This window comes from Nyctibius grandis, chromosome 2, assembly GCF_013368605.1.
Source record: "Nyctibius grandis isolate bNycGra1 chromosome 2, bNycGra1.pri, whole genome shotgun sequence".
Lineage (NCBI taxonomy): Eukaryota > Metazoa > Chordata > Aves > Nyctibiiformes > Nyctibiidae > Nyctibius > Nyctibius grandis.
This window is the reverse complement of record NC_090659.1, coordinates 38,447,859-38,592,037: the sequence shown is the minus strand read 5'-3', so window position 1 is coordinate 38,592,037 and position 144,179 is coordinate 38,447,859. Positions and strand designations below refer to the sequence as shown.

Here is a 144,179-nt window from a genome sequence, read left to right as displayed (position 1 = left end):
AGGTGTTTGTGGCAAGGCAAACCATAATGCTACCTGCATTCAGACACTGAAAGAAGGCAGAAGTTACTTTAAGAAGCTCAGGTTAGGAGTTGAGTTAGAAACATTTCCCTTGTCCCATGCAAACCTTGGAGGTATGGCATTGCAAATCAGGATGCAAAGTCAGACTGTCAAAAGGGATACCTTGCTCCATCTCAAAGTGGACTGCTCTAAATCAAACTTTTCACTTGGATCTTTTAGAAAAGTTTGTTTCTTGCTTGTTTCTCCACACTTATTCCTCTTGTAACTAAGAGCACGTTCCCCAGTCTCAACTCTCATTTAATTAGTGAGGTGTTTGATAGTCATCCCTAGAAATACTAAACCAGTGCCAGTGCTCCTGGAAGAAGTGTTGGAGAGAAACAAAAGGCTTCAATTACAGTACCTCAGATTTTTAAAAAAGAGTCAAAATCTAAAGCTATTGATATAATATTGGGATCAGCTGGTGAATCCATCCCATTAACTTCACAGAGGTGACCAAGTTAGGCTGTCTCCCATGGACAACGGCACCTTAGCTTGGACAACGGGAACTGTCCACATGAGAGACTCACAGGTTTCCTGGACCACACAGGAGTCAAGGGCAGCTGCCACACTCATACAGCAACTTCTTCCATGTGTGCCAGGAGCTCCTCTGGGCACAGTCCAGCCTTTCTGAGGATGCTGGCCAAGCTGAGGTGACACAGAGTGGGCAAGGACACTTCCTTCACTGCAGTGGCCGATCTGGAGGGATGATTTCAGAAGCATGGAATGATGCTTTCCATGGCTTGCAGCACAGAGGGACTGAACCGGCATCAGCTTCGGATCAGTTAGAGCTCTGCAGTCATGCTGCAGTCCAGCTTCCTCCAAGAAGACGCAGCCCTAGCACCAGGCCAAAGCTACAATGGCTGAGAAGATTAGGAGTAGTGTTTGGAATATTTTTTCTCATGACAGAATAATAACAAAATATATATACGTAGAAAAATCACAGTCAATAAACAGAAGATGACTACAGAATATATTGTTTTTGTAAAAAAGCAATTACTACTTTGGTTATTACAGAGTCCCTCCGTCCCTTGGTATTCATGATGTATCTCAAGGTTCACTAATAAGCCTTTACCTTTCACAAATTTTGAACAGTATTTTCACTGGCCACCACATTACACATTTATAACTTTCACAAATAATATAATGATCTCGCTCTTCAAGTTGGTCTTGTTTTTCTTTTCTTTGGAAAGGACTGACGATTGCACTCAGAAATCAGCCTGTGTGGCTTTACTTTTTTTATTTATTCTTCAGAAAACATTTGTTCTGGCTAGTGCAAAGGATTCGTGTAGGCTGAACAAAAATGCCAGTGAAGTTATCAGAAAGTATTCTACTCACTGTAATGGGAATAGCTTCAGGCACATTAAACTCATGTTCCATTACATCTCCTTCATTTACAGTACGGTGATGGAGAAAAGGAATTAATTTCATATCCCTTCAAGCCTTCTCTGTCACTAAGCAGTTGGCAATGTTTGATTCCATTATTCTTGGGTGGTTAATTTTTACTGGCAGTAGGGAAATGTAACTACCTTCATTTTGGTGTAGTTCTAGGCTATACCTTGTTTCCCAAACATACCAAGAGCATCAAAACTACCTACTGCAGGCATTTCAACATATATATGTTAAAATTATATATTAGATTCAGCAATGCCTTTTCCCCTACAGCAACAAATCTGGCCTTTGTGAGCTAATATTGTATGAAAAATAAGCTGTCCATTCAAATACAGAGAATTCCTTTGCAGAATCGTATTTTTTTTCTCATTTGAAATCCAATTTCAGCTTATATCATCTAATAAATACCAGATCCCAATTTATGTTCAGGTAGAGTATTATATTAGCATTCTTGGAACTCTATCTCATTATTACACACTGCCTATATAAAATGAACATTTTTCTTTAGACACAGATGTCAACCTATATTGATGAGATTCTCCCAGTCCTAATAATTGGTATGAAATTGTTCAACAGTCCCTGCATAGAAATGCATAGCCCATTCTGTAATGAGCCATTCATGAAAAGCTAGCAAGAAAACCACCTTTTCCGAAAGCTAAAATGACATATTAAAACTTGTGAAACCTGGCATTGTATCAAACAAAATTAGAGCATTCTCTAAGGCTTTGAGCATGGCAGCACATGCACAGCCCTGTGTGTGCAGTCCCTTGCCTCTTCTCTGATATGATGTGAAGGCCATAATTTAAAATTGCTTATTAACTTTTTTCTTACAGAAGAATAAGCCACAACTGTACAAGATTGAACAGGGTCTATTTACAGTCCTTGAGTTAAGAGCTTGTTCATTTTTACCTCAGAGCGCCATTGTCTTAAATTTGTTTTTCCTGTTTTGCTTTGCTATTGTAATGGATTGGGCTGCTCTCCTGGGAAATCACTTGGGAATACTGCTATGGAGCAACTGGAGAGGGAACCACCTGCAAAAAAGAAATTCAAGAGGCTGTCTGGTGCCTGCCCCACACTGATGGAGAGACAGCCCTGTTAGATCAACGTCCAGTCACTTGAAATTTTCCGATGAAGGGTATTCCAAAGCCTCCCATGTCCTTGTCGCTATATGGTTTTAGAGTTGAATTTTTTTCCCAAAATCAGATTTACATCTTCTTTTCTGTAATTAAACTGAACACTTCTTGTCAGCTGTGGAAAACAACTGGACATAGAAAACAATTAATTGTTATGCTCTTCACAGTTATCTTTTACATATTGGAAATCTGTTATGATTTTCCCCACCTCCATCCTCTCCTCCTAAGACTGAACAAAGACAGTTCTTTCAGCCTGCCCCTCAGAGGTGACATATTCAAGTCTTCTCATTAATGTTGCCTTCCAGCTTTTGGCATACTCCAGTTCGCCCGCACCTTTCAAGGGGATTGAAAGGTCCAGGTGGGAAAATGTCAAAAACCAGAACTGAACAGAATCTTACTGTCTGGTTACTAATTTTTTTGCAAAAAAGGATCCTCTTTAACACAGTGGACACAGTTCAGTCACCAATATGGAGGCATCTGGTGTCATTTGAAATGTCCTACAGATCTCACCAGCTGACAGATGCTGCTCCACAAGGGTACAGCCCTCCCATGGTTGTATATCCCCCAGTCCCACACAGATGTCCCAGCTATGAAAAGCAGCAAAAATGACACGATGTTCAGGCAACTCAATCAATCTCTATATGTCTGCTTGCAGAGCTGAACTAAAAAAAAAAAATCCTACAAAATATGAATTAATGTCAGTTTAGCTCATTCATTTTAGACATCCTTGTGTTTTTGCAGGCCAGACAGATTTCTACTGCCTCATGTTATGCAGATTTACACCTTCTGAGGATCTTCAGGTGCAAGAAGTATGACTTCCTGTCCTCGTCCAATAATAAAGGAGTTCACTATTAATCTGTATATTCACATCTGAGTACCTCTGTGATCTAAGTACTTTTTTTTTTAATCAATCATTCCATAAGCTCCAAATATAGTTAATTATGTCAAAGAGTGATATTCAAACCCAAAATAGACTTCCATGAAAGTTTCAATGGAGGAACTGGGTGTAAAACTGAGACTTTGCTCTTCATTTGAGCCAGCATCTGATTATCATCTGTTCTTCCAAGTATGCTTCTGGCAGCTTCCTTGTCATCCATGTAACTATGTAAGGATGTATGTATGGCCTTCCTAATCTCCTTCTGCAGTTAACAAAAAAGACAGACCCTCCAGACTCTAGAGTTGTCAATGTGGATAAATGCAAAGGGCCAGGAAGGAAGTTTACACACTGAACCTTTAAGCATCTATAACTTTCCTTATTCCTTGATATGTTTTTGACTGCTTCAACTAATTATCTCTAAGATTTCACCCATGCCCAGCCCAGACGATAGCAGAATAGCTCCCTCAAACAGATGTCCCACTTTAAGACATGCATCTTCCACCTCACTCTATGGAAACACCACTTTGATGGTCTAAACCACAACCGTCCTGTTGTCTTAGGCAAAGGAACTGAAAGAACACACAGAAGAGTAAACACAGCTTTGGGGCATAGAAGCATCCACATGGGTGCAGCAGAAACCCAGGGCCAAGTGCTCTGCAGCTTAGACATCACCAACCCCCACTAACGGTGGGAGCAATACAGGCATAAGCCAGTCCACCCCAGCTGGCCACACAGGCAGGGAAATCCCTTACCTGGCCTTGTAATGGGAAGGTTAGCTCCCCTACTAGAGACAGCTTAGAACAACTAAAAGTCTTTAGTTTAGGTGGCACTGTGCACCAAAAAAAAGCCAATTGAAAGCCATATGTTGCACGGTAATAGTGACTCTAGCACAGATTCGTGGATCCCATCCAAAGGGGTTAGAGGGAAATTAAAAACCACATGGGTTTTCCCTTTCCTGCTCCTGTCCTCATAAATCTGAGCCACAGGGAATTCCTCCAGGCAGGCCAAGGGCAAGAAAATCCTCATTATATGCCCTTCCATGTTGTCTGCAGAATACAAGAATAGCAGCAGGCCTGAAACCCTCCAGCACGACTCAGAGAGCTAAGAAAAGCCACCAGCCACCCTGCTAATGTGATGAGAACTCACATGCAGAGCTGCTAACTGCTTCCCTGCGAAAAGCCTCCCCCATGCTAATACATCTCTGCTCACTGTCTTCACATCATTGCATCCATACATACATATACACACGGTGAGGGTGAGCATGGTGCAAAAAAAGTGGCCTCAGTGAAATCTATCGTAATACTTCTGGTGAGAACTGTTGTTCGCCTCAGGTCTTGAAGTCAATGTTCCTGTGCAAAATTACATCTAAAATGCGGGCCTGAGCATAGCATGGGGTGTTTGCATTTTGATTTACCCTGGAGGGAACCCCAGGAAAGTCAGTGTGTCAAAAGTTTGACATAGTGTCCATACATCACCAGTGCCCTGGCCAAGGCATGAAGTGCCCCCACTGCTGCGATCCGTGGCCAGCCCATGTTCCCCAAGTTCTGCAGCCCAGCTTTTAACCAGATTTGCTGTTCCAGTAGGCACAGGATCCCCCAGCATCAGCTTCACTGTGTAACCCTGTTTATTGCTAGACCCATCTTAAGGGAAAAGCAAAATCATATTTATTGTTGCAGAAGACAGGGGCAATGTAATATATTTATGGAATTGGGAACAAAGTTACAAAAGAAGAAAAAACACCTAATGATAACAGCCACCTGAAGTATTTCTCTGTCCTCATCTGCTCTGTAAGGACTTGCTTGCAGATGTTGCTGACCATATGCCATGGATAAATTCTCACAAGTAAACATCCATCAGAGTGTTATTTTGGAGACCCTGCCTCTTCCTCTACTCACAGTCCTCTGTTTATATGTTTTCTTAGAAAAAAAAAACACGCAAAAACTCTAAATAGTAATGAATCTTCAAAATTTGACCCATCTCCTTAGTATTCTCCTTTTCAGCTATTAACGTCAGAGTTTGCATTGTATTTCACCTTCATTTCTTTCCCCCCCCACCGCCGTTGTGTGCAGACAGGTCCCTCGAGGCCAGTTTGGTGTGTCACTAGTGCTGTGCCTGCTGCCCGGAGCAGCTAGCCAGGTGATGTTTAACCACCAAGGTAAATGCCACAAAGTAGGTCATTTTACTGAACTTTCACATTTCCACTCTGCATTTCCATGACCAGTTCAGCCAGTCCTGTGTTTTATCACAAAACTTCAAACATTATATATTTACTGTTCCTTAAGATATAGTAGCACTTCAATAACACCCAGTTCAGCAGGTTTTCCCTCCCAGATAACAGCGCCCAAACACGCTCCATAACAGGGACAGAAAGCAGAGAGGAGGCGACAGCTACAAGCCTGTCATCTCAGGCTCAGTGCTATCTGCTCTGGGTAAGCACTTTGCTCAGGGTGAGTCTGAAAAGGCTCAGAGCAGTGGAAGCAAGCCCAGAAAAACTGGGCTTGCATTCAGCTATGTGCGTTCACGTTCACTGCCAGGGGCGCCTGTGCCCTACAGAACCCCACATGCCCCCTGCGAAATCCAGCCCTGAAAATGTGGAGCTTTAGCGTAGAGAGGTTTAATCCCCACTTCCTGGCATCCTGGGTGAGACCTTGGCCTCAAGAATCCGGTCGTGCCATGGGAGATCACGTTGCCCCTCCATGCCCAAGGATAAAACATGGTCATTCTGATTCAGCTACCCTTCAGAGATGCTCATGCAGTCCAGCCGTGCAGTGGTACCCAACTCCCTCCCCTCCGCATCGTTTTTCTGTTCACAGTGTGAAAACAAAAACCATTACTGACCAGCAAAACACAGCAGATCAAAAGCCAACCCTTACTGAAGGCAGTATGTGTTTCTCTAATTAGGGCACCTTCCCGATATCTCTATTTTTAACTGCTATGGCAACAGGTGGTATGAACATTAACAAATCAAACAGAATGGGAGGGAAGGCTCTGGAACAAACAGAAAGACCACCTTAAACGAGTGGACTGTGCGAAATGACGCAAACGCCAGCAATTCTAATATTGATTTAATAAGTGGTATGCAACAGGTACAAATGTCTTGTGCCTAGAAAATAGGGTAAGATTTATAAAGACTTATCAGCTGAATCCTGGTAAGTTGCATCCCATGTAATTATCTTGACATCTTGAAGTGCAGATGCGTTGGTTGAAGTAACCAGTATTTGTTGTCTACAACAAACCCGAGCAATTACTCTTCAATGTAAAAATGTCTTTAAAGCAAATTCAGGGCAGTGCAGCAGTGCTGAAGTGGTTTCTGTTTCTCATGGCTGCAGTGCTTTCCTGAAGGAGCTGTAATGTCTGCCTGCACTCATTCACCAGGACCAGCACCTCCTGCGCTCCAAAGACCAGAGGGCAAATGTGGGTGCTACAAAACTCTTTCTAAAGCAGGACTGGCAAGCAGGAGAAAATGAAATACAGCTTTTACTCTGCAGTTACAGGCAAATATAGATACAAAATCAAAATAATGCAAGGCAACTGTATTTCAAGAGAAAGGGGCTGTAATATGAGATAATATACTGGAACAATATACTTAAGGCATGACATGTCATTCCTATTCTCCTTACTTCTTGTCATTTCTAGATGGGAATCCAGTCCATTTTCATCCCTCTTTACAGTCAAGCCCCTATTTCTGCACTGTGTTGGGACTATCACAAAATACATGGAAATAAGAGTTTGTGAGGGGACAAACCCAGTAATTTCTTACCTCACCCCATTGACTGCAGAGGCATTTTTCTGACTTTCTCTTCCTAAGTTCTTTTTAACATATATGTACATTAAATTCTTATACATACAGAGCATGATGCAACCAAATCAAGAAAAGGCAAAGTTGCTTTCTCTTAGAAAATCACCAAGAAAATAAACACAGGGTGCTTCCTCCTAAGGACTCTTTAATGCTGGAGTGCTGCTTACTCACTAATATTACTTGTTATGTAGCTATTTATAGTTATATAAATATAGCTAACTAGCTGCACTAGTTACTAGGAGCCATAAAAACAGTCATTATGTGAACTGCTATCAAACCCCATCAGACTGTCTGTCCAGCAAGCAATCTTCTAGGAAAACCTTCAGGGGTCAAACCACACTTATTCCTCAGTAGGTGATATTCCTTCCTCTCGAACCTGGACAAGAAAATACAAACTAGCAAGGTCTCTGAGACAGGCCTGTGTAATCCTGAGGGTGCACAGCACCTAGCGCAGCTGAGCTCGGGCCTGATGGAGTTTGTAGACACTAATATAACACAATATAAGCTGAAACATGGGAAGTTCCATCTCAATATGAGAAAAAACTTCTTTACTTTGAGGGTGACAGAGCACTGGAACAGGCTGCCCAGAGAGGCTGTGGAGTCTCCTTCTCTGGAGATATTCAAGACCCGCCTGGACACGACTCTGTGCAACATGCTCTAGGTGAACCTGCTTTGGCAGGGGGTTGGACTAGATCATCTCCAGAGGTCCCTTCCAAACCCAACCATTCTGTGATTCTGTGATTCTCTGAATAATTAGTCAGTTAAAAGATACAGTATTGAAAGAATATACATTAACTTAAGAAATTCCAGAAAGAAAATTAAAAAAAGAAAATCACATTAGCTTTGAAGCTGAACTGAGCCTCCACATCTGCCCCAGTGTGTCAGAGGCTGTCAGGACCTCCCAGGTGTTCACCTGCCTCTGGGGGTTCACAGGACAGAGGCTAAAAATGAGATGGCTCCTCTGTTGCAGAGCTGCCATCTCCAGAGTGCACCCACCACAGGGGCTCTGCGCCCTGATCCTTGCTCTCTGTTCACCAGAGCTCCACAAGTTCTTCGTGAGCCATCAAAGCAGAACCTTAATTTCAGGAAATTAGTTTGCTCTTTGAGCAACTTAACATAACTTCGGCTTGAGTTGGAAATCAGGAGTGAGCAGTGGTTTTGCTAGAAATGTTCTCTGGGCTATACAGCAACACAGTAACTGTAAAAGTTCATGACAAGATGAAGATGTCTGTGATCTACTTTATTGGTTTCAACACTGAAATTTGGTCTCCCTCAGCACACATGCTAAGTCCTCACAGTGCTGAATGAGTTAATATTTAGTGTTCAGTTCAGAAATGGAGAAGTTTTGCTGTTCAGAGGTTTAATTTCATACAGCATGTCATGAAAAACAACGCTTGAATACCTATAGATTCACAGTATCACACAGAATCACAGAATCAACCAGGTTGGAAGAGACCTCAGGGACCACTGAGTCCAACCGTTGCCCCGACACCACCCTGTCAACCAGACCATGGCACTAAGTGCCATGTCCAGTCTTTTCTTAAACATGTTCAGTTTTCTTTTCCAAGTACATGAATCCTATGCTCAAGCAGTTCACTATATCTACCGTTTTCTAAATCCCTTTTAACAGACATAAATAACCTTATTTTTAGTTCATGGTGTTCCAAGATTTATCAGCAGTCTCTTCCAAAGTACAAACACAAATAGATGCTGAAAATAAACTCTGCTTACTTTGCTAGCTCTATTTACTGGGACATTCCTGCCTATTTTTTAACTCTAAGCACTGCAGCATGTTTATGGATTTGAATACATACAGCATGAAAAGGAAGGCAAGTGGGTTTTCCAAATGCCTTCTGTAGAGACCTCTCACAAACAAAACTCAGGGAAAGGCTGGCCTTGCTGCAGGTTTGCCTGTTCATCTGCCACAGCTGCACAGTGGAACCATTTTTTCAGGGTGAAAAAGAGATGCTGGACAAAGGGAGCTAGCTTCTGCGCATGACACATGGGGTTTCCTTTCTTTATGGATGAAGTTAACCATATGCTCTAGTACATTTCATCTAGCTTCCTCCAGAAGTGTCAGGACTTCCAGAGAAGCTGCTGTGAGGAGTGCCAACAAACAAAGCAGAGCGTGCTATGCAGGACTGCAAACACGAGTAATCCCAAGGAGGGTTGCTTTGGGCACCCAAGCATTTTGAGCAGAACTGTTGTGAAATGGGACCAGCCTCTGAGACCAAGATATGCTGTGCAGTGAAGTTACCAGCACAGCTGAGCCCTTGTCTCCACAGCAGTACAGGTTGTCCCAGTGTGATTTCCCTGCTGAACCAGAAGAGTTTTTCCCAGTTTGGAAACAGCATGAGCTACCTGAACCATGGACACAGTATATGCTGTGGGCTGCTTCCATGCCAAGACTTCCCTGGTGGGACTAAGGCATTCTCCCAAATGAGCTCAGTGCTGAGAGGTGATAGTGCCTGGCCCAAGTACTTACATGCAATGCTTAAAGAGTACTTTCAGCTCTGTCTGGTAAAGCATTATTGCCCAAATGATCTTTTGAATCAGGAGAGAAAGAGGAGCTGTCTCTTTGCTAGGCAGCTGCTGCTGGTGCGTCAGGTGCAGGGAAGAACCTCCTGTGTCCTGCAGAATGGAGCAACAGAGGGGCTGAAATGCTTGAAGACAAAAAAAGCTTGGAATTACAGCGAGGTACAGTCCTCTGAAAGTCATGAACTTCAACTCTCCAGAGCTGAGAGATGATTGGAAAGCTGTCATGAGAAACCTGGCCCCCCAGAGGTGACCACTGAAACAACCTTTTGTCAAGCAAGTCATGCATATAGTTTACCCATTCCTGCTTTCAGATGCAAAAGTGTCTACTCCCCAAACACAAGCACCTATAATCTTCCAGGTCCATACAGATCTAGGAGCAAAGCTTGATCTAGCTGAAGAATCTAGACCTGTGGCTGAAGAGGGAGCAAGGTAGAGGGGAAGGACAAGGTCAGAAGAATGATGTGAGCTTTCCAAATCATATCTGTGTCCTGCAGGGCTTTGCAATGCCTCAGGAGGGGGAAAGGAGCAGGTTCCCACTTTGCCTTAGCCCTTTCCCTAGGGTTTGCCAGTCAACTAATCTACAGCAATCTCTGTTCAGTTTTGCCACTTTTGGGCCCTTAATTCATCCTTTTTATAGCAAACTTCGGCTTTGGCAATTACTGATTTCCCCACAATTCCCAAAACAGGACAGAGGGCCCCTTGGAGGCTTCAGGGTACAAAAGCGGCTGGACACCTAAACTTTCACCAGTTTAGAAGTGAAATAGGGATAGGCAATTTCTGGAAGATTGTGAAGTAGTAACAGTCTTTGGGCCAACAAGGGAAAAGCCCTTCTTATTCCACCAGCTGCTTTTCTGATCTCCTTTTTATTAACTTCGCAAGCAGTCAAGAATGACTGTTGAGATCAGAAAAGCAGCTTGCAGCTTTGAGATAAAAGCAAAGCAGGCTTCCAAGCTTTCTACTCCACTCTTCCCACTTCGGGCTAAACTTGTCCGTTTGACACACCTCAGTCTCTGTTCCCCTGAAACAACCCATTTCCCCAGGCAGCACTGGATGAGCTGGCAAAGCCGGCCATGCGCTGCAAGCTTGCTCTCACGCAGAGGTCCACAGGCTCCTCGCAGTCACTGGAGTGTCTGCTGGCTGATTACAGACAGATAAGTTCACATGGCAGTGCCTCCTCTTTCCTGTTTTCAAACCTTTTCAAGTGATAAAAACAGATATCCACAAAAAATTACTGAACGCTACTTGAGAAGCAGAGCAGGGGCCTTGGGACCGTGGAGGAGCAGCTCCTGAGCTGGCGATGTGGGGAGAGGTGGCCTCGGGGCAGCCTCACTGAGATGTGATGCTGCATCAGCAAGGATGACCAGGAATCCCCGCTTGAGTCTGGGTCAGAAAAACCATTTGGCTGTTTTATAGAGACTTGACCTCAGGAAAAGGAGTATTGCTTTAAACATCCCAAGCCTGTGGGGGGAAACAGGACCAGCCTGTGGGAAAGGACTGCCTACAGCTCTGGGGTGGGGAGGGAGCGATGGCACAGACCGGTGCCCCAGGGGAGGGGAGAAGTGCAGGAACAAGAGCATCTGAGAGCCCGCAGGTTTGTTAAGGTATCTTCCAGCTATGAAAAATCACAATGATGGCAGGTATCACCTTGATAAAATAGGAAGGAAGCTAAAAGGGACTTAGAGAAATTTTTTGGCACTCTGTTAAATTCTGCATGATTTATGGTAATTTCTGTTGAATTTTATTTTCCCTGTAGTTTTAAAACTTATCCCCTAGAATTCTATAGTTACAGTTTGTCTCTCTTTTAAAGAGATAAATTAGCTTGAAAATCCTTTTCAAATACTATAATTTTCTATGAAGTTTGTTTAGGGGCCACCCAGAAAATCCATATGCACAGAAACTTCAGTTACATAAACAGCAGATATGGATATTTTATGGGTGTGTATCCATACATAGCAACTCATATTATGCAGGTTTCTCAAATAAAAAAATCCATGGGAGGGAATGAAGGAGTTATTTTTTTTACCAAATGCATTTTTTTTAATTTCTTCTGGCAAATGGATAGTAAACATCTTAATACACATTACTTGTTCTAAATAAATACAGAAATTGAGTTATTTTCTACGTCTTCAAAATACCAGTCATTATCATCAAATCCTGCCACCTCGTATCAATTAACGTATTAATTTATAAGCAGCTAAAGGGCATGGATTTAGATAATACCTTAATATATAATTGATGAGCTCAGTGTTGCAGATGCCTTTGAGACAAATAGCTGGACCAAGCTACTCCCGCGTGACTGAAGAGGTTTTTAGTGAAATGTCACAAAAGCATGTGATGAGGTTTTGCCCATCAACACTGTATATTGGTTGGTCCACTGACTGGACAACAACGCATTGCCTGCAGCTGCTGCCGGGTCCTCCATACTTCCAGCTTTTAACATGATGCAGTTTCTGCAGGTGCTGATTTTCAATAGTTTGCAGTGAATTATGTTGTCCCAGCCATCAAGTTTACAAATTCACCAAAAAAAAATATCTGGTTTCCATTTTTAAGAAAGGGGTTGGGCTTTGTTACATTCATTGCCCAGCCTCATGCCTAATGTTTTTTCCAAACTTTCTTTTCAAAAAACCCTAAAGGCCCTGACATTTTCTTGCACTCTTAAAAGGTATGAAGTCTCCCAGGCTTTTATTCTCAAAAGGAGAAAGATGGGAAAGAACAGAGGAAAATGTCTTCCTGACCCCTCCTTTTGTTTTCCCAAACTCTCCCCATCTCCCCCATAGTTTGAAAGCCAGATGCAGCTGCAGTGGCAATGGAAGCAGGTGGGGGTAGAGACAGTGTCTGAGGAGGCTTTGATGTCTTCTGACTCTCACGCCCTTCAACAAGCAGTAGAAGTGTGCATGCATCCTCTGGCCTCTCCAGTGCAGCCAAGGAATGGCTGAGCATTTGCAGGTCCAGCTTGTAGCTCCTGCTCCCTGTGGCACCGACCCCAAGGCAGCAGGACAGGGCAGGGATGCTCTGAGTTGTCAGCATGCTGAGCTTCATGTGGGCAGAGGAGTTCAGGGGCTTGCCTACTGGTGGTGGTCCTCACCACCAGTCAACATTTCTCCATCCTCTCCATTTCTGTGAGCTGGAAGAGAGAAACAGCCCACCTGAGACATTTCCAACATTACTGGCCAAGACCAGAAAGGGAAGTATTTTTCCGTTGGCAAATCCTGACTGCATTTGCTATTACATAGCATGCCACAGAATAAAAGATACACTCCTGTGTGGCCTAGAAGGGAAAATAAGGTGAAATTTCTTTTTACACTGCAAGATATCTCTTGTGGAAATCAAGGCCATGACTGTGGATTCAAGTTGTACTGAAAAGACCTTTAGCTAGCACATTAGAAACGTTTTCCTAACATCAGAAACCCCATTTTCAATTCCTGTACCACTTTCTCTCCTATGGAACCTGAAATTTAGCTACTACAGAGCAACATAGAGACTCTCCCTCACAGCTGCAAACTGTCTTTTTTTATTTATACTTAAAGCCTATTGTCAGTAGTCATACAGAGAGAAAGGCACATTTTCTTTTTCCAGGTGAAGGGCGCCCTGCTGGCTGTGACACAGGCTGGGTGCAGTCCTTCCATAGAGAAACAGATTCAAGTTGAATCGAATGGGGTGAGGGAAAATCACGTAAGACACTCCACACCACTTAAGAGTTGGTCATTTTTCCTGGGTAGGGCGAAGAGGTCACTAAGGGGAGAAGAAAGCTTTGCCTTACCCCTTTTGGCTCAGTTTGGCCTGACTAGTGCCATTTAAAGCAATTACTCTATATTAGCCCAGGGAAAGTCCATTAAGGTCACTGGGAACCAGTGATTTCATGGTTTCATGTATCAGATCCACCTTCATTCAGCTTCAGTGGTCTCCACATACTCTGTCCTCTCCGGCCAGTGTTTGCTCTCACCATGCCCTGACCCCTCACAGACAAAAGTCAGTAGAAAGCCCTCTGTGGTTACCCATCTTTAATATGATGTTACATTTTTCTCACTTCCACTAGCAGAATAAAACATCTGGGAGTTTTTTGCACTAATATCACTGTGGAGAAGGTGAATATATTTTGTCAGCATCATAGGAAGAAACTCTGACAATGATTTGGCTTTGATTTGGGGGGATGATGATTGTATCAGTGAGAATAAGTAGATGTTTTGATATTCATCTGTAGGAAGATTTATTCTGAAGAGTTAAAATATATTCCGGCACATATGCACATACACATGCATATGCATGGACACACATCCCTGCCCACAAAATTTGGCCTGCTTAATTTAAACGATATTAAAACATTTTGTCATTGGGTCTACGAACAGTTCATCCCTGAGGACATCAATATGCATTATGTAGTATAGAGAATTAAATGTAAAAATACCTGTACTGGCATTACACAGGAACAGGCACTGATACTGTAAACAGCTGAGCAAGAAACTGACTCCCCTTGAGCAACCTGGTCTAGTGGAAAGGTGTTCCTGTCCATGGCAAGGGGGTTGGAACTGGGTGATCTTTAAGGTCCCTTCCAACCCAAACCATTCTATGATTCTATGATTGTAGGAGCAGTCAGGGATGTGATTTTCCTTTCTATGTGATATCTGCCTCTTTTGGGGACCCTACACATTCAATTCACTTGGAGCCATTTCATTGCAGAAGTGGGTGTCACGCAACTTACCACACAGCTGTTGTCAATTAGTAACAACGGGATATTATAAAACGAATAGCCTATTAGTTCACATCCTGGTTTATTTTCATGCCTCACTCTCAAGAAAACCAACAGGCAGCTGCTCTGTGACTTTAAACTGGTCCCTATTCATTTCCTATGGGGTGTGCCTGGACACTGAAATGTATTATGCATGCACACCAACACAAAGGAGCCTCGTTCTTGCTTCAAGCGTGTGAAAATAATACATTGGATTGGATGGTTATATAAATAGCAGTAATTGTGCAGAAAACAGCCCATGTTCCCTTGGTAATGGCACCTCATTAATTTTGATGAAACCTCCCTAAATTATAGCAATGAATTCTGCTGTCAGGTTGTGGTTTGGGGTTTTTTGTTTGTTTTTTGTTTCTCCCTTTCATGAGCAAATTGTGCCATAGAAGAGTAAGACCGGAAGGTTTATGCTGGGTTGCAGTGGACAAATTGCCCATCAGATAAAACAGCAGTGGGAGAGAGGAAGAGCTGTGATGGACAGTGCACACTAAAATTGTGCTTGCTAACAGCTGTAGAGAAAGTATTACTTTGACAAAAAAAAATCAGGAAGTAGTTCCAGAAGTGGTAGAGCCCAGTTTCCAATGGATTTGTGTCTTGTGGGTAGCTGAATTGCATCAAGGCTGCAGCATGAGCTCACCATGTCAGCAGACATGAGAGAACCCTCTGAGAAGAAAGAAATAATATGATTTTTTGAGAAAAACTGAGATTAGTCAGGGGTTTTTTTTATTAGTAGTAAATGCCAGACAATCTCCTTAGCAGCTGACGATTGACAGAGGAGAGGACTCTTCACTTGTTACTTACCCTGTGCATCGTGCAGCTGAAAGTCAGCCATCAAACACAAATCACTGGAAACCTTGGAGACAGCCAGAGCACCCCTTCAGTCTCCGTATGGTTCTTCTGGCAACCAGCACAATTTGAGCTCAGGCTGGAATATCTTTCCTTCGGTAAGGAAATGAGTGGAAATGCAGTGCCTTTGAGGCCTTCAGCAGTTTGTTAAATCTGGTCAAAACTGAACTGCAAGTTTGAAACTTATTGGGAAGGGAGCTGATGGTGAACATATCTGTGCAGCAATGGAGAACGAGTTTAGTTTCTTCGGAAACCAGGCTAATAAAGAGATACACTTTCATTATTGTCACCTTTCTGGTTCCCAGGGCTAGCTGATAATAGTGTCATCAAGCTGATGGCCTCTACTTAACAGTCTACATGTATTCCTCTCAACCTCTCTGACCTTTGGAGGCCAAGGTCTTTACTAGATATATTTCTTTTCAGTGGACAAACAGTAGAGAAGTAGCCTTCTACTCTCTAAGATTAAGTATCACGTAACTTTTCACATGGAAAACTGCTCCAACTCAATGGGTAAAAAGAGTGACCAATGTAAAGACAAGACACAGTTGGTAGGTACATCGTTAGAGATCAATTTGCTTGTGTGCTGAAATGGTAAATGAAAGGGTAGCTCCATATGTGTGGCCAGTGTTCATGGTGAAGCCTGGGAGCAGGAGGTCGCAGAAACTCCTTTCTTCTCGTGCATGAAGATGCAGCAAGTAGCTACTGCTCCAGTGATATTGAACTCAAAGAGCCTCAGCACTTTTCAAAACATAATTATTTCAAACATAATTATTTCAGTCTTTATTCCCACTTTCAAAAGACTATGAAGAGGCTTCTTCAAAGACTGAGAAGACACTCCAAGGTGTTTTGATTCCATTTACAAAACATTGGCTAGACAACTAACTGCTAACAAATACTCCACAAATCACAGGGGTGTGTGAAATCTTGTCCCTTGTTGCTCTTTGTGAAGTCCTAAAAAGGGTTTCCTTTGGTTTGCATTTGGAAGGAGGAGAATTGTTATTGTAGAGCCTCCATACAAACTAACGTTGATTAAGTAAAGTGTTTCTAATGCATTTCGTTTTATTCTCTATACTACTTGATGCAGTAATAGGCACAGCTAATCGGGTTGATTCACTGTTGCCCTGCTGCACATGCAGAAGCATACAGATTCAACAGCCATTTCTCAAGTTTGCAACTTCAGTTATTTATCGATGTGTTTCTGATTATGTCTTTCCAATCCTTTGTAAATTTTACCTCATCTAACCTTGCAACTCCTGGTGAGGAAAGTTCACAAAGAATCCCAAAAACCAGTTAATTCACAGGTTTCCCTCACTCCCAACTATGTTTCAGCTTTTACCCGGTCTGGCTTTTATAACTGAAAGTGTTGATGTATGGTTTAGTATTCATGTATGCTGTGCTTTTCCATCTCTTGTGGTCTGCAAGATGCAGCTATACAACATCACTGCTTTATTTCATTCTGGCTTATTCATTCCTTTCATAAATTGCATGCCTGTGATATGTTTTCCCAAGCACTTCTCAACAAATATGCCGTGCTAAAGAATCTTGATATAGCAAATAGTTAATAGAAGTGTAAAAATAAGCATTACAATATAATCTGAAAAAATGAAAACTAAATTTGTGTAGATTAAGTAATTGGCATGAGTATGTGGTATTTCTAAAAAGGCCAATGAGAAGGTTGGAGAACGCTAGGCAAATCCCTGGGCCAGTTCTCCTTTTTATTGCGCTGCTAGAAGTGTACTGTTTATTATAGCCAACACACCTGTACAGCCAGGTTATCACTTCCAAACTCAGTTAGTGTGACATTTAGAAATATTGAGTATGTACAGAGTGACAACTAGAGGTAGGAGTTCTTAGTGACTATAAAAAATAGTGTTTTCTAAATTAAATCCCCAAGTGGGAAAAATATCAGTCAATGCCTTTCTCACTTGCTGTTTCAAATTATTCTCTTATTTCATTGTATTGGGTTTGTATGGCAAGGTTTTGGTAGCAAGCAGCCTGCAGGGGTGGCTCCTGTGAGAAAACACCTGAAGCTGCCCCCTTGTTGAACAGAGCCAGTTCCAGCTGGCTCCAAGACAGACCCGCCGCTGGCCAAAGCTGAGCCCATCAGCGATGTCAGTGGTGCCTCTTGATAACATATTTAAGAAAGGGTAAAAAAATACTGCGCAGCAGCTAGGAGAGAGAATTGGGAAAACGTGAGAAAAACAGCCCTGCAGACATCAAGGTCAGTGAAGAAGGAGGAAGAGAAGGTGTTGCAGACACTGAAGAAGAGATTCCCCTGCAGCCCATGGTGAAGACCATGGTGACACAGTTGTCCCCCTGCAGCCCATGGAGGTCCACGGTGGAGCAGATGTCCATGGTGGAGCAGATATCCACCTGCAGCCCATGGAGGACACCCATGCTGGAGCAAGTGGATGTGCCCTGAAGGAAGCTGCAGCCTGTGGAGAGCCCACACTGGAGAAGGCTCCTGGCAGGAGCTCCAGCCCATGGAGAGGAGTCCACACAGGAGAAGGTTTTCTGACAGGACCTGTGAGCCTATGGTGGCCACAGGTGAACCATGCTGGAGCAGTCCATTCCTGAAGAACTGCACCGTGTGGAAAGGACCCATGCTGGAGAAGTTCATGAAGGTCTGTATCCCATGGGAGGGACAACACACTGGAGCCAGGGGAAGAGCGTCAGTTCATCACACGTTGTCTCTGCCGCAACGCCCATTCCCAGTCCCCCTGTGCCACTCAGGAGGAAAAAGAGTGGGGAGTGAAGTTGAGCCTGGGAAGAAGGTGGTGGGGGGAGAAAAGGCGGACTTAGTTTTGGTTTATTTCTCACTATCTTAGTCTGTTACACTTAATTGGCAATAAATTAAAATAATTTCCCTAAGTAGAGTCTGTTTGGCCCATGACATCCATTGGTAAGTAATCTCCCTGTCCTTATCTTGACCCACGAGTTTTCTTCATATTTTCTCCCCCTGTTCTGCTGATGGAGGGGATTGGTGGGCACCTGGCAGCCAGCCAAGGTAAGCCCACCACATTGGTTTATATAATGTTTACTCTTTTTCAAAAGTCCTTCTGTGTCTATTTACTCAGTTAGTCTACCTATGATACACCTTATTTTCTCTTTCTTCTGTTGTGGCGTTTCTTATGTAAATGTATGATCACCCATGTTTTTACTAAGCTTTAGTTACTAGAATTGCTTCATTTTTATTCACAAGTTGTGTCACTTAATAATTTTATTTCATTTTGCTTGACCTTTTGAAGTCCATATTCAGTCTTTACTAGTACAACACATTACTCATTCGGGTCCTAAGGTACGCACAGTACATTCAACAAATGCAACAATAGTCTGTCCTCTAACAAGCTTACAGCTGAAATAATAAATGACAGAAGAAGCCTGAGCTGGGGGCAATCAGGGAATGATAAGATTTGCACAGCACACACTTGAGAATGAATTGACCACAGGATATATATAGATCATCACATCCTTGATGGCATATAACCATGTAATCAGGGTCTGATAAAGGCTTCAAGACATCAAAGAAATGAGGTTTTAGAACAACCTCCTTGTTACAGTTGTGGGGAAAAAATGGCATCCTTGAGCTGGGGCCTGGTGTGTTTCTGAAAAGGACTGTGTGATGCTGTTGCATGCAGCAGTGAGAGAGTGGATTTTTTTCTTTTATTTCACTTTTTTCACTGTATTTTTGTATTTGCTTGTTGTGAACAGGGAGGGAAAGGGGCTTGTTAGAGTGAAGGTTTGCAGAAGGTGAATGTCACAGCTGCATGCGTGAGGGACAGCAGTCAGGGAACAGCCTCTTGTGAATGGATGAAGAAGTGCTAGCACAAGATCTAGCGAGAAAGCAGGCTCATTAAATGGCTTTCCAGTGACTTTCCCATCTGCTCCTGTGGTAGCTGCTGTCCATGCTCAAGAGGTGAAAGTATTGGCTGTATTGCACAAAAGATGGACTTTGTGGATTAGGCCAAATATTGCTGCAGACCAGCCTATCGCGGACTAACCCAACGATGGCTGCCAGTGTGCCATGCAGAGCTGTCGGCGTGTGATGCCAAACCTGCTAACTTGCCAAACAGCATTAAAATAAACCATAAACTACTTTCAAAATAAACAGTTGCTCTAGCTTTTGGAGAGTTAATAAAGACAGGAAGGAGAAGGGAGGTGGTCTGGTGGGTAGGGAAGACAAGCAGGGTCATGGTCAGACAAAGATCTTGCAATTGACTGCCATCTGTTTTTCAAAAATAGTTTGTACTCCATCTGCAAAGAGTATGTTTCATAATAAGTGGCACTGCTGGTAGAGTGGCTAGACATCTTAAGAAAAAATTAAAAGGTTTATTTGATTATACGGGGATAATGCATCTGTGCAGGCAAAGCATAATTAAATACCAAGTTCTTTACAGCCCTCAGAACATTGCTGCAAGGTTAAGGTATTGTCTGTTTCCCTTGTGCACTGATTGCTTTCTGACCACACACACACACATCTTCCCCCAGATCTGTCAGCTTGCTGGATTTGCCATTTGTTTCCCTACTGGAGAAAATACTTTTATACCACTACTGGTAGCTTCCCAAATACTGGTAGCATCCAGGAAGCAATGACAGGGAATGGCTTATTCAGCCTGTGTGTTTCTGTCACTGATCATACCTAGAGATTGAATCCTATTTAAAATACAGCTTTATTTCCTAACTGGCTGTTTGCCTAGAAAAACAGGTGTCTGAATGAAAAAGGCTAACTTAGGGGGAAGGCAGGGTGTGATTGCAGCCTTTTAATTTTTTATTGGATTTCAAGAAGGAAGAATTTTTCTATGACGCTATGACAGGGAAATCCAGGAGTTCCTGCACAGCACCTGCTTGGTGGCTCTGCCGCCCCAGGTCCCAGGAGCCACGCTGGCATGCAGTCAGGCTGCTGTCTCCCTGGTTTCTGCAGTGCCTGGGCCATCTCTATTGAATATTTCATTTTCTGTCACTCAGCAGAAGACAGGCAACACTGTTTTTTTGGAATTTTTCAAGCACCTCTAGGTGCTATGGCACATAATTATTTCTACAAAAACCTTCTTCAGTTCCTTCATTCACTGCCTACTTCACCCTCCTCTACAAGGCCCTTTTGCTTGTGTGGCTGCTGAAACCTTGAAACCGCGAAGGCACCTCATGTTTCTGTAATTGCTGTCTACTGCCCTGCCCATCTGTCTGTGTCTACCCATGTCTACCCATATTGTCCAGTGTGGGAAAAGAATGGGCTTCGGCCAGCACCCAGCATGCAAGAATCCTGCTCTGTGCAAGCCCTTCTGAGCACAACAGCAATGCAAACATGTCGACAAAATACTACTTGAAATAGAACTGGGACTCTGCCACAAACACTCTCAAGAGCTCCTTTCCCCTCTCTATTGTTGTGAGAATAGGCGTTTGACCTCTCTCCATGCACTGCCTTCACCAGATGTCTTTTACAGCACACCCAGAGGGTCAGTGGGCCTGGTTTATTTCAAACCAAAGCAGCTGCCTTTAAGAGCATTCCTCTCAGAATGTGTGTCTTGAATGCAGACACAAAAGTAACATCTCCCCCTTGATTTTCTTGAAGAGTTTTATTACTGCATTTCATACTGTTTTGACTTGCTCTGTTATTTATTCTTAGGTGTCTTTCTGGCAATAAAAATGTATTTTGCTCCATGAGAGACTGAAGAGTGTTTACTCCTCAGCTCTATAGATCTGCTTCACCTTACTCTGTCTCTTTCACGATAAGCAATCATTAGCAGGGCTGGGGAAACATAGTACATTGAACTTTTGAAGCGAGGCAGGAGCAAAAAAATCTTGGGTGTGATGATTCAAGCGTAGGGTGTCACAGCACTTGTGCAACGGTGTTGGTAAGGGAAAGGAGAAGAATTCAGCAGTCATCACTGCTGAGGCCTGCAGAGACACTTCTCGCTCAAATTCGGGGGTGTCATCCACAACCTGTTCTCAAGAAGACCACTGATGGTTGCAGGCATGGCAAGTTATGGCATATGCCTCTTAATTCTTGAGGAAAAATATCCAAAAGCCCATGTGTTGAGGTGTAACACTCCAAATTCCCTGAAGGGAGGGAGAAATGGGGCAAAACGCAGTACAGGAGAGGAAATGAGAGGACCAGATGGGACAGCTGTCCTGCCAGCAAGAAGAACGGTCAGTGAAAGGCTTTTCAGAACATGGGACTACACCATTGCCCTGGGTATCAAACATCACCTTGCTGTTGACCAGGTTTTTTGGCAGTCAATTCTGTGGGGACGTTTTGTCCTGGAAACTGTTTCCTCATTGCCCCACATCTGGAATAAAAGCAGAGAGCCTTGGAGAAGTTTCAGGTTGTAACCTGATATCTTCCAAGTGCTTCCCAGAAAGCATGACTGAGGTGCCATCAAACAAAGTTCTTCTGGTCCAGCCTTTGTCTGGAGATCCAGCTTCTCTCGTGGCACTCCAGTCAACTTTATTTCAGTCACCTAAAATAGATAATGCATTATCCCTTCATGTTCATATACAGATAATGGCCCAGAAGGTGCAGACACTGGAATAGCTTAGATTTGTTCCCAGATCAGCTTTGTTTCAAAAATAATTGCAGTTTCAGATTAAGCCAAACTTTGCTTTTGTCCTGAGTTGGGATCAACTGAAGTTACGTGTAAGCTATTCGTAAGGCTGTTTTTGAACTTTCTTATAAGAAAAAGGCCTGTTTGGATACAGACGTGTCACTGTATCTACCTGGATATGAACTGAAATTACCATTAAAATCTTGAATTTAAAAACAGTGGAACAAACAAAGGGCTTGTTGACAGCTGCTGTTAGGCAAGAAGAGACCAAAACACGTGCTAAAACTGAGTTTCTTTAGCACTCTCCCAGAGTCTTCAAATCCCTTTTCACTTAGCAAAAATCTGGGATATTAGGAAAAACTGATTCACACTCTTACTCTAGGCAATTAAAGAAGTACTATCACATTTTCACACTTTTAAAATTCCTGGCTTTCTGTTACTGAAGCATCTTAAACCACATGTCATTCACTGTAGTTCTAACAACATCTGTAGTTTCCTTGGGAATACTTCACTTGTCAGAAATTAAAATTCGTTATCACTAATTAGATATTTTGATTTCAGATTGTCATTTCCAATTCTAAATATCAAAGTAATTACCAGAACATACGACCCCCCTAATAGAACAATTTTATCATCATTCCCAGAAGTAACATCAATACTTTTGTTGTTTCTTGTAAATGAAAAGCCTTTACCGTAATGACCCCTTGATAGTCAGGTAGAAGCCATTACATAGGTACAAAGGAATGAAATAATTGCATCAGCAATTCAGCAATATTTTCTGCTTACAAGAGCAAGAAATAAATACAAAAGGGCAGTTATTTAAGTTATTATGTACAGCTATGTAATGCAGCTTTTGGTTTTGTTTCTGAACTCATGGAAAAAAATACCCCAAATATGGAGTTGAGTCTCTGAAAACTGCAGCAACACCAGGCAGTGAAGAGAAGTTGGTGCTACTTATAAATCTCAATAAATAAAATGTCCTTTCCTTTCATTTCATCATGCCAATATCTCACTTTGTAAACTACACAGCTATTCACAGGAGGCCTTTAAAATACAAGCAGCAGATTAAATAAACTGGATTTCAGGGATAATTTTGTCAAGTGCAAACCTGACGTCTGTGTCCTGCAGCACCTCTCCTTTTTCAGCATACCTTTTGTATTAGGCAAACATTTCTGTTAGCATCACCATCCCTCTTACGACTTGGTTCTATCAACCCTGTATGCTCCACATTGGATTTCCTGTGTTTGATATAGACTATCACAAGATGTCTAAAAAGGGAGTCACACAAGTAAATAAACATTTATAGACTTTCCCTTTACCTAGCACTCATAGTTAAGATTATCTAAATAATTGCCGCATTCTTATACAACCTGTTCCTCTTCTGTAATTCCACTGAATATCCCTGCGCATGTCTATATATTGTAACACACCTCTATGTAGCCTCATCCATGCTTTGCAAGTTAGATGTTTAGACTAGTAATGCTGAATATATTAAGAACAGTGAACGATTACATAAGGATATAAAGAACATTTCTTCGTTAGTTACTATTACTGAGAAACTGTATTCTGTACACACTGTTCTGGTTTATTTTAATTGGAAAGTTTTTCAGAATAAAGCATCATACTGGATATCTGATGAGATCAATACTTAGACAGACATTAGGTATGTCCCCTTTTCCATTCCCATTTCACACCCATTTGAAAGACATAAGGACTTAATGGCTTTTTACCCAAATTTTTCTCCTTCTTCTGAGGGAAAGACCAGGAGACGAGACTGATGAAGATAAGAAGACTGGAAAGTTCTTCTTGGATTGTCAGATCGAGCCTTCTGTCACATCTATCAGCCATGTCATACACATTTTTTCATAAAGAGACAAGTATATAATATTTTTTTTACTCCTATTGGAAATCAGCTACTGGTTAGGAGCATTGGGTTAATTTCCACTTTGAAATTATTCTTGTCTGTGTTTACTTCCAGTCCTTCTTGTATCAGCATTTAGGTCAGTAAAATGCAGCAAAGTTCTTTGGCTAACTGCCAGAAAATGGGCTTTCCTTTCTTCTGATCCTCCTCTCCCTCTTGCCCTGTTCTTACTCCTCTTCAGAAAAGATGCTTTATCACAACTGTGCTTGGAGCTTTGGGCAGGAATTTAGCAGTGGTACACAGAGAGTAAATAAGTATTTTCCAGTCTCTGCTGGAAGAACTCTGCCTGATGCAGCCAAAGGCCCCTTGTTGGCCTTCCCGTAGTTGCATCCCAACCTATTCACCCTGCAGCTGCTTAGTATAACAGGGTCTTGTTCTTTCCTCCTTTGTTTCCAGCTGATTAATTCCAGTTTACAGCAGGAATTTTTGCTACTTAGCAACCTTGTAATTTTGACGTTTACAGTTTCATTATTTCTCTATCATGTCAAGATTTAAGGTCATATTGTTTGTTCCTGTACTGTTCCTACCTCCCAACTGATACCATCAATAGTTCATCAGCATGTTCCTACTTTTTCTGCCAAACTCTAAGACATTTCTGAGTCCCACATCCAATCCCCAAGGAATTCAGGTCTTCTCTTTCCTCCTATTGATTAGTTCCCCTCCACTGCAAGCCTCTTGCTGCCTGCTTATTGGCCATTTCCTCAGCTATCATATACTAACTGACACACAAAACTCCAGATCAATTGATCATTTCCAGTGATGAAATGTTTTACTGAAGTCCAGACAGATTGGAGCTATTTCACGTCCCTTGTAGCAAAAATTAATTGACTCGTGAAAGATAAGTATTAGATTAGGCTGGCACAATCTAGTGTCGGGCGACCGTAAATCTGTGTTGTGTTTTATCCCATTCCCCACCTAGTTCGTTGCTTTTAATTATTCTTTCAGACTTCTGGGATGAATATTACCTAACTTTCTAATTTGACTGCATGCAGCATATTGAATTCAAATTTGGTTATGGGAATCAGCATATTTTACCATCAAGCTCAGAATTACTGGGTTCAGTTGAAGATAAGGTAACATTTAATTATTTGTAAGGCTATCTTTCGATCATGTAGTATGTCTATTTGGGCATCTATACTGCTGAAGAAACTTCTTATTTGCTTTAAAGTGCATTACAAAGTCTAAATGAGTGCCCTTTTTCCGCAGTTCTGACTTCAATATAATCTTCTTGATTTCCAAATTGTCATTTTTTTTGTTGATCTACCCCTTCTTTATTTGCTGATCGGTCTGACAACTGCCTGTCTCTCTATACAGATTCTAAAGGGACTCTCAGTGGCTCAAATATAGCAAGTCTTCATCAGCATTGCAGATGCCTGAAGCCAGGAAAAACGAAAACCAGCCCGGGAGTCTTTCAAATACACTGTGACTAATTCAGAATTTATGGACTTGACGCATAATATAAGGCTCTGAGGCCTGTGTTGTGAAAATCATGTATAAGATGTTAATGGTCCCGTCGGACATTTTGTAGGTAATTACTGGGGAAGCTTGTCACTAACCACATCCAGGAAAATTGTGCCCCACTGTTATTACCCTGGTTCTTCATTCTGCTCCTGATAAGGTAGGTTCCTCATTCATATTGCAATACTTAATGTTTTTAACTTGGAAAAGTACTCAAATATTAATGTACTCAAATGCATTCACACAAACAAGCATGGAGACACGACATTGGAAAAAAAAGTCAAAGATGTGTGTGAAATAATTCTACAGTACACAGTAGAGTAGTACATTTGCTTTACTAAAACTAGTAGAGAAAGCCCTTCTCATCGCCATTATCACTAGCATCGCTATAATCACAGAATCACAGAATCACAGAATGTTAGGGATTGGAAGGGACCTCGAAAGATCATCTAGTCCAATCCTCCTGCCGGAGCAGGATTACCTAGATCATATCACACAGGAACGCGTCCAGGCGGGAAGTGTTTTGCTTCACGTGTATTTCTGGTATAGTAAGAGAACTAGAGAATTTGACCTAGTTGCTAGATTTAAGAGAAACAAGACAGACAAAGGAAAAGCCAGAGGTTTTCAAGGCAGTATGTTGCCAGGGTTACAGGAATTTGCACATGCAATGTTCTCCACCACACTCGAACTATCCCAGGGCTGTTTCCTGGGCCCACACACTGAAATAAGTGCATAGCTACAGGTCTTGAGAATGTCATTTATAGACAATAGGAAATACAAGATGCTGTGTTCAACATTGTTATCAGCTCTTTTTTTTCCTTATTCCTTATCAAACCAAATATTCTATGTCAAAAAAAAAGAATGAGGTGACTTTGGTTTAGATTGGATTGTCAAGATGTTTCAGTACTATTCCCAGAATGGCATCATTTGAGTAAACTCTTAATATTTAATAACGGACTTCACAGTAGTGCTAAAGAGTTTCAGAGAAGCAAACGTACTTTTTTAGTTGGTATTGACACATATTTCACCTTATCAGCAGCTGACCAAAACAAACTGTTTGTTACAAAACAGCACACTGTAAAACTCCCTCAGAGAAAGCCAAGTGTTAAAATGTGAAACGTGTAAACCAGGAGCTTCCCTGGCCCCTGTCTCTGCCTGGACTACACCACAGGTCTCTGTCCCCTGCGGTATCCCTTACCAAATGGGCATCCTGATCATCATCGTGTCCCCAGTCCTGCCTGGCCCTGCATCCTGCAGGAACCTCACACCCACATCACAGCAGAGTCTCTGTTGCTGCCAACTGGACTCCAGACATGACTCACTAACCTTGCTTCATCTGGGACTGTCGGTGGATCCTACCTCTGTCACCAAGCCACCCCTGCTCAGATCCTGCAGGACAGCGCCTCATTGGAGGGCAAACTAAACTGGAGCTCCAAAGGCAGCAGGGCTGACAACTCGTCACAAAGAAAGCACAAGCTCTGTGGGAGCTGTGATGAGAATGAACCTTCCCCACTCTTCAGATCTTCTAGACTGCTCTGACTTTCCAGGCTGAGGATCAGTCCAACCGGGCACAGCCTGGCTGAAGCCTGCCTACGCTTCTGCTACAGCTCTTCTTTTGGACTAGCCTCTGTGCAAGGATTATGGTAGTGTATGCAGTAGTCAGCTTTGTGTGCCAGTGGAGAGTTTTCTTCTGCCTGGGAAGGTCCTTCTCTTGACGGATGACACCCACCATACCATAGCAGCTACCAACCGCACTCTCCAGGGTCCCATGGGGATCCAGGGGGCCCAGGAGAAGCCAGCAGTATGTGAAGCTAGATTTCACCTCAGAAATATACAGGTAGGTCTCTGAATGCTGATTGCTACAGATTCTTACCACACCACAAGGTGTTAGAAACTAATCTTGGTTTCTGTTAATGCTCTGTAAAGCATTCCTTTCCTTCTCAGATTGTGTCACTCATTCTAGTCTTTGCTTTATTTTTCATGGCTAGTCACTAATTATCCCATTGATTGATGCAGAAGACTGTGAGGACAGGATGCTTTTGACATCAAACAACTCGTAAAAAAAAAAAAATCTTCATTAAGGAAAGCTGGAGATGTGGTTTGTCTGAGGCCCACATGGACAGAGCCAAAAGACCTGTTAGACCCATAAGTAAAGTTGAGACCAGAATGATCTCATGGGCTATATTTTCATTAATAAAATGCACCCCAGCAAAAAGTTAACATTACTTGAGCATGTCTTACCTGGGTTTTTGTGAGAACACTTAGTCCACTTCCCAGCACTTCCTAGGCTTTGAAGTACTCTGCTGTCACACAGGATGCGGGCAGGAACGGGTTCAGCCTGCTAGTGGGCAGTCTGCCATCGGGAGTGTATTACGGTGTTACACAAATGTAATACCAACAGTCCTAACGTTGTTCAGGCACGTATGCATAAATAAAATGCAGTGCGTTCAGAACACAGGCATTACACCCTGCCTTGCATCACAGCGCACAGCCCAGCCCAGCTCAGCTGCCTTTTGCACAACCCAGTCCCAGAGCTTCTTAATTCCTGACTCCACAAGCAACTCCTAGCGCTCAGCAGCAGAGAAGGGCAGAAGGCAAGCTATGCTCTCCCCACCTGCCCCTAAAGGCAGCTCTCCTGGCTTCCAGCCCTGCCTTAGAGAGGAGCAGCATTCCAGTGGGGCGTAGGGGAGGGTCTCCGAATCCCTAGAGGAGGAGATGAGGGAAAAGACTATGCTGGAGTGAAGACCTGGGGCAGGAGAAAAGAACTTGTTTGTACAACCTTGAATACCAATATTCACTGTGGAGACACAGCCCAGGCTCTTCACCTCTCCTTTGTTCCTGTTCCAGCTGAGCACTCAACGTACCAATTCTCTCCTAATCAGCATCACCCTTTGTGAGCAACACAGGAAGTTTCCCATTTTTCTAGATACAGCAAAATAATGCCTTGATTGAATTTCCTCCCTCCAGAGAGACAGAGGGAGAAAGACCTTCTTCCATCTCTGCCCCTAAGCTAAGAGCCCCTTAGTGCAGCATTATCTACAATACTCAGAAACAAATTTAGCTTGCTGCCTCTGGAACTGGAAAATGGGGCAATGAAGAATAGCATAAAATCTGTGCTGTTGCTGCTTTGAAACGCCCTTTGACTGACGGCTCTTAAACCCAGCATAATAACAGAGGCATGTCCAGGCAGTGAATGACTTAAGATGCAGTGTGACAAGTTTACAAAACCCAGACTCCTCCATCTCCCTTGTTCTAAAGTTTATCATCTCCATAGCCTTTGACTCACTAAGTAACTGTAAACACCCACTGCAGCTAGTTTATCTTTTTAAAGTGAGAGCCTAGTACTGTGCGAGCCTCAGCCCTAGCAGTACCATGACTAAAATACCCTAACTGGGTAGGGATAGCATACGCCTGCAAGACAATAAATATATCTTTGCAAGTAGTTCCCATTGGGAGTTTTGGAAATCATGCGACATCATTACTTAAACATTTGGCTTAGCTACCACAAAGAGATTGCATTCAGATATTAAAAGACAATATCAGTTTGTGGGAACTTTATTCCACGGTTTAATGGTTCTTGGGGCAGCACAAGTGCAGCTGCACACAAAAAAAAAAACAACAGGCAAGTAGGCAGTGGTCCTGGCAAATGGCATAGTCATTTGTTCTAATTAACTGAATTAAATTACAGGAGTCAGACAAACTGTCTTTCTACAACCAGCCAAGAAAATCAATATCAAGGATTAGTCATAGCAAATTTAGTAGTGTTGCCTGTTATGAAGGTGGCTGGATATTTCCTATTAGAAGACCTGCTTTGAGCTAATTATTCCTTGCAAAACTTTGTCTGTCTGAACTGAAATTTTCCATATGCGGTATCTAATTGCGACTGATCCTTCTGGAACATTTTAGCAAGAAGAGTCTAACCATTTCCAAGAATGAAAATAGTGAATAGGATACTGCTTGGCTTTGTTATTTTCCAAGACTTTTCTTTCCACCTTCTTGCCTTTTGCTTTGGAGGAGGGATTTGAAATGCAGTAGAAAGTGAATGCTGGTGTCAGGAACCAGACTTGCACCTCTCCATAGGGTCTAGCCAAGCTCAGCTAAGCTTCACAGTCCTCAGACACTCCACAGATGCTCTGGAGAGTTTGATAGCTGTGATGCCCAGAGGTCCAGCCCTCCCTCAGACACCACCCCGAGGACTGATCGACATACGGGAGCGGTGGGAAGCTCCCCTGGACAGCTGCTCTCAGCCATTCTGGAAAAGCAAAAAATTTGTACCTCCAAACCCCTTCTACTCACTTCCTTGGGCTGGGGCTTCAGAGGCTAATCTAACCATGGTCAGATGTGCTCTGCAGAAATGACTGTCGATCCATACGTTATCACTTCCCTGCTGGAGGTTAGCACTTCTCCATCTGAATCAGGAGAACCTATTGTTGGAGTTCTCCTTAATCGGTGCTAGCCAGCTGCTAGGTTGATTTAATATTCACTAGAAGGCAGTTTAACCTACCCTGGCTTGCTTTGCCCTGAGGCGAACTAAGAGACCTCACGTTTCCTCCAGCTGGGGGAGCAATCACCTCTGAAATCATCACAGGCATTCCAGCAGGAATCATCTGCCTCCAACCTAAACTTCCGTTGTGCAAATGCTTAGTGTAAAATTTATGTCCCAGAGCATCTGTTTGCTGCCACAATTTAGTCCACATAATGCCGAAAAAAGAAAAGTGAAGACAACCCAGATGCTGCTGTATTTCAGCAGCTGACAAACATTTGAGTTGGAAATGTTGACAGGATGGCACACAAACACCTATAGACAAGCAAAGTAATCTCTACTCTTTATTCATATTAGGGTTTCCTATAGTGTCTACCTGTCATGGGAGAAGGCTGGCCTATTCCCTGTATCTCCTCTTCTGTGAATCTGAACTCTGAAAATGCATGAAGAAAAATAAAGGCAATTCAGATATGCATTAGGTCATGCTTTGTAAAAAAAATGACATAAATTTGCATGGTTTTGAAAAAAAAAGGCCAGATACAGGGAAAGCATCTAAATGAGGCACACAGATGGGCAAATCTCTCTCTGATTTTCATCTCAAAATAGTTTGGCTTCGGTATTCTTAACAAGCAGGTGTCATTGTACAATACTGAATCACACATACAGAGTTGTGACTGATGAGAAGATCAGCCAGCAGTCCAGCCTGGCATTTCTGCTGTTTTGCTTCATCAGACAGAGCTGCCAGTGCGACTGCTACCTGTCTACAGCAGTCATGGAGACAGGCAGGGTGGCCCTGTAAGTATTACATCATATCCCTTCAGCTTCCCTATCCGCACTGGTGGGAAAGGAGCTATGAAACAACTGGAAACACTCTTAACTCTTAGGATTCCAATTCTTTCTTCACAAAATAGGTTGAAAACCTGAAATCCTGTTTCAGTCTATGCTAGCTATCAGATATCCTGGGTTTTTTTCAGGGTAGCTTTTGAACTGACTCATGTTTTGTGGGAAAACCATGGTGCAAGGACCATTCCCCAGCCACCTTTAGAAAGCTGTTGCTGTGGTTCCGGCCACAGAAAAGGACTAACCCCATTTCAGCCAAGTATAAGGAGAGGGAGAGAAGAACAGAAAAAACACTTTAATCTCTTCATCTCGAGTCACAGCATTTAATGGTGTCAGCAGGGCAGTGGTCAAGTCTGGCTGGGAACCCCCCCACATAAGTTGTTCCATGGAGAAGAAGGAAACTGAGGAGGTAAAAGCCCAGGTACGCATCGTACCTACAATTCTCTTCCCTTGGCAGGGACATCTTGCTTTAGGAAGTGTATGGGCCTCCCTAAGGTGACTACAGAAAGATGTTTTAAGAATTATTAACTCTTCTTCCCCTGCACTAATTCATTAGAGAACTGCTGTCAATTTTTTGGCAGGACATTGTTGTAACACTTTGACACAAGAAAATAATCACTGTTAGGAGCTGGCAATTACCTATTGCAGAGACGACAAAAAGAAAAGAAAGAAACATTAAAATGCTGGCTATGGTGCAGCCCTTTACCTTGATACCTTCTGGTGCTCAAATTCTCCTCAGCCTTCACTTCTTTTTATTTTAGTTGCTGCAACCTATCTCTGTGTGGCCTTCTACAGTTCCTGCTTCCTTGCATTCAAAAGGCATATATTAAACCCCAGAACTGTGTTAGGCTTTTTTCCCCATGAACAATTGCCAAAAAAGAGAAATACAATAAATTACCAATTTTTTAAAGTCAGTACATAACCTTACCCTCTGGCTTCTAATACTTCCAGCCCCAAACATCCCCCATTCATGTAAGGATCAAAAAGATAATATTCTTGTTTTCATACAATGTGTCTTCCTGGTTTCATTCCAACATGCATTTGTTGTCATCCTTGTAGAAATAAAACATGCAGCTGTTCACAACATCAAGAACATGATGTTTTAGCAGTAAAATAGCTCAGGGGGCTCATATTTCTGTGTTCCCTCCTGTCCTAGCCTCCTTTCATCCTTGGGATGAGAATACAGACAATTTGGCCTGGACATTATAATCTTTTTTTGAAGGACATTACAACCTTCTCTTTTTGAACCCCAGGTTGTTAAACTGCTTCCCAGTTCATGCCTTAAGAAGTCCATCCTTGCAGCTGTCTTGATGCTGACTCTCTCCATAGGACTGGCTTGCTGGCGAGGGGACAGCCCTGTGCTCTTCACCACCCCCTGGAAGCCAGCGAACAAAACCAGTGCGAGTATTTGGATATTTAAGCAGCACATGCTCTGTACCCTGAACCCTGCGAATAACGAGGAAGTTCAAATGCCAAAGCTCCCATAGCCTCATACTTACGGCATCATGAACTATTTCACTTTGATAAGCTGCATTAGTGCTTTGGTTTCTCTCACGGCCAAAGCCAGCCTTGGTCTAAAGACACAGCAACTGTTTTGGTGACACTTGTGCTCAGGTTTTCACAGTGTGCTAAACTCTTTGAAATATCTGGTTCCATTTACATCAACGAGGAGATCTGATCATAGTGAGACTAGAGAAAGCTTAATGAAATCCACGATGGGATATTTCATTATCTTGCAGGCAATAAAGCCATCAAAACAAAGCCATTCATTATCTTTCCTATTAGGGAAGAAAACAAGTGATCTATATCATTTAGATTATCTCATTGTCCTCCCTGTTCAAAAATGATAGTGACATAACGAACACTAAAGAAAGCAATGTATATTATTCACTTATTTGTTTCCACAGTAAGAAAGCAGTGCCTTAGAAGTAAGAATAAGCTTGAGAGTTCAGCTGCATAAAAACAATCTATTTTACAGCTCATTGCATTGTTAAGTAACATTACAGTGTAATTTGGGCTTTAGGATATAGTTTTACATAGGGTAGACATAGCACTTGAAGATTTTTTGTTAACATCCCATTCCCCCAAATATGTTAGACATAACCAAATTAAATATTTGGATTTTTAAATCCACGCTAAATGGAAACGACTATGAGCATACACGACAGCAGGCAGCTTCTGGACTCCAATTCTGAAAACGTAATTGTTTCTAAAGTGATATATTAAACACTTTGGAATTGCTTGTCTCTGTTGTATATCTTGTTAAAACAGATTATAAGCTCTTTATGGTAAGAGCTCTGTCACACCAACATGCCATAAGGCTGTGATCCTAATAAGAGATTTGGGATGCCAAAAAAACACAATGATAATAATAATTTTTGTCCTGTTTCATAAGAAAAAGATACTTCGACTGCACCATTTTTGCCCATCTCTTCCTTGGTCTGTCAGTGAGCTTCTCATAACTTTTCAATGAAGTGCAACAAAGAAACAGGGGTGTCAGAAATATTAAGTTCCTCCAATTTGTGGAAACAGGCTAGAAATAACCAGGTAAAAGGCAGTTATTACTGACAAAAAGCACCAGGGAGCTAGGCAAGTGCATCAGCTAGGTGGAGGCTGGGCTGACCTGCGCTGCCACCAAGACAAGCCTTAGCAGGAGCTCTTCTGGCCTGAAGTCAAAGGCAACTGCTTTGGGGCTTACCCCCTCATTTCTGATGGTAACGAGAATGCTTAAACAGGGCACACCTTGCTCCAAAATACACATCTCCCACAGCTGTCTAGAACACTTGGGACAAATAAAAATAGTACTTCAGATGTTGCAACGTTTATTAGACATGTTCTGCTTAAGCAGCAGAAGATAATATGCCAGTGAGGTATTCTCCCAGGTTATACCTTCCTGCTCCTCCTTTGCTTTCCCTCGTACTTACTGCAAGAAAAATTAAATAAATGTAACTTTTATTCTTGCCTTATTCTTCCATATAAATAACTGATTAGGTAACACTGTATTGTGCTAATAAGCCATGCTATCTTATGAAGACTTGTTTTTCAGGTCACCCTCTAAAAAGACTTAGCCACGTGCAAGGGAATATCTGTAGCCAACCATCAGATCCTCACACACGAAATGTGTCCAGTCTGAGACGGATAGTTCTCAGCTTTCTAAGCTTAAAATGGAGGAACCTTTACCACAGCAGAATCCCCATTGGTTGCATATGGAAGACACTGAGAATAGACACTGTATTTAATGATGATTACACCAGAAGTAAACCAAGGCAACTGTGGAGTAGGTTTATCCAGTATTTGGATTCAACAAGGCTAGGATTTTACATCTAGGAAATGCCTTTTCACAGTTTCCATGGCATTTTTATTTCAGTTAAGCCAGAATGAGATTCTAGTCTCCTTGGCTGCAGGAAGTAATCTGAACCCAAAATATATGGCTTAGAGGCAGCAACTGAAATCAAAGTGAAATTCAGAAGAATGTGTCATTATGATATTGCCCATCTCTAGATGACTAAAGAAAACAGTATGTAAAAGAGGAGCAGCATATATTTTACTTTCAGACTGGAGTCTCCTACAAATAAATGGCAAAGAAAAAAACTGTTGGTAGTAAAGTCAGTCAGAATGCGTGAAAGCAAGAAAGTTCCAAGTTCCCCCTAAAAAGGAATTTCTCTACACAGAATATGGCTAGCATATATAATTTTAAAAAAGCTTACTTGTAATAAGATTTTTTTTATTTAGTAGAAAAAATTAAAACTAGGAAGAAAATAGTGAAATTTCATTTCATGAGGGGAAAGGAAATTCTGGATTATGTTCTGGAACTGAATTCTTAATAAACAAAGTCATTATTGAATAGCTATTCATTCAGGCAAGTAAAATGGTTATCCCTTGTTAGTGCTTCAATTCTGTATTATTAAACAGGTGGAATAAAGGTCATTCTCCAGTGTTGGACTTGTATTTTCAGATTCACCGTAATGCACAAATCTTTAATTGTAGGCCAGCAGCAGATGATCCTCTGTAGTAATTTAGCTTTAGAGCAATTAATTTCTTAATGCCACTGTAACATAAATTTTCCCTACCATTTTCAGCTTAGCTGAAAGGAGAGGGCCAAACGTTGCTTTTGGGCACATTAATGTAAGTTACATAGACAGATGAATGAACTTCATTTGGTATTTGAAGTTACAAATTCTCATTTGAATACAGAAGAGCTATATCTGACTCTGAAACTGTTACCTAAAATATATCTCAGCTTAGGTCATAATGTATGAAACCATAATCCTTCTTAAATAAATTTTTCATCTCACCAAATACTTATTTTAGTACTTTTCATCCACAATGCTTTCCAAAGGACATCCATCTGGGTAAACTGAGGCATGCACTAACAAATTCATTCACCTAAGGCTGTGTTGTGAGGAATAAAATCCCATCTCTCAATCCTCACTTCTTGGCTCTAGCAAGATGGCATCTTCTCCAGATCCTAAACCAGATTATATGATCATACATCTACCCTACAAACTACAATACGGGTCAGAGATACTAAAGCTACCTTTAAAAAAGATCTTGCAGAAACTGCATAGTCATGGCAACAAGGAGCAGGACATATAGCGATATTGGAAAATAATTACCGGTTCCACAGACACTATGGACAAAAAGGTACCATTTTCTTCACTGTAGGTTGCAGTTTTACAAAGTAATAAAACTAAGAAGAGATGGGGTCCATCTGAGAAACATGGGACAAACCATACTAGACATGCAGTTGCTGATTCATCAGAGAGGACTTCACACTCATTTTAGAGGGAATTATGGCTAAAAGCTCCTGGTCAAGAGAAATTAGAAACAACACATAAATAAGTAAGCCCTGAGACTGAGCTGGTCAAAAATCTGCAATGAGGAGTGAGAAAATCCAGCAACAATATTTTGCCAGAAGCAACGTTTATTTGTCCAAACACAAAAGCTTCTTCCCTTAAAATCCCCCTCAGGAATCTCATTTATTCAGTGACGGTGAGAGCCAAGATACCTGAAGTGCATGATATGAGATAAAATAAGAAAAAGATGGCATAATAAGCTATGTTACAATGCAATCTTTTGGGAAGTAAAGACCCTCTAAGACAACTACTTGAAAACTATATGGGGAAGAACATAAGGTAACAGAATATTTTCTCTGCTGGAGTAAGTCCAAAGAAGGGCAATGAAACTGGTGAAGGGTCTAGAGCACAAGTCTTATGAGGAGCAGCTGAGGGAACCGGGGCTGTTTAGTCTGGAGAAAAGGAGGCTCAGGGGAGACCTTATTGCTCTCTACACCTAACTGAAGGGAGGTTGTAGTGAGGTGGGTGTTAGTCTCTTCTCCCAAGTAACAAATAATAGGACAAGAGGAAATGGCCTCAAGTTGAGCCAGAGGAGGTTTAGACTGGATATCAGGAAAAATTTCTTCACCAAAAGAGTTGTTAAGCATTGGAACAGGCTGCCCAGGGAAGTGGTGGAGTCACCATCCCTGGAGGTATTTAAAAGACGAGTAGACGTGGTGCTTAGGGACGTGGTTTAGTGGTGGGCTTGGCAGTGCCAGGTTGATGGTTGGACTTTATGATCTTAAAGGTCCTTTCCAACCAAGACGATTCTATGATTCTATGATATTTTTAATAATCCTAAAAGGTAGCCCAGTAGACTATATAGGGTGTCTTCCTTTGTTCTGTTGTGAGTCAAAAGATGAAGAAGAACATGGCAAGTCTCAGGATGAAGAAAAGCACGCATAGTGTTGGACTTCACATCACTGATGCAGTTCATAAAATCCAACCTGAACAATATCAAAAAAGTCTGGGTTTATTACCAGGCAAAATTTCTCAGTTTCAGACATGAAAAATGCCTTTGCCTTTCAGTATAAAGAATGACTTCACCTTGTTGTCCCCAACTCAAAACACTGAAAATACTGTTGAAAATTATTATGGACAACATTTACTGGCAGGCACTTAGCAATCCATGAATTAAAGATTCATCTTCAGTGATTATTTTGTGACAATTACAAGTCAAATCATTTTCTGGCTGAAAAACTGTAGTTTTCAACTGCCAAAGGGATAACAAGTGGAAACATTTAGCTTACTAAGGGAGTATCACAGAAACATGAATGAGAAACTGATGATAGATCTATTTATGGTTTTTGTACTGAAATACCTAAAAACTTACTTAAAAATCTGTTTACTTCTTTAAAGAATAAAAACAAGGTAACAGAGCACCACAGAACACCCTAGAATAGAGAGAAATACAGCAGAAAAATACTGCTAAATTGTTACAGGATGGCTGATGAATCAAGGCTAAAGTGAGGCATGATTTGTGGGGAGAAGTAGTATTTTTATTAGATCAAGTTATATTGTTGGGAAAAACAAATTAAATTCCAGGTACACAAGCTCTCCTTCAGATGACCTAAAAGCTTGCCAAAACTCTTCTAGGTAAATCTTTTCATTTCCTGAAGACATCTGCCTTCAAGTTTGTTTCTCCTCTTTAACTTCACAAAGTGTTAACCGATGTGTCAAAGAGCCAGCAAAGCACAGGGTATTAGTTCAGACAGCAGCAGACACCTGTTCTTTTATCAAGCTCATGCTGCAGAACACTGCAGGAAATATTACCAGAATTTTTATAAGTGCGTACAGTGGAAACAAAAATTACATGAATTAGCACCCTTGTAAATTAAGGCTCCTTACTGTTGAAGAACAAAGCAAGAAAGCAGACGGGGTAACAGTCATTTACCCCTTTCACATTCCCATATTCCTCTGCCTCACAGGACGAGATGACCAACAGATGTTGAAGGTACCAACTTAGAGCAGTTTCAGAGAACTGCCACTTACACGTTTTATTTTGTACCTAGATTTTTACTTTACATAGTCATATTTTAAGCTATGCACAGGCTCTTGGTTGAACTTTTACATTTACATCACCGCAACATCAAATATAAAAGCACATAAGCATAAACTTTGTGTGATTACTCTAACCTGCCCCAGTAAGCCTTCTGTCAAGTCTCAACTGAAACAATCCTGGGACTTCTACACACTTCTCAATTTAACAAGCAATCATGTCTTTGTTCCCCAGTGAACTCAGAGCTGCATTACCCTAAGTAAAGAGCAGATCATTACATGTATAATCATGTATAATCTCATCCCTAATTCACTTGTTTATGCCAGTAGCAAATCTCCTAATTCATGCCCCTCAGGCGGTCTGATTCTCTCCTGCTCACAATACTTCACATAGCCTTGAGAGCTTTGTGTCTTCAGTAAGTTGGAGAGAAATGTTTGCTATTCAAAACCTTTCTTTCTTAAAGCTTGTGTAAAACTGAAAGAAGATGCTCCCAAGAGTGGTATCCTTGTAAGTTTGTATACACAAGTTTGGCAATAATAATGATGTTAGCAGTAAGATAGCACACACAGAAATAACTCTAAACTGGGAGTCTGCTTTATGCTCAACAATAAATTAGCATGGACCAAACTTTGTAAAAGATGTCACATTATGCTCCCAAGACTAAACACGGGGAAATTACATGAGCCAGCCACAAGCCTTAGAAGTTAATGTTTTGACTTTCAAAGTTCAAAACTTTGGATGCCTATTCAGTTTCTCAAACCTTGAGACTTAACCAAGGCATATTATTAGGCAGGAATGTTAACAGGAGTTCAAGCTCTTCCAGGTAGCGCTTGCATTGGAACTATGCTGAGAATAGTTTTCTTTTATGTTTACAAGCTTCCTTCTACCCCTTTTAGAATAAACTAAATTAAAATCCTGCGCAGGACGGATGAATGAGTAGCACATCCAGCAGAGGAAAAAATAAGCATTCCCCAGCCTGAGGCTGGCACTAGCAGAAGGAGAAGTCGCCACAGGCTCTTATGAACCAGCAGGGATAATAACTGGATGGACAAAGCAGTGATGCAGCAAGTTCCAGCTATTAGAGAGAAAAAAGAGATGCTGTCATTTCTTCCCATTGACTCTGTCTCACCCCAGAGAAAAGGGTTCAAGGCCAAAAAGAGGAAGCAAGAGGGGTTCTTGAACCTATTTATTATGGCACTGGTTTAGAAAATGGGAGTTGTGTGCTCTGGCTGCTTTGCCAACGACTGTTTCTGTCTTTTGTTCAATAACTACATAAAATACACAGTCAGTCTAAAGACCTGGGCTCAGGTGCTCTCCCTCCCTCCCAAGGAACCTCCTGTTGCCTAACATACAGAATCATACACTTCTTGTTTCTCTGACACAGGGTCGGTGGAGTTTTTTGCAGATTGCCCCACCACTGTTACAGCAGTAATGAACACTGGCACTTTGAACTGATTTTAACCCTGTTGAGTGGGCAGTCCCCAAAGAAGAGGGGGCCTGTTTGCCTCTAAAACTCAGGAGGAAATTGGCCGTGTCTCCCACATGCTGGAGGAGTGCTCTAGGAACGGGATTATTATTTGGCAAGGGAGGGAGGCACACTACACGATAACACACGAGAGCAGATGCTGATGCTGCTGCGTCTTGCCTGGAGCTGGGCCCAGCAAGGACATTCAGAGAACGCTTACCTGAGCTCTCACACTGGGGAGACAATGGTACAGGATCATGGCTGGGCTTAGGCAAGAAAGAGTTGCTAAATTTGAGGCCTTGACTGACACTGAGATGGTCTGAGGCCCACGGGAAGGACTAATGTCACACTCTGGGGAAGCTTAGGATACCCAGGGGTGAGTCTGCTTACCTGATCCCCCAAAGCAAAGGAGCCAGTTAAACCTAGCTGATTAGAAACAATGAGTCAATGGTAGTCACTAATCCCCACTTCAGCATCTACACATCAGGAGTAGGATCATCTGATCAAACACTGATATCAGAGCCATTTGGGCCAGGCTCTTCCTTTAAGGCTCATGACAAGGACAAAGAAATATCCATGGGTGATTCATCTGATCTGCTAAGGATGACTGAAAAGCACCTGTTTTTTCTGCTGATTATAAAAGGTTCTGCGGTGAACAGCTCACATACTGTCATCAACATTTAGCTAAACCGATACTGGGCAGGTGTTTAGATGAGCATGGTTCACCTATTTTAAAACAAGAACTGTGGTGCTGCATTTTGCATTATGTCCCAATGTTCAAGTAGGACACTTACCAAGCTCAAAGAGGACCCAGATCAGGCCATCTAGGGTGACTTAAGCACTGTGCTGCCTCGTTTCTGGTATCATGTGGGAATACAGCCCTAGCAACCCAGAGCAGGATGTCTGTGTGGAAATTTGAGGAAGCTTTCAGCAAAAAAAATGTCCGACAGGAAGGTGAAAAGAACACCCATATAGGATAGGAACCATTTTTGGATGTCATGGGAACACTCAATGATTTGAGAGCCTTCTATTGTCACACACTCATTGGATGCATGTTGGAGGCACCCATGGCAGTGTACTTCCCCAAGTGGGTTCAGAACTGAATCACGTCTTCGGTTTTCTTTCCTCCAAAAGGAACTGAGGCCTGGTGCACAACAACTACTGTGGGAAACCAATCACATGTAGCAAATGGAGAGGGTTTGCTCCAAAACTGCACTATTTCTCCAAATTGCTAATTTAAACTTAGAAAATGAGGAACATGTTCCAAAGGTAGCAAAAGTGATATTCAAACTAAAAGACACCTGGGGACATATTTTTATTTCTCCAATTGACTCTGTGAAAACCGAAGTTTATTGAAGCTGTTATTGGGTGAGGTTATGTTATGCAGGAGCTCAGAGCAGACTATCCTAACTATTCCTTTAAATATATGGAGTTTTGGATTATGCTTTAATCCAAGACTTGAGTCAATTCTTAAGTTATCCAAACTATGCTACTGTTAACTTGACTAGCAGCTTCCCACTGTTAAGTTTCTTAAATTATTAACAGAGAGCCCATAGAGGTAGAAAAGATAGACATACCTTTCCAGGAGCTCTCCTGAAACACAGAATTTTGTCTACATTTCAGGCAAAGCTGGTTTTCTAGGCTCTGATCCAAACCTGTGAGAGCATGTTACCAGGAGTCCAATAAGGCAACCAATTTCCTCAACTGAACTAGGATGTTACAAGCAGAAAAAATATTTCATATACAAACAAACCATCAAAGTGTAAAGATTAAAGTACACAGTTTTTACAAGATGAAAGACAGTTTAACAGACATTACTCTAGCAGCAGGCCAGCTAGGTCAGGCCAGGATGTCAGATCCTGCAATCCATGAGGAATTTTAAACAGCAACGAACCAGACAGTACTGAAGATGACTCAGTTGTATATGAATAAAGAACAACAGAACTGGTCCACCTATGTGCTCCATGAAAAGTTAATTCACATTAAAAAAAATACATAGTTAAAAAAAAAAGTTTACAGATAAAAGCAAGACAATCAATCAGAGTTTGGAAAATCTACATTTCTGGAACTGCAGTTCAGAATGAACTTCCAACTGAGGCGATACAGACATTTTCTTCAGATATCTAATAGATGCTTATGTAAATATTCTGAGTGATTTTAGGGGAATTAGACAAGTACGAACCTCCCACATAGTAGAAAATACGTAGATTCTTTTCATATCCTTATTTTAGATGAGTCCTTAATTCGTTTCACCCTGTCAGCACACGGTGGTTAACAATTCAGGTACTGTTGAATACCTGAAAAAACTAGACAGTACTGAGAACCTGATACAGAGAGAAGTATCTGAGACATTAATCTCATTGCCATCAAAAATATAAAGGCTGCTAATTAGGAAAATGAGTGAAATCCTTGAACAAAGCACTGAACATATCAACAGTGGGGACAGGGAGAACCGGTAAGAGGAAGAGTTTGTCTGGAAGTTATCACCGAGCTAACAGTTACCAATTCACTGAGTCAGCAGGGAAAAACTACACACTACGTGGGATAAAACGCTGAGGCACAGAAATACATCACCACTCTCATGCAGATGCCCAAGTGAAGAAGCCTCCTCCTGCTTGTGTGCAAGGATGAGGTGTCACTCAGTGCTAGGTACAGAAAGGAATATATTGTTTGTTTGCTTCCCTGTGATGTTGCAGTGAGTGAGTTTCCCCAGGATGCTGGAGGAGGCCACGTGCTCTCCCAAGGGCAATGTTATTCTCATTCCCTCCTCTGATCTACCTTACTCCCTTTCTCAGCAAATTTTAACCACTTCACATATGCAAACAGTGAATTTGGGGGAAATGAGCTTCAGCCAGTCACACGTAGGTTTCCACAGCCCCTGTTCACTTCTGTGCTGATCTGGCTTCACCGCCAGCTGTAGCCAAGCTGACTCTGAAGTCCAGTATGCTGTAATTACACCCCCTGCTGCCACCAAGACATACACAGAGTTTGGGAAGAACCTTTCATTTGCATTGCTATGGTAACTGTAACATTGGCCCCATGAGGAAGTTAGCTCAGGTTGGTAAGTCACTTGTTGCTCTTACACTTGATCCTCCCTTAACCTCCTCCACACCCTGTTGGGCAGCAAGCCCCTGCCCTTGCAGTCATTGCCAATCTACCTTTTCTTTCCTGAAAACTCCCTTTATCTTGGGGCTGCAATTCTTGCTTACACAGGCTCTTGCAGAGCCCTCAGCCTCTGCTTTCAGGCTGTGGCTCAAACCCTCCAGTGTCTTCCCAGCAAGCTAGGGCTTAGATACCTGCAGAGGAATTTAGGAGAACCATGCCTGAGTCACATGAATCCTAGGTGACAGGAAGGCTTTTTGGTACCACCCTGTAATCAAAAAAGTCACATTTTGTCTGATATGAATATGGCACCACTTCAATGGCTTCAGAAAAACAGCAAACTACTGCAGGATCAAACCCACTCTTCCACAAGTACTCCCTAATGAGGAATAGTCTGGTTGGCCAAGTGAATCCTCCTCAGTGTCTCAGGAAAACTTAGATATATGCCTCTCCATTAGATTCAACCTCTGCAGGCATTACATTAGCACATGAAGGTTATCTCTTCAAGCTGATAAATAAACTAGGAAAGAAACCTCAGCTTCACGGTAGTACATGTTAAAGTATGTCGAGCAGATGCTAAAGGACTTCACGTATAAAGATTACAGTGAAACAGGAACCTATGCTGCTGAGATGCGATACTTGACTAGAAATATTCAGTAAGATACAGCTCTGTCCACGGTATCAGTTAAGTGTAATACCTACCCCACAGTCACATCCAAACTTGGATGCTCCTTCCCCTGTTTACAAACAAGCACAGCCTCCGGTCCAACTCAACCAAGCTACCAAACTTTCTGTGAGGGAAAACCTGAGCGTAGCTGGCGTATCAGCACAGGACGACTTTCTGCATAAGAGAGGCGTGGATTTTAAGTGTCATCCTCCAACACACCCAACAGATCTTCCCGAAACCCAACAGATCTTCAGCCCCCAACACCCACACCCACCAGATCTTCAGTCAGGTCTTCCCAGACAGAGCAGTTTAGCTATCTCTAGGCTAGTAAACTATACAGGCTCACAGAACATGCCCAGAAACAGGTACATGATCATTCACTCTGGCAAAATACAGCACAGCTTTGTCCCAGGGTATCTAGCACTCTGCCCTAGGCATCATTCTGAGAGTTAGCATGCACTAGGGATCTTTCCCAGCAGACAGCCTGAATGCAGCCCCCTTCTTTGGAGGTAAGTGAGTTCCATAGAATCACAGAATAGTAGAGGTTGGCAGGGACCTCTGGAGATTGTCTAGTCACAACCTCTGGCTCAGAGCAGGATCAGCTACAGCAAGTTCTTCAGGGCTGTGTCCAGTTGGGTTTTGAATGTCTCCAATGATGGAGACTCCATCACCTCTCTGGGCAACCTGTTCCGGTGTTCAACCACTTGCACCATAAAAATGTTCTCTCTTAAGTAGAATTTCCTGTGTTTCAGTTCCTGCTCATTGCCTCTTCTTCTGTTGCTGGGCACCACAGAGAAAAGTCTGGCTCTGTCTTTATTCCCTTCGTATCAAGTATTTATAAACATTGATAAGATCCCCCTTGGGCCACCTCTTCTCCAAATGAAACAATGCCAGCTCTCTCAGCCTCTCATCATATGATGGATGCTCCATCTCCATGTTCCTTCACTGGACTCGCTCCAGTATGTCCATGAAAGTTTATCTGTACAGAAGCAATCATCTCAGCCACTGCAGTTGGGCTCAAAAGAGACTACTGTCCCTGCCCTAATTTAATATTACAAATACAGTCCTTGAGCCTAAGCAACAGTCAACTGAGCCAACACAGGATGGAAAATATAGATTTTGGACCTTGCTGTGCTCCAAGCATATGCTAAAGAGGAGTTTTTAACCAGTGCTACTGACCTAGACAGTTTAGTACATTAGGTTACCTGCTCAGCAGTTCATGTTTCCCAAGGAGGAATCATGCAATGTACACATGCAGATCAATGTTCTCAGAATAAATATATTGTTCTTTCTACATCTCTTTCATTACATACCCCATTTTGGAATGAAAACACCAAAGCAAACTTCTTTATTTCATTGTTATCCCTTACAAGAATCCAAATTCCATTATTCACATGCAAATGAAAAACACATAAGCAATTTCGCTTTGTTAAAATCTGGTGTGTATTTCTGCATCAGTAGGCTGTCTTTCTTGTCCTGCCGCCGCACTAACAAAATACTGCTCTCTGCTAGATTGTTATATTAGGTGTAAACATAAAAATGGAAATGAATACATTTCCACTGAAGGTCCTCATGGGAACAGGATGAGACGTCTGAAATAATGCAAAAGCACACTTCACAAACATCCTGCTTCAGAAGGATAAGAGCCAGCCTTCTAAACTTTGCCCTCTGTCCATAGTTAGTAATTATTTCTTCAGACTTTGGACTGTGTGTGTAACGTTTGGCTTTTTCACATCTTCCTCTCTCTTTACCGAAGCCTAGCTATAGGTTGCTTGTGACAATCATGCTCCATTTCACAAAATGGTTGAGGTTGGAAGGGACCTCTGTTGGTCATCTGGTCCGCCCCTGGTGCTCAAGCAGAGCCACCTAGAGCCAGTTGCCCAGGACCATGTCCAGGCAGCTTTTGAACATCTCCAACGATGGAGACTTCACAACTTCCCAGGGCAACCTGTGCTAGTTCACGATCACCCTCACAGTGGAAAAAGTGTTTCCTGATGTTCTGGTGGAGCCTTCTGTTTCAGTTTGTGCCCATTGCCTCTGGTCCTGTCACTGGGCACCTCTGAGAAGAGCCTGGCTCTGTCCTCTTTGCACCTTCCCTTCAGGTATTTATACATATGGATAAGATTTCCCTCCCTCCTCCCTTCCCCCATGAGCCTTCTCTTCTCTAGGCTGAACAGTCCCAGCTCTGGCAGGCAGGTGTTCAGCCATCTCCAAGAAAGCAGGGCTCCATCATGTGTAATAGTGACTTGGGAAGACAAATGCCATCACTCTGAACATCTCGACCTTCCTTCTTCTTCCCCCAGCTTTACATGCTGAGCATGATGTCATATGGTATGGGATATCTCTTTGGTCAGTTGGGGTCAGCTGGCCCAGCTGTGTCCCCTCCCAGCTTCTTGTGCACCCCCAGCCTGCTCGCTGATGGGGTGGTGTGAGAAGCAGAAAAGGCCTTGATGCTGTGTAAGCACTGCTCAGCAGTAACTAAAACATCCCTGTGTTATCAAGGCTGTTTTCAGCACAAACACAAAACAAAGCCCCATACAAGCTACTATGAAGAAAGTTAACTCCGTCCCAGCCAAAACCAGCACACTCTCAGCCCTCCCTTACAGGAGGGATGCTCCAGTCCTTTAATCACCTGAGTGGCCCTTCGCTGGACTCTCTCCAGTAGGTCCATGTCTCTCTTGTACTGGGCAGCCCAGAACTGGACACAGCACTCCAAGGTGAGACATGGCCTCACCAGGACTGAATAGAGGGGGAAGGATCACCTCCCTCAACATGCTGGCAACACTCCTAATACAGCCCAGGATTTGGCTGGAAAAGAATCGTTTGCCGCCTTCTATTTTGGAAATGGCACACTGCTGCTTCTGTCAGTGATCCCTTGTGACAGCGATGTGTTTATCTCCAGGATACTGCTTTGTGTAGCACGGTTAGCAGTAAGAGGATTGGTAAGGGCGGTGGGAGATCAAGGTGCTGCTTCCAGCTTCACTCCAGGTTGTATGTCTTTTTGTCCCACCAGTTTTTTTGATAAATCACACCTTCCCACAGACAATACAACTGGGACATGACTAAATGAAAAATTCCCTCCTTGACACTACAGTTCACAATTTGCACCATGATTCTTTAACACACTAGCTAAACACTTCTGAATAACACAATTTAATATATTTTAAAATACATTTGCACATTACAGACAGTCTTAGGAAATGCTTCACCTTTCACAAACCAGTGCGGCCAGCATCTCTCATTGGGGAAGATATACAGTGACACCAAGTCTTTCAAGACCTGCTATTTCTAAGGCACGTATTTGCAAACTACTTCAGAAAAACAGTGCCACAGGATACATTTTATATTTCATTACCATTAAAGCTTCTTTTAGTGAAGAGATAAATTGGCTGTGTAACCTGAGATTTTCTAAAGCAATGCAAAGCTCTCAAACTTACTGTTTTACAAAGCCGTAATAAGGGACATGGTGCTTTTTATTTTTGTACAGGTATTTACCTTTTGATGAATTAAAAAAGTCACTTTGCTCAAAACCACAACTGAACACAAAGCTCAACATTCAGAAGTTTTCTTTATAGGAAAGGGTGCCCCAGGCATCTGGGGCCTGTCAGTTACATAGCTCAAGTCCAGCTTCTGTGACAGGTTTGATGACGCCACATTGCTAATGGGATCCAGCCTTAAACACGGTACAGCACCTCCCACTTTCCCCTTATGTCTCAGCAATAAAGGCTGCAGTCATGCAGTGGAATAACTTGTGATTTCTAAATTAAAATACACTGTTCTATCCTATTGGGGGATGAGCGCCATGACTGTGGACTAGTCACTGGATGAGGGAAAACAAGGGTGAACCTTAATTCACCTTTATACTTACTTATTCAAATTAACCAAGTGTTGCATGACTGGAGCCCAGATTATGCTCCAGGTCTATGACTGGTTCTTCTACAACTTTCATGCTAGTGTTCAAATTACATTTTAACATGAGTGTATTTACTTTCTTCCTTACAAAATACAAATACAAAACTGCCTTCTAATATAATTTCTGTAACTTTGTAGGTCAGAATTACGTTCAGTATTATCAGCCTTTCAGGACAAATAGAGCAAATAAACTTGGACTATTGTAAAGTGAAATCACTTATACAAGCAAAGTGAAAAGACGTGTATCCAACATCAATTGTTATAATCACAAAGAGCTGAAATACAGCAACAGTTTCTCATTTGTACATATTGAACAGCAAAAAAGTAAAAAAATATATATATACAACAAGCTTAATAGGGAAACAAACCTGAAACAGTTCTCTACTGCTCATGGATAAGACAACTTTCCCTTAAATTTTTTAGTGCATTCCCTCTCATTCACAAGAACTAATGCATTTTATTTTCCTGTTCTAAGGCGAACTGAAAACAATCAAATCTTCCTTCAAATCAAGAACAGTTGTGAACTAGTGAATTAATACATATTCACCTGAGACCATTCTGAAATATAGGACAAGATCAATAATGATTAACAGCTAAGGTGCACAACCATTTTGTCATTTTTAAAGAGAAACAGCATTTAACAGCGTTTATACAGAACAGTTTTTGCTACAGGACAGTAAAACTGTCTTCTGTAAAGAGAACTACTGAAAACAGTATAGGAGGAGACACTATGAGGAACGGCAGCAGCTTACTCTTCTACTTTCTTCTATTAAATATTGTCCTGTTCCCAACTTCCTGAAAAAAAAAAAAAAAAGAAAAAGAAAAGGGAGGGGAAGGAAGTATAAGCAGAAAAAAAATAATTATTAAAAGTATTTCTTCTCTAACTCAGTTTCTTTCATGCTTATGTCAGTTTCTCTGAAATCCGTTGATGGACCTCGAAGTAGTCCTATGGTAAATACTACAAACACTACAAGTAGATTCATTTCATCTAAGTCAAAGCATAAAGCAAAAACCACAAAGCTAAATATAGTCTATATGTGTATCCAGCTCTGATTAATGGGTAGAATTAACCCTGAGATAAAAATAAATGAGCCAATGCTTCTATCCTTCTTTTATATCTGGAATTAGTTATTTAATCCTTTCTAGAGTAATTCTGTTGAATACAGTTAGTATCCACTAGTGACATGTTCAAACAAAATCAGCTTGACTGTTGGTAACTACTTAAAAGCATCACAAAAGTACATTCATCCAAGCACTGAAAAAGTCACAACTGCAATGGTAAACAAAGAATTACCATTCATAAGTTCCACTGAGGAAAGCAAGGTCAAAGCTAAAGGGGCTGTCCTGTACTATGTGTCAGTCTCAAGAAACAGAGCCATAGTGACATTTGGAGGTGGGAAGGATCTGGGCAAGAGTGAAAAGGAACATTTTGTCTACTTCTTTTTGGTCACTCTAGGACATGCATCGGTACTGTATCTGCATGCACCAGGTCACGGAATCATTTAACATTCTGTTCTCCACTCTCATGATTTGGGGATGTACATCTTTAACAAGTGATACGTGAGAGGGGAAAAGAAATAAATTAAAAATCACAGAAGAAACCTATGCTGCAGCTAAGGACTAAACTCCAATTCCTAGCATCTCATGCCAGTATTTTAATCGTGAAACCATCAGGCTGAAATGCATCATTCATATGCAGCCTCAATCATCTGTTTGGCACAGCTCTTAGTGACTACACCATGTGAGGGAAATAAAATCAGAGGTGAAAGTTGTGCCCTGCTTACAGAAGTGCTCAGAAATACTGAAAAGCATGAATATACCTATGTATCAGAGTACCACACCAGCCACAAATCTGATGAATCTGTGTAGGGAAAATAAAGTAAGACTAAGATTCAAGCCCAGATCCTGCAGAACTCAGGTGGCCCATGGGAAATATGACCTCCAAACTGAACGGAAATCTATGGCTACCATGTTTACAGGTGAAAAAACAAACAACCCAACATCACTTTAGCAAAGCCTATAGCAAACAAAGCTATGACTTTATAAAACTTGTTTGTATCTCTATCACTTTGCAGATTAAATCTAAGTATTTATCTTGGGATGTCTTTGTTGTATCAATGCATCAAATGCAATTACAGGTGAATATTAAGGCAAAACAAAAAGTCATGTCAACGTGGTGTACTCGAAGCAATTCAAACTTGCAAACTGAAGTAACAAAAAAAGAAAACATAATTTTAAAATGTATTTTCATTGTATCTTCAAACACTAACACAACTTCCTTTTGTACAGCATCCTACATATAAGCTATACCCAAAACACTTAGCAGGCTTTAATACGACAATTGCAGAGTTAAGCAGCAGAAGAGGAGAACAATTAAGTGCTGCAGGCAAGGAAGAAAACATAAGCTGTCAAATGGGATTTGAAACAAAAGGGAGAATCAAGATAACTTTGTCTCCTGTTGTAAGTCTAGAATATATAAATGTCATAAAGCAGTATCAAAATGATTCTGTTTACCTCAATAGCATCATCCATTTCTGTGATCTCAATCATCTCAGCTTGTTTCTGAATTAGGAAATTCTTTCTCTGGAGAGCTGTCATCGCTGAGGTCACTGTAGCTGTCACTGTTAAAAGCAATACACAGTCAGAAGGATCTAAAACAAATATTGTATTTCAAACCCTCCAACCCAGATGATGCATATGACAAACACCTTCCTCAAATGCAACCCATTTCCAGAAAACTACTTTAAGCTCATGTTCAATTTTGGTATTTGTAGAATGCCTTCCTCTACAGGAATGAGCTTAAGTTTGGAGTCTAAGAACTGATGAGAAAAAATATTCTACCATATAAAAAGTATGTTCAATTTCTTTTTGCTTGGCTCCTGTACATTCATTCTATAGTTTGCTGGTGCTGTGTGCCTGCGACCATGATTAACAACAGGGAGAATAACAGGTATTCAGAGCAAGACTAGAAGGAATTTCTCCTTTATGATAAAGAAAATGATTGCTTGGACCAAAGAAAAAGTTAAGACTTTTCTTACTCTGAACGCTTCAATTTATACTTAAGTTACAATTCTTGATCCTCCAGTCAGAACATAAATCATTTTCATTGAACCAAGCAATATCCTGAATTTTTCCTGAGGTTTTATCCCCTTCTGCTGTTTCCTGAGAGAAGTAGACCAGTTTTCACAGAACAAACTGCCATGCAAATGATCATTTTATAAGTGGCCAGAACAAAGAAACTGTGAAGAACAAGAATCACCACAGTGACCGAGAGAAAGAAGTGCCCACAAACCACATTTTCAGTCAGCTGTGATATCTATGGGGTCTTCAGGTTTATCTTAACTCTAAGTGCACCTTGTCAGAAGAACCTCCAGTCTCAACTTCCCCCTCCTACATTTCACTTCTACAGTCTATTTTCCAGATACTTGAATTTCCCAAGATCAGAAGCCAGCAAAGGGAGCCCAAGGAACCAACAAGTACATTTGAGCAGCAATAATTCTGGTCAGCTCTGTGATACTTCAGAGCACAGGTTATGGTTAACACAGTACAGGTGGGGATCTCAGACCTCGTTTTTGTAGGTACACCAGTGTCAGCCTTGGGTATCAACTCTACTCCAGTCACTGCACACCTGTATTGTCACACCTCACTCTTACCCCATACACCTTCATCCTCCAGCCAACATGACCTCGTTCATGTTACGCTCCCCAGCTCTGGTCACGATCTCCCACTGAGACATCAAGCACATCATCAGCCCATGACCCACCTAGACACAGCCTTATCAGTTGATCCGCAGTGACTGCCTGCTGTGCAATGTTTCAAGGGGAACTATGTAATCCCACAGCTGGAGATCTTTGATCTAGACTGCAATGTGGAACAGTGAACAAACTGCACTCAGTTATACTGGTGCTTGTTACTGAGCACTGCTTTGTAGCCTGAATTTCACCCTCTCTTCTTTGCAAAAAAAAAAAAAAAAGTCAAAGATTAAGTAAAACCAGCCATTTTAATAGAGTGGGACAGGAGGAGTGGCACCAACAGTCAACTTGTTTAATTTTGACCTCTGACTGCTACGAAAGCCACAAATTCTGTACAAGACAGAGTAGATATTCCCACTGTTCTAACAATTATTAAGACTTTGCCTCCAGCATTCCGCCCTTTCTTCGCATGACACGCGTGTTGTTGATGCAGTGCTTGTAAAGAGTGTGTCATATCAGGCTAACGAGAAATGTTCAACTTGATCATTTCACCAGCTGGCAAACAATTACACAGTTCAAGTGAGGAAAGTGTTGTTAACAGTATGATCAAGCATGCCAGATGCACACAGACAAACACAACATCATCGACATTGTACTTACGTCTTCCTGAAAGTACCCATGGAAAGATGGAATAAAAATTCAGTATTATTAAAACAGTTTTGCATTTTCACATCACAGCAAAATAGCAAAAATTGTCCACAAAACAGAGGGCAAAATTGTGACTGCAGAGAGCTGCATAATCTCATGACAGCCCTGGTTTAAGCCCAAAGCCTTCAGACAACTTTTTTTTTTAATGCTGTCCAGTGACAGTCACAGTCCAAAAAAATATGCCAGAGCTCCCTATGCAATAGTATGAATAGACAGATGCTTAAGTAAAAACGCTCAAGGACCAATGAGGTGAGTGGAGAACTGCCCAGCTTCATCTCTTGAAGAAAGTTAGGTGCTGATCCCCTCCCAGCACTCTTAGCATCGGTCCTCCCCCACTCAATGACATGGGTTTTAGAGGCATTCACCCATAGAAGCAATCACACAATGCTTGATGCTTCCATCATTTCATTGACTTACCACCCCAACTTCTCATGCCTGTTTCCAGTTTCCAGAAGCTGAGGGTCACTTCGCTAGCCACTAGCCCAAAGGCTAAAACACTTACTCTGCCGATGACAATTTTCTTCCTGTTTCCACACTGCCCAATTCAGCACAAGGTTTGACTCCACAGCCCAGAGAAGGGCTCTTGTCACTGCATTCTTGACTGTTTTGCAGCAGCACCTCACAGTCTCCCCCACTTTAGGGTTGTTCTGCTGGGTGCAATTTTTATTTCTAACAGGCAGGCCACAGTGGCAAAAAGGTACGGGAAATACCCAGGTAAGGATCAGCCCTTGGGCTTCAGACTCAGGTAACTGTCAGTCTCACAGTTTCAGCTGCTTGAATGATTATCTCTAAGCATGCCCAGAAGCTATGCCATCATATTAACAAAAAAACTTGGGCTCCAAGGAAACCTGAAATTCAAGAGTTAAGGTGCCAGTGGACTTGAAAGTAAACAGGGACTCATGAATCTTGGCATATCTGCACCTGGGTGTTATAGCTTCAAACCAATGCTGCTGTACAGTTCGTAAGATTTACTGTAATATAAACTGTATTCAACTGATAAGTAATCTGAAGAAAAACTCCAGGTGGTATTAACCACAAATGAGCAATCACCTCTCTTCAGAAGAAAAGTGTACTTCCTTCCAAATTACACTGAGTTGCTACACAGATATTAAACACAAAAATCAAATGGATATTTTGTGCTCACAGTTGCTCATATTCTGTAACCTTACTTAAATGTGCTGCCTATGAAAGCAGTGGTGGTGGGAAATCAAGTAAGCCTGGCTTTTCCTTTATGAAATTCTTTTTCACACTGAGCCCTCAACTGAAAAAATATGCTTACATTTCCTTCAGCAAGTTTTCTCTCAGTTTGTGTACAAATTAATTAGTAATTATCTTGGGCAGGAACCTGACACACTTCATCTTGTTTGTAACCACTCTTACCACAGTGGACTCCAACAAAAAGGAGCCAGTGAGCAGATCTAAGGCCACAACAGTGGTTCTTTTCCCTCTTTTTTTTTCACGGGATCCGGAGTATAAAGATGTGGCCAAGGGAAAAAAAACAAAACAAAACAAAACTCAGAGTATGCGGCATCACTGCATCTAGTTAGTCACTTCAGTCTTCAAGATGAAGAATTCTGGTCAGTTTGATACTTACACCCAATTTACCTGTAGTTAATGGAAATACATTCACTGCAAAGTAAAATATCAACCAGTACCTAGCTGGTATTTCACTTTGCATTTATCTGCAACGTGAAACATCTACTAGTACCCAGCTGGCATTTCACTTTGCAGTGAACATATTTCCCGACCGGAGCAAGGAAAATATCCTCCGTTAAGAAATTACATTACGGAGTTTTGTTTTGTTTTAAAGTTCACTTACACTCAGATCCCCATCTTCTCAAGACGTAAGCAATAAAAAGAGCTTCCCCCTGTGTGTGTTCCATTATTACCAAATTCATGCCTGTTTCAGATCTCTCTGTTCTACTGACAGAGGTATCATCATACCTCTGCTATGCATCAGCCCAAAGCACAGAAGGAGGCAAGGTTGCCTAATGGTATGGTATGGTATGGAAGGCAGCCGATAGCTGGGGCCACACAGTTTGAAGCTGGAATGCATCACCTCAGCAACTAATCTCAGCTAGAAAACCACTAGAATTAAGACTCAATATCAATTTCAAACCTATATTTCTCAAACAGCTGCTCAAAAGCACCAAACTGCCGGCTTTCAATGTTTCTTTTAAGAAACACAAGCAACTGTAAAACAGGTACTGCTTGAACGTTCTGTTTGCTTCATTTGTAAAATCCAGATCAACATTCTTTAAAAATGAAAGATTTGACACCACGTCAGAGGGGCTTTTTTCATCTTTTTTTTAATGCATCAATGACAAAAAAAGGCCTTTTCCAGAAACAGAAGCAATTTAAACAATTGTTACAGTAATGCAAAGGCAGGAGCCAAGCTAAGCGCATTTTTTCCTCAATGCAAATTTAAGATAAATGTAATTACATTTAGTACAGGCTGTGGCTGTTTAAAACAAACAATTGTTACAGCTTTTGAGAACCTAGCAAAAAGAAATCTGTCAATTATTACTATTTATTCCCCCCACATAAAGCTGAATGATTAAAATTACTATAGTCATTAAAACATTATTTAAAATAAATGCATATTTGATTGTGCAATGGTTATAATTGCAGTCACCCGTATTTCTCAGGGCATATTTTTATGATGATTATATGATCATAAAAATGATCATATATAATTTATTATGATTTATTATAATTTATTATGATCACCATCGTTATATGATCCTATGCTTCCATGAAACATCATTTCATTAAAGAATCCCTCCTCAGCACATACCTAAGACTCCCCCGTTCCAACCTGGCAGACATCTGCACTCACATAAGTGGACCTAGGATAATGGTTTTATTAGGACCCAGCATTACAAAAATCACAATCAACATGCCAGAACACATCTGGGTGTTATAAAAACTCTCAGCCGAGTCTCATGCATGGGATTCAATTCATACAGCTTTAGACATCTTCATGTGAGATAGTTACCACCTGCTTCACACAGTCAAGGAGAGGAACAGGCACTTGTAGGGTATAATGCGTTTGACCCACTCAACCATTACAATGAGCTATCTGGTTCCTTTGAAGTGCATATTCACTTATCGACTACAGAAAAAGAGTTGGGGTGACTAGCTCAGACTAGCTCAGAAGTATCTTCACTGTAAACATCTAACATTAAAATGACAAAGTAACTCCCATAACTAACCATTACTAAGTTCATCACTAAGTACCACTATGGTTGAGAAGGGATTTCCTTTAAAACTTTTTCTATAGTTTTCTGTAAGAGCTCTGAGGGCACCAATAGGTCTTAGCTGCCCTGACCATCCTCACCTGGGGCCTCCACCCATGGGCCCAGGAGCCTTGGCCCACAGTCCTTGCCTGAGCTATGTCACAGGCATGCCTGTACCCACATATATATATAATATATATATATAATATATACAGGCATGCCTGTACCCACCTCTGTAGTTCTGTAGTCACTTGTCAACTGGACTTCCTGAATTGACCTCAGACCCACTTTGCGCTTCTGTACTGGACTGTCTGTAGGACATGGTGACTGCCACTTGGAGCCAGTCTGCTTGCCTTCTTTGGCAGCTGTGGCACTGACTCCTGCTGGTGAGGACACTACCCCTATTAGTATGGCTGCCACCCCTGGCTCCTGGATTGTCTTCTTCTGCAGAGCAGAATAGAAGCCCTCTCTTGCTGCTCTCTTGACAGTCTTCTAGCCACAAGATTCCTTCACTTTCCTCTGAAATGTCTAGATTTGGCCAATGGCAGAAATATGATGCTGTGCCAGATGTGTTATGGGTTGGGGACAACATACAGGGGACATCAGAGATAGCCTTGCCCATACCTCCTTTGTCCCTCATACTCCAGAACATGTCACACAGGCTGTTTCCTTTCTGTTCATAGGTGCTTGCCCAAACCTCCCTACACAGCTGGTTTGGGAGACAGCTGGACCATGTTAGCACAGTAAGCACCATACGGACAAATTTTTTGAGGTTTTTTTCTTTATGCACCACTCCTTCTGCCCTCTGGCCACTTTTGTTCCTTGTCTCTGAATGCAACTCATAAGTCATCTTTTATTAATAACCTGCCCAGAACTTAACAGATTACTCTGTGACTAGATGGATTAGATTGGTGCCCTCATTAGCATATTCACTGATGACTTGCAAAAATTTCTTTTGGCAGCAGTCCGAGTTGTCCGTATTTTCTCACCTAGGAACATTTCTCACTTCCTACATTTCCTCCCATCTACTGGACATTTGTGTTTAAATTATTTATCTTTAGCCTGTTACTCTCTTCCTCCAAAGAAACACATAATTTCATTATTTTCAGCTCAGGTTTCTAAATTCTTTATATCTTTTAATGTTATTTCTTTGTTCTGAATAGTGCTTTCTGCTCTTCTTTAAATGATATTATTTGCAAATATCATTAATGCACTGTGGCCTACTCTTGCAGGCCATTAATAAAGATGTTGGTTGAGGGGAAAGAAGAAATAAAGCCTGCTGATGCTAAACTTGCTATGAGAAAAAAAAAAGCAACATGTCTTTATTGTACATTAGTAGTTTAGCAATCCATATGACAGTGTTCCCAAAGATAAGTCAGTTTTTGTTATTTTTTCCAAGTGAAATTCTGTAAGACTCAGTAATAGCCAACATTATATCTGAAGTTCCCCTCTTCATCCACTAGTTTTCTATTAAAACCTTTTGGTTTCTCTTAAAAAGAAGCATATTTGTGGGTATTGAATGCTTTCTGAGCGTTTCCTGTGGTTCTAGTGCTCTCTGTCCTTTAAAATGAAACACGTAAACTGGAAGCCTCTCACCTTCCTCAGCTCCTTATGAAATGGTGTCTTCAGTGTTTCCATGGAAAGATTTGGAAAAGGTCATGATTTAAAAGCATTCACAAGGAAATGAAGTGCATGGCTTTGTCTGATGGTTAGGCACTCATGCCATAAAGCACGAGAGGCTGAAACCACAAAGGCAACTCAAATGCCCAACTACCACTTCAGGTAACTCTGTAATAACTCATCACTGAGTTACTCCAACCTTTTGCTCAGTTCTTGACTGTCTCTGTACACACCAAAGCTCCTGGGAACTAAGTTTACGTCAGAGGATGCATTCCAGTCTCAAAACTAGGTATGCTCATGCCTATGTGTAAGCATTCTCAGACTGCCTACCAGACTAGGCCTCACAAAAACTAAAGAGAAGGTTTTTTTGCTTTTATTTAGGGCACTCTCCAGGGAGGTGTGATGCATCTTTAAATTTACTGTTTGCTTTGCTTAGAAGCTAGGGCTCTCTCTAGGTGTCAGATGTTCTAAAATTGCATCCTAATTACGGGGCTGTTAAATGTTCTGAGCTAATGATTTCCTGTTAAGAATCTCATGCTGAAATATGTATTTCCTTTTGTCTCAGGACTTCACCATTAACTCTCGTTTTAGTGTTTTTAATAGCCTAGTTCAGGTAATCTGCTCAACTTGCTGGCCTCCACAAATTCTCTTTCAGGTTACATCTTTGCTCTAGTCAACAGCACGATTACAATTCACGTAGGCAGTGCTGGATGAGGTGTGCATAAAATCCTCTCCTATTTGTTTCAGTCTTGTTATGACATGCCTTAGCTTTCCTGTTCAATGAAATCACTAGCATTCAGGGGTTTAAAAGTTTAAATCGGAAATCCTTTCCACTCAGCAGGTGGATATATTAGTATGAGTGGGTGTGCTGTAATTAGCACTGAAAATCCCACCTGAACATTCTTCCCTGCAAAATGCTCCTCTTTTAGCCTGAAAATGTTTTTCTATTCCAATGCTCTTTCTCAAAACAGAGGGGTTTGCTTGACTGCTGTGTGAACAGGTAAATGGTAAAATTTGTAGTTATATATATAAAGTTTTGAGGTATGAATTTTTGTCTTTGCTAAACGTTTAAGTGCTGTTTGGAGTTTATTGTATGAACATGAAGAAAAAGGGTTGGGTATACTTTTTTACTGATTATATATTAATTCAAATTAGTGTAAGTGTGGCACATTCAGTAATTGCTGAAACCTAAAGTCAAGGTTAGAAAACATATTTGCCGTAATGCTAAGGGATTTAAATTTAAATTAGTAGGACACAGGCAGATCATTCATTGAAAAAAAGTAACTTTTCTTTATTTCAGAGACACAAATAGGTGTACTTATGGAAGGAAGCAGTAAAAGAAAGGATATTGGGACCTGGAAAACAAGATGAACTGTGAGGCAGAGAGTGCCCACAAGAGGAAAAGACTGAAGATCATTGTGCTTGAAGACTCGTCTCCTGCCAAGCACCACAAAAATTTGACCTGTGTAATGCATTGGCACAAATTTTAAAAGGTAGATAATGTAATGACCACTAACAACAATGACAAGCTAAAGTAACAGGAGTATTTCAATCAAGATGTAGTTGGCAGATCAGAAAGAAATTCTCTCTGTACATCCACCATTGCACAACTGGCCAGGGTGAGCAAAGATGAAGCACATTTATGAAAGACAACTGACACCATAAAGAGCAGGGTACCAAAACAGATTGATCTGGTCTGGCTTAGCTATTTCCATTACTACTGAAACCTGAATAAAATTTTTATTTCTCGCTTAAGAAAAGGACCTCATTTTAACAGAAAACAACACTCAAAAACCCCCAAACCCACAGAACTAGTAAGTTTAGTGCCTTGTTTAGAGGAAAAGCCAGGAAGCCAGAGTTGGATCTCTTTTGTGTTATTATTCAGTCATTCTATGACTTTTCTTTTTTAATAATTTTTTTTCAGTTTTGTCATTGTTCCCTAGGCTTCCCTTTGACTTCTTTATTATTGTTATTGTAATGAAATTGTAACTGTTATTAAATCATTGAAATAAACAAGAATGAGTTAACACTGGCTAAAAACTATTGCTACATTCAATAAACCAAAAACTCTGTGTCCAAGGGAACTGGGACAAAGGATTTTAGATTGGCTGAACCATTCAGTTTTGATCTAGATCCAAACCCTTCCATAAGTCTAAACATATCCCAACTGTTTCGTTTCAGGCCTGTCTCTGCTAGATGGTATTAATTATTTAGCTATTGCAAAATAAAAACAGTGTTTTCTTTTTTGTTGCTACCAACATTCAAATACAACTAGGCAAGAATTCACTTCATTGCTTGATCCTCTAGCAAATCTCTCTTCCTGTGAAACTACCATTAATGAAAGGTAACACAGGAGGCCACTAACATCAAGCGAATTTACTAAAGGTTTTTTACTTCTTTCTGGTTATAGTGTATGGATCTGGCTTTAGCCCTAATAGCCTCTGAAAAGAAGGAAGTCAGGAGCTGTGCTTACTGCTTACAGATTCAGATACAGACATACACCAGGGTTTATGTCAGGCATACACTGGAACAAGTGAATTCATACATGAAGAACTCCTTTTCCTCGTCTGGACTTCTGAATTGAAGGACAGGATAGTCCCTCCAAAAATGTGACTGTCAAACTGCAGGCAAGTAAGTTAGAAAGATTACCTTGGAGACAATTTACATCCACGTTGCAGGTATGCATTAAGTGTCCCAGTTGCTGCTAGCAACAGTCCAAGGTATGGAGGTGAAGGTTTCATAGGTCTTGAGGAAAACTCTGGGTGGAATTGAACTCCCACAAAATATGGGTGATCTACAAGACAGATGTAAAAGAAAATTATAAGATGTAGGAAGAAGATAACAGAACAACTGTTAGGAGAGAAGTTTATTGAAAGATTTCACACAGGAGTCCAGAAGCCAGATCAGCATGTGTGAATTTAAGGCAGCAGGAACCTTAATTTTTTTCACGAAAAGCAACTGACAACAGAGGCAGAAGGCTAGTAAGGCAAATTAAGGAAAAATCATCCTGTGATTCAACCTTAATGTGCACAATGATGTAATTAAAAGCTGAATAATAAACCTGTACTGACATGTAAGGGGAGGGCGGGGAGGGGGGAAACAACCACGAAGTCTACATTTATCATGTTATTTTCATAGTATTTTGGTTTCCAATATATATTTATGCATGTATATTCAGAACATGCACCCATACATAATCTGAGGGAAAAATAAAACAGTTCCTAAAAGACCAAGCATTACCATATAGCAACTATTTACACACTAAGAGATGGATATGAAAGCAACATACAGAGAAAACTGTGGAAAACAAGCTTCAAATAATTAGGCCTGGAAGGGATCGCCTGGGACATTAAGTCCAATCTCCTGTTATTGAAGGCAGCTACCTCGTGTAGTCTTATGCACAAAGGGTCAAGGCTCTGCCATATCATCCCCTAGGTTTTTTCTTCCACTAGAAAGCTCTTCTGATACTCTCTCCTTTTGCTTAGAAACCTTTTCCTAATTCACAGGCCACCTTTGTTACAGCCAATTTATATCCATTTCTTATGGTGCTCTTCTTTCCTGCTGTTTGGCCTGTGTGATTAAGGATGACAGTATCACCATCATTCAACCCCACCTGCTAAGCTAAACAAGCCGTGCTGCTTCATCTTCTCTTAAATCTTCAGCTCTGTTTCCCAATCAAAGCACCTCTTTATTACTGCTTCTGCTTCCCTTCTGCCTTCTTTGAAAGGGTAAGGAAGGAAAAATGCTTTTGTATTCTTCCATGCTACGCACCTGTTCCTTCTTTGAATATTGTTTTAAAGGAGATAACATTAACCACTTCTAGTGCCAGGACACTGGACGAAATTAACCACAAATCTCTTCTGGTTTGACAAATCCCAAACATTCAAGGAACTTCTCTGCAGTACAGAATAAGTGATAACAAGAAAGCTGTGTTTTCTTCCATGAAGATAAACTATATCATTTAGTATATTGCTCTTCTCTCTGCTGCTATGTCTTAAAGAGAACCTGGATCCTAATTTTCTCCCATAACTTCTTTCTCTCTACCATGCAATTTAGTTCTTTAAAGCTGTATAACAAGACAATGACAAAGCATCAAATGTTTCCTGTGGGGATATTTTGCTTAAAAGCTTTGCCTAAGTTATCCGGTGTACTGTTATTTCTGTGCTTCTTATCCAACCCACCCTCCTCCCTATGATGATTGTTTTTCTTTAGTAATCAGAGTCTCCTTGCAGCAAACTGTGAAATAATTCCAGGTTTTACTGCTGCCTTTATTCTTTTCACAGTAACATGCAATTTAAAAATTCTGCCTGATTTATTTCACGATGCTCTCTATAGAAGTAGTTTCATGCAGGGCAGACGAAATAGCCTCCCAACACCAGCATGCGTAACAGAAGTAATCTATCAGGAGCAAACTAAGCAAAGAACACCATGACAATTAGTAGTTTATGCATTCACATGTATCCTTTGCTCTCAGATTACTCTCTATGGTGCAGCTGCTTGACATTATAAGTAGGTGTCTATATTCACACCCTGGTTCAAAATTACAGCACTGTTCTTCAACATACCATGGAGTATATAAAATGAATTCTCAGGAGCATCATGTCACGAATAGCACTCCATAGGATGATAATGTATTCTTACGATAAATTTATGTTTCTGTGCATGGAGTTCATCTTAACCAATGACAATTAGGGGCCACATAAGAAATGAAAAAAAAATCTTGTAAGGTAGCCTCCATCTTCAGGTGCCTGATACTCATCTAGCCAACAGTAACTTAACAGTAAGGAGTTAATCAAAGAATCAAGTAAAATCAAAGGGTTTATTTCTAAGATGTACTCTGTGTAGCATTCAACAAACATATGCAGAGTAGCCCCTTTTTATTTCAGAACCTTGTAGAAAAGACATCAAGTCTTACTTGGTAGATTAGTCCAAATCTACCAGATTTCCATAATATCAAACCCTCATCTATCTGAATCACTTCTGTGAAAGAAAGGAGCTTGCTTTCTATTTGATTTTCATACTTTTTTCTATGATTCTAAACAGAGGGTAACTGAAGGAGACACTGATTGGAAGGCACCTTGGGCGGTCTCTAGTCCCACATCTCCTGCTCAAAGCAGGGTCAAGCTCAAAGTTAAATCAGGTTGCTGACAGCTTTGTCTAGTCAAGTTTCGGAGGTCTCTACCTGTAAAGAGGAAGATTTCACAGCCTCTCTAGGTAATATATTCCAGTGATGTTTTATACTTTGGCTATATGGCAGGTATACATATTTCATACACTCAAGCAAACTGAACACATATTAGTTATTGGGATCTGACTAAGAATATCTGAGGGTGCTTACGGAGCAGGCAAATATCATCGTGAAGTTGGTTTTTATCTTTAAAAGGCCAAGGCAATCATGAGAGGTCCCTGATGACTGGAAAAAGGCAGTCACCATGCCCTTCTTCAAGAAAGACAAAAAGAAGGATCCAAAGAACTACAGGACAGTCAGCCTAACCTCATTTTATGGCAAGATTATGAAACAAATCCTCCTCCAAGGCATTTCCAGACACATGAAGGACAGAAAGACAACTGGGCACAACAAGCTTGGGAACAATCAGCCTTTGGATACAGGGAGAGCAGTAGCCTTCCTTTATCTTGACTTTAGCAAGGCTTTTGATATGGTTTTCTAGCATCCACGTTGGGAGCTATGGACTATGGGTAGCCTACAAAGTGTGTTAAAAAATGGCTGGATTGCTGGGTTCAAAGTGTAGTGGTGAGTGGTTTGAAGTCCAATCAATAGCATACTTGGAGATACTCAAAACTTGACTGATATGGCTCTCAACAACCTGATCTATATTTGAAGGCACTCCTGTGTTGAAGCAGAGGGTTGGACTAGATGACCTCCCAAATCACTCGATGATTCTACATAGCCAAATCCCACCAAACTAGAATTATGACCTTTTGGAAAAGGAGCATGTCTCTCCCTGATAATCAAATACACACACAATCCTTGAGAAGTGTAAGACTTCTCCTAACATCATCTGAATCTTCACCCATTGTAATACACAGGTGGAGTCAGCAATATTCCCCAGCGTGATCTTGGCTGTTACGACAGCTAAATATTGTGCCTACATGCCATTTAACAACCTATAGTTTACATGGTTTTAATAGATGCGGAAAGTACTACAGACAAGTAAGACACTCACTCTCCAGTTCAATAATTTCCATTCTGTTCCCTTCTGTATCATGGCCAACAAATTTCAAACCTTTCTCTTCAAAGCAGTGAGTCAATTCTGGGTTCACCTGAAATATTGAAAGTAATAACAATTGTAGTTCTATTTATTTTTGGATTTAACAAATAGTAACAGTTAATTGTAATGTTTTTAGTATGCATACAAGACTGAAAATAATTGAGAAAAGAGTTGGGAACTTTTGCTTTCTTGTTTTAACAACTCTGGTATAAATTTGTAAAAGTGGGCATGATTATTTAATAAGAGATGAATCAGTAATTTTAAAACTTACTACATAACATTTAAAAGATTAAAGCCACGGTCCCTTCTGCTTGCTGTCCTCCTGATTCTGAGCAGCTTGCATTCCTTGTTTTTTAAATGGCCCACTACAGTAGGGGTAAAGACTGACCTCCTCTTTGAACACTGTATTTCCGTGGTTATGACACAAGCTGTGGTTCAGCTCCTCCTTCAAACTGAGAAGCTCTGCAGTGAGCTGTTCCATTTCCTTGGTGATGTTCTAACCACTCAGTTAATATTCAAACTCTGAGCACCTTTACCATCATCACATTCTCCCCACAGCTTTTTAAGGAAACTTAACATTGTCTGAATCAGTTTGCAGCATGCGCACATCTCATAGCTCAGGCCCCTCTGGAGATACTGATGGAGTCAGGTCCCTTCTGAACTATCTGAGAGATAACTCTAGGAGTCCAGCTCTTGCCTGTCTCCTTGAATGACAGTATTTTGAATGTACACAGACACCTTTCCTCAGATATTCTCAAACAGAGGAGTGGACCTATTCAAGGGGCTTGCAGAGTTGGATGGTAGGAAGCAAGCGATCTGAATTAGCCTCTGAGTTGTAGATGCCTGAAGTCTGCTTACATTTAGACTATGAATGAATGTGCAACATCTGAACATAATCTAAGCCTTTAAATAAGCTATATCAGCCAAGGAGCAATGCATTTAATGATTATAAGCCTTTGCCTTCCAAATACTTCACAGGAAGTCAAGTCAGGTAATGTCTGACATCACTCTCCAAGACCATTTTCCTAAGACACTGCACTGTCTCTACCACAGAAACGGTACACTACATTATTCCCCTCTATTGAACACTTGCAAGAACACCTCTGCGATACTGTGTCTAGCTTTAGGCCCCTCAGTACAAGAAACAGATTGACAAAATATTGCAAGTCCATAGGAGGTCCAACCAGGATGGTTAGGGGGATGGAACACATGCAACATAGGAGGAGAAACTGAATGAGCCAGATTTGCTCAATCTGGAAAAGAGAAGGCATAGGGCGGATCTCGTGGCTGACTTCAACTACCTAGTGGGATGGTATAAAGAAGACTGAGCCAGACTCTGCTCAGAGATGCACAGCACGAGACTGAGAGATAAAAGAAACTGCCAAGGAAATCTCCTATTAGATGTAAGGGAAAAAAGGGTTCACAATGAAGTCATTAAGCATTGGAACAGACTGTCAAAAGATGTTGTGGAATTTCTCTCTTCAGAGAGATTCAAAACTAGATGGGACAAAACACTGAGTAGCCTGATCTAATTTTGAAGTTGGCTCAGCTCCAAACAGGGAGCTGGACCAGAAGACTTACAGAAGTTCTTTTTGATCTAAATTACACTGTAACCATTACTAAATTTTGGGTTATGTTTATATAAGAAATCTCCCATTGGCTTTAAGGAGATTCATGCCTACCATGAGAAAAATAATTGGCTTAAGCTTTAACTTTTGAGCACAAAGGACATTAGCAGTGCTTACCTCATATCGATGCCTGTGTCGTTCCTCTACAAACGTTTCATCACCATAAAGTTTCCCTGAATATACAAAAAAAAGAAATTAATGCTAATGTGTTGCTTTAATAGTTGTTACAACTATTTCTTGTAATTTAAACCTCAAAAAAAATTCACATGTAAAACATAACAGCATACTATTCATCTCACTCCAGCTTTCTGTTTTTCTGAGCGATGACTAGTTTCTTTTAATTTACTGTTACCTGAGTTTATTCAGGATTCACATTCAACATTCCTCGACCAGAAATAGCTTAGGTAGACTAGAGTCTGAAGGCCACGCTTAAACTAATTTAAAGTCCAAAATAAAAAAAAAATGTTTGCATGAACAAGCAACACAAAATCCCTTCAGGGTTTTACAACAGTTGTATGCAAAAGGTGCAGAGAAGGAAGCTCCACAGCCTTTTAGTAGTATCTGTTCCATTTTAATAGATCACGCATAGCAGCCAGCATACCTCCAATGACAAAGAAAGAATATTGTTTTTCTCTGTTTTCCTGATCTCATTACCCAAATGACTCCTGCAGTCCTCTGAGCCTAATGTGGAACACTCTACATTGCAGAGCAACAAGGAGTAAGTTAGAGGTATGCAATAAACCAGAACTTAATCATATGTCTCACAGCTCAAACTTTGCTCTCAATTTATTCTAGTGTCATTAGGATTACTATCTCACTTAGGAGTTGGTACAAGAACTAGACTGCCAAGAAGATCTCCAAAAAACTGTAGATAGTACTGCAATTTTTCAAAAAGTGGTATATGTGTTAATTTTAAGGAACGACCTTTTCAAAACCATTATTTCCATTCAAGCTGTAAAGCATTAGAAATAGGAAACAGATTTCCTGAGTAGACTACCAGAGGTTTCTATGAGTTTTTGACAAATATGGTCATCTAAACAATTCATAATACTGTAAAGAGTTACAACACATTGTAATTTTTAACTTTTCCAAGAAGTGTTTAGGCCACAGAACAACTTGTACACTGTGATACGTGTATCTATATCACACCCAGGCGAAGTATCACCCAGGTCAGTCAGATCACTAGCGCAGGCATGCTCTAGAAAGGCAGATTTTTCATTAAATGTGTATATGTATTACACTTTGGTCTCCTGCTGAACTAGATGTCATTTTTAAAAGCTCAGAAGGATATTTTCCACAAGTTTAACGTAGCTAAATATAATAATAGGTCAGGTCACTGCCAGGGGCAGGGCTATGTCAGAAATATGCCTATATTTATCAGTGGACAAGAAACCACTTTTTACACGTTGTCAACATCACATATGCTACTACTGTACAATAGGCTGATTAATAGCATACAAGTATTACTTCTATTTTAAAATACACATAGATCAAAGGGAATATTTTGTTCTATATTTCAGTTGCTTTTATTTTGCCTTTTGAAGTATCCTGTTACAACAAATCATTTTCCTTTCCTACAACAAATAATTTGCTTTCGCAAAACAAGACTCTTCCCAGAGCTGGGCTAGGTCTAGGGCAGTGCTGGATCAGAGACTGGAGTTAAGCAGGGCCTGGCTATAATTAGGATACAAACTAGTGAACATTGTCAAGACAAGGTAAGGACTAAGGCAGTGAGGCCAGATGACGTTTAAGGCTGAGGTGTACTGGCAGCTCTAGGGAACGACATGCAATGTTTAGGTCTGGAAGAGCATAATGGGTAGGAGTTTGGGTTAGTTCAACTCGTAACGAAAATAGAAAGAAAACACTCCACTCTGATCTTCCCACGAAAATAATGAATTAAACTACCATAAAATGCAGTTCAGTTATCTCAACAGTCTCATCATTGTCTATTTAAGGCACTGGACCCTAACTGACCTTTTCACTGGGACTTCCAGATGTCTCTCATTTCTTTCTTTACATTCCGATCCTGGGTAAATGTATATGGGAACAGGACCAGACTGAATGAGCTCAGGGAAGCCGTCACCCAACTGCTTGCTTGAGGTTGTTGTCCTTCAACAAAACGTGCTTGGGCATTTTTGCTTTACCATGTTACAGAGTTCCTATCCAACAGGCAAGTCATAAGAGCAGAAGTGTAACTTACTTAAAACAGAATTTTGTGTTTTGAAAACAGTCCTCCTCTTCCCCAGTCTCATTGTTCCACCCATATCTCCAGGATTGTGTTCTGGCATGTCAATAACCTGTAGAGAAAAATTGTTTAAACACTCTTCCATTCAACAACAACAACAAAAAAAGCAACAATTGCATAACAGGCTGCATAGATTTATAAATGGTAACATTATTTATTTCTCCTCCGAGCATTCCCAGTTGTGGCTTCTCTTTGGTTTTCCTAATGCTTTGTTTTCAGTATTGGGACTGTAATAGACTAAGGATATTAACTAACTGGTGTGAAACACTTAAATTTAATGTTAAGATCAACAAAAGTAATGTATTAATTCCTTAATTTATTTTTTTTGGGGAAAAAAAAAAAAAACAACTTTCTTTTAAATAAGATATCAAAATGTTAGCAATACGATAATTCTGCCAAAAGCTATTTTTGGTGCTATAAGAGTACATGGATTTTTAAAAGCTGATAAATTCATAGACCAAAAAAAACCACCAAGTGATAAAGGCACCATCTCTGAAAAAGCGAGTCCCTGAACCACACAGTGATAGAGGCTGAAAGATTATCCTGGGTAAATATTCCTGTACACTATGTCTTTTCTTATGCTGTTCTTTATACACAATGTTCTTTCTTACGCTAAGAAGGAGAAACAGCTGCCTTATCAAGACAGCGGGAGTCCACTGTTTTGGGAAGTGGGGAGAAGTAGAGGCCATGGAGCAGCAGAGTGAAGAGAAAAGAGGGCACTTGTAACAAGATGATAACCTAATGTTGTAAAAGTGGAGTACTAAAAAAGAGGTGACTCCAACATGTGTGTGCTGTTTCAGATTATATATAACTAATTTATCACAGGGAGATAATGGAAAAACTTTCCTCCCTAATTCACCTTTACTAAAGGGTTTCTCAGATTGTCTAAGAATCCACAAAACACTGGGTTGTCTTGTATGAAGAATATGCTTTTAAATACAACATTTAAAGAAGAGAATATACAAATACTGGTTTTGAGGACTGAAGCGGATGGGTCAAATGGCTGCTATGCTGGTCAAGTGGAATCCAGGATGGCTGGATTCAGGGGATGTGAGAAACCACATCTTAGTGGAAGGAGTACGTTTAGCTTTGCTCAGTTTGAAAAATCCTGCTGGGTCTCACAATCATGTTTAGACGAAGTCTGTCTCAGAGAGGTGAAACAGTTCAAAATTGTAGAAACACATGAGCTGAAACTATGACCTACGTACTTGTATTCACATAGACACAGTCAGTGAGGAATGTAATTGACAAAGAAAGGTTCTAAAAATACAAATATTCACACATATGGGTAATCTGGAATTGGATTTTTATTAACCTTAATTTGCCCTCTGGGAGTAATGAAAACAATTTCTGATGATACAGTACATAAAATGAAGTTATTCAATTTAGAAGGGATGGTGGGAAGTGCTTAGCCTTTGGCCTTGTGCCAATGCATTTCAGCTGTGCAATTATCTCTGTATAACCTTATACGTTCAAAATGTTATTTATAAGCTATACACTAATTATAAAATGTCACAAGCACAAGTTGTGATCAAACCAGTGGGATATTACAAATCCTCTAATTACCTCTCAAATCTTGAAGGTGAGAACTATGCAGCACATTCAGCTAAAAAAACCCCACAAACTCAAAAAGAAAAAAAATCATTCATTGAATCCTTATTACTACAAAAAAATAAGAGACTGTCTGCTTTTACTTTATTTCCTTCCATTTACTTTCACTTTTGTCCTGAAGTAATGGCCACAAAAAAACACAGGCATCAGAAACGGTTAGAATGCATACAGCAGACTGAATGTATATGTCAAACACTCTGACCCTCTGAAATCAAACACAAGTTTTCCATGAAGTGTTATTTACTTGCCTACACCCATACTACAGATAACCTTAAAGTTGTGCTCCTGAGTCTTATCAAATGGAGATGAAGTAGTAAGAAGTGGCTATCAAGTACTTCAAGTATATGCTTCTCTTCCAACTACAAAAAGTTCACTTTAACAGCTGTTTAACAGATATTTGCAGTTGACAAGGTAAATAATGAGGGGTTTCTTTGTTGGTTTGTTTGGGTTTTCTTAAGTTTGGAGGCTAAAGTCAAGATTAGACATTTCTTCATTCTCAAAAGTGTAACAAACACCTAAATACTGTCCCCTAACCCCAGCTTTAGATTTTTCTTCCTAAAAATTTGGAGCAGGATGTTTTGGTCTAAATTTGCTAACTGAATCACGGTAATACCAGTCCTCTGGGGTTCCCTCCCCACCCCTCAGAAAAAAATAGATTTCACTATTTTCTCCTTTCAATATTTGCTATACTAAGATATTCTATCAAAACATTTCGAGCGTAATGCCTTAAATAGAAGGAAGCATAGAGATACAATGAGTGGGATGGTAATTTCTTGAAGGACTTTGCTCAGCTCTTAAAATCCTCAATTAAAACACTGGCTCCAAATGAAGTGGACCTGTCTATACAGTCAATAGCAGATTTCACTAATTTACTGTGCTTAAATGTGTTCTCCAGGAAGACTCAAAATCATCAGTTAGCAAACATATGGTCTCCTGTTCATTCAACAGAGCATATCAGTTCAAACAGGTTATGGCCACACTCTCAGCTCTTCCTTCTTTCAGTAGGCAAAAACCAAACACCGGATTCTCGTAAGTCCCGCTAAAGCTCTACATAATGGCCTGGAACAAAGCCAGGCTGTGAAAGCACGGATTCATCTGCTCTGCTGAGGGCTTCTGCCACCCTTTGGGTCAGAACCCGACATGGGGCTGCAAGCCCAACAAAAATTCCACTGGAGAAATGGCCTCGCAGGGAAGATTCGGGCATTTTTCCCCAATTAATCTTTGTTTTCTAAAAGGCCTGCTTCCTTGTCTCAACAGCTACATTACTGTGGTCAGGGGCACCTATTCAGAGGAGGATCCAACCCTTAAAACTTTCACTAATCTCTGCTAAGTCTTAATTGAGGTGTCTTAAGAAACATTGCATGATACAACTGTTCAATCTTATTTCCATCTGTGGCAGATTTTCTGCCAATATGCAGCTGTGTTGAGTTTCAACATCAAGCAGCTTACTGTGTGTGTTCATGTTTTGTTATTGATATGTGCATTATAAACCAGCTCTCCATCTTCTGCAAGATTTTTAGGTTTATGATAGTAAGAAAATAGACAAGGCTTCAAATATAAATTTTTGTAGTCAGGTGAGGAAAGCAGCTAGTTACAAAGCAATACCTCAGAGCTACTCTGACTCTGGATCTTCCTTTTTTATATACTCTGTGGCTCTGATCAACTTCAGCAACTATCACAGCGCAACCCTCAGCGTTTATATATTACATGAGTTTCTCTGCAACAAAGCCTGTGCAAGAAGCTTTCAAAAGCAAAGTGGCACTGCTGCCCTACAGCCCAATGCTTATTGCATCAGAAAAGTAACTCATGGAAAATTTTGCATATTTTGCAGAATTTATTTCATCAAATGAAAGACATACTTTCAAGTAGTGGTTATTTTGAACAACTGTGCAACTGAATAGATTCTTCAAAGAGCTCATGCTTCCTGCCACAGAGTAAATCTGCTCTTACTATGCATTAGTTCTTTGACGAGCAGAGAACATCACAGAACAGGCACCACAAGCAACAAAAATGCATCAGTAGCGAGGGTGCAAGAAGAGATAAGGCATTAATTAGGTCTTTCTTACCCAAATGTCTGAAAACTGCCAACACTACAGGGATTTTACAGAGATCACTTATTACACACCGGAGAGCCAACATGAAGTAAATAAGTAATCACTCTGACATAACACAAAGCATATTCTAGATATAAAACAGTCTGATTCGTATTAAATCATGCTACTGATGAATAGTGACTTTAACAACCCATGAACTGCAATCTTTCAGAAATCTACTGCTTGGATTGTTTCATTGTTGTCAGGAAACATATAAAAGCTAATGAGAAAACCTCTCAAGCCCAGACACTCAACATAGAGCAACCAAGGCCCTGAAAACACACCACCTATCATTTTAGTAATCATCTCAGGACCATTAAGTTTTGTCTTTGTTTTGCCTCACGTCCTGCAATGCCATTTTGAGAAATACACCTACCTTGGTTACCTTGGAGGCAGGGGGGTTCTGCTTGGGGGTTTGCTTTTTGTGGGGGGAGGGGGGGAAAGGCAGGAAGGGAGGGAGGGGAACGTTATTAGATTTGAACAACTCATTGGTAAATCAGCTTTGGAAGCAGGTTTTTAGGTTTCTTGCCTTTTTACTCTGTGTCTGGTGAACAAATGATTTGTCACTGCTGAAAGAAATTCCTATACGTGTAAGTGCTGATCAAAGCATCAGGAGAAGCCCCAACCCTAAAGATTCATTGAATACTGAAAAGAGCCTCTGAGACTCTCAGCACACAAGAGATGTTCAGAGGGAAAGCTGAGAGGAGCAGGAAATACAGTGACAGGTATTGATGAATAGTAATCCCTGCTGAACACAGCTATGAAAATAACTCAGCAACACAAACTGACAAGGACTCAACCCAAACTAGACGAACCCGTTCTTTTATTGACTCTTCCATCATTTCTCTGCAGGATTAGTCAGTACTTGCTAGATTCGATATGATCTGTTTCAAGACAAGTTAATCAGTAAACAGACACAGCCACCTACAAATGGGATGTTTATACTAACATTTTAGAAATAATAGTGCAAATATTTTAAAGAAAAAATTGACAGATGCAACACTAAGAGTGGTACTGACAGCTTCCAACTTGGCAAGTAAACCAAAAAGACACTCTCATTCATTCATTCAAAAACACGGTTTTATCATTTTCAATTACTGAAAGAACATTTTCAGTTATTGCAAGGATCACATATCTGCCAGAATCCCTTACTCCCTTGTCCCCCAAAGATATCCTAGTTCCAAGCAAACCCCATCATTACCCACCTATCTAAATCACTCAGCCCTCTAGGATGGAACTAGTTGCCATAAAGCCACTGCAGATTTCATACTACTCAGTGCTCCATTACGCTGACTGAAGTGATGTTTATTTTCAAAAAGATGACCACCATCATGTATAAAATCAAAGCAGAAATCATCAAGAGCTGATTCATGCAGCTACATAGTGATATGAGTAACCAGCCTGAAAAATCCTGTCCTCTACTTTCTTCACTAAACTACAGCACAGTATCCAAATATTCCAACCAATAACAGTTTATATTTCTTAAACTCTTAAAATCTCATAGCATATTACTGTCAACCATTTTCCAGTTTGGGCAATCCTCTTTTCCAAAGATTTGTTGTTTCATATTTTAGAATTAAGTAATTGCCCTAGAGCATTTATCTAACTAAAGCCTAAAAACTCTCTAAGGATGATTCTGCCTGAATAAGCAGAAATTCTGGTACAGAATGTTTTGTAACATTTTCTTCAGAAAAAGTCATAAAAGGTGTAACTTCCTATTCAAACAGCGCTTACTTGCTCATAAGCATAGTGCAGTGAACTCAGAAAGTTAATGGAGACGTTGATATGCAAAGCCCATATAGATATTGCTTAGCAGCATTTGGGAACTCATTCTAGTTATTCCAACCACATGTCCCAGAGTCAGCTTAAAGACTTAATCAAGCAGAAATTTTCAGACTGTGTAGTGTTAGCAAAAGGAACAGGGTCAGACAGTGCTGGCTATAAAAATACACTGGCGGGTCAGTCATGCCATACCAGGAAGTGCAGGATTTGCCACAGACTCGAATAAGTAAAAGAAAGTGGAAGAATGTTCTCAGGCTTTGGACTGGTCCAGCTCACATTACAACTAATGATCAAATACCCACTAATTTAATTTCAGAAAGATCAGCACATCTATAGCTAGGAGAAATCCTTCCCTTCCTACCACATACCTCTCAAAAAATCAGAACTCTGTCGCTGCCTTTGAGGGGGACTTCTCCAACTGAAATTCATAGAATCATTTTGGTTGGAAAAGACCTTTAAGACCATCAGGTCCAACCGTTAACCTAACACTGCCAAATCCACCACTAAACCATGTCCCTAAGCACCACATCTACACTTCTTCTAAATATCTCCAGGGATGGTGACTCCACCACTTCCCTGGGCAGCCTGTTCCAATGCTTGATAACCCTTTCAGTGAAGAAATTCTTCCTACTATCCAATCTAAACCTCCCCTGGCGCAACTTGAGGCCATTTCCTCTTGTCCTGTCACTTGTTACCTGGTAGAAGAGACAGACACCCACCTCACTACAACCTCCTTTCAGGTAGTTGTAGAGAGCGATAAGGTCTCCCCTGAGCCTCCTTTACTCCAGACTAAACAACCCCAGTTCCCTCAGCCACTCCCCCTAAGACTTGTGCTCTAGACCTTTCACCAGCTTTGCTGCCCTTCATTGGACTCTCTCCAGCATCTCAATGTCTTTCTTGCAGTGAGGGGCCCAGAACTGGACTCAGTATTCAAGGTGCAGCCTCATCAGTGCCAAGTACAGGGGAATGATCACTTCCCTAGTCCTGCTGGCCACACTATTTCTGATACAAGCCATGATGCTGTTGGCTTTCTTGGCCACCTGAGCACACTGCTGGCTCATATTCAGCCAGCTGTTGAGCAACACTCTCTGGTCCTTTTCCACCAGGCAGCTTTCCAGCCACTCTTCCCCAAGCCGGTAGCGGTGCATGGGATTGTTGTGCCCCAAGTGCAGGACCCGACACTTGGCCTTGTTGAACCTCATACAGTTGGCCTTGGCCCATCAATCCAGCCTGTCAAGATCCCTCTGCAGAACCTTCCTACCCTCAAGCAGATCAACACTCCCACCCAACTTAGTGTCATCTGCGAACTTACTGAGGGTGCACTAGATCTCCTGGTCCAGATTATTGATAAAGATATTGAACAGAACTGGCCCAAATACTGAGCCCTGGGGAACACCACTTGTGACCTGCTGCCAACAGGATTTAACTCCATTCACCACAACTCTTTGGGCCTGGCCACCCAGCCAGTTTTTTTACCCAGCCCATCCAAGCCATGAGCAGTCAGTTTCTGCAGGAGAATGCTGTGGGAAATGGTGTCAAAGTCTTTACTAAAGTCTAGGCAGAGAACACCCATAGCCTTTCCCTCATCCACTAAGCCGGTCTCCTTGTCATAGAAGATCAGCTTAGTCAAGCAGAACCTGCCTTTCATAAACCCATGCTGACTGGGCCTGATTGCCTGATTGTCCTTTACATGCCACATGATGGCACTCAAGATGATCTGCTCCATAACCTTCCCTGGCACTGAGGTCAGACTGACAGGCCTGTAGTTCCCCAGATCCTCTTTCCAGCCCTTCTTGTAGATGGGCGTCACATTTGCTAACCTCCAGTCATCTGGGACCTCCCCGGTTAGGCAGGACTGCTGACAAATGACAGAAAGTGGCTTGGTGAGCACTTCTACCAGCTCCCTCAGTACCCTTGGGTGGATCCCATCTGACCCCATAGACTTGTGTGTGCCTAAGTGGTGTAGCAGGTCACTAACCAAAATTCACAGTAGGTGAAATTTTGCCCTTACCAAATTCACTTAAATCCACATGAGATATATCAGAAGGAGGAAGGCATGAAGCAAGTCTATGTCTCTGAGCATTCTAAAACACAGGGAAGAACCTAGAAAGGGAGACAGAGCCTGATGCTCTCTTCATCAAACACCCCAGCCACAAAGATGAGACAGGGATAATGAAACACTTACAGCCCGAGATTGTTTAACCAGTAGTATGGTTGATGGTCTCTGACTCAGAGAATTATTATATCCTACAGGCAACTGCCATGGAAGACTTGGCCACAGACAAGCCCCACTAGCTAAGCTACGCAAAGTAGCCAAGGAGACTCGAGATTGTCCTTAGTAGAGACAAAGCACAGCAGATGTTTTACCCTCAAAACTGTTCACTGTGTTCTGTACTTCCTCTACCCTGAATCATCATGCATGAGCAAGGACCCATTCCACTTCTCATTCATTAACAAGGTAGCGTTAGTTAGAATCACTTCATTATCAGTTTATCTCTGCCTTCAGCAAGCAAGGCAGAAGGAAAATTGCTTACTTCAAGGAAAGTAAGCAGGAAAATTGCTTACTTCAAGTGATCATTACTCCAGACGTTCACTAGGAAAATTTCTGGTATCAGCTTCCAGGCAATGCTCAGTACCATGACCTGCACTACCCTAATGTTTTTTGGAGAAATTCCATTCATCTGCCATAAAAATCTATATCCTCATAGAGAAGATGAGGAGAACTAGCAACTGTTTTCCATCCCATTTCCCTAACGTAATCAGATCACTTCCAGACTTACAAGTAAGTAAGACTGCCTGGATTCCAGCCACTGATTCTTCTCACAGAATGGTGTCACCAATCCATCCTGACATCTTGTCCACCTTCCAGATCTGCCCAGTGGTGATTTGGTACTTGATGATCAGGGATGCAGAAACTGAGTCACTTCTTTTAGAAAGGAAGTGAGTGGGCAGCAAGTAGAAAAATTATAGATTGCCCTATTTTAATTTTTATTCTAGTTGGAAGGTACTTTTGTTGTTGTGTAAAACTTCCCAGCTAACTTCAGAGCTGAGAAGAAATCTCTGGAAAGGTCCTGGATCAGTTGAAAGATTTCTTTGAGTAATCTCTCTCAAATGCTCATCAGAACAGCAAGCCACAGCCATTTGTTTCTTATCATTTTTGTAAGCCCTCCTCCTTTTTCAGGCCTGCCAACACAAGTGCGGATGCACGTTTGCCACAGATTTACTGAAGTTGTGTGTACACATGCTAAAATATAACAGCTGTTGCAATAGAAATAAAATACATCTGTGGACTATTTCTTTTACTTATTGGAGATGGAAAAGCATCCTATCCAAAGGACAGCTATTTGAATAGAAAAAAATAAGGTAATGGTACAATATTATACTTTGAAATTGAAAAAGAGACTGGAAGTTTTCAAGTAAGAGCTCCACTCCCAGAAGAAAGAAAAAAGTGCGAACGCTATCTAGAGCTTGAAATTCATGTCAGTTATAAGAATACAAACCCAAACGTATCTGTATTTTTTGTGGTTTAACTTCTGTTTTAAGAAAAATGGCCTTATTCTGTCTCTGATCCGGCTTGATAAATCTTTTTTATGTTATCTGACAGCACACGCTTGACTGAGATTAACAACTTCATGCAGTTGAAGATGATTTCACCAGGTAGCTTTAGTTACTGCACATTTGATTAATATATCATTAAATTGAGGTTTTAAACTGAAGGAAAAAAATATACTATCATATTGCCTGATACTGCCCCAAGAAAATGCCTTATTTAGAATTTGGAGTAAATGAATGAAACAGAAATAAAGGATTCTCGCTCCAAAAAGATTTCTGTGCCACAGATATGTAGGAAGCATCCCAGTATCACTCTTTCCAATTAGGATATCATGCCTCATATCATGCCCAAAGATCGGTGGCAGACCATGAGCTTTAACGATTGGTTGATCACCTTTCGAAACGGACACCAGAATTTAAAATCTGACATTTCTACATCAAAAAGAGAATTCTCTACTAGCTGAGCTAAATTAGTATCTCTGATAGGCGAGCATTTTATGAAAATCAGCTGAATAGAAGCAAAAATAATCCACTTGCTCAGAAAAAAAATCCCAAATGTTTAACTCGTCACTTCTAAGAACAAAAAAATCACAATACTATCCAAGACCCCAAGTAAAGGCAAAGTAGTGAGAAAATACCTTGAAATGTTTTAAGGACACTGCTGAGCAAACATGTTAAACTTCTACAAACTTCTACAAGGTATTTTGCAGATTGTATACCTTTGCAAAAAATCCCACTGAAGTGGTAGACAACTGCAGACAGTTGTGAAAGTAAATGTTACTTCACTCCCAGTGCCAAAATCTTGTGCCATTCTAATTCATTTAACAAGCAGCTCAGCTGAGTCCACTCTGCAAAACCACACAAAACAACGAGCTCATGCCAACCACCGCAACCTTTTTTTGAAGCAATTTGTTCTGATGAGCAAGTCTATCTTCTTTCCAAGTCTTCTTTCACATTTAAGCTGTAACCTCGTAGAAGTGATGACAGATGTAGATAATGAAGAAATATAAATAATGAAGGCTAGAGTAGTTCTCATACTAATTTACAGTACAGTCATGCTTCTTCCTGCCTTCCATCTCCTTCTTTTCTTTGTTTTAATTTTTGCATTTTAAAATGGCATCTCATAAAGGGTCACAACCAGGAAAAACACTGTGCAAGCTAAAGTAACTGGTTTTGGAGGGTAAGCAGGATCATTTTTACTGTTTAAACAGAGACTCATACCTACTATGTAGATATCTTGAAATATTTTATATGGATTTTTGTATTGCCCTCTGTCTCTCTTCCTCTTTGGAAGCTTCTGGTTTGGTTTAACTTCTATTTAAATGTCATGCCTGTTCCCTCACTTCTACTACTCGGTAACATTCTGTTCCCCATAATAAAAGCATATAAAATGAAAGGATCTATAGAACTGAAGTTGGCCACCCGATTACTTAGTGGTCCTCCCACTTAATTTATTAATTTGAGACACTGTAGTAACGATAATCTTATGGACTAGACATACTATAACAGGAAATTTATAGGCAGAAAGCCTCTGGCACAATCACTGTAATTTTAACTACTACTACTTGTCTTCCACAGCATGCCCAAGACAATAAAAGTACCTTGGCCTATCTGGTCTTTCATGCGTGTAATTTTTCCTAAATTACAGAGAACAATCTGAATGCTGGATATCTCATTAGGCATACAGAATGGACATCTAGTCCTCTGGAAAGCTCTCCAGCAACAAGAGCATTTTCATTACTGTCTATCCAATAGTACACATCTCATCAGCTTTAGAAAACCAAAAGGAATGATAGATATTAATATCATAGGAGAGATTAATTACCTTAATTACCTCTGCCAGACATTTCAGGGATGCTCTGAGTCACATGCTCTACATTATATTTAATAGTTTCCTGCTTCCACTCAGAAAAGCTTCAGCTGGCCAAAGACCAACTTGCCTGGAAGAATCTTAATTCTGGTAGAAGATTTATGATCTACAAGACAAATCTTTTTTATTTCAGGCAGAAAACATGATGTCTTCTCTCTGAACAGGATCCTTCCTGTTTCGTTTTGTCTGTTCTGCCTCCTCTAAAAACCAGATAAACATCACTGTCCAGATCTTAATTTAGTTCTGCACTCCTTGTGATCCTCCCCCTAGCACGTTAACTCTATCCCCTTCAAGATCAAATAACAAGAATTCTTTGGAATTTGCTTTCATTAATTGTGTTTATACAGGTATCAGAGGTTAAGTTCAGACTGCATTTAAGAAGGCAACTGGCTTGACCAGTTGTATCCATGCCACTTACATTTGCAGAGCTCAAATGTTAATCGCTTCCTTCCCCAACAAGGCACCAGTAAGCACCACTTGGATGCTTGGGTTCAGCTACGAGGTCCAGAGTTAACGTGACAGTACAGACATACTTGTGTAGTTCTTTTTTGCTAATGGATCATAAAACCAGAATTGCAAATCTACATATTCAGAGATGAATATGGTACACACATTTAAAATATAATCAGATAGGAAGGGATAGGTAAAAGGAAGTAAGAAGAGAGAAGCAGAGAGGATGTGCACATGCATGTGGAGAAGCATTACCAAAAAGATCAGAGAGGAGGAAAAATGGATCTTGAGATCATTTCTTATTTAGCAACAAGATGATGAAAGCCTACAGGAAATATTTTACCAATATTGTTTCTAAGAAAGTAATATCTATAGAATAACATCACCTTTATACTACCACAAACCTAGCAGGCATTTAATTAGCATGACATCAGATGAACACACCCAGCATAATTCAGGCATCCTCTGTGAAAAGTGTGGGTGGCCAGGTACAGATCAATTCAACAGATAATGCCGTGATCCACTCAAATGCTACAAATGTTTACCAAGCAACCAGCAAAAGATATTGCCACACAAAAAAAGTTCTAGGCTGTGTCACCAACTGGCACAGTACCATACGACATGCAGCTAGCACAGCAGCTAGCTCTCTTACACAGCAATGCAGAACAGCTACAACCTCACAAAGGCAAAGTAATCAATTATTTAATGGTGCCCACACAAAAACCATTTTTATCCTTCACCTGCACCTCTAATAGCTTGTGACTCCAAGGGCAGAATGAGGAGGCAGAAAGCATGAGAAACAATTTTTAGTTAAAAATCACAGGTCTACAGTGAGTCACTGTCAAATCCATTGTAAATGCAGTTCTGTTGTTCAGTGCGTAACTTCACAGCATGGAATATCTTATCAACACATAAAAGTCAAGGATGGGAGGCAAATAAACATAGAATTAAGAAAACAGAAAACCTCATTTAATAAAAAAGTCTTCCTTTTAGGGGAACCTTTGTATTATTCTTCTACCTCGCTTCCAACAGATACTTTGACAGGGGGTGGAGTATTTATTAAAAATAAAGCTTTGACTAATAGTTTTTCTTTATTTTTAATTAAAATTACATAGTTCAGAACATAATGAACAGACCACTCCCATCTCATTAAATACACCCTCCAGTACAACTATGCAACTGATTTGAATTCCTCAGGTTTTTCTTGCCCATGCACTCTTAGGCATACATTCAATCCCAGTTCTCACTCCTGTCTACAAGGCTGTTACAGAAAGGGTCGAAGTCCTCAGCTTCTGCACAGACCTTTCTGTGCAGGTATCAAGCCACTTTACAAAGGCAAGTGTGTTTCATTACCTCCATTTGGTATGAGAAAAATGAGGCAGATTAAGCAATTTGTTTAACCTAGCAGAACTAGGACTTCTGTGACACCTGATCTTGTTCCTACACTTTGAAACAAGGCAGCTAATGACACAGAAACTCACACATTCCCAGGTGAGCTTCTAACAAGGCCAGTGTCTTAATGTAACTTGGTCAGTTACCTAAGTAGGAGAAACTTTTATGGAAATGGTATTCATAATATTGGAGGTGATTTCATGTAGTTTTCAACATATGAACTGCAGTATACAGGTAATCTATTTCATGTTTCCTAATTTATTTTTTTTTAATACACAATTTCTGTGAGCTTGGGGTGTTTTTTGGGGGCCGGGGGGTGGAGGAGGTGTTTTGGAGGCATTATATTCAGCAATATAATTACGATATTAAGGGATCTGGACAACCCCCTTCCACATTGACTTTATTTCATTAATCAGTATTGCATTTTTAAGTTGTCAAACAGGACAACTGTGAGGAACTAGTTTACTACAGTGCTTCCAAGTTAGTCCTTTTGTGTGGGTATCACCTCACATAACTTCTGGCTGCATGACTTTCAGATAGATAATTTAAGGGAGCCACCTGAGTGCTCCTCTCTGTAGGGAGCAGAGCACATCCAGAGGCCAATACATTCCAGCTGGAGAATCACACCAAAACATGTGGCAGCCTAAAATCCTCATCTAAGCTATAAGGCAAGCAGTGCTGTTCTGCCCTAACGTGTACAACCTGCTTGCACAAACCAGTTTTGTGAATGGCCCTTCCACATTCATACTTTGTCAACACTATATATACCACTCCTGGAGCATCCATAGCTCATACTGAAGTGCCACACTATTCAAATATATTGCAGTGTTACCAAGACAGACTTGGGCTTACAGCCCTCTAGAAAATAAATGTTCTCTGCTTGTTAAATCAGACACGGACAGATACTCACCTACATCTACTTCATCCAGAAAATTGTTTTGTACTTAGCATACATTTCCCTATTTGATTTACAATTAGCTACACATAATTCCTTATGTAAGTACTGGAAAGGTCAAAGCATTTCTGAAAACATAACATGCAATTCTATTTAGAAAAATCCTTCTTATGAAAAAAACCTTAAGAAAGGAAAAAAGTAGGAGATTATTAACAGCAAGAAGGCATCCTTCACAAAAACTAAATCTACGTCCAAATGAAGATAAAGAAACACAAATACTTTTAAGTTAAATATATAAATACCAAATCGTTATTCCCCCCCAAAAATACTCAAGAAGCAACTCGTAAAAGGCATCAATCACTAAGAGTAAATTATTTTCATTCATTTTCATTTAAGGGGAAAAATCTGGCATTGTAAAGTTAATCAATTATCAGGATTAAAAAGATAAAATAAAACTTATACTCAAAGAAGATATGACCATGGCATTAAAAAAAAAAAAAAAAAAGAGCATTTTGCTTCTGTGTACTGTCAAGGAGTTTGAAAGACATTCCCAAGCTAGAAACCTTCTTCATGGGAGACTCTGATGCACCCATCTCAAATTGAAGTGTTAAAAGAAGTGGTTACAAAACAAATAATAGACAAAATTGACAGTAAGAAATTACTGGAAATGGATGGTACTCACTCAATTTTGAAGCAACTGAAGGGTGAAACAGCTGATCTAGTAACTGTGGTGAATAACCTCTCATTAGCCAAAGACTCCGAAATGGCAAATGCTTCAGAGAAGATAGAGACCTATAGTCTGGAACACCTGATGCCCGTGCCAGGCAATCTGGCAGAACCTTTAACAAAAATGTAGAAGTAGGGGGCACCTGGGAAGCTATAACAGGTTGAAACACTGCTAACCAAGATTTTGTAAAGGGAGGTTGGCTGTCTGTCACCTAGCTATTGAAGTTCTTCAGAGAAAAAGTACGTGGATAAGGGAGATTTGGTTAGTAATCAAAGTCCACTTTGATTTCTAACAGATGTTAGAAAGACATGTAAGGCATGTCATCAAAGACACTTATAAAAAACTAAGCAGCTACATTATTAACACACACATATAAAAAAAAATAAAGTTAAAAGTACAAGGATAGAAGAAAATGCAATTTTTCAGAGTGGAGGAAAGTCACTAGTAGACTTGAACAAGGCTCTAGGAATAGTACATTCAACGTATTTGATAAAAAGAAAAAAGAACAGCAGGTGACAGCCTGCTAATGACACCTAATTTACTTAGGGTAATAAAGATGAGGGCTTACTAGATAGATAGAATCACAAAAGGACCTTCTGAAACTTAGTGATCAAAATGCCAGGTGAAATTCAGCAGAATCAAATATAAAGCCATGCACAGGGGATAAAACAAGTTTAATTTCACATCACAGTTACAGGCTTTGAGCTGATCACAGTCCCTCGGGAACAGGACCTTGAGACTACAACAGATAGTTCTATGAAGATGTCAGTTCAACACTCAGTAAAAGTCAAAAGCGATTCAACACTATAAGCAATTAAAAAAGGAAGACAGACCACAACACAGGATATCATTGTAACACTTCTTATGTCTGTGCTGGCCACAGTTTATACTGTGCAGTTTAGGTCTTCCCTCTGTCTTGAAAACATCTGAGCTAGAAGTTGTAGGAATCAAGAAAATATACTGGAGAAGCATCACTGTACACCTGCTCTACTATATTTTTCATAGAATCACAGAATCATAGAATGGTTTGGGTTGGAAGGGACCTTAAAGATCATCTAGTTCCAACCCCCCTGCCATAGGCAGGGACACCTTTCCACTAGACCAGGTGGCTCAAAGCCCCATCCAATCTGGCCTTAAACACTGCCAGGGAGGGGGCATCCACAGCTTCTCTGGGCAACCTGTTCCAATGTCTCACCAGTCTCACAATAAAGAATTTCTTCCTAAGATCTAATCTAAATCTACCCTCTTTCACTTTAAAACCATTCCCCCTCATCCTGTCACTACATGCCCTTGTAAAAAGCCCCTCTCCAGCTTTCCTGTAGGCCTCCTTCAGGTACTGGAAGGCTGCTAGAAGGTCTCCCCAGAGCCTTCTCTTCTCCAGCCTGAACAGCCCCAACTCTCTCAGCCTGTCTTCATAGGGGAGGCGCTCCAGCCCTCTGGTCATCTTCGTGGCCCTCCTCTGGACTCGTTCCAACAGCTCCATGTCCTTCTTATGTTGGGGGCCCCAGAGCTGAACGCATTACTCCAGGTGGGGTCTCACGAGAGCAGAGTAGAGGGGCAGAATCACCTCCCTCGACCTGCTGGCCACGCTTCTTTTGATGCAGCCCAGGATACGGTTGGCTTTCTGGGCTGCAAGCGCACATTGCCGGCTCACGTCGAGCTTCTCATCAACCATCAGATAATTACTCATAGATGACAACAGAAACAGGTGATGGGCCAAATGGGCCTTTGGTCTAGATGGAGCTGTGGTCTGACCCAGTGTGCTTTTCTTAAGTAAAGGTGATACCATAAAATGCACCAGAGTACACCAAACATATCGCCTACCTGTGATATAACCATAGCTGTGCTTAGTTCACAAATAGATTTCATCAGTTCAACCTGGGTTCTAAGAGGAAAGCAGGGTTCTCTCCTTTTAATTCATTATCTCAAATAAGGGTCCTCCCAAGTGCTACATGTCACTCCAGCTTCAGGTTTTACTGAGTTTGCAAGGACATGGTGGAATGAAGAAGAAATAAAATAAATTCACTGACGAAAGAATTTTTAGAAACTTTTTCAGTTGTTTGCTTAAGTACTGGCTCTCTAATGCCCTCAAGACAGACACGATTAAATGTGTCTTGTCACTTAAGTTCCAGCTCAGAAAACACTGGTAAAAAGCAGTTAAGTTGGGTGAGAAGGTGCTAATATAAACATATTCACCATATAATGGTGCTAATGATACTGAATTTCAAAAACGGTAATTTATTTGGTGTTACAGAATTCATATTGTTTCTGTACACAATCACTCACAATTCCACATTCACAGTGAGAGAAAGAGCAAGACAACACAAACCTTGCAAGAACACTAATGATCTCTATGTAAAATGGATTATTCTGAGAAAGTTTAGAATATTTTTCTGCCACAAGACAAAAAAGTTTTGCACAAAGTCAAGCTGTGCAAGAAAGCAATGGTTGCCGATCTGTATTGTTTGCAGACACAGCATGTTTGCTGTGATTTGTCAAAACTTATTTTTCAGTTTACAGATTGAGCAATACTGAACCTTTGGTATTTTTCCAGGCTCTTGGGCAACTGTTGGGCTTCCTCCTCATCAGTGAAGACCAATGTTAACAGTTTCATGGCTAGTATGTCTCTGATCCCTATGCAGACTCTCTGTAATTAGCCAGGCCAAATGATAATCACAGTGGAAGACACGGCTAATTAAATCTATATTATCTTTTAGCCACAATGCAATAATCACCCAGTGTTTTTATACATCTATTTTCATTATTTTCAAATGTATAATTCCAGATTCTTCATAGCTGGATATTAGGGTTTTCTAACCTTAGGATGCGATGGACAATAGAAGGTGAGTGTGCAGAAGCGATGGGAAAAATCAACTTTAGCAGCGTGTCCATGAAAAACCAGTGTTTCTCCTTTTCTCATGTTTTGGCAGTTCTGACATACGACGGCCACACAGCATGCACAGGTATCTTGGGGTTACACAGGTCCGTTCCAAACTGATGCTAGCCTTAAGGCCGAGCTCTACATGGCAGCTGGTGCACATCCTTACAAGCTAAAGGCACTTAAAACTTTCTTCGAAAATCCTCCCCACTCTTGGTTCTGAATCCTAAGAAACTTCTTAAAGCGGTAATTTGTTACAGTTTAACTGTGAACTTACTGTGAACTTAGCTGCGTATTACAGGAAAGAAAGAAAAGCAAAAAGCAAAGCCTTTCTGTGTTGAAGGCAAGACTAGTCATTAGCCCAAAATAAATTAAATTGGCTCTAAGGTTGAATCATAAATTCAGCTTAATTGATAGTCAGGTTCCTCACTAGCACAACTGAGAAATGAGTTATGACTGACATGGATAATTTGTTAATTTCAGTTTATAACAAAATGCAAATCTACTTCTTTGAAGTTCTGTTTTACAGTTGTTTATAAACTGCTCATTTGATGCATTTGTGTAAACTGAGGACTTCCAAACTACTACTGCTGTTACTTATCGAATTTATTATAATTTGGCTTTGATTTAGTAATCATATTAGGTAATTAGAAAATCCAAAATTAAGCTAGGTACACAAGCACTATCCTTTCTTCACTATAGTTTTTGTTAAGTAGCAATAGGTTAATTTCTTTCAACAAGCCATATTCACATATAAAATATTTAGACAACTGATTGCTCTACACTGTTAGTTAGACAACAGCTACTCTTCTCGTAAGCCTGATTAGTTCCCTCTGATTTAATCTTTGGTTTTCCCTCATGTCCCACGGTGACTCTTGACTTGTCAAGAGGGGGGGGGGGGGGGGGGGGGGGGGGGGGAAGAGACTTCTCTAGCAGCCTTTTGCTTCCATTGTCCCAAATTCTCATATCAGAGAGAACTGAAACAAGGTTATTCATGGTAATTTACTTAAAGAATATTTTTACAGCCTTCCTTTGGAAAGAATTTAGCAAATATTGATTATATCTACATATCAACACATCCAAAGTGCTAACAGATGAGGGATTTGTATGCCAAAACTAAAGCTGTTACTTCGTAACATCATTTTTGTTATGTTTCACACTGATAATGAAAGTATCCCAGAATACCGCTAATAATCTGATTTTACATGGCATGACACACTTGCAGACTTCTGACTGAGAATTAGCAACAACTGGAGCTCAACCAGTGCACATAAGCATCTCTTTCTCTGAATCAAAAAGCGAGCTCCAAGGTTCTTCCCACTATACTATTTATTACCCTGCCTCCACATTTTGTGCTGTTGAGTCTAGCTGTTCTTACAGAGTGCTGCAGGTAAAGAAATTGAACAGAGATTTAGAGGTGCTACCAAAGAAACTTTGTAAAATTACCTCCATTTCTTTCTCCCTAAGAGCACCTCTCATGGTTGCTGCTGTTTTCCCCAAACTTACTTGTTCCTCAAGGTAAGCAGGTGGTCATTTCCTAGCACGAGCACCTTTACTCAGTATTGTGACACTGTCTCAATAATTCCCTTCTACTTCAGCAGTGAGGTCAGCACAGCTGCAGCAGGGTTATAGTGTCCTAGAGGGTCACTGCAGCACAATTCTGATAAAAGACTTCAGTGCCCAATTTCTAGTGGTTTGAGCATTGCAACTGTGCTGAGGGCCCACTGTCCCTACCCAGGGTACAGAAACATCCACACAAGAATGCACGCTGGTCCATGTGGTCAAAAATTCAGAATACTCATTCTCCCAGCTCCTGCTGTTTATGTAAAAGGTAAAATTGTTTTAGACAGAGAAGCCAGAACCCAGGATTCCCCATCTTCCCCAGATGCACACAGAGAATCAAGAGTATCCTTTCACATCACCACACCATCTCAAGCTGTCGGCTTGCTTTAAAAGAAAGCATCGCTAACTCACATAATATCAGGTCCCTTTCTATCAAATCATATTACATAAATTGTAAGAATACATAATGAATTAGGCCCTTCCAGGATCAAGACAACCAGATGTGTCATTTCTGACTCACTAGTAGGATTATTACATTGACAGACAGTAGTCCTGGACTCACATGGAAACACTTTGTAGGTATTTCTAGGCAAGAAAAAAGCTGAGCAACGAGTTTCCTCCCAGTATTTTCACACTTTGGGATTTAAGCATCTCAGTGCCAAGTAATTCCTACATGATGTGCCCATGTGGTTTCTTAGGTGCACCTCTAGATCTCTTTTGAACAGGCCATCAGGTTTGCATTGTTGAGAGCAGCAACAATGCTTTGAAAACAAACTACAGAACTCGATTCTCTGTCTCCTCATCGATTTCACTTTCAGGACGAAGAAGGGTTCTTAGATACAGCTGAGACATCTAGAGAGTCCAGACATCTCCAAAGTCAGAGGAAAGCTGAGACAAGACTTAATCTCACCACAGAAATAACAAACTTGTTAGTGCCCCTTGGACAGCATTACCTTATTTACATTTACTTTGCCCTACCTGAAACTCAGCAAATGTCACTGCTCCACAAATCCAGATGTGCTTTGCTGTAATGAAGATTTATGCATTTTTGATCACTCTTAAGAATTCCAAAAAAACAAATCCAAGCTTAGGAAGGAACAAAAAGTTTTAGAGTTTTAGTAATTACACTAACTATAAAATTCAGCTGTGGCAGTAACGACCTTATTGCACTGCTGCATGAGCCAAGGTTCAGGAAGTAGAAGGAAAAAACCTCTTCTTGAAATACATTCTCCCTCAAAACTGTCTCATGTAACATAGAAAATTTACATCACAGGGAGTTTCTCTGCCACATGTGTACATATGACAGCAAAAGCTGACACATATAGCTACAATGAATAACACATCACAAATTTAAAGCTGACTATGAGCAACGCATCATATTAAATCACACATCACTGTAGCAGCCGCACCCAGTCCTGTTTAGGGAGACACCTTCAACATCTCATTAGGTACATGTCACCAGGGAGGGCCTGGAAGAAACTCTTGTCAGGATAACCCATATAGTTCAAGTTTAATTTGTGAAATGAGACAACCCTTTTACACGTCACCACTGGAGGTTTTAGAAACAGTGGCAATTTTAGCATAAGGAATGCATCCTCTGTGACACACAAAGGATTTTACAACCCATCCTCAATTTCCATTTAACAATTCCATACCTCAAAGCAATGTCAGGCTCTTTACAAAGGCTGTAGTGTGGTTTGCTGAACTTCTCACCCATGATTATTTGATCTTTTTCAGAAAAATTGTTCACTGGATGTTGTTTCTCTCTCAATCTGTCCTTTGTCTCCTCCTAGCCTGACAGTAAGAACCCATGGCACTGGCAACATTGAAAAATTCTATCACAACTCCCCTATTCGCACTAGAGAGTTAGTTCCCACATCTGCCAACATCCACCTTAAAAAAGGTCCCATGTAGTAGACTGACCATCAGTATCCCAACTTTAAAGCCTTTTTCTTTTTGCAGATTGTCTTGGTTTGGCCTAAACCAGGCCGATTTTCCTTTCAGTGATTTTTACTTTCAGCTAAGTCTCCTCTAAGTAACTGCACTTTCTGAAACTAACTACATGTTTTGCAGACAGTGTCTGCTTCCAGGACTGATAACGCTCGAAGTTTGTAGTTATCGCTGAGGCACCGGTAGGGATGTTGTGCAGAAGGGCTCTTGCTGTACTTTTTCTTAGAGAAACCAAGGTCACTGCTGAATTCCTCACTGCTTACAAGTGAAAAGCCGAAGGGGGGTCGCAGCTGCAGGGGGGAGCAGACAGGGCAGGTGACCCAAAATTGACCAACGAGGGTATTCCATCCCATACACGTCATTCTCAGTATAAAGCGGGGGGATCACGAGGGTCTTGCTCTTCTTGCTCTTTCTGCTATGGCCGGTGTCCAAGGAGGACTCCGACTGTTTTCCTGCTGCCCCCGATCCCAATCTGTGCATCCCTGAATCCAGCTCTCAACCGTCGCTAGGCCCAGCCTGGGCCTTCCCGGAGCCTGCCCTGCAGTGCCGGTGGTGATGTTGCCGACATCGGGGGAGCTCGATCTTGGTTTTGTATATATATTTGTATATATTTGATTATTCCAATATTATTATTATACTCTTTTTCATTATTATAGGTTTATTAAAACTGTTTTAACTTTCCAACCCGTAAGTCTCTCTCCCTTTTCCCTTTCCCTTTCCCCTCGGGTGGGGGGGGAGGGTTAACAGAGAGCGTCTGCCGCAGGTTTAGTGGCCGGCCCAGCTTTAAACCGTGACACAGATGGTGCAAGAATGTCTGAAGATGACTGCAGCTGCAGGACTGGTTCTCTGCAGAACTCACCAAAGCCCTTATAGCCAAAATGAACACACATCATGGTAGCAGCAGACATGCATCTCCACAGCTCTCCTTTTATTATTTGCAAATTATCTATGGTACAACTATTTCAAAAAATGTATTCCTACTGATGTATTATTGTACATATCCCATATTTAACTTCAGATGCAGCATGGGGATCGGTATTTTACAACAGGCATACATACACGCACATTCTTTATACTAGCATTGGTTCTATACAAATACTGCTCTGCTGCTTTACTCAATAAGAAATCAAATTTATTTGACACCTGTGCAAAGTATCTTTGCAAATCAGATAAAGAATCGTATGTTCCACAGAGTCCCTAATCCAGCCCAGTCTACTTAAATTGTCCCATCATCTCTCTCCACTTCCACTACAGAAAGTAACCAAAATTAACAAAGGGCTTTGATCTAGTGAATGATGTCTGGAAGCTAGAGATGATGCACAAGAAGAAATAAGTTACAAGAAGAAATAAGTTAATACTAAGCACAAAACCACCTCCTGCTCTTTCTTTCCAAATGTACAACATCCACAAATATATGTTCTCAATTATAGCCAACTTCACCTTGACAGTAGACAGTAGACATTTCTATTTCAAAACCCGCCTGGACGCGTTCCTGTGTGATATGGTCTAGGCAATCCTGTTCCGGCAGGGGGATTGGACTAGATGATCTTTCGAGGTCCCTTCCAATCCCTAACATTCTGTGATTCTGTGATTTCTATTGTAGTCAGGCTGTAACATAAGCCTCGCAGAGATTCCTCAACTAGCTCTAAAGTAGTTGGGCTCACATACAAGTAACAGTGGTGCTGCTACAATAAAATACACCGGAGAAGGTGGAAAAATACTGGAGGATTAGGGTGTTAACCCATCAGCAGCAGATTAAACAGGATGACCGAGATAGTTACTGCCCTCAGGTGACAGCCTCACCCCTGTGGAAGGTGCCCTGTCCCTTCCAACAGTGCCACTGAATGGCACAGAAATCCACTTGCAGACCAACCCAATTTATAATCCGGCACGTTAAAGTAAACAAGGAGCACAGATTCACATGCCATTCAGCCATCAATGGTGGCCGGAAGGATATGACAAGGGCAAAAGAGATAACACCTGAGTTACCATCCCACTTAATCCATCATTAAATGTGCATGAAGACCGTGTGACCACGATGCCATAAGCTCCACCACTCCTACCACTAGCAGTGGTGCCCAAACTTCAGTCATTTTTGTAGCTTGTATTCTCTTACTCTCCAGTGTGATTAGAATTACTTGCTCCAAATATGCCAGCAAACTAGTTTACTAGGGCAATACTCAGCAATAGCCAATTTTGAGTGAATATTGAATCTGCAGACACCATCACTGAAAGAAAACGACACACAATCATCACTGGGACATTTGTGTGATGTGCGTACCTAAACATACTTACAACATATCATCAACTTAGCTCTTTTTCCTAATGGCTTTGTATCTAAGCCACAATAACAATGTCAATTTCAAAATGATACGGTGCTTACTAACATGATTTCTCTAGCCCACGGCAAACCTAATTGAATTCTGTCAAACTGCAGGAACGATATATATTCATACATCCATGAAAGAGCAGCAAAACACTGTAACCAAATCTGGAGTGCTGCTTCTACACTGGGAGTCAGCTTGCACAGAGATCAAAGCTTGACACCAAGTGCTGTTCTTCAGGATAGATAAAATGCTGCTATCTGCTAGTCACACATCATCTAATAGTGGCAACAGTAATATGTTATATTCCCCTACTTTTGTTCGAATTCTTGGTCAGTGACCAGAATTCCTTACCCCTGGATATCATTCTGCCATTGCTGGGTTGTGCTGGATAAGCTGTATCTATTTCATAACAGCACTTACATCCTACAAAGAGGTCTTCTGGCAAAGACAGCATACTGGGGCCTGTCAAACTGAGTTCTGTGGCCAATTTTGATACAGAGTTCAGAGATGCCACACAAACTATTTGAGGAGAGCGCTGTGGTCTAAGTGAGAGAGAAGAGGACAAAGAGCTGGGAGATCGAACTACAAATCCCAACTCTGCCACTCTCTCATTCAGATAACCTCTTACAGATTACGGTGCCTTGTGAATAAAGCTGATCTGAGGAGACTGGATTCATCCCCAGATTTGGCACGCCACTCTTGTGCAACTCTTGAGCAGGTCACCTAAACTTCCATACATGGGTCTCTCATTTCCATGGGAAGATGATTCAGTAAAACTGGTTATGCTCTTTTGCAATTAGGTGGTGTTCTGTACTGAAGCCTTAACAAATTAACAAGGCTAATGTGCTGAATTCCTTGAGTTGTGATCCTTCGAAATGCAATTCTTCTTTCATACTCCTGAGCACCTTACTACTACATCTTCAAGATGGAGAGGTGCCTTTGGTACCCGTAAAGACAAGTAATTTGAATATTTCAAAAAAAGTTTTGCAAATACTGTAATGTCAACAACACACATCAGGCACAACAGCTTCCTGACACTGCTCCCAAAAGGGATGAAGCAGTAAGTGTGGTGAGGCTACCACAGGCAGGAGCTGTCAGCAGATGGGGAGCAGAAGCCTTAGCAGATCACTACTACTAAACTTTCATCATCTACTAAAGGTGGAAAACAGGATGCAAGGAGAAAGAGATAGATGTTTGGTTTTCATTTTGTTTGCATAAAGAAAAGGAAGAGAAAAGGACTCAGGATTATCTTATTGTCATGAACAGCCATACACTTCATGCCCCCGTTTGGTGTATGGGACTTGCCATACTTGCCATAACCCATAAAATGCATTCTAGACCACGACTCCCACATTTGCTTGCACTGCTATCCACCATCTATAGTAGCAGCAGTAGAGGTTCTGCTAGTGATGACAGCAGCAGCTCCTGACTTTCTGTTGAGCCAAAAAAGCAAACACAGTAGAAAGCGCGTTTCCAGCTTCATCCCTCGGTTGGACTGGACAAAGACAGGGGGATGCCTGACCCCAGTTCTCTGACTCTCAAGTCAATGCCAAGCTTTCGTGCTGAATTTGAAATCAGTGTATTTGTCCTCCCCATAACAAGCTTGAAATAAAGTGTCAAGAAACTTGACAAAGTCTTCCACTATTAAAGATCCGTAGCCTGCCACATTCCTGTAAAATGACACACAGGTTCTCCTCATCAAACAAGTGCTTTAGGCACTATTTAAATCTGCAACACCATGAGCACCCAGAGTGGTGAACAAGCTGTACAGCTTTGGACACAGCATCTCAAGCAGGATGGGAACCAACTGGAGAAAGTCAAGAAAAGATGAGAAGATCCAAGAAGCAGGACTCCCAAAGGAAGACTAAACTAGCAAGGATTTCTGAACCAAAAAAGGAGGACAGGGCATTTCTCTGATATATTAAAGGCCGTTTTAAGAAGGAAGACGATAGGTCTGTTCTCCCTATCTGTGGAGACAGGAGAAGCAAAGGGCTTAAGTGCAGCAAGGCATGTGGACATTAGTAATACTCTCTAATAGTATGATAAGGAATCACAAGGAATGGACCAGATAAGGAGGTTGTGGAGTCTCCATTATTTAAGGCACTTAAGAATATGTCAAGCAGACATCCAACATAAATACCAGTGATCCCACTCTAGGGCAAAGGGAAGAATGAGTTGTATGATCTGTGAAGGACTCTACTAATACTCTTCTCTCTGACACTTTGGGAAATGAGTATAAGCATATGCAAGCAGGCTGCTAATGCAAGGTGTATATCTATACAATTCATCTAGCAAAGCTTGCCTAGTCTTCTCAGTAAACCTCCTACTTACCTGTCACGGAACCCTAGACCCATATGCCTGCAGTTCCAAAAACACCCTTTCCAACCCATCCATCTCCTACAGACCCATAAAGCTCTCGGCTCAGAGTTATAAGTGATACAATGATGATTGATTCTCAATAAGTGATGCATAGGGTGAAAGATCTAGTAAGTGAGCCTGGAGCTAAGCACCAAAAAATGACAACAGAATACATCAGACAGATTAAGTAGCATGTAGCAACCACAGCCAGAGCCAGCAACTCAACAGTTGCAAAACCAGTAGTGTTAGGTCATGAAGCATCAACCACAGGCTGAATATCACTCAAAAAATGCCCCACAGACCATCAACGGAACGTGATTTCAGAACCTGCAGAACACGATACTCAGTTATGAAGGTGTTCCCAAGGAGGAACCGTTTTTCAGAACCTTAGATTCACCTTTCCCATTTAGAATGCTTCGGACTTTTTCCATTCACATCATGGAGTGTTTTGGTCCTTAACAGGAGCAACAAAAATTTTATCCAAGAGCAAATTCATCACTCTCCTGTGCTAAGAAATAGACAAAATTTGGAGAACTGGTTTTGGCATTAGTGATTACCAACTTAAACAAAGGGCAAGTAGCTTCTTCATATTTTATTTGTCTGGATCTTTTTAAAACAAATTTATATTTACCATTTTCCAAAAGTCCATTATAATAACAAATGCTATACATATCCCCACAGAAGCCTTTTTCAGGCCTCTTTGGGTGTGATACATCTTGAAGTACAAAATACACAAATTTAAAAGAGAAAACCTCTCCAGGATGGCCTATGAAGACCAAGTAAACCTTCATCAAGTGCAGTGGTGGATGCTGTTGCTGACCCATTTCAGAGATAAAAAAAAAATATTACTCATTTCCACTGCTAAAGTATCCTATACCTTTGACTATTGAAAACACAATAAAATTAGCGCACTGACTCAATGACAAATGCTAGTTTCATAATTAGGGTGGAGCATGCAAGCAACTATAAAGGTTGCCCCAATTTGAGACTCTCACTTCTGCTGGATACATTTGAAAGCTCTGGATTTTGAGTGAGGTAAGCATAACCTAAACATATTGGGTGCTTCAAATCTTTGAACTTAACTTAGATTATTTATTTTCTTGGGAGAGGTGATCCAGTTTTACAGAAAAAAAAAGCAACACACCTCTTTTCATTTAGGTTAAGTATTAATCACTTCATATCGTTAGTAAACCAATGAACACTGTGTCAGATGTATTTCAAAATTCTGATGCACAGGATTGTTATTGTCTGCTTTGTTTGCAGTTATTCTTCAAGACAACATCTGAGAAACATGGAACATTTACTCAATGATGACCTTCTGAAGTATTTTACCCAGTATGCTTTAATGGAGGGTAGCACCACTGCACTGTCCATCGGTGGGCTGAAAAATCTACTTCAGAATCAATTTGCACAGTACCTGAAGGTAAGTTTCACTCTTACTATATTCACTGTGCTTCCTATGAAATGGATAGGAAGAAGGAAATAGAGGAAATGATCTTGTAAGGCAGATTATTGTGCCCAAACATTTTCACTGTCTCCATAAATAATCCTTAAATAAGGGTTGGCTTAAAAAATTTCATTCACATTAATGAACAGTAGCTCCAAACAGATATTTGAGTAGGAAGTTTATAACAAAGCCCTATGAAATAAAATGCAAAAATCTAAGAAGCTGTTTTGTTTGGGTTTTTTTATGGAAGCCAAATTTCACCTAGAATATTGTATCTGAGTCTTATAAAATATTTTTTGTTCCAGTCTAAATAATAAATCCTGAATCTAGAAAAGTCTATAAACCAAGTAAATCAGTAGGACAAACTTAAAGTAAGAGACATGAGCCAAATTCTATCTAGATTAAGTTCACATCACCACAAAATAAAAGAAGGTTTGCTATTCCAGAAAGATGCCAAGTACAGAAAAGAGATGCCACCAAGCTAGAAAGAGAAATAGCCATTTCTTGTAGCTGGAAAAAGTCTAGGTTCTGATTTCATATATATTCTCTGCCAGACCCTTCTTGAACCGGATTAGGATTCAATTTAGATTCTTTTGCCAGACAAATCCTTAAATACCACGTTTTGGATAGCTGACAAAAGCAATTTTTGCTAAAGGTCTGAAAGAAGTTGCACCTCAACAGAAAAATCCAGTCTTTAGAGAACTACAGTAATCCAACTCAGTCATTTCATTAACATGAAGTGGCTAACTTAAAAAAAAAAAAAAAAAATAATAACCACAAAGGTTTCTCCCGTTAAAAAACATGCCAGAAATTAATTGCCAAAAATTAATAGGAAATGTGATAGCAAATTCAGAAATACAATGCTTTTTTTATTAGCTGTATACAATTTAGCACCATACCCATTTTCCCAGATATGTGGAAATGGAAGTGTTCAGGAAAAGCAATACTGAGGTTTTCTGTCTGGAGATCAGATATTTTCAAACATCTATTCTGTTTGCAGAAATATATGGCAACATAACAAATCAACATAAAAGCAGGACAGGAAGTTACAAAACATACACAGACACAAAGTATGAGGAAAAAAAAAATTTAAAATCTGTATTATAAGTCGAAACTGTTTTTATATTATTTAACTGGCCTGATCAGGGATGTTATCAGAATACTCACTGCATCAGGATGTTATATGCACTCTTAACCAGACACAACAAATAAAAGGAGGCAAAAATCTAAACTAGATTTAATACATTAGCAAGAATTTTTCAACAGTGAATACAGTATTCCTAGTAAAGAGAGGGAAAAAGGAGGGAAAGAGACTCTCAGGTCCTTGTCCAAAGCCTAATGAAAGTAGCAACACATTTTCCAATAGTGTATGCAGGACCCAAATTAGTAGTTAATAAAGCAGTAGGTGGTATGCATATTAATTTTAATGGTGACTATGTACATGGCTGCAGCTATTCCACCTGTGCCATTTCCTAAATTCCAAATTTACCCACAAGACTGAAGTAACCTGAGTAATACTTGATACTTCTTAAATGGTTACCATATCTTTGTTAACATATTTGACAGGTGATAGCAGGCACTGTATTTCCAGTTTAACCAGTGAAACAGGTAAATACAACACCACCAGTAACACCTTCAAGTAACACTCACTGTTATTGACTGTATCACTTATTCGCAATATTCCTCACTGGAAAATAGTCATGGCAATCTATTTATTTCACTTTTCTTTTTTTTTTTTAATTCTTTTCCTACAAAAACAGGATACCTTCTCACTTGATAACCTAATTAAATCGTTGGACAAAAATAATGATGGAAGGGTCAGCTTTGATGAGTTTGTGATGCTTATGAGACAGCTAACTGGTACAGGACAGTAAGGCATCTGCAAGAATGAATATCACTGCTTTGAAGGAGAAGAGCCTGGTGTTCCTGTACATTATATGTACACCTGAACCCACAGATTTGTTACTATTTTAAAACGTACAGAATAAAAAAATTTGACATATAAGTATGTCTTGTATTGTGTTTCCTGCCTATTTGCTAGCCACACTTTCCAGCTAAGCTGCCTCACAAGTAGTTCAGAACTACCTGTTTCTGTTTCACGCTACATTTGAGAAAGTGTCGTTTAACAAACCCTGCTTTACCTGAGCTACTATTTTGACCTCTAGAGCAACTAAAATCAAACGGTTTCTAAAATACACAAAAGGAAAGATGTATCATTCCATTTGAGGACTGTCCCCTAGTATATACTGTCAAATACTCCTCCCAGTTCAGTTTCATCATTCACATAAGAAGGACACTTCCATACAGTAAACACTTCAAATTTTTAAAACATAAAGTACTTATTTTCAATAACAATGTAACAATGCTAAGTATGATGACTGTAACATTACATGTTCATTTTAAATTATATTTACATAAGTATGTACTTTTTGTGGTTATTACTCTTGTAAGTGGGAATACATAAGTATATATAGGAACTGAGCAATTGCTGTTGCATTTAAAACATTAAATTAAAATACTTAAAACATTAAATTTATTTGGTGCAGTTTTAACCTTTCTTCACATGATTCCCTGTGACATATGTATTTTCACACATGTAATTCATGGGCATTATTATTCACTTTAAGAGGAAATCAGTGAAAAAGAAGAGAAATGAGAAGAATGAAAATTTTGAAGACAAGTATTCAGTGGATTAAGCATTAATCCTAGTAGAGAACTTGGAATTTTGGACTGAATTTTAACACCAACATCATCCATTATCGTGATAAACCAGTTAGATCTCAGAGTTACTTACAGACTTAAAGACCCAACTTAACTGCAAAGCCTCTCAAGTGCATTCAAGATCCCATACTACAGTGGTTCCTATCCCTGAATTTCCCCTCGATAACATGAGGAATAAAGTACTCCACTTTAGTGATGTACAACTAGAAGCTTCAAAATTTATAATATTTAAACATGATATGAATGTTCTAACAGGCTCCTGGGCCACTCTTTTATACAAACCCTTCAGCTGTTAAAGTGTGCCATGTTTCTTGGAAGAAAAGAAAAGAAAATCGTAATATTTATTATTTTTTTCTGGTTTATGAAAAAAATTTATTCTAAATAAACAATATGTTTTGATTTCAAAATCAGATATATACCCCACACACATTTCCTTACTAAGCTGCATCAGCTACTTCACACATATAATTTAAGAGGTATTTTTCATGAGTGGGACATACGTTCCTTTTCATCTCTTAGGCAACCTTAGAAATTTTGGAATTCAATCCGGTTACTGACATCCTGCACAGGAAAAGTGGGCATCAGAAACAAACATGTTGTACGAGTGCCACCTACTGGCAAAACCTATTTCTGCATAATTTCTTTAGTTTAAAGAAAATGTACTTATTTTACCTGGTGCAATATCTTAAATTTCATGATCCAATACAAGATGCAACAGGTCATAGAATCATAGAATACCAGGCTGGAAAAGACCTCAAGGATCATCTGGTCCAACCTTTCTTAGTAAAATCACAGTCTAGACAAGATGGCCCAGCACCTTGTCCAACTGAATCTTAAAAGTGTCCAATGTTGGGGAATCCACCACTTCCCTGGGGAGATTATTCCAACGGCTGATTGTTGTCATTGTGAAAAATTTTCCTCTTCTGTCCAATCAGAATCTCCCCAGGAGTAACTTGTACCCATTACCTTTCATCTTTTCTATGTGACTCTTTGTAAAAAGGGAGCCTCCATCTTCCTTGTACCAACAAAGGTCATGAAAAACAATGGTCACAATTAAAAGTAGCTTTTTAATTTTTTTTTAAAAAAAGGGCGTCTAGAATTATTTCTGGAGGGTTTTTTTTTTTTCCTAGAAGAGTATTAGATGCATTTGCAATAAAACTGATAAAGAATGTAATTAAAAGGCTCATCCAAAAAAATAAATCTAAGTTTAATAGTAGACGAAGACGAGGGAGATGATAGAACAAAATAAATAACTCTCTTGCCATCCAGCAAATCCAGTTCATTAGCAGTTCACCGACTATGCAGTTTCCCTTTAAAGGAGTTAATTTTAAAATTATCATTTGCAACAGAAAACTCGTAACTAAGCACTACTCTCAAGCAAATGCATTATTTTTCTGAACAGCTATCTTCCTGCAAAGAACAGTAACAATTTACCTATCATTACTGTCCAAAAGTCTAGAAGGTAAAGCAGAAAGCTTAAGAATATAGAATGGGAACATGACCTGCAAATAATCAACCAAAATGAGACCAAGAACTTGAGGGGCTTTGATCAGTGCTCATGTACCTCCCTCATTTTCCCTACGGAAATCAAACCTGTATTAAAGAGGAATTGAACCAAAACCTTAAGGTGGTGTTTTGGTAGTGTAAATGGCATGGTCTGGTGAATATAGATAACTGCCATATCAGAGGTCTTTTTTTTTTTTCTTCAGAAAAAAAAAAAATTAATTTAAGCCTAAATGAAGTATCTAATAGCAACTTCAAATCTCTCAAATACAGCTTATAAATCACAGCTTATTAGTATTTTCAAATTCTAGGTCTCACTTCCTTTAAGTTTTTATCACATAGATATTCAGCTTTAGAATTTTTTTTTTCCCTACAGTATTTTAAAAACACAATTTTGGCAGCACAATGTTTACTTGCAGTCATTTACATGCCACTGTAATCGATATCAATATTCCCCAAAACAAGCAACAGAGCGTTTTACAAGCTTTCCCTCCTAAAGTTACTCATGGTGCTTTTCCAGAATCCAGGTTGACCAACATTGTTGTAATGATAGTCAGTAGAAATAGACAAACAACTAAAATGAAACAGATATTCAGCATTGCAGGCAACTCTCTACATTTGCATGTTCACTTGCACGTTAGTTATTGTTCAAAATAGAACAAGTCACAATTGCCTCATTGCATAAAAACCTTTTACGATGCTCAAAACTTTTTACTAATGCAGACAATGCTCTTCTATAGTAAAATAACTTGTGTTATTTTAATTGAGAGACAGTTGCCAGTAATACCATTTCTCATTATATCAACTATCTGTTTTTCCTTTGGAAGCCTAATTCTGAGTTACATGATTACTTGACAATCTCAGTTTTTATTTCTAATAAAACAGGTCCACATTTCCACAGATGTAGACAAAAGGGAAGCAAAGTAGACCAAGATATTTTATATGTAGTTTAGAAGAAACTATCAACTTTGGTGAGTACAGTTCTGAGTATTTGAATGCTTTGCAAATTAAGAAGGAATGTAAGTGGCTGTGTATTCTGTGGTTGCCCCTGAGTTCCCCTGCCAAACTCCATATTTGAACTTTTGCCTTTTTTCCTTTTTCTTAAAAATAAAAGGAAATAGAACTACTGCCTCACAAGTCCTTTTCTTCTCCCTCTTCAGTTTTCAAAGGAGCAGGAACCAAAAGAAAAGCACACTGCTTTGGTCCTAAGTTAGTACTCAGTTGAACCACACAGTGGCATCACAAGATACTATCAGTGCTGATACGGTGTTTTCAATTAACTTTCTTGGATAATGAAACATCTACATCAGTTCGGTAGTTCACAAGCTTCACTAATCTGCTTCTCTTCCAATCGTTTTTATTGATTTGTTATTATACAGAATACCTAAACAGTTTTTAGCACAAGATGGACTCTGCTAAGACAGATTATTTAGCAGTTATATTATTGATAGTGCAAATTTACCCCTTGGAATGATTTACATCTGTTTCTTGCCTAGAACAGAGATGTCAAAGATCAGATTAAGATGCTAAAATCTGACTGGTAATAACCAATTTCAGAACCTTAATGTAGCCCAGAACAAAAGAATATCCATTATATGTACTGCAAGCACACTGATTCAATTGTCATCACTATATTAATCTTCTATGACACACACATTCACTCCATTCTTTTCTTAATTTCATGTCCACATAATTTTCTCTTTAACATATACACCTTACTTGCCCTTGAATGCAAACTGCAAATCACTCAGTTAATTACTTGTGGAATAAAATTTTGTCCTAGATATACTGTACTACTACACACTACAATTTCTGTAACAGAAGAAACTGCCAGTAGGGCTGCAGGAGACAAGCATCTGTGTTCCTGACTTCAGCTACATGTGGAACTCTGCATTGGAGCCACCTACTGTGAACAACCCCTAGAATAATGGAGAGAAACTGGCAGTTCCAAAGGGTGACTCGGCCCCTCCTGATGATCTGACTGCACCCTGAAAAGGTACCTGAGGTGACTAGCTGAAATGCAGTCATGGAAGTTAAATAAAACTGGCACTAAAAAGCCCTAGAAACAAAGATGGCCCAGAATCAGTCTTCTGTACTATCTCTCTTGCTTCCCAAAAAAATTACAGTAAGTTTTCAACATCTTCCACATTTTACAACATATTGCTATTATGAAATTGCCCCTCCAGTGAAAGAGTATGTCTTTGCATACATTCAAGAAGGGTGAAGGAAGAGACCTCTTACGATGGCAGGCCCACAAATTTGATGCCAAATGCAAAGTTTACCTTTGTTCACCTGAGGACATTTCCAAATGCCACCAAGTTTTAGCAGCAAGTCTCACACTGAAACTCTGAAGGTCTCCAATTTACCTTCAAAAGTTCAAACTAGATTCTCTCTCCTATGCATATAAACAACATTGACAAATAGGTCAAATGCTTTAAAAACCTCCTATTTGCATGTTTCAGATTAAACAGATAAGGAAAAAATCTATTTTACCTACAAATCCCAACAAAACTCTTTTGAAGGAAATTGATACAGAAACAGTAGGTCACTATGAGCAATCCACTTAATTGTAAACAGATGTTTACCTCTTACACCAAGATACTACTTTTATTTCTCACACTTAGTTTTCCGATCTTTTTCATTTTCTTAAAAACCCTCTTTAACTGATCATTTTTAAATTTTACTATTATGACAATGTGATACCATACTCTCCTGAACTAGGAGATACCGGGAAGAGCTCCACTCTAAAATTCTACCATTGGCATATGATACAGAGAGTCCTGTTATATCTGCAGCATTAAAATTTTTCTCAACAGGAGGACTGTAAGATGCATGGAGGAGAGGTGTAGTCATTATTTATACTATTCATATGAAGGAAAGACAAGAATTTTTTGACAGCTTTTCATATAATGTTTATTCTTTTATATACATTTATATTTTGATGATAGCTTTGGGCTACACTTTCCAGCTTCCCTTTATATTTTATTCTCTAGTAAAGCCAACCTAATCATTATTGTCTACTCCCAGCATCAGTCTACAGCCAAGGAAACTATCAGAAAAATGACAAAAATAAAGCTAAGGTAAACGACAGAAGAAAGCAGGTGACGGCAAGGGACTATTAAAAGAAAATACCCTTTTAAACAATACTGAATAGGGACAGCGGACACCTCTTTGTGTCCTTCTATGTAAAAATATAGACAGACCTTAACTTACACAGAGGTAACTCCCTTTTTAACAAAAGACGTATGTTCAGAAAACATATGCAGGAAAAATAAAAAAAATCAGTACTTACAACAGGGTTTTTTGTGTCTGGGTCAAATTCTGTAGAATTTGCATCTGAAACAGAAGTTCAAAACAGTACATTTCCATTGTTCTACATGCACTACAAACTCATCATAACACTTCTGTGGCATTTTAGGGCTTGTCTACATTTAAGCTACAATCGTGTATGTTAAAACACATACTGCCCCACTTTTGAAGCAACCACAGGAAGCATATGACCTCAGTCACACGCGTACTCCCTTTCCTACTTCCCAAAACCTTTTCCTCTCAGCTCTGAGGTAGAAATTCACTGGTGAGCTAAATCTCTTCATACTACTACTGCAATGGCTATGGTTTGGCTACTCCAACTAATGAAAGCAAGTGAGAAAACCACTTCTCACTTTTTACTCATCACCACCTGCACACTCCAGAAAGAGACTAGAGGTGCACTGTAAGCACACTTTCCACTCCTTGGATCAAGAACCAGGTTTCAAGCAATCTGCATAATAAGAGTTCCTACTCCCTTGTACAGAAACGTAGCACAGGGTGCTTAGATGAAAATGATCATGTTGCAAGAGCTAAGTACCTAATGATCATAGGATCTATATAATAGTTCTAATAATAGATACACATTTCACATATAGAACAAAATTTCTTCTATGCAAATTATATTCACACTAGCATACGGAGCTCACCTTTCCAATTCAAACAGTTTCTTGCAAATTCCACAACTGCTAATTGCATTCCCAGGCAAACTCCTAGAAAAGAAAACAAAACGCCCAGGATTTAACAGGACAAAGAGCAGGAGTGACAAAGTAGTCGCTATTCTGTCTTAAACTTGACTGCTTAGATATCTTGGTACCCAGTGTATATACACAGACTTAGCAAAAACCTAAAACAAAAATGGCTGCTCAATGTAAAACTCACTTTTCGAACTTGGCACACTGTAAATACATGTGACACAATGATGTGCTTTAAGCCCTTTCAAAAATATTTTTGTCATCCCATCTATTTTACCAATAAAAAAAAAATAAAGACAAGACAAACAGAACCTGAAAGCCTGTGTATATCCCAATTAAAATTTTGCTTTGGCAACTAGTCAAAGTAGTCACATATAAAATTGTAAGAAACATGGAGTAGGAATCAAAGCTTCAGAGGCACTTACACGAACAGCACTTAGCTTATAGGACAGAGGGTATCTTTAGACTTTACCATAACAAAATACACCAGTAAACCAACAAAAATTTAATATAGCAAATGTGTCCAAAGACACCTATGTTTTCTGCACACTGTTTAATATCTATAATGATGCTGATTTAATTACAATGAGAAGCAAAGACTCTCCACATAAAATGTGAATAGAGCACATAAAACCTTTGGAGTAGGGATAGTCTTTTTCTTCCTTCCTTATGCAGTAGATGTAGTACATGACTATGACCCTGGGCATTAATTACAAGGCAAATATTCACAACAGCACACGTACTTCCCTAAGACAGGATCCTTCCCTAGTGTGTGTTTGTTGTTTGGGGTTTTTTTAATCAAATCAATTAGCTTGCTATACACCTCCAAAACACAGTAATTTCTGACTCTAATGATCTTACCAAGAAAAGGTTTCTTCTTTGTTCTTGCCCAGGAAATAGCTTGGAGTTTGCCTTCTGTTCCCCGAATTCCAAACCCTCCTGGCACCAGAATGCCACTGTAATCACAGCCATATATAAAGCAACCAACATGTAGAATCAAGCCAGCAAAGGAAGTCCATACATATTGAAGAAAGACTTTAGAGGTTATAACAAAGCAAGCACAATGCCTGAAAGGCGTGTGTTGTATGACCACTCACAATACACCCCACTTCTCATCTGACTAACCTCATGCTTCATGGCGAAATTCCTACTGTTCAAATACGTATTGCTTAAATAAACTAGCTACATACTCACTACTCTAGGATCTTAACATCACAACTTCATGTCTTCTAAGGAACACTGAAGAAATGAACGCATTTCAACAATAAACAACATCCCTTAACAAACAGAAATTGATAGCCTGACATTTACTAAGCTTTTATCTAACTACCTTTCACTAGGATGCATGTTGACAAAGAAAAATCTTTGACAACTGACCTGCACTGTAAAGAAATTCTAGCTACCTGCCCCCAAAACAAAACCCCAACCAAATAACTGCAACTTGTCTAAAGAGATTAAAGCAGAGTTTGATGATACAGGTTGATACTATAATTTGCTATGTCTGAAGCTTGTCACCAACCATGCACATCTATCCCTTTACGTAAGTAACGGAAGTTTAGATGCACTGAGAAATGATTTACTGAAGCATTTTTCATTGCATGAAATAATTATCATGGAGTGCATTTGGGATACAGAATACCCGATGCCACTTACTCTGCTTTGCACAGTTTGTGCCATGCCTGGTGATATTTCACGGAGTTCTCCGCTTCTGTAGAACGTTCAAGTTCTGTTGAATCTATGTACTAATAAAGAAAAACATGCAATGCAATAGTCTTTTCTTCCACAGAAAGAGCAGCACGCAGTATATAAGCAACTTTTTAACAGCATTAAGACAAACCTATTCGAGTTTCAAGTGAATTGCCCAATAAATCCATAACAACTTCACTGAAGACCCAGTATTTCCTCTGAAGACCCAGTATTTGCTCTAGTTGCAGCAATCTGTGCCCCTTTCTTTGCATGTAGCGCCAAAGCTCTGCCTGCTCTGGTCCTCCAGGTAAACAGACTTGGTGGAATGCTCATAGCTGTGTATCCAGGTTTTCTTCCTATGGAAATCAGGGCACCAATCAAAGGGTGGTGCTGACATCCTGACATCCAAATGAGATGTGGCCAGGGTGTTCACTTTCCTAGCTTTTGGGTGCCACAGTTTATCTAATCCTATCACAGACTGGATAAACCTTCATTGTCTAGCCTGTGAGAAAGGCATTCCTGGGGACTGACATGAAAGCATTAATTGTAGAGAAGAAGGCAGACTCATTATCTGTGTCCTACTAGAAATAGTGCATTAGAATCTCTACTGCCATTAATAAGCATGGCTCCTGAGGTACCACTAGAGCAAATGAGTGAGGCGGCTATGTACTGCACTGGGGACACAAAAGATCAGTTTGATTCTTGGTTTTATCAGTCATCTTCTCAGAATAACATAATTAATAGCATCCTGCTGTAGAGTTCATTCCCCATAAAAATGAGATCATCTGAAATGACAGAGTTCATTTCTGTTTGGAGAAATGAAACCAACAAGAAGATTGCTGGAAGTTTTCCAGATGGGATTGCCTTCTAGCAAACACCTTCTACTTTTTCCACACTCCAGAAGGCATCAAAAATACAACAGAAAAATACTTATGAATGTTGTTATTCTATACTAGTAGGATACTATAGGATAAACTAAAAGGACACTTTAACATGCTGGGAGGTTGGAAAGAGAAACTAATTACAGTTGAAGTTAATTGTGGTTTCTTTGCCAAACATATTGAGCCAGCACATTTATCACTTCAAGCAGCATCAACATTTCATCATTCAGATCTGCGGATGCTAGGTTATGAGCTGGATGCCACATACAATATTAAGCAGCTCCTTCAGAACACAGCATTATACGGAGAGCCTCTGGACAAAAACACTAAAAAGGAGGTTAGCACATGCAGGTAAGTACAGTAGGAGCCCTTGTCTGTTAACATTTGAGCACTGCACTGAAGCTCCAGCAATCATCGATTCAAATGCTTCTTAATGCAAACGCTCCACTGAACTTAAGACTAGCTGCACACAAAGCTAACTGTGCATTTGCAGACTTGACATCTTTTGCTTTTTTGCTAAAAGCAAAGTTATTTTGCAATCATAAAAATTTCCCACTATGCAGCTGCCAGTATAAAACACTATTTAGAGTGACAGAATCATGTAGGTCCAAAAGGGGCCTTAGGAGGTATATAGCCCAACCCCCTGCTCAAACAGGTCAAATTAGAGCAGGTTGCTCAGGGCCATTTCCAGTCAAGATCTGAAAATCTCCAGGCTGTTTCCACTTTCTTGTTTTTCATGCACACAGAAACAACTTTTTGGAGTATTTGCTCCACGATCATCCCAGGGAATGAGATGAGACTGACCATCTGCCATTTCCTCAGATCCTCCTTTTTGACTTTTTTTGAAGATTGGTGCAACAATTGCCCTTTTCTAGTCATCAAGAACTTCCCCAACTGCCATAACAGAACATTACCTCTGCTGTGCCTTACTTGTTGTGATTTACGACTCTGGATGACGGAAGAGATAAGTCCTGCGGAGGCGGGGTGGTATCTTTTCCTTGGGGCCAGCCTACATGTGCAACAACTTTGCAAGGCATTAACCATCCTCGTGCAGAAACGGGGTCATACAGTGGACACCACAACTAGGGGGGATCACGACCACCAGACACCCATTGGGGGACCACCGACTCATTTCGAGAACAATCTAAGACTACAAATGCGCAGGCGTCCCAATTAGCATAAGAAGCGAGCGGAGCGGGGAGACAAGAGGAATGTTACCACCCTCTCCTATCTCGCATGCAAATGACCTGAAGTATTTAGAACTTCCTGCTTCGGATGCTTGTGCGCTCCCGCCCCGCCTCCTGACGACCGATCCTGCAAGCGATTTACCAGAGGACTGATCCTGCATGCAATTTACCAGAGGAGCGACGCTGCAAGCAATTTACCAGGGGACTAACTCTACAAACAACTTACATCGCTGGATCCAAGGGTGGAGATAACTCTTTTTCTCTCTCATATTCTCTATCCTCTTTCTCTTTTTCCCTTTCTCTCTTTTCTCAGTGCCTTTAGAAACCCAAGACACTTATGACCATGCTACTTTCCCTGCATTAATAAGTTGTTCTTAATTTCATACCAGTTATTTGGTGTCGTTTCACCTTAATTTACTCCAAGGGATCTATGAACTAGTTGCAACCAGGTCGTAACACTTGGCCAGTCTGTATTTATCTGCATGATTCATTTTCTAATTTCCACAAGAATTAAAACTGCCTCACATGATGGGAACTAGTAGAGCATATTCAAAGTATTCTTGAAAGCAAAATCCAGAAATAGTCTTACCATTAAATCCAGTTTGTGATTAATTGCCAGCGCAGAGTGTTCCAGAGCCTTGAAAACAGATGCATAGCAATCACTTAGTTTTGTGTACTTGCCAACGAGAGCTATAGAACACACCTTCAGCAACCTTTCGTATCTGACAAAAACAAGTTTTTCAGTTATTACACCAACTTTCACAAAGAAAACATTTTAACAGTGTTTGCTTTTTCTTCAACTTCACAAAACATCTTCTGAAATCTCAAAACTGACAACGTTTTTAAACCCAGAGCATTCACAGGTGCTGATCAGCAGCACGCTACTGACCCTAGTCCCATTTGGTGACTTCAGAGCAGCTAAAAACGTAACTTGAATTATAACACTTCTAAAAAAAGCAGGGGAGTTAGAATACCTGTCAGCCATTTTCTTCCATTTCACTAGAAGATCACTTGGTTGGTCATCAATAGGTAAATTTAACCTCTGTTTAAAATACTTAATAATGCCTTGCTCCTCCAACAGGATTGGCACTCGGTAAGTGGAAGAAACATCATGGATAAATATCACCTAACAAAAAAAGGCATAACATAAAGGACTTACCTAAAATTTTTTTCATAGGAAACATACATTCTATTTTTTGTATACTACATGTGTTTTGTGTTCTACGTACATTCTAATTTTTAAATACTTTTCTTCTGAATGAGCAGGATAGCACGGCCAATATTTAAGGGTCCACTAATTCTACTTGGAAAAAGTTACCCAAAAGGTAAAAATGGATTTCACTTCTTCATCGCACCATCATACTAAAGTAGCTTGTCAAGCCATTCAACGCATCAGTTTTAATACAAACATCTGGCCTCATCTTTCTCCCTCTCTCACAAACTTGAAGAATATTAACTGGGAAAGAAAGAACACAAATGTAACCTAACAAAACAGACCCAATTAGGTTGCAATGAAGTCTCAGGAAGGCTTTTAACACTGTCTCCTGTAAGATCCTCATAGACAATCCGTTCATTTATGGGCAGGATGAGCAGTGAGGAAAATTGGCAGAATGGCTGGGCCCACAGGGTGATGATCAGCAGCACAAAGTCTAGTTGAAAGACAGTAAACTAGCAGACTACCCCAGGGGTCAGTACTGGGTCCAGTCCCATTTAACATCTTCATTAATGATCTGGATGATGGGGCAGAGCATTCCTTCAGCAAGTTTTCAGATGACACCGAAGTGGCAGGAGTGGCTGATACACCAAAGGGTCATGCTGCCATCCTGACAACATGCAGAAGAAATGGGCTGACAGGAACCTCGTGAAGTTCAACAAGGGGAAGTGCAAAGTCCTGCACCTGGGGAGGAACAAACCCAGGCACCAGTACATGCTGGAGGCCACTCACCTGGAAAGCAGCTTGGCAAAAAAGGATCTTGGTGCCCTGGTGGACACCAAATTGAACATGAACCAACCAACAGTACCCTGGACTGCATTAGGAGGAGTGTTGCCAGCAGGTCGACAGAGGTGATCCTTCCCCTCTACACAGCACTGGTGAGGACATACCTGGAGTACTGAGTCCAGGTCTGGGCTCCCCAGTACAAGAGAGACATGGACATACTGGAAAGAGTCCATGGCCCACAAAGGGCCATGAAGGTGATTAAGGGACTGGAGCATCTCTCATATGAGGAAAGGCTGAGAGTTGGGACTGTTCAGCCTGGAAAAGAGAAGGCTCAGGGGTTGGGGGTGGAAAATCTCATCAATGTATAGAGAGAAGGGTGCAAAAAAGATGATGCCAGGCTCTCTTCAGAGGTGCCTAGTGACAGGACCAGAGGCAGTGAGCACAAACTGAAACACAGAAGGTTCCCTCTGAACATCAGGAAACACTTTTTCACTGTGAGGGTGACTGAGTCCTGGCACAGGTTGCCCAGGGATCTTGTGGAGTCGCCATCCTTGGAGATATTCAAAAACTACCTGAATAATCGTCCTGGGCAACTGGCTGTAGGTGGCCTTGCTTGAGCAGGGGGGGTTGGACCAGATGACCTCCCTTCCAACCTCAACTATTCTGTGATTCTATGACAGCAAATAAATGGGAAAGGTGGATTGAAAAGATTGATCCCGTTGAGATTGTAAACCACTGTTCTAGACACAAAAAACCCTGTAGCTTCTTCTCTATTGGCATTGCACATAGCTCCAGGAAGAAGACTGACGATGCATCTAATCCTTCAGTTCACAAGAAATCCAGGATCATTCTAGGGAATAAACAGATATGTGGCCAGTAACTTCTGAAAGCCAGAAGCAGTTCATTGATTTCAAGACATACAGGGGACTTAAGAATGGCTTTGCAGAATTCTGATGAATACAGTTATGAAAAGGAAAAAAAAAAAAAATAAGGTTGCAACACAGTATGGCACCTAGCAGCACCCGAGTTCAGTCCACTGGGTCTAACTGCCAGGGACACACCTATATTACACAATGCAGTGCTGTGGATAGACATTTAAGCTAGCCAAAACAGCACAAGAAGAGTGCAGCACTCTGCCTGGGATCATATACTCAGCTTCTCCTGAAAGCTGTGGCTGGTACAACTATTGAGCTTCTACCCTAAAAGACAGAACTCTGGAAAAAAAAAAAAACAAACAAAAAAACAGTGTGATGAAAACAGCTCTCTCCCTGCCAGGGAGCTCTTAGGAAAGTTCAGTTATGCATTGGACTCTTTGTCTGGTTAGACTGGCGTAACAACTGCAGTTGGAATCTGAATATGTACATGCTTACACATGGCCTGACACTGCCAGAAAAGCACATATTTTTGTTTGATCACTTCCAGTTGTCTCTTTCTGGCTGAAGAGGAACCACAAAGGCATTTCTGAAGGATTTTCCAGAAGCTAGCTCAAGGGTGTTGTCTTCCACAGATAGTAAGATGGAAGGAAGAGGAAGGGGCGGTGAGGGGAGTAATGGCCACACTGCCCTCTATGTCCTCATCTGGAATCTTACTATAAAAAGTTTTTTCTTACACATTTGCAGAGAGAGAGGTCAACACTGATACGTATTTGAAATACAGCACAACTGTTGGCATCAAAATGCTCACTTGCAAAAATATTAAAGAGTATTTGATTTATCAAAATTAATATTTTAATAGCAATTAATCACAAACTATTATGGCCAAAAAATCACACATGAATTATAAAAGGATATATAACTACACAGTAGGTGTTCTAAGCACGTTAAAGGGCATGAATAGCCCATTACATATTATCACAGTAAGAGTGTTCATGTGGCTGTGATGATCGACAGACATAAGCAAAACCCCTAGCTTTACCCACACTTCGTTCATCCATTATTACAACCACCTGAGATGATTTATGGATAATAACCAACCATAGCTTGAAACTGCACAGTTTTCACAACTATGTATAGCAATTAATCACGCACACAAAATCTATTCCTTTTATTAACTTTTGACGTAATGTGCATTTAAATTGTTTCACATAAAATTTAACATATAAACTCCCAATAATTTTGAAGTGTTATAGTGTACACGACAGCAAGATAAAAATTGTAACAACAATTATACATTCATGAAATAGTATGAAGTTGAAAACAGAAATGCACAGAAATATTTGTATGCTTACCCACATGTTTAAACAATGACAAATAAAATATTAAAGTACTCACCTGCTCAGGCTCCACATGGCAAAACATGGAAATCTTTTCCTTCACTGCCATTTCTATAGGTTTTGCACTTCTGCAGACAATCTGTCATAACAGAAGGAAAAATCTTAAATATTTACTAGGCAAACCAATAGAAGATTCTCAATACTGTTCATGCAGAACTTAATCTCCTTTGGAAGCACAGCACAAACAAATGTACCTTTTTTTCTCTTTCCCTCTTTTGGAGTTCTATAATATATCACAGCTCACAAATATCTGCTAGTAAGGCAGAAGTAAAACAGTCACCTGCCCACACTGACTCACTTTTATTAATCTTTCTTTGGCATTCTCTGTAATACTGCTTCCTCATGTTCTCTTTTCTTGTAGCTACTATTGTAATACTCTTTACCTGAAGTCTAGCAGCTCTGTAAGTTTGAATAATATGATGAATCAAAAGAAATACTGTGATCTTATCAGCTAAATTTAGAGCAATAATACTTAGCTTACATGCATGTTTTCTAGTATTTCAGTCCTTCAGCACCTTTTTCGTAATTCTTAATTTGCACATCAGTATAAAAAGAAGGAGGCTGAAGATGAGAAAACTGTTTCATAATTTTGTGTGTTTTTTCCTACTGCAACTACTCCACTATTATTTTGCTGATACATGTAAAACCCAGGAATTTTAGAAAATATTTATAATTTTTACCAATAAAGAAAATAAGCACATGTTTTGGTATTTGTTGGAAGTGGGTTTTTTTGCAGTATGTAACTTCAGGCAACTAGCTCAAAATGCAGAACTGCTCTATCAATGTGCCTATTGATTACTCAGTCTCTACCTTAAGTTATTTTCAATCCTGAAAGTATAACAGCAAGCAGGATGATCCTGTTAAAAGATTAATCCATTATTTCCACATCTTTCTAGCAAATGCAACTACTTAATGTATTAATCCCTTTTCTGTTCAGAAACTTGTTGCTGATAGTTGATCACTGCGCTAGAATGTAGCTTAGCTACACTGATATTGATGAAATCTAATTAACTTCCCCTACCCTTGCAAGAAATTCTAGAAATAGAAAAATAACGCCAAGTACAATGGAAAAGTAGTGCACATTCTAATTATCAAAAAATAATTATGGAACAATTTGCACATTCTATTCAATTAAGCACAATTTACACTTAAAAATTGCGTACTGTTTGAAGACTTAATTCATAAACCTTGACAGTATAAGTACATGATTAAATCCACTGTGAAATCTATCATCCATCTTGCTGAGACAAATTTGAAGTTAACGGAGTCACAGAAATCAAAAACATCAGAATCAGCATAAAAATACAAGACTACAATAGCAGTGGCAGAAATGCATCTCAAACACAATACAAAGAAGATGAGGAACAATTCAATTGAACAGGGCAGCGCTGACAAGCGTATAATCAGTTTTGAAAACGCTGTAACAGAGTCCATTAAATCTGCAGATATAGCGTATTCAGTAAGCGTTTAGAACACCCCATGGAGAACAGAAAGGCTCCTGTACGTACACAGCTGAGACTGGCCCAGCATGCCACCTTGGGGAAGCCTGGGACCAGACAGTGAGGCAGCAGGTATTAAGAACAGGTCTAGCCAAGTTTAGATCAGGCAGCCTGGCAGCATAGCTTATGAAGAAAGCCCTCCGGACTGCTGTTCTAGGAGCTTCCCCATGTGTTGTCTTGGCCTTGGGCCCCTGCCTAAGAGAGCAACAATTTAAAGATTTTCTTGAAGCAGTGCCCAAGCAACTTTACAACAGCACCAAGAGGCTTTGCTCAGAATGTAATCTCTCTGTACTTTAGTGGTCAACAGCAGCAGTTTAAAAGAAAAAGTACTGTGCTTCTGGCAGTCCCAGAACTGCCCCAGGCAAGAACTCAAGATGTGAGAAAGTGACTAGTCTTTTTTGCTTTTATTACACACACACACACACTTAACAGGCTTTTAAAAATTAATTTGGAAAAAAAAAAAAAAGTCAGACACTGGCAATTATCTTAAAGGCCTTCAAAAATCACATGCAACTTTCCATACGCAATTAGCACCTCAAGAGGGATTTTGAAATTTAGGCCCTGAAGCTTGGAATATAGAGCAACATTGCATTAAGGAAAGTCTTTCCCTCTACAAGCTCATTACAGTTACCAGGTCACAACAATCTGAAGCTAACTAACACATCCTTCACATATCCTACTTATAAAGCCATTAGTTTTGTAGTTATAAACATGCTTTTTGATAAATGTAAAATGCAAGAGTTAAAGAAAATATCAGAAAGAAGCACAACACAAAATTTAGTTGTGTGATGATCCTTTTAAGAATCATTTTTCCTTTTTGAGGATATAAATATTATACAGAAGTAGTGACTATTCTCACTATGCTTTCATTTCTGAGAAGAGCTAGGAAGCTTTTTCTCCCAGTGGACTTTATGTGAATGAAAAGTGCTCAACAACTTCCAGGATCAAGTATGGAAAATATTCTTTGACTTAACAAGCAGCCTCACAGAGAAGAGCAAAAATTGTCCTTTTCTGTTCCTGAAGCAGACCTAGAAATAGAGTGTGCCTTCAGCTGTACCAGCTGCAGCTCAGGAAGATATGACCATAAGTTTGAACTGGGGTTGTACTGGCATTTGTGCTGTCCTGGCTTCAGTGCTATCAGCACTTGACCAAGCAGATTAAAATCTCCAACAGCAGACAGGTATCACAACAGAGAGCTGCAATCTACTTATGTCTCCTCTCTGCTCCCAAGGAGAAGTGCCAGGGAGGCAAACACTGCATCCAGGGAATAAGCACATACTCATTACTAGAGTACTGAGGAGAAAGAATGGAAGGAGTTGAGCATTTGTCATCATTTGCCAATTGGCATGAGGTGAAACTTGCTGGCTGTAGGTTCACTATACTATGTGATATAAGAAGGGATTGAGAGCAGCCCTGTGGAGAAGGACTTGGGGGCACTGGTGGAAGAAAAATTGGACATGACCCTGCAATGTGCACTCACGGCCCAGAAGGCCAAACATATCCTGGGCTGCAACAAAAGAAGCATGGCCAGCAGGTTGAGGGAGGTGATTCTGCCCCTCTACTCTGCTCTCGTGAGACCCTACCTGGAACACTGTGTCCAGCTCTGAGGCCCTCAGCACCGGAAAGACATGGCCCTGTTGGAGCGGGTCCAGAGGAGGACCACAAAGACGATCAGAGGGCTGGAGCACCTCTCCTATGAAGACAGGCTGAGAGTTGGGGTTGTTCAGCCTGGAGAAGAGAAGGCTCCAGGGAGACCTTATTGTGGTCTTTCAATACTTAAGGAAAGATGGGGACAGACTTTTTAGTAGGGTCTGTTGCAACAGGACAAGGTGTAATGGTTTCAAACTAGAAGAGGGTAGATTCAGACTAGATATAAGGAGGAAATTTTTTACAATGAGGTGGTGAAACACTGGAACAGGTTGCCCAGAGACGTGGTAGATGCCCCATCCCTGGAAACATTCAAGGTCAGGTTGGCCAGGGTTCTGAGCAACCTGATCTAGGTGAAGATGTCCCAGCTCACTGCAGGGGGGTTGGACTAGATGACCTTTAAAGGCCCCTTCTAACCCAAACCGTTCTAAGATTCTATGAAAGAACTGGAGGAACCTTATTTTGAAGGTTCACCTACACGTTTTATGTTTCCAAACAGGAATATTTTTAAAGGCTGTACTTCAAAGGTAGGATTGCTGCTTCTTAATCATGCATAAAAAAAAAACTTGTGATGGAATGTCAGAAGACAGAATCATTCTAGGTCTTCCCACAAAGTAAAATGAGACTTTAGATTATTTTTAGCAGTGCAGAATGATTTTTCTGCAAAGATACCTTTACAAGAAGAACATAGCTACAGTCCCAAGATGTTGCAAGGAGTTAATGAATTAAGTTAACTTAGAGTGAATTTGAGTAATTTGATTTCCTGTGGCTTTAGTGAAGCAGTGCAGCATATATGTTGCATTTCTTCTAAAATTCTTGTCTCTCATGGGATACTAAGGCTTATTCTTCGAACACAAGTTATGCAAGGACACTTCTAGATGACCTGTAAATAAAAATCTGTATTCATTGACTCACCAAATCCGGAGACAAGCCTAGACCCCTCAGTGCTCGAACACTGTTCTGTGTTGGTTTTGTCTTCTGTTCACCAGTGGCGTTAGGCTGGAAAGACATATTTTGAAAGCTCAAATAGCAACTAACATCTACTAACAGAGCAGTTACAGGTTAAAAGAAAAAAAGTCATTGCATAACATTTGCAGGAAGTAAGCATATCCAAACAAAGCCACAATATGTCAGAAACAGAAATGGCACCACTGTTACTACTTATATAAGAAGCTCTGTGAAGAAACCACAGGGCCAAAATTCAGGTCAGGTTTATTTTGTTTTTTCTTTCAAAGAAAAAGTTGCAATATAATTGACTCAGGTAGAAGAAGAATAATATTCCAAAAGTTGGAATTTGCTGATAAATGGAGAATGTCCAACATAGCACAAAGCCTTCAGTGACTGTCCTTGGAAATAATAAAGATGTAGTAAATAATTCTGTTCTCAAATACAGAGAATCAATCCTATCAATTGCTGATCAATCCTCTGATCCATAGCTGCATGTGGTTAATAATTCTCATTTTATCTGTATAAGGTGCAATCATATCATGACCAACTTTTGCTTACCAAAATCTCCCCAGTGAATAGTTACCTCTTAAAAGAATAAGAAAGCTATTTGTAGGTTGAAGTAAAATTTAGAGCTTAAATGGAAAAATACTTTTAGCCCTGTAGAAAAAGTTGTAGTCATCTTGACTGGAAAACCACTGTACATTGAGGAGTTAGTGATCCACCTAAGAGTTCACCTGAGGAGGCCCAGGCCCATGCTGCACAAATCCCCTGGAGCTCATTTTAACAGAGGAGCCTGCAGGCAGCTCCCACTCAGCACCTGCATGGCCTTGCCTTCACCTAGGGATGCGGCAAGAAGTGCTCCTGAGAACACCCTTTCTGTTTGACAGGAAAAATGATACCGTTGTTTCCTTGTAATAAAATTATCTAATAGCTCAAATGACCGAAATAGCAGAATCTGTTCTATGGATGTGGTCTGCCCAGCATGCTGCATGTCAGGATCATTCAACACTACACCACCTGGGGGTCCCACCACCTAAAGGGACGCAGGATCATTTATACCATTCTCTCCTTATGGTGTTAGCTCTAACAAATAGAATTTTAAACAAAACCTCAGAGAGTCTGAGTGCCTTTCTTACTGGGTTCATAATGTACCAGCACCTTCCACTGCAAAGCACAACTATATTTAGCCTTCTAGATAAATTAGCGTTGATAAGGGTTTTTTTGGTAACTTAGAACATTAAAACAGATTCTCACATCAATAAAGCAGTTATCAAGGCTTTTATTTACCCCATTGTGGCTGGGTTTCAGATCTCTGTCTCTAAAGCCCTCCACCATGAAAGAGTTAATTAGGCAAGTAAGCAAATATGAAGCCCAATATAGAGTAAAATCTATTTTATTAATTTTAGTAACTTACCTGTGGTACTAGACTAACATGGATATTACAGAAGTTCTCCCTTTTTGCTTTGAACTGAAACTGTCTAAACGCTTCAACAAACGGCATTCCTTCGATGTCTCCAATGGTTCCACCCAGCTGAAAAAGAAAGCTTGGATCTGTCAGAGTGGCAGAAAGCAAAAACAAAAGAAAAAAAAAAAAATCTACCTCTTACATGTTCAACAAGTTTTCTGAAAGTATTATCTTTAAGAAATTGACAATTGAAATTTGCAGGCATACTCTGCAAAGAATCCTCATCTGTTCTGTGCATTTTCCTGTGGAAAACATAAAACAATTCTCCAGTTCTGTTATACTCACAACATACACATAAGCTTCCCATGGGAAGATGTGTGGTACTACTGAATAATACACATTTTCACACGATTTTCACTGCCTTCAAAGTGGTGAAAAAGTAATCAACAGGTAAGCTGATGTGAAAGTTTTCGTACAGAAAAACTTTATTTTCCTGTCTACCAGAATAATGAACAGTTGCAACAAACAAGATACAGACATTTAGCAATATTATCATAGTTTTCCAACATCAATAAATGCCATACGGACAATACGAAACAGTATTTTGTATTATAAAACTTTAAATATATTACCAAACCAAGACCCAAGACTAAAGTCCATGATAAAACTTATTTATGAAGACAGAAATTAGATGTCTTTCAAAGACACAAAGAGCTGTAGTAGACTAAGTGCTGAATAAAGCAGTGTTTAGCACGTAAGTTTTGTGAAGTAGTTGTATTTCAGAATGATCTTTCTGTGCCACCAAGTGGCTTTTGACAGAACTGCATATTTGTCTTCATTCAGTACCAGAAAAGCTTCTGACAATTACATTTGTATGGGACACACATATTCAGTCCAACTACTTCAGGATTTTGCCATGGAAAAACATTACAATTACCCCTAGAGTCCTGAAGAAAAATATTTTTATCAAGCTGGAGCTATAACAAAAAAAAAAAAAATACCCTCACATGAAGGTAACAGAAAATTAAGCTTGAAGTTAAAGGACTGGCAAGCTCATCACTTATCAATATTCTTGTGCAACATCTGTATTTACTGTCTTTACATTTGTTTTAAAAGAAAAGTTTGACTCTCACTGTGCACATCATAAAAAAAGATCTATAGATATATCAACAAGTATTTTACTCAAGGCAGATTCTTCTGCATAAGAAATACTGAGTAATTCTGTGGCCTGGGTCACAAAGTTTTTTTACACTATTGATTACGGTGGTCGCTTCTGGTATTAAATCTACGACATATTCTTCTGTCAAATTCTTAGGTATAACCTTTTTCTGTATTTTCCACTGTAATAGTAATACTAGCAATTACTGACTGTGTTTCCTCCAGTTGTCTCAATGCCCTACTAAGGGTGGCTAAAACTCATTATTTCCTTTGTGCAGAACATCAGCAGGTTAAGTGATCAACAAAGTTACCTCCAGAGACCTTAAAAATAACACCAGAAAATGGGAAAGTAACATACGGTGTTTAAATACATTCCTGTAAACATTACCATGAGCAACAAGATGGACATTTGAAGACATATGGAAAGCTAGAATGTTATAGGCTCTCCTACTGACCATAGGAGATTCAGATATTACACAAGTTTTCTCAACACAATTAACAGTATATAGCTTCAGTCAAATGTCTGTATCTTGGACCAGATAACTCACGTTACAGTAACTGGCTGCTTTAATCTTATAAATTAATAAACTCTTAAGCAGCTCAGTTTCAGCAGTATTCTAGAAGGGATTTAATCAAGTAAAGAGAAGCTGTAGGGATAAGACCATGCCTATCATTTTCAGAACAAATCAAAGAATATAAAACATGTCCTTGCATTGCTGCTCTCCATAAAACTTCAGCCTGACCTTTTTACAGTAAGCATAAAGAGAAAGCATGCTAGTTCTTTGTGTTCACTGCGGATATATACCCTAAAAGGTTCCATACTTGCCTCAATTACACAAATTTGTGGCTCTTTTCTGTCATCATCCACTGGAACTTTTGCCTGATTCATCACCCATTCCTGAACCGCATCGGTGATGTGTGGAACAACTACAAGACAAAACCACAGGCAGCAAGCATATCTTACTTTAGGCCCATATAACAGGTTTTGCATGCAACAGGGGGAAAATGAGCAGAAAGTCAAAAGGAAGCTAGTAGCTCCTTTTTCTGTTCCTCCTTTCCTTGAACCCAGAAGCCTAACATTACAGGAATATGCCCATACGTCCTGGGAAGGAGAAAGGAACAAAATGATGCAGCAAGGAGCAGCTTGTTGTAGCTGATCACTTTTGTGACGACTGAATGGACTAGTATCCCACAGAATTAAAAATATCACCTTGAACGGTTTTTCCCAGGTAATCACCATGTCTTTCTTTATTAATGACATGCTGATATATCTTTCCAGTGGTGATGTTGTTATCTTTATAGAGATTGATGTCCAAAAATCTCTCATAATTTCCCAAATCTAAGTCAACTTCTCCACCATCATTCAATACAAAAACTTCACCTGAAAAATGACAGTGAAAACAGACAGAAAAGCAATAAAATAATCAGAAATTATTAAACACCCAGCAGGAATACCACAAGCATCTTAAATTGAAGAAATGTTTTTTTAAAATGACATATCGCAACAACGTATCAATAAAGCCCATGCTCAATCTGCGTTGTCATTCTGTGTGACATAATATCCGAGTCATTACTTTTACATCGAATGCCTATCCCTCAGTCACGTATAATTTTGCAAATAAATTTAAGTTATATTGTCAAAATATTTAAGTGACTTAAACTATTTAACCAGCATTTCAACAGCATGCTACAATCCTTGATTGGAAGAAAACAATCTCCAGGAATCATAAATCAGCAACAAACAAAACATTAATTTACACATGGAAGCGAAAAACTGGGCTTTTATAAGCATGAATTATTACACATGTCCAAAGTGTTTCACTATAAATTCTTGTTGTTCAGATTTAGTTTAATGATTAAGGCTTGGATCAGGAGTAAAGTTATGATGGACATAAATGCTTCTTCAAACGTGATCACTGTTTCTTATTCAGTTGTTTCATCTTGTATATTTAGTTCCCTATGTCCACAGCGAGGGTTATTTCTGACCCTGAAAAATCTAATGAAAATATCCTTCAGATTCAAAATTTTCTTAGACCTCTAAAGAGTCTCTAAATTCTGAATCTAGTCAACTTCTGAAGGAACTAAAGTTGCTAGATCTTGAGGTAAGGCTGGAAAGCTTTTCAGAAGAACCATAAAATATTTTGCCATGACCCAATGAATCAACAGCTAAACAAGTTATGGGACTAATGCACAAGAAAAGAAATAGAAGCAATCCCCCTGAAGGTATAGTGTGAACTACGGAAATATATATCCCACCAAGATACAACACTCCACTTCAATGAACAGTTCAACAAAAATACCACAATGTGTACAACCGAGTGGGAGATTTATGCCTGATCCTGTGAGACACTGAGTACCTCCTCTCTACCAAGTTATCATTTAATCCAACAGACACAGAGTGGAACCAACATTTCTCATAAGCAGGCCTTGGAAGAATAAAAAAAAATATATTGTCAAAAAACCTCTTCAGTTAACTGGAAATCAACGAATTAAAATCCTTTGACTCAATTATATTTCTGCTAAAATGTTAGCAAAAGAGGCTTGACATTCTGGCCTGTGTGAATTTCTACTTACTACCCAGCAAGCCAGTGTTTCTTCACAAGCAGTAAGAAACTCTTAACTGAAAAGAGGAAAAAAAAAATATATGGGAATTACATGCCATAGTATCCCCTCTCCCCTATACCTGATCCAGGGGAGGAATACATCTTCACAATCTCAAGTCATTGCAGGAGTCTTACCACCAAAAGTAAAGGCAGAACTTCCCCAGTCAACTGCCTAAGTAGCATCAGATGTGCTTCTGAAAGTGCAGGACTACTGGATTACTTAAATTTGGCTTTTTAAGAGAGGTCTGATGTGCTGTGCTCCTCCTCCACTTAAAAAGCAAAGTGGTCTTTTTTCAGTTCAGGAGATACACATTTATCTCCAGTTTCAAAAATTTTGGTCCACACTAAAAGTAAGCAGACAAAATCTGACAAATAAAAAGAATTAGAAACTGGCTGAAGGTACTTTGGAACTTTGAAAACCACTGTTTTGAATAAACGTACGAGCAACAAGCCAGACAACTGAAGGAACATTCAACATAAACGCACGTCAGACTGTCTTGTAGCTCATCAGCAATGTAGTCAATACAACTAACGTAGCTTAGAGAACTAACCAACCAAACTACTTTAAAATGATATCACTAGTTGGCTCTCTAAGCTTAACTGATGGTTTTGACTAGATCCTCATTGACTAAAATAAGAACTTAATCCAGCTCTCATGAACACACTTACTAGAAGGCATTGACACCTGACACCCACGTAACAGCATTCACAAGTAACTGTTGAGGACTTGAGTTTCAAATAAGATCTATAGTACTATTCCAATTTTTTTTTAAATCAAGTTGAACTGAGATAGGATTAACTGAACAAGGCCTAAAGCTAGGATTTTCCCAACAAAGTGGTATTTTATAGAAAGGAATTATCTACATCATAAAAGGTATCTTCAACAAACAGGGCTGCTTCTCTGCTTTACTTAGGAGCTGACAATGCCCTTGAGGACACATAAGAAGGAACAAACTTGCATGGAGAAATAGATATAAAATAACTACCATAATATTTAAAAAAAAAAAACAAACACCCAAACAACAAACCCCACACACCACATTACTGTGACCTATACAAGTAGTTATGCGAACACAGGAGGAACAACCACTGCCCTTCATACCATGTTCATATGGTGAAAAGGTTCCAGCATCTATGTTTATGTAAGGATCAATTTTGATTGCAGTGACACGTAGACCACAGGATTTCAGTATGGTGCCAATGCTGCTTGCAATGATCCCTTTGCCAATGCCTGAGATGACACCACCAGTTACCAGGATGTACTTCATCGGAAAATCCAGCACAAGCACAAGATCTCGAGCTGGAAATCTAAAATGACAAAGATGTAGATTTAATGACTGCAAATTCACGTTAGGGAAAAACACAGCCTCGGTATGCAAAGAATCTAAGTTGAAACAACCTGCAGAAACAGACAACAAAATGACCACTTTGGAATCTGGGAGTTAGGATTCATCTCTCCCAGCTTATACACCAATAGGTAAGCTAAGCACTCTAAGTCCACTCCACTCTCAGCGGAAAAACAGATACCATTTTGATACACTGCCCTGTGGAGGTGCCAAAGAGGCACAGTTCATCCAACTTATTCCTCTCCCATGACAGGAAAGCCAGCTAACTTTAGAACCACAAGTCATGCAAGATGAATCTCACCCTGGATTCTTTCCAAATTAAAGCAGCTAGTAATTTCAGACGTGCTTTGAAGAAGTTAGCTCAAAGATTGTTCATTGCTACATAGCCAGAACACTCACATTCTCTACCCAGTAGCTTTACCTTCAAAAATAGTGATTGCATCTTCAAATATCTATTAAAATCAAAATGTTATACCATCCACCCCATTTTCAGCAGCTTTCACTTCTCCAACTTACAGTGTATCAAGTATTTCACCAAGAGTCTTAAAGTACCCTACAGATCAATAGAACATGAGACCAGGAAAAAAAAACCACACTGAAACAAAATGTCCATGTTTATACTACAGCACACTACTGCTCAAGAGCCTAGAGTCCTTTGTTCACCTGCCTACCCATTCTCTCTCTCCAAGTCATTACAGTGAGGAAAAAAAATCAGAAAAAGAATCATTTAGCATCTCTGGACTATGATACAGGGTAAGAGTTGATGCTGTTCTAGAAAACAACATCGTATCTGTTTTAAGTTTCAGATTTAAAGAAACATCTGATGTTATGACATTCATTAGCGTCATGCATTCAGAACAGCAACTCTGGACAGAGCAGCTCCGAGACCTATGTCATGGCCAACTTGTCAGTCTCTGCTTCCCTGTCTAGACCAAGAAATAAATGGTTCTTCACCACAGGGAACTATGAGTACTCACAAACACTATACCCTGCAGATAGAAACATGATAGTTAATGCATATTATGGTGCTGATTGATCGGATACAACATCGCGTTTCACAGCGCTCTGTAACAGTACCAGCATACGCAACAATGGCTATTCAGATCCAGAAACTTCCTCTCTTTAAAATTTGGTTCTATATAAGAAACCTGGAAAAAAAAAAAAAAGAACTTGCTATGAACTAGGAGATTCAAATATGATACTAGGCAAATCACATGATCGGGGAAGGGATGAAGAATCTAATAGATGCTAATATGTCTATGACACTTTCTACCGTGTAAGAGCACAAAGGGTAAGGGATCCAGAGCTATTAAAAAAAGATGATGAGGAATTCTGATAATTACTATCCTATCACATCGACTGCTGTTGATGTTGTCCCTGCAACTCACCCCCTTTACCTGGCTTTCACACAAACATAGATTTTGCCACCATTTCCTGCTCACCCCATCCGAAAGAGGATGATGTGTGTATCCCATCCATAAGTTGCATTCACATTACATTCAGGCAGCGGTGGAGGCTAACGACTGGAATAATTTTTTAACAATGACAGCATGGCTCACCACAGAGCAAAAATTCTAGGGTCAAGAAAACCTTTCCTTACGTAAGTACCTAATTCCTTCAAAACAACACGCAACAGCACACGATCTAACAGCACTCAAGATAAATCAAAGCAGTATGATTCTTCAAATGCTGGTAGTAACCAGTAGCTACTGGACAAACATTGCAGCTCTTCCTCTTACTGTACTGAAGTAACATAAATAAGGCCTGAATCCTCAGGAGGCAGAGTTCAAGAATGTAACGATGCTTGTTATCAATGCTCTTATTATTGATAACAGGAATTAATAAACTATTATTTCCTTGTCAATATAGATAAAACAAAGACCACAACCATCAAAAATATTTAAACTGGGAGAAAAAGGATCATCAGGAACTAGCTTTTCCCTGCTATTTAATTTTAACATGTAACTTTCTTTTTAATAGCATAGATTTTAAGATTTGGAGCCTACCTCTGTTTCAGACTCTTTCTCCATAAATCAGCTAATGTAGTTGTCAACATTAATATTTCATAATCATCTAAGCCATTTTCAAAGCTACTTCCAGAAAAAGACAGGAAGGGAGGGAGAAATTAATTCAACAGGTATAAATCTTGAGTATGTGCCACTTCAAAACTCTTAAACCCTGTCACCTTGCTTACAGGAATCAACATTAAAAGCTCGCTGTGATTTTAGCGAGAACAGCCATTTCCCAGCAGCTCAGGGAAGCACAATGTTCACTTGCAATAGAAACAAAGAACTCCAGGTGGTTTGGGAAGTCACTTGTGAAAGGAGAAGGAAGTAGGGGAGGGAAAGCAAAAAGAGAAGACTGGAAGCAAACGTTTCGCTGGGAACTGGCAATCAGCACAAGCAGGGAGGAACACGAATTACTCCGCTTAGTCTTATCAACGGGAGCTTGCTGTCTTCAGGGAGGATTTCGGGGCGCTGTGCTGCACTACATTACAGTGAGAAGCTCAGGAGAGGGGATGCCCCTGCCCCAGCAGCCGGGCGGCCGTCCCCGCAGGGCGGCCCAGGTGCGGGGCGGGAAGGGCCCTCCGAGGGCGGCCGCTAAGCGCAGGCCGGGCCGGGCGGCGGAGAGGGAGCGCGGCGGGGGTGGGGGGCTGCCCCCTCCCTGGCCACCGCAAACCGTCGGCCCCTGACTTACCGCCCCGCGCCGCCTTGTTGGCTTTAAACGCAGATACTCCAAAGAGCAGCCCGAGAGGGAAGGTGCGGTGCGCCCGCTGCCCGGGAACGGCCGCGGGATCACTGCCGGGGATCGCCAAGCTGAAGCGAACCCTCGCAGGAGGCGGCGGAGGCGGCACCTCCCCGAGGAAGGCGAAGCCCCCCGGCAGCGCCCCGAGCCGCAGGTAGAACGCCTCCGAGGCCAGCCCCCTGCTTCGCCGTCAGGAAGGGATGAGCCAGCGCACAGCACCGGCAGCTGCGAGCGGGCGGGCAGTCACCCTCCGTGCGCACCCACCCCGCCCCCGCCGCGGGCAGAGGAGAGGTGCGCTGGGGCGGCCACTCGCCTCCCGCCCCTCCGCCGGCGGCGGCGCTCTTGCCAGCCCCGCCGCCCCGCCTCTTCCCCACCCCCTACGGCCAGGCGAGAGGGAGCGAGAGAGGCCAGAGCGCCGCCCTCCCCCCGCGGCAGGCGGAAGTGGCGTATGCGGAAGGAGCGGGCAGCCCAGGCTTCCGCACACAGAGCCGCTCGCCCCTGTGCGTTAGTGGTGCCCGTTAGCGGCCCAGCGCGGCTGCCGCCGCTCCCGCACCATGTTGCGCGGCCTGGGCAGCTGGTTGGGGCTGGAGCGGGCAGGCGAGGAGAAGCTGCTGTCGGCCGAGGAGAGGAGCAGCTCCGCGGAGGAGGAGGAGGAGGCGGCGGCGGCAGGCGCGGAGCCGGCCGTGCAGAGCGCGGAGCAGGCGGAGCTGCAGGGGGACTCGGAGGCGCTCCTCAGCCAGGCCAAGGGACTCGGCAGTGAGTGTCCTGCCCTCGCACGCCGGTGCTGGCGGGGAGAGCGGGGCGGAGGCGGCCCGGCCCCGCCAGCCCCGGGGCACACCCGCACCCGCAGTGCCGCCCGCCGCCACCGTTCCGCTCCCCCACGGCACCCCGGGCCTCAGAGGAGAGGAAGGGGGCTCCTCCCTCTCCCACACATCGCTGCTGGCGGCCTTTATGCAAGGAGAAGGCTTGAGGAAAAGAACAGCTTCACTCGATGGAGGGGTGTGTCGTGCCCTGGCGTCTTCACGCGGGGAATGCTGCTATGGGTCTGTTTTATAAAAGAAAAAAATGTAGCCTTAGCAGCAAAACTCCCTTAGTGTGGTCAGAGTAGCACAGAGTAGCAACTGGAGGAGGGAAGGTAGACCAGATTAATGCATGTTTAGGGGTATGTAGCTTGTGTAGTGATGCGAAATGCAGAACACAAGTTTGAGGTGACCAGAATACTCTCAAAAAAAACAAAACAGCTCTGAAGCTTGTCTTTTCAGATGTAAATGGTAGTTCAGGTCAGTTTAGCTAGTATGGAAAATTATCTCAGTGAAGAAGTGTTAAAAGTCATTCTTCCCTACCCTTTTTATTTTATGTTTTCACACACCTTTCTTTTGCATCTCTTTGAAATGATGTTTGTTAAGTGCAGTCTATGGCATGCATCATAACCGTGTAGTTTTTCATGCAGCTGGTCCAGTCTCTTCCACAGTTCTGAAACAATCCGATGCAATTGCTAGAGCTGGAAGTTTGGCATTGACTTAATTCTCTAATTTCATCTTCATTTTTCTGCATTTCTGAGATTCTTTTTAAATAGCAGTTACTGACGATGAGAAATGTTTGAGTAAGTTGCTAACAATTCTGTGCACAGGACATTGCCTCACTGGAGATAAAAAAATTTAAAAATTACATATTTAAAATATGAACCAAATGGCTGCAGTTGTTCGTTTCAGTTACCGTCTTTTCCAGAACTGTTACTAAATGAACAGCATTCCTTTAAGTATCTGTTCTGTTGTTGCTCTGTGAAAAGTGATGTGTACATATAGAATTATGTACTTCCTGAAGTGGTGTGATTTTTTTCATAGGAGAGTAATGGGGTTTGATGATTTTGTTGAACTTATTTGTAACGAGGCAGGGCTGTAATTGGCTATGGGTAAGAATTCTGCTTTACTGTAGTAGATTCTTAGATAACATTGATCCAAAGTACAGCTCCATACTTGTTGCTGAAGTGTATTTTTTTTACTGGTGCCCTGAAATGCTGGATCAATATCATCTGATGGGTTAGTCTGAGCTGGTTCTTTACTGTGCTTTGCCTTGGGCTATCTGAGCTGCAGAAGATTATCTGTGTAGTTTGGTCAAATACTTTTCTGGTTGTAGTAAATTGATCCTAATCTGGTAGTCACTCTTGATTGTTCAGGAGGCAAAAAAGACTGAATTTTCAGGGGAAGAATAAGTATTGACTGTTACAGATATAAAGGTCTATCCCATAATTTGCTCTAGAAGTGAAGATTTGGTTTAGTAATCCATGGATTCATTGTCTGTGTGACCAGAGAAGATTGTGGTGGAAAGGCTTTTTTGTAAGGATTTGAACATCGCTGTTTTAATGCATGATAACTCTAGAAACATCTGCATGACTAACAACCAGAGTAGCTGTGTGGAAAGACTCCTCTAGCACATAAAGAATTCTACTGGTAAAACTGAAGCCTTGCATACATTATTTTTTGCTCATTATCACATCATTACAATTGTTAGGAGAGTTTGTCAATGTGAAGTAACAATAGAAATATTGCTAGATACATATTCTTAATACAGACATAGATTTGTAAGAGGGAGGGAAACCTTCATGGTCATTTGGAAGTGTTGCTTTTCCACCACTAATTCTATTTTCCTAAGGCTAAGTACCACCTCTTACTGAGGTTTTGTAAGTACCTCGGTTCAGAAGAATTTTGTCCTTGATGGAAAGAAAAAGCATTTTGTTCTTTAGACTGGTTTCAGGACTGGCCAAAACACTTCGCCCAACAATACCAAAACGTTGCTGGACAGCAAATGTTTCAAAACCTTTTGCAGCTAAAACATATGAAACGTTTGCAGCATTTATATGAAAAAGTTCCCAGGGATACATAAAACAACCAATAAAAGCTGGTAGGGAGGAAACAATCCAGTAGGCTGCTGCTTCCTCTGCTGTCATAAGGGGATTAGTATATGTGTTTGTATCTAAAGTGTTGAAGATAGGCATTTTTTTTGTACAACGTGAAGCACGTGATGGGTGGTAAAGCCTGATAACAGAGATGAAAGATGCTAGCAAGTACTTGAAGGAAGTTTGGTTGCCACCATTCTGTGGCTTATAAATGGAAGTTACATATAAAAAACTGGCTTGATTGAGGGCTGGCTAGACTACTGCATTTGTCAGTATTGATTTGGTGCTATCATCAAAGAGAGAATATTTTATATGCCACAAAGAACAGTCAGCTTTCCAAAAGGTGACATGAGTGTTCCAAAATAACTCATTCTACCAGTGGCTAACAACTGTGTGTTAACTCACAATTTTTTGTGTGCTAAGGTTATTTCTTACATTTGTAACATAGAAGGAAACTGGACTTTTTGTGAGGTCTTGAGAATGAAGGTGGTTTTTTTGTTTGAAACAGAAGTGCTGTTTTTTGAAAGTCCCCTGTATGAAAGTCAAAGTTGATTTTCTGGAATAACTAAAATATTCTTACCATCCCACATACTTTGTGTTCTTACTAATGCCTCAAATATATCTCTGGTAGTTACTATGCAGTTTAGATCCACCATTACTACTTCTAACCCTAGAATAGAATAGTTCAGTTGGAAGGGACTGTTATCATCTAGTCCAACTGCCTGACCACTTCAGGGCTGACCAAAATTTAAAGCATATTATTAAGGGCCTTGTCCAAATGCCTCTTAAACACTGACAGGCTTGGGGCATCAACCATCTTTCTAGGAAGCCTGTTCCAGTGTTTGACCACCCTCTTGGTAAAGAAATGCTTCCTGATGTTGTCTAAACCTCCCCCGGTGCAGCTTTGAACCATTCCCACACGTCCTGTCACTGGGTATCAGGGAGAAGAGCTCAGCATCTCCCTCTCTGCTTCCCCTCCTCAGGAAGCTGTAGACTGCCATGAGGTCGCCCCTCAGCCTCCTTTTCTTCAAACTAGACAAGCCCAAAGTCCTCAGCTGCTCCTCATAGGACATTCCTTCCAGCCCTTTCACCAGCTTTGTTGCCTTCCTCTGGACATATTCAAGGACTTTCACATCCTTCTTAAATGATGAGGCCCAGAAGTGCACACAGTACTTGAGGTGACGCTGAACCAGCACTGAATACAGTGGGATGATCACCTCTTTTGGCCAGCTGGTTATGCTGTGTTTGATGCACCCTAAGATGTGGTTTGCCCTCTTGGCTGCCAGGGCACAGTGTTGGCTCCTGTTGAGCCTGCTGTTGACCAGCACCCCCAGATCCCTTCTGCAGAGCTGTTCTGCAGCCACTCCTCTCCCCATTCATACTTGTGCCCAGTATTACTCTATTCCAGGTGCAGAATCCAGCATTTCGACTTGTTAAATTTCATCCCATTAATCACAGCCCAATGCTCCAATCTATCTAGATCTCTCTGCAATTATTATATTTACTATGGCACTTGCCAACATTGTCTCATTTTATCACTGTAACTGTGATATTACTGTCATAATACAACTGTTCAAGTGTAATGAAGTGCTTGTGACATCATGTCATTATCTGAGATATAAACAATACCAATGTTGTTTTAAGATCCTTTGTCAATATTTAATGTTTCTGAAGGTTCATGATATACATCTTGCTGCTTGCAAGTTTGTTCTCCTTAATTAAAAACCAACAATGTAAGGCATCGTCCATATTACAGCGTTCTTTCCCTGCCACCTCTCTTCACTTCAGCACTGCTAATATAAAAAAATGCTAGTTAAGTCTTTGAAAATATTTGTTATTGCTGTTCTGACACTGAACATATTCAGAAAAATAAGCAAACAGGGCCACAGTGTTTCTCATGGAGCTAAAAAAAGGAAGACAATGCAAAATAGAAAACGGCAAACATGAGAGCAAATTTCTATCTTAAGACTTTTGAAGGAATCTCAAGTGTTACTTGCCTAAAATTTGTCATGCATTTGCTGCCTTACTTCATGAGACTTTATTGTGCATGTCGATTTTCTTAAATATTTTTTTTTAATTTTTTAATACTGTTGCTAAAGTTACTTTATTGCTTAATGTCTCTGAAATACTTAGATGACATTAGGAAAGGCACATTGCTTCAGAAAATTCATTGGAAAGCACTATTTCAAGGACCATTAGGAATGTCTGATTTAGTAAACAAGGTTCATGTATAAATTTTGATTTACTGAAAGTTGTGATCAAACATAAAGTTTGATCATCATCACTAAAGAATATGAACTAGAAAATGATAAGTAGGATTTTAGAAGTTTTGTAGGCCAGAAGCAGGGTTATAATGAATTTGAAAGATTTTCAAGTAGGTACCCAAATGTCTAAAGAGAAAGAAATCTAGTAAGAGAACTGGCTGTAAAGAGATCTTTTTTCAGCTCTTTTTTCTTCTCATCTGTGAAAGGTTACCTCTTCAATTTTTGCCACTGCTGCTACAAAAAAGATATCTGAATCCGTTGCTGAAACAGCACATACAATAAAGAAGTCTGTAGAAGAAGGAAAATCGACAGTATCATTGATAAGGTATTTTATTTTCTAGATACTTGATCTGAAAGATCTGCTTGCTTACTGTTGTTGGTTGTTGTAATGTGTAGGCAATCTGGTGGTGTGATTACAGTTCTTTAAGCTGGCTTTAAGAATTACATATTTCAGGAGCAGAGACTTTCCTGTCATGATAAAATGTGACTGAAATATTTATTCAGGGTAGACATGCCAAAAAATGGTCACTCTGCTTTATTCAGTACTCCACCTGTGTTCCATTCCTTCAGGATGTAGATACAGTGGAGAAAGAGCAGAAGAAAATATAAAAAATGTTCACACAGGAGGAAAGGTGGGAAGAGTTAGTAGAGACAAGCAGTTAGGGGATGTCTGGGAGATGTGTGGGATGGGTTTTTTTCCGCAGTTTATTTAGGTGGAAAGAGGAATGCCATAGCCTGCATCTTAAATGCATCTCTCAAGCAAGATTCAGAATTAGGTCAGCTTTGTGGATATTGTATACTAAGACCCTAGAGCTACACAGGTATGGTTTCATAAGACCCAGTAAATTAATGAAACAGCTTACTATTGTCCTGTGCCTCGCCCCACCCCCCCCCCAACCCTGCAACTTACCTCTTGCTCTCCCTGTTCCTGGCTGCCAGCTCCCATTGCTTAACTTCTGTCAGCAAGTGTTCTTCCAGTGCTTTAAGTCATGACCTTGGCGGGGGAGGGGAGGGGGGAGAAAAAAGCAGCAATAAGTGGTATATAGTGTTCTGTGATTTTTAGCAAGGGCAGCTTGGAAGGGAAAAGGAACTGGCCAAAACCATCCCAGCTGCAGTGGGACTGTGCATCCAGGAGTGTCAGACGTGGGAGATGCAGCCAGACCCCTCCTCCTGCTCCTGTCTCTCAAACACCCCTTCAGGGGGAACTAAAGAGTTTGGGGTTTTTTTAAATACAGTGAAATTCAATTTCTTTATATAGTCTTCATATTGTCTTCCAAATTAATAAACAAATGACACTTCTAAATTTCTGTTATGGTCAAATTTGTCTCCAAATTTCACTGACCTTTTAGTGACAACTTTCTATATATAATAACAGAGTTGTATTTCCTACTACAGTGTATTTGAGTCTAACATAATCTTGATCCACATCAAAAAGGAAAAAATCGAGTAAGAAGGTTATTTGATAATTTAGTACACAAATAATAATGGCTCATAGAAACTGTAGCTCAGTACCTACAGCATATTTTATGCTTAAAATACCATTTTCTTTTTTCTGTGAATGTCTTAGAGTAATATGAATTCCCTGTTTTGACTAGTAAGTTTACATAGGGGAGAAACAGATTATAACTATATCATTGTAAAGCTTTTGTCTTACATCATATAAATTATTTTATTCTATAAATACCAAAAATTCATAAAACTTAAAACCAGGAGGAATGGCAATGATCTATTTGTATAACATGCACTACAGCAGTTCTCTTACTGATGTTAATCTTAAACTGAAATGCGGGGTTGTTGAAGGAAAAAATTTATCAGGAATTTTGTCAGGATGTAGCTTGAAGACTTGCATGCTTTTTGGCAACTTGTTAAGCCATAGACCTCATCACTGAAAATTTGTATTTTGCAAGTGGTTTAAGTATTTATTTTTAGCTTCATAGGTTTTTGCCTCTGCTTTCAACTATAGAATAACATTTGCATGGTTACTTCTAGATTATAGCATACTGATTTCTGAGACCATTCTCCATTTTTAAATTCTAAATTCAATATAGGATATTTTTGAACATATTTTTTGATGAAAATTTGTCAGCCATGTAAATGGAGAAGTTATTTTCTTTCAGCTAAGCAGGCATTCTGAAAATCATAGAATCATAAAATCATAGAACAGTTTATGTTGGTAGGGACCTTAAAGATCATCTAGTTCCAACCCCCCTGCCACGGGCAGGGATACCTTTCCAACTAGACCAAGGCTGTTCAAAGCCCCCATCCAACCTGGCCTTAAACACTGCCAGGGAGGGGGCATCCACAACATCTCTGGGCAACCTGTTCCAGTGTCTCACCACCCCTCACAGGAAGAATTTCTTCCTAATATCTTATCTAAATCTACCCTCTTGCAGTTTAAAACCATTCCCCCTCATCCTGTCACTACTTGCCCTTGTAAAAAGCCCCTCTCCAGCTTTCCTGTAGGCCCCCTTCAGGTACTGGAAGGCTGCTAGAAGGTCTCCCCAGAGCCTTCTCTTCTCCAGGCTGAACAACCCCAACTCTCTCAGCCTCTCTTCATAGGAGAGGTGCTCCAGCCCTCTCGTGATCTTTGTGGCCCTCCTCTGGACTTGCTCCAACAGCTCCATGTCCTTCTTATGTTGGGGGCCCCAGAGCTGGATGCAGTACTCCAGGTGGGGTCTCACAAGAGCGGAGGTAAAGGGGCAGAATCACCTCCCTGACATGCTGGCCACGCTGCTTTTGTTGCAGCCCAGGGACACAGTTTGGCCTTTCTGGGCTGCAAGCGCACGTTGCCAGCTCATGTCTGAGCTTTCTCACCAACATCACCCCCAAGTTCTTTCTCCTCAGGGCTGCTCTCAATCTGTTCTCTGTGCAGCCTGTATTTGTGCTGGGATTGCCCCGACCCACATGCAGAACTTGCACTTGGCCTTGTTGAACTTCATGTGGTTCGCACAGGCCCAGCTCTCAAGCCTGTCACGGTCCCTCTGGATGGCATCCCTTCCCTTCCAGCGTGTCGACCACACCACGCAGCTTGGTGTCATCAGCAAACTTGCTGAGGGTGCACTCAATCCCACTGTCCCTGTTGCCGACAAAGATGTTAAACAGGCCCAGTCCCAATACCGACCCCTGAGGGTCCCCTGAGGGACCACACTTGTTACTGGTCTCCACTTGGACATCGAGCCATTGACTGCAACTCTTTGAGTGTGACCATCCAGCCAATTTCTTATCCACCGAGTGGTCCATCCGTCAAGTCCATGTCTCTCCAATTTAGAGACAAGGATGTCGTGTGGGACAGTATCAAATGCTTTGCACAAGTCCAGGTAGATGACATCAGTTGCTTTTCCCCTATCCACCAGCGCTGTAACCCCGTCGTAGAAGGCCACCAGATTTGTCAGGCACGATTTGCCCTTGGTGAAGCCATGTTGGCTGTCACCAATCACCTCCTTGATTTCCATGTGCCTTAGCATAGTTTCCAGGAGGATCTGCTCCATGATCTTGCCAGGCACACAGGTGAGACTGACTGGCCTGTAGTTCCCCGGGTCTTCCTTTTTTTCCCTTCTTGAGGATGGGGGTTATGTTTCCCCTTTTCCAGTCAGTGGGAACTTCGCCAGACTGCCACGCCTTCTCAAAAATGAGGGATAGCAGCTTAGGAACTTTATCTGCCAGTTCCCTCAGGACCTGTGGATGCACCTCATCAGGTCCCATGGACTTGTGCACCTTCAGGTTCATTAGATGGTCTCGAACCTGATCTTCTCCTACAGTGGTCGGTTCTTCATCCTCCCAGTCCCTGCCTCTGCCTTCTGCAACTTGGGTGGTGAGGCTAGAGCTCTTGCTGGTGAAGACTGAGGCAAAAAAGTTGTTGAGTACCTCAGTCTTCTCCATGTCTCGGGTAACCAGGTCTCCCGTTTCCTTCCAGAGAGGGCCCACATTTTCCCTAGTCTTCCTTTTATCACTGACATAAATCATACTTAACAATTTTACAAGTCCAATTTATTGCAATTATTAATTTCTTAGGCATCTCTTGAAACTTATTATAAGGCCAAGAGTATCTTTGAGTGTTTAATGCTTTAAAAACATATTTAAATAGGTCGAAACAGTCGATGTTGCCTGTATTTGATATGGTAAGGCGGTAAGTGTATATGCATACTATGCTGATGTTCAAACTATCAGCTAGGATTTTCCTTCTTTTTTTTTTTTGTCCCCTGAACTTTATAAAACTATAATTTTGAAAGCATACACAATAGTTTAAACTTTTAAAGGCAAAATCAAATGTTTCAGTAAAGGGGAATGTATGATTTACATGAAACAACTTTAATTAACTTACAGAAAGGGCCACCAGGGATATAAGAATATGATACTGAAGTGTATTTGAAAAGACTTTCAGAGTGAACGTGAAACAAGAGGAGTGAATTTTTTTTTTATTGTGGTTCCCTAATTTTTATTTCAGACAATTATTGGAGATTTTCAGAAGGAACAGAAAAAATTTGTCCAAGAGCAACAAACAAAAAAATCAGGTAATGTACGCTTTTTTTGATAATGCAGAACATTATATAAGCTAAAACTTGCTGGAAGCTGGATAATTAGAGCTATATCTAAACCTAATTTATCCAAACTCTGTTTAACAAAACACATTATGGTGGAACTTAACATATATTGTGGAATAGGAATATTACATTTTTAAGTGAGGTTAGTGTTACATTATATAGTTGGTTTAGATCTGCTTTTTTAACCAAATTCAGCTTTATGAAATTAACTCAAAGATCACTGTGCTTGCAAAGCTGATCTCTTACTGGTTTGAATCTTAAGCCTGTGTATTTATTGAAAACAGGCCTGATGATTACCTTTCTTTTGAGCTTTAGCAATCATGTCATGTTTTTGTAATGAAAAACATGGCTTGAGGTTTGCACTATAGTATGTAATTAGTTTCGCTGTAGGAGTTGCTCTGCTTACATTAAAGGCATAATTGCTCTTTTGCTTTCCCATAAGTCATTTGCTTTGTAATCATCTGTGATCTAAATCCTTTGAGTTATCCACCCATGTACTATTGACACAGTGGATCTAGTTGAGACTTTAAAATAAGCACAATTTTTTTTCTACATTGCATTTCATCATTGGCTTTTATCTCTTTTTACCTGAATGCAATAATTTCTGACAGTTTGAATAATTAGTGGCTCTATTAATGTTGAAAATGATCTGGTTTTAAATGGATTGTGATAAAATTTTTCATATTGTCTATAGTTAGTATGTTAGTCTGGTTTCTTCTTGCAAGACTACTTATGTGATCACGTCTGTATTTCTATGTTTTTCTCTCTGTTAGTAAACTGTGGCATCTGTTAATATATTTCTGCAAGTTTCATGAAAATAGGTAGCTAGGCTGACGAAAGGAGGAGTAACAGATGGCTTAACTGAAAGAAGCATTAGCATCAGATGTGAATCCATGTGGGTGAAAGATGTTGCTGATGTCAGGTGCACAGGCAAATAAGCATTGTTAGTTTTAAGTGCACAAGAATTATTTAACTAACAGATGCATCGTAATGTCTCTCTAGGCTGAATTTGCATTGACAGTGAAGAGAATAGATCTCTATACATCTACAATAGTTTATTTTCCTCTATGTACAGCCTACAGAACTATTTTGGGAGTATCTGTGTAAAGATATAAATCAGCTGAACTCAAGTATGCTTATTCAGTGTGTAACATGTAATTTATAAAAAATTTATAACTTACTTTTCTTCATTGTTAAAGAACTGGTATCTTCTGGGTGTTAGAAAATTAATACAATAGTAAATTATTTTGAAAACTTAATTTAGACAAAGCTTACATGTTTAAAGTGAATCTAGAAATCTCTATTTGCAGGCAGCTTAACCAGCTAAACAGCACTACTTCAGTAACTAAACTAAGAGGCACCAAGTTCTGGCTGAACAGACTGCAAAGAAATCCCCACAGTTTTAGTTTTACAGTACCAGAAATCAGTGACTATTTAATTTTTTTTTTCTTTTACCTCTCATAAGCAAAGATCCATTCCTAGAGTTTCTCTCTTATGCCATGAGCTTAGTTTAGGAAAAAGGAACAATGAATTGGCTTACTGATATAAGTCTGCTTATTTTTGTGACATCATACATTACTTTATGTAAGGTGTTTTGGTTTTTGTTTTGTTTTTTTTGGGTTTGGTTTGGTTTTTTAAAGTAATATACATGCAATTATTTTCCTCCTTTCAATAACAGAAGCAGCAGTGCCTCCCTGGGTAGACAGCAATGAAGAAGAGACAATTCAACAACAAATACTGGCCTTATCAGCAGTAAGTATTTCATTTCCTGTAAGATTTGAAATTTTCCTGTTGGAGAGGTTAAAACTTCCTTTTTTTTTTTTCCAAAGTAAGTTTGGCTGGCATTATTAAATTATGTATTTTCAATATACTTCCTTTAATGTGTCTGTCACTGCACTGATCATGTGCAAGAGTAAAGAGTTCTCAGTATCAACTTGAGCCAAAGTAGATCCCTAATATAATTTTTGATTTTTATAAGAGCTTTATAGCTTTGTGGTATGATAGAATTATGTGGGAATTGCTGGTCTTGTGTGTGAAATATGATATCCTTTTTCTAATATCAGTTAATGACCATAAATATGTTCTTCGAAGGATAAACGCAATTTTCTGCGGGATCCTCCAGCAGGTGTGCAGTTTAATTTTGACTTTGATCAAATGTACCCTGTTGCAATGGTGATGTTACAAGAAGATGAACTTCTCAATAGGATGAGGTTTGATCTCGTTCCCAAACAGTAAGTAATTTTTGCTGGTAACTATATATGGTTGTATGTGTCTGTAAATATTCATAAATTGCTCCTTTTTCTTTTCACTTCCTTCAGTTCTTTCTTTATGTACTTCCTCTGTATGTATTTTATATCTGCTAATTTCGAATGCATGGAATATTGCATGTGCATTGCAGTTTAGCAATTAGAGGAAAGAACAGAAGTAGACCTGTTAGAAATGCAGAGCTAATAGGGACCTGTTGACTTAAGTATGGGAAGCCTTAAATTTTTCCATGTCTAGTGTGCTAAATTAATTGAAAATCTTTTTCCAAAACAAAGGTAAATGCAGCAACAAAAATGTTCAGATCTGTTGGTATAACTAACACCTCTAAAAGGTTATTAGAGATAGTCAGAGGCCCCATGGAGAAATGGTGAAAGAATGCATCACAAAACAGCAGTAATGCAAGCAAGAAAAACTGGTTCTGAATAGGCAATGGGGAAAGCTCTGTGTTGTGACTGCCTTCCTTCTAGTGGACCTAACAAAAAGATCCATAAGGTCTTTGTCCCAGCAGTTATGGCCTGTTCCAGTATGGCTTCTTGATCCCAGCTTTATTCTAGTGCTGTTCTCCTTCCTTGCCCAGTCTCAGACTCTGCTCCTTAAGCTTGTTTCATAGGTCAACATTCTCGTTAAGTAGGAGTTCCCAACACTAGTCTCTTGTCTGAGGATGGAAACAGGAAAGAAAACAACTTTGCACCATTTTCTATCTTAAATCTCCTCCTTTTATAAGCCTTCCCAGCTCCTTATTTTATTTACCCCCTTTCCTGCTGTTCTTTGTTCCTGTCAGTCCTATAGCTCTACCCATATTCTAGGTATTCAGATCTCTCTGATGCTCTGTCTTCAGCCTCTGGTCATGCTATCCTTGCCTATCCTACACCATTGCTTAAGAGGTATTTTTTCTGTTCTTAGTCTGAGTAGTCACTGTTTGCCTGAATGGGCAGGAACGGAACTTCACTCTCTTCTCTCTTTCTTGACCTACACACATTCGTCCCCATGGGCCCTGCCATTTCTGGCTTCTCTTCCCTCTGGGTTAAAGTTGGGTCTTTTCTTGCCTGCTGGAGGATTCAGAGGGAAATGTTACCTAAGAAATGGGATAGTCTCCCACTTGGTAGTGGGGAATTTTAAGAAATGGGACTTTTACTGATGCTGGTCAGAAACTACCAAGTAGAGCTCGTCGTTTCAGAGATGGCAGTTTCTAGTTCTTGAAGGTCCTGTGAACATGTTGAAAGATGTGAAGATACTGAAATACTTCTGCTGCAAACTAGGAATGGCTTCTGCCTATACATTAAAGATGTTCCAGTTCCACCTGAGGTCTAGGGAAGATGTAGATGAATATAGTTTGACAATAATAGAATGTTGGTTTTAGAGAGTAAGTGAAGAGATCAGGGTTCTTTGGCTTGTTGGGTTTATTTATGTAATCTGGCAGGAGAGATGGAACAGCATAATACCATTCCAAATTATGTATTGCTACATGCTGTTAAGCTTTTTCTAAAGAAATAACATTGTTATTACTATTACATGTTCAAGTCCATTTTAACTGTCTTGTAAGAGATCAAGAACTTCTATAATGATGGATTTTTTTAAAGTGTATTAATACCACAAATTTCTAAGTTTTTACTTAGAAGGGAGCTATGTCTATTCCTTTTCTCTACATATTTATTTTTATTTCATTGCTAGATGGTAAAAGGAACCATATTTCCAAATGCAGTAATCAAAATTGTTTGTTCTCTCTAGCGTAAAGGAGGAGGTGTTCTGGAGAAACTATTTCTACAGGGTGTCCCTAATTAAACAGTCTGCGCAACTCACTGCACTTGCAGCTCAACAGCAAGCAGTAGGAAAAGAAGAGAACAAAGGCAGAGAAGAGGATAGTCAACTGAAAGGTATGGAAAGGATTTGTTTTAGCACAGCTCATTAAGTTAGTGTCATGCATACTAACTGTATACATCATGTGACATCGAATTTTTATCCTGGATTTCTATGAAATCTGGGCTTCTCTTACCATACTTGGTCTGTTTGTCCAGATGGGGCTCCTAGTGCTGTTAAGCTGTTTTCCAATTTCAGCCAACTTTGTCAGAAGAGTGGAAATCTCAAGAGATGCAATTTTGTACTTGGCTTATAACAGCTCAAGACCACTAGTGGTCTCTGGTGTGCTTTTTTTTGTCTTGCCAGAAAGAAGTAGGAGGTACCTTTGGTTCACCTGATAAGACAACAGGTACTAGCCAACCCAGCCAACAGGCATATGGTTTGCTCTTGGCTTTTGCTTAGGCCTCAGGCCAAACAAAGTTAGTGATATGGGTGTAGAATTACTCTGGTGGTGGAGACAGAGATGCATGCAGGATGTGGAAAGGCACATAGTGTATTCTAGAAATGGAGGAAGATGGAGACCAGGAGGCTCCCTGGGATTCAACCTTGAGATGAAAAAGCCACTTAAACGTAGGTGTCTTCAGTTACACTGATCAGTTTATACGGCTTATTCTTACTGACCCTCTTACGAACCATTGGGCATCTTTATCTGCATGCAAGCAAATTCTGCAAGCAGGAATTTATGCAGCTTAAAGAGTATAAAACAGTTACTGGCTAAGACACAAAAGATAACTAGTAGCTCATTAAATCTTAGCTTAAGCTGAGTATGCTCACCGCCCCTGGTAAGACACCTGAAGAATCTTGGCAGGCTGGGTAGGCATTAGGCAGACAGAGAAAGCCTTTGGTGTACCTTGGAACAGATTCTCAGGGCAGCATAACCTCCTTTTTTTAACAGTACAATACCCACATTTGCCAAACTGTGGCTGTTTAATTGAAGTGTCTCAATTAAAGGACAGATGGCAACTGACCCTATTGAACAACAAAACTGTTATCTTTGAGTCATCCAAACCCTTGCAAGTTGCCAGCCAAAGAGAAGGTTGCTGAGTAATACCCAAAGAGTTATTCTATTAAAATTATCATTGTGACTGAAAACAAAACATATCTTCATTTAAAAAAAAAAAAAAGCTCCCCTCACCCCCCAAAAAAAAAGCACTGTCTTTTGGCCTGTTGCAGGACTCAGTACAATTCAGAAGACCAGTATAGGATATGCAGTTAAATTTACTGTCCTAATGACTGTATATTCTGTAATGGCAAAGATATATTTACCAGACTCTAGTAAATACATGTTTTGTTTGATTCGAAAATTGCATAGACTTGGGAAGCTCTGAATCATCTGTGTTATTTTTCATTTAACTAACCTTTTTGAAGGTTGGATTCCCTAATTGGAGGCTAAAACTGGAAGTAGTTGCCTGTTGGTAACTCTTCATAATGTTCAGAGTTCCTTCTGAAAGCTGACTGATGTCTATAAAATAGACTTAATTGCCTTCCATTTTTATCTGTCTCTGTCTCCTCCTTACCTGCTGTTTTCACAAAGTTAAATTAGCATGGTTGATGTGAAAGGAAAAAAGAAGGGACAAATGGAAGACATTCCACGTTCTAGTGTAGAGACTGTATAAGATCTACAACAAAATGCCAGGTTCTAGTCCTTCTCCAGGTATTAGTAACTATTTACTTGGGAATGAAGTTACCTCAGGGGCGGAGAGCACATCTGCAGTGGAAGAGATGATGCCAGGCCAGTAGATCCAGAACAGTGCTAATGGTATGTTAGTCACATCAGACTGGTGCACCGCCCAGTGCAGAGCTGCTGTGCCACTTCTGCATGAGAGCAGCAGATGGAGCTTGAGGCACCTCTCTTGCGTGGTACTTTGGGCACTCAGTGCTGAACAGCGAAGAGTTAGTGCCATGTTCTACAGCCTCCCCATGCAGGGAGTGCTGGAGCCTCTTTGGCTGTGGTGGTGGGTGCAATAACAGAGGGAGACTTGGAAGGGGAAGGAAGTGAGAGGATGGGACAGAGCAGTGGGCATTGAGTAGATGAACTGTGTATGCAGTGACAGCTACCAATTAGGGAATTATTTTAATTAGAGCTGATCTTAATTTTAAAAATTAGACCTGAGAAAATTCCCCCTTGAGAAATCGCTGAGTAATCAGGAATCTTCCACCTGGGCACACTGCAGTAAGCAGAGCAGCAGACTCAGAGCTGCTTTGCATGTTTAAACAAATAGAACTGCTAAGCAAGCACTCCATCACCACAACAACCTGCCCGGTATGTTAATAGTTCTTGCAGCCACCTGGCTTTTTATTGTCTACCCTGCTAAGCTGCATGAGGATGAAAGCTGGGGTGTTCCTTTACCTGCCATGAAAAAAGATCTGTCCTTGCTTATAAACAATCATTGTCTTCCTACTACCATGCTACTAAATACAGAATGCACAGTGAGTTTTCTTAGCAAATTGGGAACAGCTTCTAGGGTTTATATTTTTCAGTGACTTCCTTTGCCTGTGTGAAAGAAGAAAAGGCTGTGGAGCACTTGTGCTGGTGTGCATTTAGGCGTGTGTGTACAGATGTAGTCTGGTATACCTAGGAGTAATTAGTGTCCATGTCAGTAGTTGTACCCAACCAGGGTACTTGGGAACTTCTATGAGAGGCAGTAACTGGACTTCACTACTAACTCTACACCTTTGTAACTTTGAAAGATCTTGTGACATGTGGTGCAATCTCTTAAGTGTTTTATAGAAGACATTCTTTCAGATTCCCAACTGTTCTATTTACATAGTTCTTTGGATCGTTTTGAGGGGCAGAGGGGTTCCTGTGATTTAACTTCGGAGTCATAATGAGGAGATGGTTTGCTAAATTTGCCTTATTTAAGAATAGAAAATTGATTCTCTTCCATTTGTTGTTGCAAATGCTTCACCTTTGGCTGAATTCAGCCTTTAACCACCAGGATTCCTTAAAACTTAAAATACAATATTTCATGGTACGTTTAATAGCTATGCTGTATAAATAAGATCTTTATATATTTAAATGTAATCTACCTTTTTTCCCCCTCTTGATAGAAACAGTACGGCCAAAGACACCGCCTGTTACAATAAAGCCTCAAATAAAATCTCAAGAGGTAAAAATGCTGTTATATTTTATGTGGTACTTAGTATGTGAAACTGTAACTTAATAGATAATTATGCATCCTTTTGAGTAAGTTGTGCTATGAAACCATTATAATATCTGACAGTCCTAACCTGCTGCTGTTCTGCTGTGGTATTAATTTTTAGTGCATATATTTTAAACTCATTTTCAGTAGAAGAAACAGTAGTTTGTCTGAAGAATACTTCCACTAGTATCCTGCACATTATAATAAACCATGTTTTTACTCTGAAAAGTGACGTTTCCAAAATGTTTGGAGTAGAAGGTTTGCATTGTATTTAGACACGAGGGATACCTTCATAAAAACATATTTGTGTGCCATGTTCTGTCCAACTCTTCAGCAGTTGGCAGGCTTAAGTATAGGAAATCTAAATGACGCATTGCAATAGCAACATTATTTTATTGCAGTGGCAAGAAGAGTTTTTCTTGATACTGCAAAAACCTTTAACTTAGACACGCAATGACCCTTGTTCATTCTGGATTGTAAAATCAGTGCCAGAGAACACTCTTGGCAGAAGCAGAGCTGTGCATTCACTTGCCAGTAATATGCAATGGACTAAATTAAGCTAGAAAGATTTCCGAAGAACAGGCCTCTCCTAATCTTATTTGTGTGTAGAAAACTCTTACTGAATTGTGGTCAAGATTTAATATTAGTCTTCGGTACTGTTCTAAACTACGTATGAGTCTATTGCTGTTTCTGAAGATTACAAAAACAGAATTAAAGTTGTGAAGAGAACACAAAAAGGAGCCTAGGATGAAAAGCAGATCATTTTTGGTGTAACTGTCTAACATTTTTGTCTGTACAAAAATACTCTTAAAGAAAAATAGCCCAAAAAGAAAAATAGTTCTCAGAGTAATGCATTTGGTTAGTTTCTTTGCTGACTCTATCTAAAAGGGAGTCAGTCACATGAGTGAAAGTATGTATTGGTGACATTTTTTCCCATTTTTGGATAAGCTTATAAAAAACTATCTTACTGCAGGACGAGGAAGAGATTTCCACAAGTCCAGGTGTATCAGAATTTGTGAGTGATGCTTTTGATGCCTGTAATCTGAATCAGGAAGACCTAAGAAAAGAAATGGAACAACTGGTGCTAGACAAAAAGAGAGAAGAGACTTCAGTAGTAGAAGGTAAAGCTATTATTACTTTCTGTGTCTTAAATACAGTAATTCAATTTAGGAAAGTAGATTTGTGACCGTTTTTCAAAGTATATGAAACAACCTGCAATGAAATATTGCAGAAATTAATGATAATTCTTATCACAGTTGAACCACATCTGTTAATCACAGTTGAACCACATCTGTTAGCTGTGAGGAGTTTAAATCCAAAGAACCTAACAATTTTTAGGTGACTCTTTTATGAAAGTGACAGTGGAGTCTTTTTTTCTGTCTACCTGCTCCTTTCCCTGCCTTCTCTTTCATAGGTGCTTATGTGCATGGATTTTTCTTTCTTTAATTGTCATCCTTGTAGGTAAAGTACAGTATTTGGAAGTTAGGCTATGTTTTCTTCTTGTGACACCAGCTAAAAAGGCAGTATTTGCACCAGACTGTGAGCTTGCAGATTCCTTACTGTAAAAGGTTTACATGCATTTGAAACAGTTAAAATTTAACAAACAGCTTTGAGAATGATAAGAAATAAAATGGGGCTTATACTTAATTCAGAAGAATAGTATCCATGTGAAAAGCATAAAAACAATCTGTGATGATGTTGACTCTGGCCATACACAATGAACTGTTTACTATGAAGACACTTGTGTATGTAGACACTTATGATAATACAATTTTCAGAATTCATCTTACAGTGTTTTTTGGATGTTGCTGAATCCTTCTTTTCTGAAATTGTTATTTTTTCCAATACGTAGCCAAGCTTGAGGAATTCTTAAAAGTAATATCGATTCCTTACATCTAGCTTTTTGATGGAAGTGTTTCAATAAGTCAATGTGTAATTTGTTCAGAGAAATCTCAGCTGGCCTTACTGACTTGGACTGTGGAATTACGTACCTTCATATCTAGGCTGAAGTACTAACCAACATGTAACACATCAAACACTCATCTCCTCCCCCATACTCTTGCATATGATAGGTAGAGCTAATTAAAACAGAGATTAACAACACAGGAATGCCTTCTGACTCTTTTTTTGCCCTGAAGTATGGAATATGATTACCTTTAACCCTGATTAAATGAGCTTGCTTAGCTACAAATGTCAGTGAGGAGAATACCTGCTTATTTTTTTAAATTATCCACAGTAGTAGTTCCTGATTTTTTTTTTTCCATAACAGTGTATTCAACAAACTTACAAACTTTATTCATTTCTTTTCCAGAGATTTAAAAGTACAAAGGGAGAGATTCACTTGATAATAGGACTGAAAGACTGTAGGAAATGAGTTTGCAAAGGAATGCTTGTTACAACTAAGCTGCGTATTTGCTTTTTATTTCTTTACTATAGTATGCATGTAGGAATAGAGACTTGTATATTAATTAATTGCTATCTGTGGTCAATAAGAAAATAAAATTTCTGATCTTGAAGTTTCTGTAGTTTTTAAGGAGAATTGTCCATAAAGTTCGGGGGATATAAGAGAGATTCAGTGCAAATTCATCTAGTTTTATATAAAGAAGCAACATTCTATATTATCAATTTAATTCTTACGCATCATTTATCTCTTGTAGAAGAAACTGCTGATTGGGAAAAGGAATTACAACAAGAGCTTCAAGAGTATGAGGTGGTGACAGAATCAGAAAAGCGTGATGACAACTGGGATAAAGAAATAGAAGAAATGCTGCAAGAAGAAAATTAAGCATTTCCACAAAATCACTGTAACCCTAAGCTTTTTCTGAAGACTGACATGGATTTCTGCTTTCATATTTTGCTTACAAAAGATCTTCAAAAGACGTAAAAGAATCTAAAATTGTTATAATTCCATATGGGGATACAACCATTATTTCTGTTCTTTATATGAGCAGTTTCTGAACTTCTACATTCTTCAAAAGAAAAAAAAAAAAAGGAGGAGACAGACACTGCAGGTTATATGTCATAATTATAAGTGATAACATTATTACATAAAGCAACAGTTCAGTTTGAGGCATTTTTAGATGGTCAAGAAGCCCTGCAAAGAGATTTCTAAATCTAGGAATCTCAATTTGTTTGTCTACAGCCTTTCTGTTTTGGATGGAAAAATGGATGTTGTAAGTAACTTAGTCCCTGAAAATAAATCTCTGATCACATTTGCACTCTGATCGCTGTATAATCTGTAAATGTGTACTATTTTTCAGGTACTTGTAGCTAGTAGCTTTCATGTGTATTTAACTTCCTTGATGTATGTAGCCAAAGAATTTATAGAAAACCCTATTGAGTAACTTCCAATAATTTGTTAAAAAAATACTAATTCAGACTCCAAAAGAAGTACTGATTATTATTGATCAGATATGATTAACTGGCAAACATTTAAGCATTTAAAGAAGAACAGAGTTATTAACTGCTTGAATTAAACTGAAACTGTTGTTTTTGTTAAATCATCATATTAAGATATTGCCTTTTGCTACAGAGAGAAATGGTTTGATGCATTCTTTCTTCAGAAGGCTGTTATCTTTCCATTTAATTTTGCTGTCTGAGTGAGAGCAAAATAAATGTATTTCTTTACATAAATGTTTAAGCACTTAAAATAAAAACTTTGGCTGGTTTGGATATCTTTATTAAACACTGTAGATATGTATAAATTTGGCTCATTTATTTGGAGGGAGGACAGGGTGAGGTGTAAACATATCTCAGACTTATATAAATTTCAAAAATATACCTCATCACAGTGCTTAAGACATGCAATTTAAATAAAACATAGTTTTCTTCGAAAGATTTTTTTTTTTTTTTATTCTTAGGCATCTAGATGTTTCCTGTAGTTTTACCATTAAGTCAGTATCTTTATATATATAAATGAAGATTCGATGTTCTATTTGTCACCTATTTCATAAACTTCTCTGACAAAACATTTGTGAAATTCCAATTATGAAGGAAAATGGGTAAAATGAAGTGGGTAGGAGCCATTAAGCACAATTGAGTTACAGACATGTTACATACAGTAAGCTCTGTCTTAATGACATAATTCTGCAGAAGACTTCTATAAAGAGACTGGAAAGATTGTAGCTGTAATTATTCAGTCAATATTCATCCGATGGGAATTGAAAAGAGCTAAGTAGTTCTAACTGCTGTTAACCATAAGAAAGGACTATTTAAAATTGTCTCTATTAGCAACTTGGACAGAAAACCCTCCTCTGTTTCTCATAATGGAAAATTATTTGTTTTAAACCTGCATACATTTTACTTCTCAAATTAGTTTCTGTATTGGCATACACTTTCTCAACTACAAATCATCTTCAGCACGCTTTGTATTTTTATAGTGTTTTTCACTTTTAGTTAACAGATGCAAGATAAGTTGGGGTAAATAAGAGGTACTTCAGGAGCTTTTTATATCTGGGATTAATTAAAGGCCACAAAAGTCAAATCTGTTACGCTCATAAAGATCAGACTATTCAAAGCTTAATGTTTACTCTTGACAAATACAACTGCTCACAGGTGAAAGCTGGAGACATTAGGATCTGTCTACTGTACAGTTTGACACGACGCCTTCTAAAAAGACAGGTGGTTCTTTCTGATAGTGGCAAATCTTCTCCAGATGACTCGGAGCTTGAACTCACTGCTCCAAATGTTCAGTTTCTTAAAAACCAGCCTGATCATTCCTAGTGTTGTCAGGTATATGACAGGTATATTTGCATGGGGTTTGTATGTCAGGCCTCATCTTTCTTTTCATGCAAGCATAGCCTATATATGGTCAT

At 40.2% G+C, this 144,179-nt stretch overlaps 2 protein-coding genes across 3 annotated transcripts; one reads left to right on the top strand and one right to left on the bottom strand.

Annotated features, from left to right (window-relative positions):
* Positions 1-46,144: 46,144 nt before the first annotated feature.
* Positions 46,145-119,579, bottom strand: CTPS2 (CTP synthase 2). Of its 2 annotated transcripts, none has more exons than XM_068425525.1 (18): positions 119,411-119,579; positions 116,916-117,086; positions 116,532-116,632; positions 114,557-114,673; positions 113,110-113,193; positions 109,047-109,127; positions 105,812-105,963; positions 105,427-105,559; positions 102,737-102,825; positions 101,945-102,039; positions 101,039-101,101; positions 100,375-100,418; positions 65,919-66,015; positions 63,836-63,891; positions 62,046-62,142; positions 58,510-58,654; positions 49,116-49,222; positions 46,145-47,396 (listed from the first exon to the last, which is right to left on the bottom strand). In XM_068425525.1, the coding sequence occupies exons 1-17, from the start codon at positions 119,574-119,576 to the stop codon at positions 49,153-49,155; spliced, it is 1,761 nt and encodes a 586-aa protein (XP_068281626.1). In that variant the 5' UTR covers positions 119,577-119,579; the 3' UTR covers positions 46,145-47,396; positions 49,116-49,152. The 2 variants fall into 2 exon arrangements, with proteins under 2 accessions (XP_068281626.1, XP_068281627.1); XM_068425526.1 differs by having other exon boundaries at positions 46,145-47,392.
* Positions 119,580-122,862: 3,283 nt separating this feature from the next.
* Positions 122,863-143,037, top strand: SYAP1 (synapse associated protein 1). Its single transcript, XM_068425223.1, is given in 11 exon segments — positions 122,863-123,155; positions 127,766-127,779; positions 127,781-127,862; positions 127,865-127,884; positions 132,004-132,070; positions 133,779-133,852; positions 134,192-134,331; positions 136,094-136,239; positions 139,274-139,332; positions 140,339-140,486; positions 142,023-143,037. Coding segments are annotated over 11 exon segments (1,080 nt in total). The 5' UTR covers positions 122,863-122,953; the 3' UTR covers positions 142,151-143,037.
* The last annotated feature ends 1,142 nt before the right edge of the window (positions 143,038-144,179 follow it).

What these genes read in the sequence shown, in the direction of transcription:
- CTPS2 (XM_068425525.1), bottom strand. Translation starts at nt 119,576, where the DNA reads ATGAAGTACATCCTGGTAACTGGTGGTGTCATCTCAGGCATTGGCAAA. An exon ending in ATCACAAACTGGATTTAATG is followed by an intron (nt 102,826 to 105,426) that starts GTAAGACTATTT and finishes TTTCTTTATTAG; the next exon opens with TACATAGATTCAACAGAACT. An exon ending in AACACAAAATTCTGTTTTAA is followed by an intron (nt 63,892 to 65,918) that starts GTAAGTTACACT and finishes TTGTATATTCAG; the next exon opens with GGAAACTTTATGGTGATGAA.